We start from the raw sequence: 144,179 nt of genomic DNA, 5'->3' as shown, positions 1-144,179 counted from the left end.
TCCACCAGTTCACTTTGGTTTTCTAAATGAAATTAAAATCAAACTGGGAAAGGGGGAGACTTTCTCACATCTCAAGCTACCTTTTGCCAGCCAGATGCACTGATAATTTGTGCATATCAGCTCTTTTATTATTATTTTATTTATTTATTCTGTTTGTATTGCAGTGCCACCAGAGAGCCCCAGTTATTGACCCCAGTGAGCTAGGTACTGTAGAAACACAGAATAAAACCATGGTCCCTTCTCCAAAGAATTTACAGTCTATCAACATTTTCACCACAGTGGAGACACATTCACACGTTACCTTGCCACTCTTTAAAGTTTCAGCTAATCACGGTAAACATCTGATGAAGTGAGCTGTAGCTCACGAAAGCTCATGCTCAAATAAATTGGTTAGTCTCTAAGGTGCCACAAGTACTCCTTTTCTTTTCACTTTAAAAATGCTACCCTTCCCCTCCTTAATTTTGCTGGATCTAAGAAACAGCTAAAGATTAAGCACCCTACCCAACCCATACACTCCTACCCAACCAATCCAGATGTAAGCCGACTCTTTGGTGCTATATTAGGTGAAATTCTGGCTCTTTCCTAACATTTAGATTATAATAATTTTAGGTCTGATTTTTCTCTCATGTACAACTCTTTGGCTCCATTGACTTCTGTGGAACTACTCATGATTTTCACCAATGTAAATGAGAAGAGAATCTCATCTATCATTAGTATGGACAGCTATTATAATCTATAGTATCCCTATTTCTTGCTTCCGGGCATAATGAAGAAGGCAATTAAAAAACAAACAAACAGGTTTTTATTTACTCCATTTGCATTTACAGAGCTGCTGATCTCTGATGTTCAGAAACCAGGAGTCAGGACACACAAAAATCATGGGATTAGTTTAAAAATGATGAGATCTTTTAAAATAGCATTTTGGGGTTTTTTTTTCTTTGCTTGCTGGTTTCTGAGCTTTTAGGGTGCACTCGTTTCATATTTTCAAGATTTTCTTACAACCTGATGCCAAGACACCTACTTTAAAAAAAAAAAAAAAGGGGGGGGGGGAAATAGTCTCATGCAACCTCATAATTCCAGCAGCTGGAGCTTTAAGAAAAACACCAAGTATTGTGAGACTCCTGATTAAAATCATGACAGTTGGCAACACTGATGTGGTGTAAATTGGCCTACCTCCATTGAAATCAACGGAACTAGATCAATTTGCATCAGCTAATGGTCCAGTCCAATAATTGACTTTTTTGTATTTAAAGGAAATGGTTAAAATGTAGCCATCTGATTCATACTAACATCTGGAAAGAGAGATTCACATTGGCTTCGTTTCCCTTGCAAATAAGTCAATCCCTGAAGCTTGTTAAAAACATTTAAAAAACAACATTCAGACAAATTCAATGAAATAATAATAATTATAGAGCAGGACCCTAAAAAAGTTGTGTGATGAAGTGAAGCGCATAAGGCACAGTTATTATGTGTATTAGAGAAACATGGATCTGCATGGTAGAAAGAAAAGGTCTGAGGCTATGTTCAGCACATTCAATTCCCAGTAGTGGAGCCCACCCCTGAATCATACCACCAAGTAAAGTTGGTTATAAACATGGAAAATATTTTTTTTTAAATCTCAAAATCATTTACATTCTGCAGGTTTGGAAAAGCTGATCCTGTGTTTATTCATAGTTTTTCCATGGACATTTTTATTGAAAATGTTCAGGTTTTCATGTCCCCTTCCTCACTTTCCTTCCCCCTTTATTTTTATTTTTTTGTCAATGAGAAAGAAAAACAAACAGAAAAGAGAAAGGGGAGGAACAAAGGAAAAGCTGACACCTAAATACATTTAATTTTCCAGTTTTGTCAAAAAATTGAAACATTTAAAAATAAATTAATTATTTTCGCACAAAGTTTTCATGTTTGGGGGGGGGAAAGGCCATTTTTTTTATTTGAAAAAAAAAGCATTTTTAGCAGCTGTATCATCCAGTGTAGGAGGAGGACAAGTAGGGCTTTGAGGTGTCCGAAGTCCTTCCAAGGTTCAGAAGGTTAGTTTACCCTCTCGCACCTTTCTCCATGACCACACGACCATGGATTCTGTACAGAGCTATTCTGAACATTGATTTTCCCTGGGCCCCTTTTGGATTGAGTGTCTCTGACAGTCCAATGGTGTGTCCAATAAAGGGGAAAACGCCTCATTGATCCCTGCATCTCATTGTCTCTCACTGACCAGATCGGTGCTGTTGGTGTGACACATAGCAGCCACAATGAACAGGTCCCCTGATGGTCCAGTTTGGAGCCACACCTTTCATTTTCACTTTCCCTGTGAACAAAACACTCAAGTTGATGGTGTTTTAAACATGCCTGTAGGACCACTGTACATCACATACATGAACAGCGGGGCTGGGAATCTGGCCTCGCACTGCCACCGCCTTACATGTGAAAGTCTGGGCAACATATTTTGTGTGCGGTGGTGCAATTTCTGCACTCTAGTTTTAGCCTTTCCTATTTCATTTATATTGTTATCAGAATATACAGCACTCTGCCTTACCATGTGATCTTAGCCTGTGTCACTTAACCTCTCTCCGTTAGCTTCCCTGCCTTTCAAATGGGGAAAACAAAATTTACCTAAGGGGCAAATTAGGGGCATTGTGATGAATAACATGTTCATATAGCACCTTGGAAAATAGAAGTGTGATATACAGATTCTGCCACTCCTGCTTATCTCAAAGGTTCCCTTAGAGTCCCACTTGAATAAAATGAGGCTACTCTTGGAGTATGGTACTACTCAACATGGGTAAGAATGACAGAATCTGGTGCTAAATACTGAGAGCTAGATTTTGATATTCTTACTGATGTTGAATAACACCTTGTTGTGTGAGAAGATCCATTTATTCCAAAAGGCTATGCAATTAGGTCTGTTCAGTATCAGTAAGGCTATGAGGATCTACCTCTAAGTATTATTACTAGATGAAGTGCAATATATTCTCAATATTTTCATCACTGTAGACAGCTGCGCACCTGGTTCTTGGTTCTCTGGGAAGAAAACTGCTCTACTTTTTTGCTGTTTTAGTGTTTTTGCCCTGAATGAGGTCTGAGCTTCCCCCTAGACATCCAAGCAGAGCACTGTAGTACCATTTTCGTTGTTGCCTTGCAAGCATTCATTGTGTGTGCAATGAACAAAAGTCAATAAGCAGTGATGATAGCCATGTAATCCAGTGTTTTGCAGCCCTCTATGCAAGGCAAAAGCTGCCTTCTAGTACCACTCCGATATAGGTGAATACCTGACCCTGTCTGAGATTCTGCAGGAGGCAAGGATCTTTCCATTTCTCCCCTTGGTCCCTCCCTTAGTACACTGAGATGCTAAAGATCATTAGTCTCAAAATCAGAGTAACACCATCAATCTCGGTAACATTCCTCCATTCAGACAAGCATGAGGACTTGCCTTCCAGGGAGAAAATATACAAGGGGAGTACAGACTGATGTTCCCGAAGAATGGGGACCTGTTTCTCCACAGCCTTGCATATACATTTACTCCCTGTGCAAAGAGTGTAAAATTCAGTAGTCTAAATATTGTCCAATATTGTCAATAATATGTATGGGAGTAAGGAATACTGGATTTAAACGGGAGCTGGGGCAATGAGCCAGTGGGCTAGTGGCAGGAGAGCATGCAGGAGATAAGCTAAGGGCCAAACACACTCACATCCAGCCCTTGCTGCCAAAGGGAGACCATGTGTTCTTTATTCATTACCCATTTGACCAATCCAAAAGAGCTATTCCTAGCTCAAAAAGGAAGCTGTGATAACAAGGCTGCAGTTTGGTTTGGATGTGTTGTATTTTCTCCTTCTAGGAGAACTGAATCCTCCAAACCAGAGCTTGGAATGGTTATGGTCTGTATAATAACAGTACCCCCTGCTCCTCTCTTAAACAATATACCATTTCTCTTATCTTGTCATCAGTCCAGAACATGGTTATTATTCTTCAAGACTGCTGCCTTAGGGTAAAGATATCTGACCCTTCTATCACAAGGCTATTGGCTTTCATAATTCCTAAAGGTGCTTCCTACTTTTCTCCAAAGCTAATGCCAATAGCAGCAGTGCAACACAGTGAGTCAACAGGTGAAAGCCGGAGACCCAGGGATTTAATAACCTCTGTTTGTTTCTCTCCTGCCTCTTTCCCAGAGATCAAAGACACATGTTCCTTCCTGCTGAGTGTGAAAATGGGATAGCAAAAGCTCTGATTTTCTTGCAGACATTGGAGCCTAGCTTACATTTGTTTAGATGTCGTCATTACCCAATTAAGCACTTCACTATATGTCATTCTCTGCATCCCCGCCAAATGGCAGTGCATGCATCTCCAGTCATCATTCTCACTGTTTCCAAACTTTTCCTCTCCTCATCACCACCCCAGACAGACAAAATGCCAACACTGAGCATTATCCAGAAATGATCTAATCCATTTTTATAGTTCCAGGCCTTTAATACGATGATGCTGTTCGGTCTTCCAACTTTGGTTCTATGTGTTAATGCAATGAATGATGCACAGGAAAAAACGTTCGGTTTAGCAACTGTAGTAAAGGTTATTTCAGTAAAGACTCAGCTTAACTAAGGATGAATGCACTGCAAGAGATCTAGCGAATCCTAGCATTTGAGACAGAGATCCCAAATTACCTCTGTTACTGAATTGCTGTTAGTACTAACAGAGCTTCTTTGTAACAAGCTATAAATACAGCTGTGTCTACTTGATATTGCCCAAGGGGTTGTACATCATAGTTTGCTAAATTTTAATCATGCTAATGTTTGCATTTGTGTGAGTTCACATGTCCCATAAAGCCCTTAATCCTCAGTTTGCCGTCCCAGGCAAAATGCCCAGTCTCGGTTGGGGCCTTCCTAGCAAACAGTGCTGATTCCATTGACTTCTCACCACATTCTCTAATGCATTTATGGATCTGATAAGAGCTTTGCTAGAGATCTGCATGCCTTATACCAGGGATATTATCTGCTGCTGTTGATGATACTGGTTGTTAAAAAATACTATACAAACATTCAGTCAAATAAAAGTGAAATTCATCCATCTCTCTTGGTTATATAAAAAAAGTTTATTCATATAAAAGTACAGACAAACCTTACAGCTGGAAAAGACTACATGGAGACACTGTATTTATTCTAAGTGGTTTGAAAAGCAAGTTATAATTATTGTTAGAATCCTCTGCATCTACTACCGCCAGACTGCCCCTGATTTTAAAACAAGTTAGGAGTTCAATTTTGTGCCTAATTTCTGCATGCAATTACATTAATGGTAATTAATGGTAGATTTAATGGTAATTAATGGTAGATTTTCTTGTCTAGAACAGATTTCCCCTGAAAAAGTCCACGAAATTCACCTATGCATATGTGGTGCAAAGGGCGTAATTTGTTTTAGTTTACAGTAGTGCGGCAGAACCTGGAACTTGACAGATAAGAAAAGGGAAACTTGATTTACATTTGATTCATTTTGAAATGTACCAAACTTACTTACAGGGCTTAAATGTAGGGCTTCATCCTGAGTTTCACTTGCTGCCCTTTCACTTTTTATGCATGAACTGCTCTGCCTGTGGGTGATAGATTCTACTTGCACATGTGCTCACTAGAACTTATGTGTGCCAAGCCCAATAGGCAAATGGATCATGTTTTGAAATTCTAACCCCTGTGTGTGCGAATGTTAAAATCTATTGCTTGCATACATGGTGTTAGTATGGTGAAAGCATATGCAAAAAATATTAAGTACACAAGCCAGGATCTGATTCTGAAAGCCAGGCTGTTCTTTTCTTACTGCTGAATCTTATGCAGTTAAAAAAACCTTTACAGTGCCCTCTTCACTTATTATCTTTATTACAGTCACACTTACAGACCCCAACAGAGATTGGGGCCCTACTGGTCTAGGTACTGTATGCAAACATAGTGAGAGACTACTTTTGCTTTGGAAAGCTTTACATTGTAAATTAACAAGACAAGCACAAGGTGTGAGGGGGAAACAAAGGCACAGAAAGAAGAAGCAACTTGCCCAAGGTCACACATAGCAGGTCAGTGCAGAGCCAGGAATAGATCCCTAAGTCTTCTGACCTCAGTTGTGGTGCCCTGCCCTCTAGGCCTAGCCACATTCATGCTCCTTTATTTCTATATTCCCCTTTCTCTGTTTACGGGCTCTGGTAAGCAATGGAAATGGTTAGTTCTTGCTTGAATTTCATAAGTGGCCTTCTTCCCATCTTTTCAAACACCAGCACCTTTTATGCTGGCATGCTCTGGTCTATATAAACTCCACTTTATCTTCTTCTAAAGCTCTGGAGGAAAAGACTGTTAATCTTTTTTTTCCTTAATATTTTCTTCTCTCGACAGCAGACAGATTTCTTCTCCTTTTCTTTATCCTCAGCCAGATTCAAATAGGTCTGTAGCTTCAGAGCAAAGGTAGGTCAACTGGACAGAGGTGGTGTGCTCGACTTCAATCGCTTAGAGATGGCGCTACTGAATGAGGCCATGTAACTGAAAGTGGTGGTGACCCTGCAATGGCTTAGAAGTGCCTGTGTTTCATGTGAGCTGGCTGAACAGTGCTGGCCCATAAGGGTATACAGCCTGGTTTCTTTCACTAAATTAGTTAACAAAAGATGGCGTTGGGGAGGGGAGGCTTTGGCTGGGGGGATAGTCACAGAGTTCAAGGCCAGATGGGACCATCAGATCATCTATTTTGACCTCCTATATATCTTCAGCCACCAACTCCACACAGCACCCGCTCATTAAACCCAACAACCAACATTAGATCAAAGTATTACAGCCCTCAGGAGACCGGACTATTATGTGCCACAGGGAGAGAATAGGAAGGACTGAAGTCCCTAGTCCATGAGACTCCCACAATAGCAGGGAAATGATTAAGCGAGGGAAGGGCGATAAATAGCAGTGCCACCTCCTCAAAAATTCCAGTATGACTATATTTTCTTGGTAGCTAAAACAAAGTATAAAGCCCCTGAAGAAAATATTTATTAAGCCACAGATGGCAACGCTGAGCCTCTGATTTTTCTAAATCCTTAAGAGGATTGTAGTACGGCTTATAGGAGCGTCTTAGTGGTTGGATGCTCAGCTTCTTATTAGAGATGTCAGACGTATATCCACCACAGTAACTTGAGCAGGGAAGGTGCTTTGCTAATCACTCACCTTAAATTAGGGTAGCAGATAATGAGGTGGTTTTATTTTTTTCACTTGCATGAGTTCCCAGGGCTTCATGTGCATTCTCATGAGTTACAAACCTATTCTTTCTTATTTATTTAACTATGAAATCCAGAGTAGCCAGTAATATAAATGTAAATGCTCAAAACAGATGTCCCCTCACTTTTGATAAAACTTACGAAAGTTGATGACACCTGCCAGGTCAGTACAATAAAGTCAAGGAACACATAGAGATGAAATTGGATTCAGTAAAAGTGGGATGCATGTCTTCTCTTGGTGATTACCTTTTATTTCTTATTCTGTTGTCTTTCTCCCCATCCTCTTTTCTGTCCTTCATGCTTGCATTCCTTCTTCATTCTTCTCACTTTACAAATGGGAAAACTAAGGCTGAAAGTTCAATTGATCTGACCAAGGTCACAGGAATCTATGTCAGAGCCAGGAGTAGAACTTGCTCCAGTTCCATTTTAGTCATCTGCACCATGCTGCTTTGCACACTAGTGAGGTCCTCACACTTCTGTGTTGATCTGGATGACAATGGCTGCTCAGCAAAGAATCTAGATTAGATGCAGACAGCTCTCCAGGAGCCCTAATTGTATCAAAGTCAGCCTGGGTGGTACCCCTTCCCCAGACATTAATTGGTCTGGGTTTCCTTCAAAACTCAAGGCATCTACAGCTCTGTATTTCCTAGATCCCAAAGGCCATCTCTTAGCTGTAGAGAGGACCATGAAAAAAGGTGTGATTCTTAAAGGTAAAGTCAATGGGACAAATGTTCAGCTCTAGTGATGTGTTGATATTCCTGTAGTTCCTTGAGATGAAAGAAGTTTGGGATTTATTTTGTTTTTTAAATGAAAGCTGAGATTAACCTTGACCCTTCTAAAGTAACAAATATCAGGGGGGATACACAGACTAGTTCTGACTATTCCATCAAATATAGGAGAAGCTATATATACCTTACACTGTATCTACCCAGTGTGACAGGGTCGGGCCAGATGGCTATAGGAGAGTAATAGAAGGCAGATATATTAGCCCCAGGCTAAGTAGGTCCCTTTTCCCTGAGTAAGGTAACAGGGAAGGTTCCAGAACAATCAGGAACCTTCTGGAGACAATTAAGACAGGCTGATTAGAATGCCTGCAGCCAATCAAGAAGCTGCTAGAATCAATTAAGGCAGGCTAATCAGGGCACCTGGTTTTAAAAAGGAGCTCACTTCAGTTTGTGGTGTGCGTATGAGGAGCTGGGAGCAAGAGGCACTAGGAGCTGAGAGTGAGAACGCGGACTGTTGGAGGACTGAGGTGTACAAGCATTATCAGACACCAGGAGGAAGGTCCTATGGTGAGGATAAAGAAGGTGTTGGGAGGAGGCCATGGGGAAGTAGCCCAGGGAGTTGTAGCTGTCACACAGCTGTTCCAGGAGGCACTCTAGACAGCTGCATTCCGCAGGGCCCTGGGCTGGAACCCGGAGTAGAGGGCAGGCCCGGGTTCCCCCCAAATCCTCCCAACTCCTGGTCAGACACAGGAGGAGTTGACCTGGACTGTGGGTTCAGAAAAACGGCCAAGCTGAGGGCTGCCGTGAAGCTCCAAGGCGAGCAAATCCGCCAATAAGCGCAAGACCCACCAAGGTAGAGCAGGAACTTTGTCACACCAGGTTACTTTCCAACTTAGATCTTTTGTTTGGCATTGCCATTGGGCTAGAATGTTGTAGATATGTATTTCATATGGGTACAGTATCACTCTGCAGACTTTAGGGTGTCAATTTACGGTATGAGACTTGAATAACTTCTACTCCAGGGGTCAGTGGCATAGAGGATATTCCCATACTTGCATACATTTGCTGTAAGAAGTCTTAGGGTTGGATGTACAGGCCGTAAACTAAGAACCACTTTTTGATCATCTTTGTATATGTGTATACTTTCTTGCATGGCTTGCCAGAGTTTTTGTATGTGACTGTGTTTTGCTTGGAAATTTTATTTAGTGAATTTTTATATTTTGAAATTAGGCTTCATTCTGAATTGGAATGAAACCTGAAAAAATCAAAATTCTCTTCAAAAGAAAATTCTGAATATTTTTTCCTTTTGGATCATTTGAAATGTTTTGTTTTGATTTTTGACTTGTTTATTTTATGTTCTGGAAATACAAAAAAATTGAAATATTCAAAATTAAAATGTTTCATTCTGAAAATGTTAAAATGGGACATTTCAACATTATTGAAACATTTTCACACCGTTTTCCCGCAAAACTACATTTTGGTGGAATTCTGATGATTTTTGTGAAGCATCTCTATTTTGATGGAATTACATTCTCCAATGGAAGATGGTTCTGTTGAAGTTACTCCAACCAGCTGTAATTACAAGCTACACAATTAATTTATCTTGGACACCAGGGTCCATGATCGAGTGACATGAGTTCACTTAAAAAAAGTGTACCTTGGATGTTGACATCCTGCAATTAGCTAGCTAAGTTAAGAGGCAGGATTCTCAGCTGGTGTAAATCAGTTTAGCTTGATTCCAGTGGAGCATGGGCAATTTACCTCATTTGTGAATCTGAGTTTATAATTGGCCTCTGAATGGTGAAAGTGAATTCAGCAATACCATTAGTCACCTTTGAATTGCCACAACACTAAAGAATTGAAGAAAATATTTCTAAATGTAATGATAACCAGAAGCATGTAGCTCAATTGTGTTGAAAATAAAGTAGATACATATGCTATGTGATTTTTCCACTATGTAATAATGGAAACATGGTAGCAAATTAATAGTGTACAAAAGAGTACAACGTTACTTCACAGAATTAATGTATTTTTCCCCACTGACATCTCACACTTCCCAACTCATGTAAAACATACTGTTTTCCTTGTGTTGACTTTAAAAGGATACATTTTTTTTTAAATCAGGAAATCTACTGGAAAATGATTCTAATGGCTCTTCCTGAGATACTAGTTATGATACTTTGGTTGTTACAAGGGAAAGAAAGTGCTGCATATTTGTGAATGTTAAAAAAATTTTGAGGTTTCTGGTTAGCTCTAAATAGGCCATCAAGGATGAGTTGTTCCTTAATAGCATGATTGATTATGTCATGAAAGAATATACTTTACCAGACGGATAAAGCAACCATGCAATTACCGAATTGAACTGTGCTGAGAATGTATTCCTTCATGTCAACTAAAAGGGAAAGCTGGTAAAGATGTCCTAGAATTTAAAGCTGCATTATGTAAGACTGAATTCTGTTTGCCAATACAAACCTATTTTGTTGAATAATTTGCACTGTAAATTTATCAATAGTAACAAAGTTCTGGTGATGTTTCTTAGGAGAGTTCCTAAGTCAACTAGAAAAGGAGGACTTGTGGCACCTTAGAGATTTAACAAATTTATTTGAGCATAAGCTTTTGTGAGCTACAGCTCACTCTTGCTTGATTTAATTTTATAGGACAGTTTGGGACAGTTGTTTTCCAGGAAAAGCAAGATGAAACTTTGTGGTGTTTGCTTACCTCTGCTGTGCTACAAGCACCTGAATTTCAGCCCACAGCAGAGATAGTCAGACATTTGCTTGAAATGATATGAGACTCTTTTCCCTCATTACTTACTTGACTTTGATTTAATGAGTAATTCATCTAGAAACTACTTATACTTAGATGTCTTGAGAAATAGAAGTCCTGCAATTTATTCAGCCTTGTAAAATATAGTGAAAACCTGATGATTTAGGGATGTCTCCAACTCCCATCAAAGTCAATGGGAGACTTTCCATTGACTTCAATGGGAGGTGATTCAGGCTCTCAGTCCAACCAACTGGTAAAAACTTCCTTTTCTATTTACATACAGTTTACATCTCCAGAAAAATATATAATCTAATACCTTGGATTCAGGGCCTTTTATAGATTATTTTTATAGATTATAATTGTGTAATTCATCAATCCTAGCGAACAGGAGTGGCTAACAGGGGAGTTTGGCGGGGGAGTTCTCTAGGTGAAGAAGGAGGTATTTCGTGACCATTGGGGTAAATTTGTTGTCTGTAGTGTGTGCGTCTGTGTTTGTGGTGTGCTTGCGGCTTGACTGAAATATACTGTGTGCTTTGTTTGTTTGTGGGACTGTGTGCTGACCGTGTGTGTGCTGAGCCTAGAGGCCTGCTAGGCAAGGCTGAGAGCTGAGAGCTTCTTAAGGAGGCTGTGATCCCAAGGCCTTTTAGCATCCATCAACCCTTAACCAGGGCGTGGGGCTACTCAGGGAGACCAGGGCTTTAAAAAGTCCACCCCTAAATGACCAGAGGAGCTGGCTAACAGGAGTGGCTAACAGGAGTTTGGCGAGAGAGTTTAGAGGGGGAGTGTGGGCAGCTGCTAGAACCCAACATTCTTTAATCTTAAAAGCCAGAAACACCCCCTTGATATAAACAAAACAACAACAAAGGAACCAGCTGCAGGAGTAAAAAGAGAATGCTAGCAGAAGTCCAGCAACAGTGTTGGGGCTACCCAGTTTATTGCACCCAATGCAGCAAGTATGATTACCTGCCCTATGCTTATCCCCATTCAGTGCAAGGAGTTCCTGACCCTCGGAGACCATGTACGGGCTTTGGAGACCAGAGTGGCTGAACTGGAGGAGCTGAGGGAGACAGAGAGGTACATACATAAGACTTTATGGGACACACAAAGTAGAACAGTCATAGAATCATAGAATATCAGGGTTGGAAGGGACCTCAGGAGGTCATCTAGTCCAACCCCCTGCTCAAAGCAGGACCAATCCCCAATTAAATCATCCCAGCCAGGGCTTTGTCAAGCCTGACCTTAAAAGCTTCTAAGGAAGGAGATTCTACCACCTCCCTAGGTAACGCATTCCAGTGTTTCACCACCCTCCTAGTGAAAAAGTTTTTCCTAATATCCAACCTAAACCTCCCCCACTGCAACTTGAGACCATTACTCCTTGTCCTGTCCTCTTCTACCATTGAGAATAGTCTAGAACCATCCTCTCTGGAACCACCTCTCAGGTAGTTGAAAGCAGCTATCAAATCCCCCCTCATTCTTCTCTTCTGCAGACTAAACAATCCCAGTTCCCTCAGCCTCTCCTCATAAGTCTTGTGTTCCAGACCCCTAATCATTTTTGTTGCCCTTCGCTGGACTCTCTCCAATTTATCCATATCCTTCTTGTAGTGTGGGGCCCAAAACTGGACACAGTACTCCAGATGAGGCCTCACCAATGTCGAATAGAGGGGAACGATCACGTCCCTCGATCTGCTCGCTATGCCCCTACTTATACATCCCAAAATGCCATTGGCCTTCTTGGCAACAAAGGCACACTGCTGACTCATATCCAGCTTCTCGTCCACTGTCACCCCTAGGTCCTTTTCCGCTGAACTGCTGCCTGCCATTTGGTCCCTAGTCTGTAGCTGTGCATTGGGTTCTTCTGTCTTAAGTGCAGGACACTGCACTTATCCTTACTGAACCTCATCAGATTTCTTTTGGCCCAATCCTCCAATTTGTCTAGGTCCCTCTGTATCCTATCCCTGCCCTCCAGCGTATCTACCACTCCTCCTAGTTTAGTATCATCCGCAAATTTGCTGAGAGTGCAATCCACACCATCCTCCAGATCATTTATGAAGATATTGAACAAAACCGGCCCCAGGATCGACCCCTGGGGCACTCCACTTGACACCGGATGCCAACTAGACATGGAGCCATTGATCACTACCCATTGAGCCCGACAATCTAGCCAACTTTCTACCCACCTTATAGTGCATTCATCCAGCCCATACTTCTTTAACTTGCTGACAAGAATACTGTGGGAGACCACGTCAAAAGCTTTGCTAAAGTTAAGAAACAATACATCCACTGCTTTTCCTTCATCCACAGAACCAGTAATCTCATCATAGAAGGCGATTAGATTAGTCAGGCATGACCTTCCCTTGGTGAATCCATGCTGACTGTTCCTGATCACTTTCCTCTCATGTAAGTGCTTCAGGATTGATTCTTTGAGGACCTGCTCCATGATTTTTCCGGGGACTGAGGTGAGGCTGACTGGCCTGTAGTTCCCAGGATCCTCCTTCTTCCCTTTTTTAAAGATGGTCACTACATTAGCCTTTTTCCAGTCATCTGGGACTTCCCCCGTTCGCCATGAGTTTTCAAAGATAATGGCCAATGGCTCTGCAATCACAGCCGCCAATTCCTTTAGCACTCTCGGATGCAACTTGTCCGGCCCCATGGACTTGTGCACGTCCAGCTTTTCTAAATAGTCCCTAATAACCTCTTTCTCCACAGAGGGCTGGCCATCTACTCCCCATGTTGTGATGCCCAGCGCAGCAATCTGGGAGCTGACCTTGTTAGTGAAGACAGAGGCAAAAAAAGCATTGAGTACATTAGCTTTTTCCACATCCTCTGTCACTAGGTTGCCTCCCTCATTCAGTAAGGGGCCCACACTTTCCTTGGCTTTCTTCTTGTTGCCAACATACCTGAAGAAACCCTTCTTGTTACTCTTGACATCTCTTGCTAGCTGCAGCTCCAGGTGTGATTTGGCCCTCCTGATTTCATTCCTACATGCCCGAGCAATGTTTTTATACACTTCCCTGGTCATATGTCCAACCTTCCACTTCTTGTAAGCTTCTTTTTTATGTTTAAGATCTGCTAGGATTTCACCGTTAAGCCAAGCTGGTCGCCTGCCATATTTACTATTCTGTCGACTCATCGGGATGGTTTGTCCCTGTAACCTCAACAGGGATTCCTTGAAATACAGCCAGCTCTCCTGGACTCCTTTCCCCTTCATGTCCCACCCCTGGTCTGCTGTTGAGGAGGATGAAAGTTCCAGAGAAGGAGAGCATCTAACTAGAACAGATGGAAACAATCCCATAGTTGGGACCCTCTTTCCAGATGATATTGTGGTATCCTCTCGCACTGAGGATACCTCTCCGGAGGAGGGAACTCCAGTTATTACAAAGAGACCGATATTAATAATGGGCAATTCGATCATTAGAAACATAGATAGCTGGGTTTGCAGGGTCTCCCGACTTGCCAGTCTGGTGCAAAGGTATCTCTCAAGACATCTAGATAGACTTATGTGTAATGTTGGGGAGGAGCCGGTGGTTGTGGTACATGTAGGTACCAATGACATAGGGAAGGATAGGAGAGAGGTCCTGGAGGCCAAATTTAGGCTGCTACGTAAGAGATTGAAGTCCAGGACCTCCATGGTACCATTCTCTGAGATGCTCCCAGTTCCACGTGCAGGGCCAGTTAGACAGGCGGAACTGCAGTATCTCAATGCGTGGATGAGACGATCATGTGGGGAGGAGGCATTTAGATTTATTAGAAACTGGGGTAACTTTTGGGAAAGGGGGAGCCTGTACAGGAAGGATGGGCTCTACCTAAACCAAAATGGAACCAGGTTGCTGGCACTTAACATTAAAAAGGTCATGGAGCAGTTTTTAAACTAAGGTTTGGGGGGAAAGCTGACAGGTGCGGAGGAGCATGTGCTTCGGACATCCCTTAGGGGAGGATCTATTAATAGAGAATCTCTATGTCCTAGTGAGGACAAGAGGATGGAAAATGATAAAATACGGGGATGGGCTGATCAGAAACAATCAAATAAAAAAGAGTCCAATTCAATTACATCGTGTAATGGCAGACAGCTAAAAGGAGACAAGTTTTTGAAGTGCTTATATACCAAGGCTAGAAGTCTAAATAATAAAATGGGTGAACTAGAGTGCCTCATATTAAATGAGGATATTGATATAATGGGCATCACAGAAACTTGTTGGAATGAGGCTAATCAATGGGATACAGTGATACGAGGGTACAAAATATATCGGAAGGACAGAACAGGTCGTGCTGGTGGGAGAGTGGCATTATATGTGAAAGAAAGTGTAGAATCAAATGAAGTAAAAATTGTAAATGAATCAAAGTGTACCATAGAATCTCTATGGATAGAAATTCCATGCTCTAATAATAATAATAAAGTGGTAGGGATATATTACTGACCACCTGACTAGGATGGTGATCCTGTCTGTGAAATGCTCAGGGAGATTAAAGAGGCTATTAAAATAAAAAACTCAGTAATAATAATGGGAGATTTCAATTATCTCCATATTGACTGGGTACATGTCACCTCAGGACGAGATGCAGAGATAAAGTTTCTTGAGTCCTTAAATGACTGCTTCTTGGAGCAGCTGCTCCTGGAACCCACCAGAGGAGAGGCAATTCTTGAGTTAGTCCTAAGTGGAGAACAGGATCTTGTCCAAGAGGTGTATATAGCTAGAATGCTTGGTAATAGTGACCATAATATAATTAAATGTAATATCTCTGTGGCAGGAAAAACACCACAGTGGCCCAACACTGTAGCATTTAATTTCAGAAAGGGGAACTACACAAAAATTAGGAGGTCAGTTAAACAGAAATTAAAGGGTACAGTACCAAAAGTGAAATCTCTGCAAGCTGCGTGGAAACTTTTTAAAGGCACCATAATAAAGGCTCAACATAAATGTATACCCCAAATTGAAAAACATAGTAAGAGAACCAAAAAAGAGCCACCGTGGCTAAACAACAAAGTAAAAGAAGCAGTGAGAGGCAAAAAGGTATCCTTTAAAAAGTGGAATTTAAATCCTAGTGAGGAAAATAGAAAGGAGCATAAACACTGGCAAGTGAAATGTAAAAATACACTTAGGAAGGCCAAAAAAGCATTTGAAGAACAGCTAGCCTAAGACTCAAAAAGTAATAGCAAATTTTTTAAAGTACATCAGAAGCAGGAAGCTTGCTAAACAACCGGTGGGGCCACTGGACGATTGAGGTGCTAAAGAAGCACTCAAGGACAATTCTGCAGATGACACAAAATTACTAAAGATAGTTAAGACCCAGACAGACTGCGAAGAGCTACAAAAAGTGGGTGACTGGGCAACGAAATGGCAGATGAAATTTAATATTGATAAATGCAATGTAATGCACATTGGAAAGCATAATCCCAACTATACATATAAAATGATGGGGTCTAAATTACCTGTTACCACTCAAGAAAGAGATCTTGGAGTCACTGTGGATAGTTCTCTGAAAACATCCACTCAATGTACAGCGGCAATCAAAAAAGCAAACAGAATGCTGAGAATAATTAAGGGGATAGAAAATAGGACAGAAAATATCATGTTGCCTCTATATAAATCCATGGTACACCTACACCTTGAATACTGTGTGTAGATTTGGTCACCCCATCTCAAAAAAGATATATTGGATTTGGAAAAGGTTCAGAAAAGGGCAACAAAAATTATTTGGGGTATGGAACGGCTTCCGTATGAGGAGAGATTAATAAGACTGGGACTTTTCAGCTTGGAAAAGAGGCAGCTAAGGAGAAATATGATTGAGGTCTATAAAATCATGATTGGTGTAGAGAAAGTAGATAAGGAAGTGTTGTTTACTTCTTCTCATAACACAAGAATTTGGGGTCACCAAATGAGATTAATAGGTAGCAGGTTTAAAACAAATAAAGTGAAGTATTTCTTCACACAACACATAGTCAACCTGTGGAACTCCTTGCCAAAGGATGTTGTGAAGGCCAAGACCGTAACTGGGTTAAAAAAAGAACTAGATAAATTCATGGAGAATAGGTCCATCAATGTCTATTACCCAAGATGGGCAGAAATGGTGTCCCTAGCTTCTGTTTGCCAGAAGCTGGGAATGAGCGACAGGGGATGGATCATTTGATGATTCCCTGTTCTGTTCATTCCGTCTGGGACACCTGGCACTGGCCACTATTGGAAGACAGGATACTGGGCTAGATGGACCTTTGGTCTGACCCAGTAGGTCCATTATGTTCTTATTTTAAACAATATTTTACGTTAGGATTGGAATAAAAAACAAAGACTCAAATTCAGCCCCGGCCCTTCAAATTCTGTGGGATTCCAGGCAGGGGTGATGGAACAATTTGTACAGTGGGTGTGTTGAGAGCCATTGAAACAAACTGTAAACCCTGTATATGATGGAAATCTACAGCACCCTAAGTTCCAGCACCTATGATTCCAGGTTCTTGATACTTAGATCCAAACTGCAGCCTCTGACTCTGGATCCAGATTCGGCTGCACGTGTCTGGGCCCTAATTCCAGTTTGAATCCAGTGTAATTTTTATACGATACTTGGACACCCAAATGGGGAAAATATAACAAAATCTAGTTTCCTTGAAATCTCTTCAGTGTTGCAAAGATGAAATCAAGCAGATATTGCGATGATATTTCAGGCAGTCCATTTTCCAGTGACATAAGGAGAACTCTGCCAGCAAATCCCTCCCTTTTAGCAAAGAAATCTATATTTAGTCATTGACTCCAACAGTCATATGAGGAATTAGTAGCCAGAGGGTATGTCTACATTGCAGGTAGGAATAAGCTTTCTAGTCCGGGTAGACAGACATGCGCTAGCAGAGCTCAAGCTAGTGTGCAAAAAATAGCTGTTTGGACATTGCTGCTCTGGCAGAGACTGGGGCTAGCCACCCTAGCTCAGACCGAAGGCAGTGGTAGGCTACCACCCAAGTCACAACATCCAAACGGCTATTTTTAGCGCTCCAGCTTGAGCCCCGCTAGTGCAAGTCTGTCTACCCATTCAGGGAAGCTCACTCCCAGCAGCAGTGTAGACTTATGCTGAAAGTACACCAGTTACTTAAAGAATTTTCTCTTGTGTGGGACTCCAGCACTTAGAGAATTCTGTCCATCACTTATAAACTCCACAGCTAAACCATTATTGGTGTCAGTCATGATCCAAGAGCAGTGACAAGGTAGGGAACCTGTCCAGGAACTTGGAAAAATGCAAACAAGATATTTTTGGGGGTGTGACAGGTTTATTTGGCTGAATTGCTCTTGAATGTTACTGAGGCATGCAGTCCCATCAGCCTGGTTACTCAGTCTTTGTGTAACACTGGGAAGAGATCATCAACACAATTAGCCTGTGCACCAGGCACAGTTTGGTGCCTAGGTACCACAGATGGTGCCACAACCTTTTCACAATAATCATAAGCACAAAGGGAAGATGAGAAAATAAAAAAGCAAGTTATCTCATTGTCCTTTACCTCCTGGTATTCTAAAAGGATATCACGGAACTGTAATTGCTTTGTGAAAATATAAGGTAATATTTCTTGGATGTGTGCAAATCCCAATGGAGAGTCCTGCAATGTGAAATGGTGCTACTCAGAATATAACACATTTTGTGTAATGTTCCTCTAACTAAGGCTATGCTAATTTATCACTCAACTCATACATTTGATTACGAAATGCACATATTCTGACATTTTAACTCTCAGATAAAAACAAGTAATACAATGTATTATTTTATTTATATATGGTCTTTCACCCAGAGATCTGAAAGTGCTTTACAGTGGTACATTTGAATCTCATTTTGCTGAAGGGAAACCTGAGGCTCAGAGAAAACGAGGCCTACTGCATGTGCAAAGTCTGTGACTGCTGGCATAAACTGGGCACTCGTATACTTGCCAGCATCTAGTGAGAGACAAACCTGATCATTATAAATGACCAATTATTATTTATGTTATCCAAAGCACCCACCATGTGCCAGATACCACACAAACGTAAGGGGAGGCATGGTCTCTGGCCCCAAAAGCATACAATTTAAAAGATAATCTGCCTAATGGGCTGTAAACATCAGCCACACGGGAGACAAAAGAGAGTTTCTCCTCCCTTGGGCCGATAGGAGGTGAGCTAAGCTTGCTTCACCTGTAATTTGCAGCCCATAGTAAATTACTATCTAGGCTGCAATAAAACTGAAATTGAAATAATAGTGAAGTGGGATGAAGTGGTTAATGTTTGTTAAATATCCTGATCCTGGACTTTGGTCCTTTTGTCAACACCCGCTATTTTACAGGTTGCATTCCTGATAACTGATTTTATTCAGTGAGATAAACAAGTCGTAAAACCACTGTCCATGGAGTCCAATGTGCTCTAGGCATCTTGGAGATTAGAAAGCAGTTTTATTAGTTAATTACAGTTTGAAGAGATTGGTTTATAGCTGTAGAAATCAGGCCCAGTAGGAATAAAGCATCAGTTGACCCAGGCTCTGAGAGTGGCTGCCACAGCTTTGGGTTTTGTTTAGCGGTGTGGACATAGCCTAAGTTTTTGTGAACTCTGTGGGTCTGTATTATTTTATCTGGGATTGCATCATTGGCCAGGAATTGACATGGCATATCTCAGTGACCTGGCTTTTGTAGCTTAGGTTAGGTAAGATTTAGGGAGCACAAGGAGCTGACATTTACAGAGATAAGGGTTGTATAAAGTCCTCCATTATCAACTACTAGTACTTCTGTAGCATAAGTGGTTTTTCACTGTCAGTGTACTTGCTGAGGATTCTTATTGGGTTAGAGGTATTGCCATCCAATTAGAATTTTTAAAGAATCAAAAAGCGTAATAGTCACCCTGTCCTAACTGCCACAATGGTAAAACTGTCACTTAGGAAAGTGCCAGCTAGGGACCGCCACAGATTTGTCTGTCAATTGATTAGGGAGACTGTCAGAAAGTAATAGCCTGAAAAGTAAATTGCATTATGTTCAAAGAGACACAGATTGTCATAAGAGCAGTGGCGGTGCGGATAAATCCTTAGTGATGCTAATAGCTGCCAGCTCTCAGTTAAGTGGGAATCACTTTATTAACAGTGTCTTGTCCTAGCTTTTTAAGCAAGCAAGTGTGTGAGTGGCACAGCAAATACTGGATATACATAGTGCTGCTCACAGGGTGTAGCCTGTGCTGTGTGTAGCACTAACTGGGGAACGCGAACAGAAAAGAAAATATCTGATATATTCTGCTGGTGGTTGAGATGGCAGCTGTATCTCTGTACAGAGACCAGAGAAAATAAATGTGATTGACTGAGATCAGACTGCTCCCATGGCCCTCCCTTGAGTGCAAGGAGGGACTGGAGGGATAATTGGCATGGATAACCATGGTCTACAGCCCAAAAGGGTGTGTCTAATTGCAATGACAGTATGGCCACTGCCCTGGGCATCCTGCAAGCCTGCTAACATCTGGCAACAGGTGCGCAAGGATGGGAGGAGCACAAGCTAAACCATTAAAAAGAAGTGCAATGAAAACTAGGGTTCCTTCTCTTCCCAGCTCTCCCCTTGTGGGGTCTGTATTGCACAGGCAGAATGCTTCAATCCACCACTCAGTCGCTGCAGCTGGGCACTCCTTTCCCCACAAAGTGTGCCTAATACATGCACAGACATAATTTAGCCCTGTGTACACGTGTGTGTGTGCAGGGCAAGCTGGTTTGAAGCATAATCTAAATAAGCATCACAGCTCTTTTCCCAAGAATTGAATCAATATATCTGCTTTCCATCCCAAACATGCTCTCAGCCCATACATGGTACTTTATATTCCAGGATAGCTCATTAATATAATTTTAAATCAAAATGTGGTTACAGTAAACCTAACCAGTTTAGCACAAACCCCGTGGAGTATCTGAATTTTAAACTTAACCAATAATTAATAATACCAGAGAGAAAGGAAAAACTATGATGCAGGACATGGGGTATAACTAGTTTCTAGAGAGAGACCCTGTGAACTCTGGGCAAATATTTTCAGTAAAATTTCTTTCCTTGCACACCAACATGTATGAAAGTCACATCTACTAAATCTGTCTCATGAATGTTTTATCTAATTTCAGTTCTGCAAACACTTTAAAGGGTTGTATTTTTGGTAGGTTTCTAGGTGTCTGGTACAAATCCAGTTGTTCGTTCATGGATGAAATCTGAACAAGATGGAGGATACTGCAAGGAGTGGGATTACCGTTCGCTTTAATGCTCTGGTCTATAACTAGAGGGACAAAGTAAATTATATTCCAGATTAGTTTTCCCCCACCCTGTTTTTTATTTTTCCTCTCCCCCATTACATGTTTCTTTGGGACTTGGCAAATCCACAACTGTTGCTAAAGCTCTTCCTTGTCTGAACATTAAATGCATGTTTCTGCACAAGCTGCTAATTCCTCTCTACCCTGCACTTGGGTGATATGTCCAGATTATGCTGACCTAATGCCTGGGTTTGTGCATGTTCCTGGAACATCGCAAAGGAAATCCCACACAGCTTTTCCTTTCTGCATCATCCAATGGTTGTTAAAAACTTGGGTTATTTTCCACCTTCTCCTCTATAATGTCTGTGAGATCCTAGTTAAACATGCTATTGATATATTATTCCATTTATAAAAGCATCATTCATGGTCTGAAGCATGCTGAACAATATGTAGAAGATCCATACATAACTTCATGACCAAAGACAACACTGGAAGACTTACATCCGCCATTGTCTTCTACATCATCTTCGTAATTATCCTTTCAGGCAAAAGCGTGCCAGGATAGCTAGGACCTACAGCATGCTTGTACACTATCCCACACCCAGTTCACATTCTGCACCAGTCACAGAGATCTGATAATGGAAGTATGTAATGTGCCATTTCTTTATGTATAGAGGGGACTCCCATAGAGTAGCTGCAGCGAGACTGGGGACTGCTGCCAACACATTGATTAGAGGCAACACTTCTTGATCAGCCAGAGCAGAGAGTAATGGGGAGGTGATACCATCTTTGGAATACAGAAAGTAAATACCTAGCTGGTAGACATAAATTGTTCCATTCCAAGCCAGTGAGCACAGTGGAATATGCTTCTAATGGGATGAATCTTTATTTGAAGTGGAGTGAAATTTCTGTAAAAAGACGAAGACTTAATTGAAATAACTGAAGATGTCTGCGACTTTCACGCCATTGATTATTAGTTAGCAAATGCCCCTTGTGCTGTACATATATGTGCCATTTCCAAACATAAAATATGATACATGCCCTCTCCCAGTGATTTTACAAATCTAACCACCAGTGGAGATTCACATTTTATGTAAGGTTCTACTGTATTTATATGGAGATTTTACAATTTGGAGATTTGGAATTATTTCCTGATTTGAACCTGTTTCTTGATGATATTTGAATAACTGAATTCAAACTCAACATCCATTTATTAGTGTTTGAACCTGTTGGGTAGCTGTAGCCACTGTTTATCATCGGTCAAAGAGATCCTTCACATCTTTCTATATAGGAGAGAAGTTGGACATCAGATTTAAGATGATTTCAACCTTAATGAAAGTTTCTGGGTTTCCTTGACTCTCGGCAAAGTTAGAGCTGTACACTTTTTTGTTGGCCAGGGATTAAGAAGTAAAAGAAAAGTAATATGTCAAGAAATGTCATAGCCTAGAGCTAGGTACATGAGAAGAGAAGAAATCCAGCAATTAATTTGCTAAGGACATCAAATAACTCCTATAGATATTTAGATAGATAGATAGATAGATAGATAGTGGAGAGCGAGAAAGGAAGGAATTTGTTGATATGAAATAAGAAAAGGGAAGAAAAGGCAATCTTTTGCTATATGTTAAACAAATAAGCAAAAAAACTTAAATCCACAGATAGTTCCTTCAAAACTAAAGTTGTGAGAGTGTGAGTAAAGTATTCAGATAACATATGAAGAATTATAGAAAAAATGCCGAGTTTAACTAATGCTATTTTCTGTTTCCCCTTCCACTTTTTGTCTATCTGTCTCTTCAGACTGAGCTCTTGTCTCTTACTCTATGTTTGTTCAGTGCCTAACCCAATGGGGTCTCAATCTTGTTTGGAGCCACTAGACGCTAATGGAATAACAATAAAAAATACTTCCACCACCTTCATGTGATCATCTAGCAGCTCAAGTATATTAGGCTCAGTATCTAAGGCCATGTCTACACTACAAAAGTACTCCGATTTTACAGAAGTCGATTTTTGGGAACAGATTGTATAAAGTCGAGTGCATGTGTCCACATTAAGCACATTGATTCGGTGTTGTGCATCCATAGTACCATAGCAAGCATCAACATTCTGAGCAGTGCACTGTGGGTAGCTATCCCACAGTTCCTGCAGTCCCCGCTGCCCATTGGAATTCTGGGCTGAGCTCCCAATACCTGATGGGGCCAAAATTTGTTGCGGGTGGTTATGGGTAAATGTTGTCAGTCAACCCTCCCTCCTGCCGTGAAAGCAACAGCAGACAATCATTTCGCGCCCTTTTCCCTGGATTGCCTGAGCAGATGCCATAGCACAGCAAGCATGGAGCCCGTTCAGCTCACCGCAGCAGTTATGACCATTGTAAACACCTCGCGCATTATCGTGCAGTTTATGCAGAACCAGCAACTGAAAAACCAGGTGAGGAGGCGACGGCAGCGTGGTGATGAGGAAATGAACACAGATTTCTCTAAAACTGTGGTCCCCAGCAATCTGGAGATCATGGTATTACTGGGGCAGGCTTATGCCATGGAACGCCGATTCTGGGCCCGGGAAACAAGCACAGAGTGGTGGGACCACATAGTGTTGCAGGGTTGGGATGATTCCCAGTGGCTCCGAAACTTTCACATGCGTAAGAGCACTTACATGGAAGTTTGTGACTTGCTTTCCCCTGCCCTGAAGCACAAGAATACCAACATGAGAGCAGCCCTCACAGTTCACAAGCGAGTGGCAATAGCTCTGTGGAAGCTTGCAACGCCAGACAGCTACCGGTCAGTCAGTAATCAATTTGGAGTGGGCAAATCTACTGTGGGGGTTGCTGTGATGCAAGTAGCCAACGCACTCATTGAGCTGCTGCTATCAAAGGTAGTGACTCTGGGAAATGTGCTGGTCATACTAGATGGCTTTGCTGCAATGGGATTCCCTAACTGTGGTGGGGCTATAGACCCATATCCCGATCTTGGGACCAGACCACCAGGGCAGCCAGTACATAAACTGCAAGGGGTACTTTTCAATGGTGCTGCAAGCACTGGTGGATCTCAAGGGACATTTCAGCAACATCAATGTGGGATGGCCGGGAAAGGTTCATGACGCTCACATCTTCAGGAAATCTGGTCTGTTTAAATGGCTGCAGGAAGGGATTTACTTCCCAGACCAGAAAATAACTGTAGGGGATGTTGAAATGCCTATAGTTATCCCTGGGGACCCAGCCTACCCCTTAATGCCCTGGCTTATGAAGCCATACACAGGCACCCTGGACAGTAGTCAGGAGCTGTTCAACTATAGGCTGAGCAAGTGCAGAATGGTGGTAGAATGTGCATTTGGATGTTTAAAGGGTCGCCGGCTCAGTTTACTGACTCGCTCAGACCTCAGTGAAACCAATATTCCCATTGTTATTGCTGCTTGCTGTGTGCTCCACAATCTCTGTGAGAGTAAGGGGGAGACGTTTATGGCGGCGTGGGAGGTTGAGGCAAATCGCCTGGTTGCTGAATACGTACAGCCAGACACCGGGGCGGTTAGAAGAACACAGCAGGAATCGGTTTGCATCAGAGAAGCTTTGAAAACCAGTTTCATGACTGGCCAGGGTACTGTGTGACACTTCTGTTTGTTTCTCCTTGATGAAAACCCGCCCCCTGGGTTGCCTCTAAATTCCCCGTAAGCCACCCGCCCTCCCGCCTTCGAGCATAGCTTGCTTGCAAAGGAAATAAAGTCACTATTGTTTAAAAAACATGTATTATTTATTAATTGATTATAAAATAGGGAGATAACTCACAAGGTAGCCCAGGTGGGGTGTGGGAGGAGGGTAGGAGGGAAGGAAAAGACCACTTTAAAACTTCTTGAATGCCAGCCTTCTGTTGCTTGGACTGTCCACTGGGGCGGAGTGGCTGGGTGCCCGGAGCCTCCCCCCTGCGTTCTTGGGCGTCTGGGTGAGGAGGCTATGGAACTTGGGGAGGAGGGAGGGCAGTTAAACAGGGACTGCAGCGGCAATCTGTGATCCTTCTGCCATTCATGAACCTCCACCAGATGCCGGAGCATGTCCATTTGATCCCGCAGTAGCCCTAGCGTTGCCTCATGCCTCCTCTGATCGTCCTGCCGCCACCTCTCCTCACATTTATTGGCCACTTTCCTGTACTTTGCTATTGTGTCCCTCCACACATTCTGCTGAGCTCTGTCAGTGCCGGATGACTGCATGAGCTCAGAGAACATTTCATTGCGTGTGCGGTTTTTTTGCCGCCTTATCTGAGATAGCCTTTGGGACGGAGGAGGAAGGCTTGAAACATTTGCAGCTGGTGGAGGAAAAAAAGGGAGTGAAGTATTTAAAAAGATACATTTTACAGAACAATGGCTATACTCTTTCACAGTGAACAACACTATTCACATTACATAGCATATGTGATTTTGGTACAAGATCGCATTTTGCATCTTATATCGAGTGCCTGCAGCTTTGGTGTTAGAGATCACACACACAGGGCCGAGCAACAGAATTCGTTTTCCTGTTAACGTGCAGCAGCAGAAACCAAACTAACCACCCTCCCCATTCCAATTCTCTGGGATGATTGCTTTACCCCTCACCCCACCGCATGGCTGGTATCAGGGAAGATCCCTGCTAGCCAAATGCGAACAGCTCAGCACCAATGCCCCCACCCCCACCACGTGGCTAACTGCGGGGAGGATTTCTTTTCAGACACAGGCAAACAGCCCAGTAGGAATGGCCACCTCTGAATGTCCCCTTAATTAAATTCCCCTATTTCAACCAGGTTACCTTTAGATGATATCACTCTCCTGAGGATAACACAGAGAGATCAAGAACGGATGTTGCTTGAATGCCGGCAAACACCGGGACCATATCATTACAGGCTTTGCCATGCAATGATACCAGATTACTTGCTACTAGCATGGTGTGGTAAAATGTCCTACCATGGAGGACGGAATAAGGCTGCTCTCCCCAGAAACCTTCTGCAAAGGCTTTTAGAATACCTCCAGGAGAGCTTCATGGAGATGTCCCTGGAGGATTTCCCCTCCATCCCCAGACACATTAACAGATTTTTCCAGTAGCTGTACTGGCCACGAATGCATCCCAAGTCCTCAGGGCTATTTAACCATTAAAAAACGCTTGCTTTTATAACAGGTATTATATTTAAAAAGGTACACTCACCAGAGGTCCCTTCTCCAGCTTTGTTGGGTTGGGAGGGTATTTCAGTCAGGGTGATAAAAAGATCCTAGCTGTCGGGGAGAACGGTGTGCTGTGTGCTCTCCTCAAGCTTGTCGTCCTCCTCCTTATCTTCCCCGTCTGCAAAATCCTCAGTCATGGCGGGGAGTACCCCATCATCGGAATCCACGGACAGGGGTGGGGTGGTGGTGGTGGCCCCCCCTAGAATTGCATGCAGCTCAGTGTAGAGGTGGCATGTCTGAGGTTCTGTCCTGGAGTGTCTGTTTGATTCTTTGGTTTTCTGGTACGCTTGTCTGAGCTCCTTAAGTTTCACGCGGCACTGTGTTGCGTCCCTGCTGTAGCCTCTGTCCCTCATGGCTTCGGAGATTTTTTGAGATGTTTTGGCATTTTGTCTTTTGGAGCGTAGTTCTGATAGCACGGATTCCTCTCCCCATACAGCGATCAGATCCAGTACCTCCTGTTCGGTCCATGCAGGAGCTCTTTTTCGATTCTGGGACTGCACAGTCACCTATGCTGATGAGCTCGCCTGGCCAAATAGGAAATGAGAGTCAAAAGTTCCTGGGGCTTTTCCTGTACACCTGGCCAGTGCATCTGAGTTCAGAGTGCTGTCCAGAATGGTCACAATGGTGCACTGTGGGATAGCTCCCAGAGGCCAATACCTTCAAATTGCGTCCACAGTAACCCTAATTTGAAACAGCGATGTCGATTTCAGCACTAAACCCCTCCTTCGGGAGGAGTACAGAAATCTGTTTTAAGAGCCCTTTATGTCGAAAAAAATGGCTTCGTTGTGTGGATGGGTGCAGGGTTAATTAGATTTAACACTGCTAAATCCAACATAAACTTGTAGTGTAGACCAGGCCTAAAGGTTTAGAATGGCAAAATAGGCTTCTGGCACTTTTTATCTCAAGGAGCAGTAGTAGTTAAATTGTTCACTGCAGTTCATGAAAGAGGACTACATTTGTGCTTCGTGAAACTCCACAGAAGTGAATGGAAAGATTTCTGTTTATTTGACTGAAGCTGGATCTAGCTCTGAGCATGGGCATCAGAATTACACTCATTAATAGGACTAAAACCCATGTCATAGCAGAGTGGAGGAAACAACCCTTGGATGACATGTGCAACTGTGGGTAAGCAAAAGCCTTGCATTACTGCTTCTTACATCTCTCTACCCTGCGCATATGCCCTTCTGTACACTAACTGCTCACTTGAAGTTGATGGAAGTTCTCAGAATTCAATGGGAGCAGGAACAAAATTCAGTCTGTCACTTTGACTTCGGCAAGGGAAGATAATTATTTCCTCCCCATTCACCCTACTTGCAGTTGGTTTTTCTCCTAATAGTTTTTTAAATGTCATATTTAGCTTCTTGTGCAGTGAGATAACTGTAGTAATCAGACATTAATTACAGGCAAGGTTCAAAGTAGTTCACTGTATGTTTTCCTGTTCATCTAGAATACATACTGTCTTATCTATGGGACTCTCTCAGTGTTATGCCTCTGCAGTATCTGGGAGCTATAGCCCAAGATCTTAGAGGAAACTTTGGACCCACTATACTAGTTGAAACAGGTTTTTGGCCTTTGGCTTCTTTAATCTTTTCCACAGCTCAGTGTTAGATCAGAAATGCTGCGAGTGCTGGAAAAGCCTGCAAATGTGTTTCCTTTTACTCTTGATCCAGTTGTCATTCCTGCCATTCTTACTCAGGCACATTTCCAACTGAAATTAATGGGGATCCTGCAGATTGCTGTATACCTATGGATGTGCAAGATACTGAAGGTCCTCTACACCTATTGACTTCAATGGGAATGGAAGGCCCTCTGCAACGTGCAGGAACAGACCCTGAAACAACAAAGCACATGACAGTGTCTTCATTTAATAGATTCATAGATATTAAGGTCAGAAGGGACAATTATGATCATGACTTTGCACTGATACACCATCTCTCAGTCAAGGATATCAAAATGCTTTACAAATAATAGTTCACACTGGGCCAAATCCCACTGAGCATCATGGGCACACTAGCAACATAGTATCATATCCCCAACAAAGTAAAGTAACTTCACTGAATTAATCTGTGTAAGAGTTGGGAAGAGAAGCTGGGATTCCAACTCCCTGATTTAACTAACAGACCATGCTTAGGTTTTGTCTACAGTAAAATTTCAGCCCCCAATGCTAAATAATCAGAAGTGATTTGGTTTAGAGCTCTGCAGTTTACCCCCCAATAATAAATAATAATAATATAATTAATAATTAATAAATTAATAATAATGTAAACCCCAAGAAATAGGCATGCAAACAAAGTTATCACTTGGCCTTGTAAAACTTAAGACCATTCAGATCTAAATTATTTATCTAAATTGAATAATTAAGCACTTTTGTTGGAAACAACGTTTTTGTACTTGACAAGGGTTGCCTTAAAATTGACTGATTACAGGGGGTGAAATTTTCAAAAGCTCCAAAGTGATTTAGGATTTTAAATTCCATTGAGTTTGAATGAGCCTTAGGCTCCTAAGTCTCTAAGTCATTTTTGAAAATGGAACTTGGGGTCCTAAATTACTTAGGTGCTATTGAAAATGTTACTCACTGTCCTAATCCTTCAGTCTTTTGCCCATGTAACTCCCACCAGTTTCAGTAGGAATTTGCTCAGTGCTTGACTGATATGGAATAAATTTGAATAGATCCAATTAGGTTGTTTCCAAATTGCTGTTCCCACGTATGTGTAAATAATATTTAGGATTTATGCATGGTAGCACTTTTCATCTTCAAATGCTGAACATATATTAATTTATTAATCCTCACAATCCTGTGGTTACTCAATTTCCTTTTATTCTCATCCTTATTTTACAAATAGGGCAACCAAGGTAAAGATAAACGCTCCCTTAAGCAAAGGAGGGAAGTCAGTATCAAAGCTGGAGTTAAACTTGGAAGTTTGTACCTCCTACTCAGCGGCCCAAGTGTCTCTTTATTAAGATATTTTTAAGCTAAAGAGAAAGATGACACTGATTCTTTCCAATGGACAGGAGAATTAACAGCTGATTCTGGGCCAAATTCAGACCCAGTCTCACTCTGTGGCTTTTGATGGATGAGTTTGTCCCCATATGGAAGTCTGAAGTAGTCATTGGCCCAGCTGAGTAAACCAAAGCAAAATGGCTCAGTTAGCAGGTAAACAAGTTTGAGTCCTAAAGGCCAGATTCTCAGCCAGTGCAAATCAGAGTGGCTCCATTAAAGTTAATAACTCACGCTGACTTCAGTGGGAGTCCTGCTCAATGCAGTGTTGACTTCAGTGGAGCTACACTAATTTACCCCCACTGGGGATCTGACCATCATTATTTGCTTATGACTGGTTTGCAAAACCCCTTTTTGATTCTTCCAGATGTTGGAGGACACTATGCTGTGTCTGCTTGAGTGGCTGTTTATTTTAGTTGTTTCATTTTGCACTGCTGCCTTTATAGGGCAGAAAAATCCTGGTCCCCAAAAGCAAATCATATTTGTGAGTGTAATAAATGGTAATGTAGCCGGAGCCGGCAATGACTGTACATAGTTTTGGAAGATATATAATATAATTAGCAGTTGCTGTGAGTTGCCAGATGACAATGAGGTAAGATTTATGTGCTTGCTTTTTACATAAGTATGGTTTAGTTTGATAAGTACAGTTCTGAGATAAAAATTAATACATAATGTATTGGCCAATCCTTTCCCTGTGATCCTGAAATCTATATTACCTCTTTGTTCTAATTATATAAAATTAGGTTGCTTTCCCCTTTTATCTCTGCTTTGATTACCTCTTTAACTGTTCCCCTGTCACCTTGGCCAGAGGGGTGTAATTATTCCTACAAGTTCAACCTCTTGCATTTGGGAGCAGAGATTGTGTAAACTTGTTGCCAGTGTGGCGGCTGGCTGAATCAAGCCGTCTGCACTTGCCTAACTTCTTTCAGTAAAGGACCCTGAATAGGCCTTTGTTGTTTAGGTAAGAAAATGACTGAGCTGAAAGGACTAGTGAGCTCTTTCTGTGCTTTATTTGCTCTAATATCTCCCCATTGTGTCATGGTACCAAACCTTGTTATTGGGCTGCCCAGTAATACCCCGAGGTGCTCTAAAGACCCCATATGGAATGGGTCTATATGACTCCCCCAGTGTTCCCCCATGGGGAATGGGTTGGTCACCTCCACAGAGGCATTGACCTGCCCCTAAATCCACCCTCACTCTCTAGGCCATACAAGAGCTCTCCATGGCTGTTGGAATCTGTGCTAGTGGACAGGTTGGTAAAAGGGAGGGAGAAGATAGGTTCCCATTGGCCCTGCAGCTCCGGGCAGAAAAGAAATACTGCCAAAGCTCTCTTCTGGCTGCATGAGCCCTGTCAGTGAAGTTCCACTTGGCTTATCTCCGAGGACTGGAGGTGGGGTTGCTGGAGACCCAGAGCTGGTGCAGAGGCAGATACTGCATGGATGGCTCTGGCCTTCCATACACCAAATTGGATCCCTCTGAATTCCAAGGGTTGTAGGCCAGCCCCACCAAAACTCCCCATGCATCCTGATAAAACAGTTGGAGAGAAACCTGTGTGGAAAGAACCTCATTGAGACTTCTTCCTCTTTAGCACTCTGGGGGTGGCTACCACCCCAGGGGCCATGGTTAGAGATCAGTTCCTGTGCTGGCAAGGAGGAAGGCGTAGCATAGAACAGCTTCACTGTGTTTAGTGGTGCAAGCTCCCAGCCATGCATTCTTCATATCTTCCTTCTCTGTGGTATTAGAAGCTGTGCTTTTAAGAACTGAGCTTCACAGACAGGGAATCTGGGAGGGGATCTGTGAAGCTCTTGTTCTTACTCACAGCCAGCTGGAACCGGACACAAAATAAAGCAGATCTCTGCAAGCTCCTTAAGCGTTGAGTGATCACAGGACACCACACCTTCCCTCTGTGCAGTGAAACCAGACTGATTCTGCTGCCTTTCAGACCACCTGTCCCTATGAAGGGGATCCGAATTTGCTCCTTCACTTGGCTCTAGCCATGGCTACTTCACCCCTCAAAGAATGTGGAGTGAGCACCAAAAGAACAATAAAACAAACCTACTACTAAAGCAAATGAAAGCCCATTTGTCTGAAACATCCCCTCATTAGAGTGCTCGCTGTATGAGGAATACCCCTTTAACCTGCCAGCCTTTGACTCTATTCTACTGGTATTTGTGCAGTTCACTGGTTAGAAACAATACTAGATGGACTTCTGAGAAACTCTTTGAAACTTCAGTCTCTGCATGGCTGTGCTCATTTAAAATGTGAAAACAGATTATGTGCTGTGCAGCAGTATAGGTCTCAGTTAGGTAATGATTAAAATACCAAACAAAGATCATGCCAATAATAATAATTAATAAATAATAATAAAAAGATTTAATAGGAAAATCTTTTGCGTTACAGCCTTTCAGTTTGAACAATTTAAAGATTCACACTGAAAAGCTCCCAGTTCCCAAAAATCAGAGGGGGGCGAGGAATCCAAACTGAATTTAAAGACACAAATACCATTTAAGTTACTACTGAGCTGCTTCTCGGAAAAAAAAGGGCATTTTGGCATTTTGGTTTAAAGCAGACATTAGTGTACAGTGTGCTAAGCACTGTCAGTGTGGACCCCTGGGTCTAGTTTATGAAGTTGTAAGGCATTTAAAGGCTGTTTATTGTGCCTAACTTTTTATAAAAGATCTACTGTTTTCGCCATTAATCATTCAAAACATTACAGTTTGAGGCCCTGATTAGCACCTGGTAATTTTCACATGATGAGTAATCCCCTGAATCCCATTGTCTTCAATGAGATTTCGATCAAATGCCATTACCTAGAGACAAAAAAAATAATAAACCTAACCCCAACATTTCCCAATTAGCTATTTTAATAACACTGGTCTTTTAAAAAATCTCAGAATAATGTAGGACTCAGTTCAGGTTATACTGAAGACTTTCCACTGATATCAGTGAGAGTTGGATTGCTGCCTTACTGAGAAAAATTAGAGGAGATTAAATGGCAAATATAACACATTGAATATTTACCAGAATATATCAGTTGCTCTTTCATTTGTTACAAGGCTCTGGCATAAGATGCTTAGGAGATCTGTACTTTACTGTAGACCAAAGCTTTTATATTTTACCATACTTTTTATAGAAAAAAAGAGTAGGGAATTTAAGAAAATACAAGCCATGTCAACATAGTTCAGTTTCTTGACATGTCATCCTGGCTCAGTTCTCTCTGCCAGAGCCTGTAGAAGGCCCTATGGCCAACTTGTCAGCTCTCATCTGCCTTTCTGTTCCTAGTGGGTATTTTATTAACACTTTTTAAAAAATGTTTTTTATTTATCTTGCAGTCTATATGCTGAGGCAGCAACCGGTTTGTTTCTCTGTCTTTTTCCTTCTTCCTTTCCCTTCTCTCTCACTCACTGTTGCATGAGAGTGAGGTTAGGTCTTCTGGCACTGGAGTCCACAAATCATGGCAAAAGGGATTGTTGCAGTTTGCATAAATGCGGTGTTACTCGAAAAGTACAGACTGCAACTGCTTATTGCAGTTCTGTGGAATGGCCTAAATTAGGCCCAGTATCTTTCTAATGACATTCATTTATGCAACTGGTTTTTAGGAAATTGGAAAGGAAATTAAACAAGAGCAGCCCGGGGTAACTATTTTTAATCTTTGACGTATGTTTCTGAAATTCTTATCTATCATACTCAGGGTGAAATCTGTTATCGAATTGTCAATGGATTTAGGTGTTGGTGTTTGGCAGGTCTGGTCCAAGTGAAATGTATGAATCAGAATAGGAAGGTACAATACCAATTTAATGCATTATTTCTTCATATCTAGATTATATTTTGTGTTCATTCTCTTAAAACCTGCATTCTTGCATAATTGAAGGCAAACCTGTCTAAAAGGATGGAATAGCTTATGCCATGGCCTTAGGTAAGCAGTAGTTTGCAAAGAATATTAAATAGCAAAACACAGAGGGCTAGATTGTGGTTTGGACCCTACACGTGTGCAGGAATATGAAGCCCCCTTACATACATCCTTGCATGGGCTGCTTACTCTTTCTCCAGAGCACGTGGGTGGAGAAAGGCAGAGCCTTGGTTTCATACCCCCTACTCACTGGCCTACATAACTGAGCTAGTGCATGGGATGTTGTAATATGCTTTTAAAGGTCATCTTTAAATTACTAACCCCATCCCCCAACCCAAAACAAGGGAGGGAATTATGACTCCAAGGTATGCTGCTGAGACTCAGTGCTTCCCTGGGTTATTCCTTGATTGATGCACCTGACTCATCACCATTTCCTCAGCCATGTGCCTAAAGCCCTGCAGATGTGGGCTTCATTCAAGCTTGATTTGAAGGGAAGAGCTGCTCATCTAACTGTACCTTTCTCTAGACCACACACCTTACTTTTACACTTACAGTTACCTCAGGTAAACTCTACTTTGACACCCACAGCAGTGAAAAATCTCTGTCTGGAGATGCCCTTTTATATCTGTTCTACAGCAGTAGAATAACAGGATAGTTCTGGCCATAGCCCTTTCTCCAGGCCTACGCCTGAGACACCACCCCATATAAATAAAGTTTAAACAAGCACCTGCCCTAAAGGGTAGGAGGGATTCCCAGATTTACCAGCTCACCACACCCCAAACACAGGGCTACTTTCCTCCAGGCTCTGTCTGGGCAACTGGATTATTTCCCTGCATGAGGTAAACAGCCTCTGTGCTGTAGTTTGTACCACTGAGCAGTAACGCTCTCTATTTAACATCAGGAATTCAGGCAGTAATGAACCCTATCCCACTGTCCAAAACCAAAGGATGAGGGTGAGACTTAGAATTGTGCAAATACCTGAAACTATAGATTTATCTTCAGCTTGGTTCTCAAAATGAGAACAGAACCTTGGCCTTGAAACACCCACATGTCTCCAACACTCTTGGATGTGTTGCCAGAAAAACAGCGCCTTACCTAAAATGCAGAATGACAACTCTTTAGACATCCCTGGTGAGAGCTGTCAGGGCTTCATCCTTTGACTAGGCACTTCTTCCAGCAAACAGATCCTCACTCAGCTTTCCACCTCTAAATGGACACCCTCACATTTAAGGCTATAGTTAAAAACACAAAGTGGCTTACCTGTGGAATTAATTTTGATTATTCAGCTCAAAGGGATCTTAAAAATCTAATCTTTAATGCTGTTTATTTTTTATTCACTGAGCTCAGACAATGAAAGCAGAGAAGTCGGTTATGCTTTTTTCTGTTGCTTATTAGTTCTCATGCACTAGCACAATGCTGCAATGTTTGGATTGCAAATGATGCCAAGGAAAGTTTAACTCCAAACCAAGCGTGCTGCTTTCACTGGAATTCACAAAAATAATCACTGAAACATTTCTGTAGTTCATATATTTTTCTTTAGAAACTTAAGTTTTGGGTCAACTCAACCTGACAATGTTTATCTACGTACAAGAGTGCTATAGTTGTGGGAAGAGGAGCTGGTCTTTAAATTAGAAGGAGGAGGATTAGACTAGAGTTTGTCTAGGAAGACTAAAAGCTTCCAAAGCAATAAGATTCAAGGGTCTCTTCCTATTCCCATTGAAAGAAATGGGAGTTTTGTCATTGACTTCAATGGAACTAGGATCAGACCCTAAATTAGTATTCTGTATTACTTCATAGTTCTTACCCACATCTGGCAGTCCTAGTTAAATATAGTTTTAGCTATATAGCTAATCAGTGGGGTTATTTAGAAATGACTCAAACCTATATGCTGTTAAAGTCTTAAATGATTTACTGGATGTCTAGATACCTATAATCCTGGAATTAAATCTATTGGGATATAAATCCCTGAAACTCGCAAGCAGTTAAATAAGTACTAAAAGAAAAAGGCCAATACACATCTAATCCATTCCATGTTAAGATATACAAAGGAACAACATTGGAAAAATTCATCTTCCACACTGAATAAAGAGTGATTACAAATGAAAGCAAGAACATTATCCAGAAATATAAGAAACTAGAGAAGCAGCATGATGAAATAGAGAGCCTGATAATTGCTGAAATAAAAGGAAATCACTGTAAATATTCATTCACGTTTTAATGGATCTGCATCGTCAGTGTGCACAGCCCTTTTATGCTCACTTTCAAAAAATATTCTCCTTCAACCTAGTTCAATGCCTGGATAACATCTCATTAAGAGGAGACATGCAAAGCTTTCATAAGAATATCCAAACCTTGAGCAAGGTCTGCTAAAATTTGTGATGCTTTTGGAGTGAACCATGGCCAATTTCTGAGCAAATCTGTGCTGAAATGTTTGAGTTGGAAGCTAATGGCCTGATCAAAAATCTGCTGAAATCAATGGAAAGACTCCCACTAACTTCAGTGGTCTTTGGATCTCAGTGTTGCTCTGTGCTTTCCACTATAGACGGGCTAACATGCTAACTGCAGTTCTGAACACCCCAGGCTTTGGAATGTTCAGATCCAGATCCTCAGCTTCAGCATGCTGATGCTCTTCCACCTTCTGCAGTCCGCTGACCACCTAAGTTTCAAAGGAGTGAAGGACAACTGTAGGAAAACTACCTGGGGACAAAGCTTATTTTTAAGTGACAGAGCCCCACAATGCTTTATTCCTGGTACAAAATCATGCACCATACAAAAAAATATTCACATGATCATTTTGGATGAAGGGTTCTTTGCATAGTTAGTGCTGAAAAGGGACATGTATTGACTTGGTAGAGGGCTTGGGACTTTAGGCACCAAGTAACAGATATCTTTTTGTAAGGGTCATCGTATTCACTGTGGCTATTATCTGGGAAGTGAGTAGGCTTCCATTTCATCTCCTGCGTGGTTCAAAAGGGAGCCAATGGGCCACTGTTTCTTTTCAAAACTCCTCATAATGGTCTACTCATCCCTCTGTGTTTGATTTCATAAATATTTATTGAGTGTAGGATGGGGCTGTCAAGGAGGAAGAAGAATCTATGAACAATCTTATACCACCTTTGCTATACAGTACATTCTAACTACCTTATTCCTTCAGAAATCCAGGCCTGACCCAGTGACCCTTCCAATAATACCCCTTATTTGACTTATTTGACATGATTACTTATGTGAGTCATGGCTACTTCCATGAATAAGGGTGGCAGGATTGGGCTCTGCAGCAGTGGCATATTAATGTGACCTTGTGCAACATAATGACTTTCAGCTCCAATTTGGAATCAGTGGATATATTACTTTGATCATTTAAGAAAATGAGCAGAGACCGGTAATTAATTGTGGTTAGTAAGCATTTGGCCAGTATTTACAAGTATGAGTAGATCATGGGTATTCTGCCTCTGGGCCTATCTTTGCATAATTTTCTTTGTTTGGTAATATAATGTGCATTCCTGGCGCCAGAGAAGAGTCATGTAATCCTTTTATGGTGGAACGTGGGTATTTACTAATACCCATTTAGAGTCTGTGTGTTTGCTGCTAGACCCTGCCCATGTACCCACACTGTATGTGTGGATTAGGTGTGCACCAAAAGCATTGCTCCATATCAGGAGCCAGTGATTCCTTGGCTACATGCACTGCTTTGAAGCCATGCACGCACCAAACCATTCCAAATGTCAAGGCAGTTTTATATGTCCTGCCATCCAAGTGATGATTTATATTAGCAGCTTGTACAGTCAGCATTTCCTTTGATAAATCCTGTTCCAGGATATATATTGTTGTAACTTAGAAGACATTGCACTTGCCACACTTCAGGATGCCTGCACAAATTCACTGTATCCTGGGCATTATTTACTGGAGATGGGATATTTAACCCTTAGCACATGCAGAGAAGTCATCACTGGCCCCAGCATGTCTTGAGTAGTTGATAGACAAGACCAGCAAAGCTTCACAATATCTTTGGTGGAAGTGTGCATTTTAAATGCAGACTGTACTCCTCCTATAAATACTGATGAGAGCAAAGTAAGAAAAATGTTAAGCTCTTCCTGCATTCCATAACCCTGGGGAAGAAGGCTGTGCTTTTTATTTCCTCTAGTTATAAGCGCAACAAAAACTTTGAAGGATAGAAGGGGAGGAGAATTGCCTTGGAACGGCTGTTTTAATCCACGGAATTTAGGCTACTGCCCATAAATCTTCTTGGGATGGAGGGGTGGCCTAGGTCCTTCTAAGCACTTTGGGTAAAATTGTGCGCAAAGCTTTATCACAGGGCTTTGCACGGAGGTGAATTTAACATTACTTCCAGGAGCTATATTATATATTTTAAGGCCAGAAGGGACCATTATGATCCTCGTGTCTGACCCCCTGCCTAGCACAGGTCCAAAGAATTTCACCCAGTGAGTTTTGCATTGAGATCAAGAGTTGTGGTTGAGCTAGAACATGCAGTTTAGAAATCTTTAGAAATCTTAATTAGAAATCTTAATTTAAAGACTCCCAGTGATGAAGAATTTGCCCTGAACACTTTACTATCTCTCCTAGGTTGTCCTCCTTGCAGATCAAAAGACCTGACTTACAAAAGTTAGTCTCAATTTAAGAAGCAGCAGCAAAAAAAGTGTGTTTCTTCAAGACCATCACATTACCTGACACCCGAACTAGCCGGTGGGTGTTCCTGGATTTACCTTCTACAATGCAATGCACAATTTTTTTGCAGAATTTTAAAGACACAGTATATTAACAATGACATTATGATATCTGGAATTAATTTTTTAAAATAATCTGAATGAAGTTCATAGTTGTTATCGATTATACAATAAGTATATACTTCTGTTCTGGCAGTTGAAGAAAAGGGGCAGTTTAGTAAATGAAAACTTAGCCACCGCTTGAGAGATTGCATTCAATAGAGGTACATAACACATACAAAGAGCAGCAGAATCTATGTTTTTTTGTTGTGCTTTAGTCAACTTCAGTGTAATCAGAAGAACTGTGACATTCGCTATGATCCTGGTTAACCAAGTACACAGTATGTGAGCCTCCCCTTCCAATGGTATTTTGATTCCCTGACCATCAACTCCTGACTACTCAGTGAAATGTGGTGTTGCCCAAGCTGTGTTGGGACTTGGGATACAAATGTATATTCTAAGGGAAGAAAGAGTGCCTGGGCTTCACTTGAGCATGGCCATTTTTAGTATGATAACACTTGTGCACACTGGTCTGAGACCCTTTCAAAGGGACCACACTGGTGTCAGTGTCCTATGTAAGGTCCAGGTTAAGGACCCATTGAAAATAAACCCCCATTTGCCCCAAGTGTACCAAATGGATTACTTATTCAGCTACTACAGGTAATTGAGAACATTAAGTAACTATTGGCATTGATCACGCTTCTTAATAGTTTTTTATCTGGAGTTGTCTTATCAAAGTTCATAAAGGAAGCCCATAGTAAGTGAGCAAGGTGAAAAACATCTTATCAACTGGTACCAAAGTTAATATTTGTCAATTTATTTAAGGCTTTGCCTCTGGTTCAGGAGAATAATTGCTTCAGGAGTCTTTAGCCTTTAATATATTTAACTGTTAAGCCACCCTGAATTTGTGAATGAGCCAGATCCTCAGCTGGTATAAATCTGTGTTCCTCCATTGACTTCAATAGGCCTAACTATTCACCAACTAAAGACCATTGTAACCTCTTCTGAGGTTGCTGATGTTATATCTGTACCTCACACCGACTCCTGGAGATTAGAGCTGAGGAGGAAACGTTTTTCCTATCCTGTGAAAAATTTCAAGATTTTGGAAAAAAAAGTAATCCCAGATCAGGATGAAAAATGAAAATCTCAAATTTTTGCATACCAAAAATCAAAATTCTGAGTCTTTGGAGATTTATTCAACACCTAATTATCCCTGACCTTTGGAGAAGTTTTGATTCAGATTCTCTCCCTCTTTTGTGTGCGCCCATGTATAGTAGATTCAGTGGTTGCCATTAAAAGTTTTAAAGGTGTTCTTTATGCTTATTTTAGCACATACCTAGAATGCCAGATGATGCTAATTACTATCAAATGGTAAAGAATTGACAAGATGGTATGTATGCACATGTGTGTATGTATGCATGCATGTGTTTGTATACATACACAAACAACTTAGAGTCTGTCTTCACTGCAGTAGTAGCTTGAGTAATCTACTCTCAAGTTAACTCCACTCAAGTCAGCCTCATTTGAGGAGAGCAGCTACATTGCAAACTAACACTCAACCTGTGCAGAGTGATAGACTGGAACCATCCTTCAGGGAATACTATTTCTTCAGTGCCTCCCTTGCAGGAGTACTATTGTCAGCCCCCTCTCTCCGCCATTTACCTAGAGGGAGGTGATACAGCATTGAGTTGCACCACTTTCTGCCTGAAACTCCACACAGGAACTCCTGGACTCAGCAGGGGCACGGTGAATAACTTGTTATCCTGCTTTTATCTCTCAGCAATGGCTTGACCAAAGTTCTGCTCTTAGTATCTTTGCTGTGCCCCACACACTGCAGGCAGAAATAATGTTGGATAACTCTGTACAGAAGTTTGGTTTAATAAATCCCTCTAATAAGTGCAACAAAGGAAAAGGAAAAGGAGCTCTTTAGTGGCTGAGCCAGCTTAAATGAGGAGAATGCTTTACAATTAACAATCCAGTGCTTCCCATCACATGCTTTGCTTTATTAAGGGCAAAGCGAAAAATGTTTTTAAAGCATGCAGATAAATCTTTGTTTTAAAAGAGCCTGCAGATTCTATTATAACGAGCCGACCACCATCAACGATCTAGAGGCCATACAGCACTAGGTCACTTACACAAAATGGATGCCAATATTTTCTCAGCAAACTCTCTATTGATTGCATAAATACAGTACAGTACCCATGAGGTAGTGTTGACCTGTCACATAGTAAAGATGTGGCAAGCCCCATAATTCATTACTAGTTGGAAATAGAACATCATTGGAGAGATAAGGATAACAATGACTTTCCATCCAATGATAAATTACTAGCAGCTGCATTATTTTCCCTCACTTATATATGGCTCTCTTTATTGAATTTAGCTTGAGATAAATAAATGATCTGCCAGAAGCCTGGTTAATATTACTTCTCTGGGACCCATTTTAGGCCCATCTAGACTTTTGCTGATAATATCTTTAAGCTTTTCAGTACGGAGAGACATAACATTTGTTTCTGACAAGAACCCTATGTTGCCTTATCTATTTCATTTGAGAGGCCGTCGACCTCAACTTCTTTAGTTAAAATGAGAGCTTTACTGTAGAGACTAAGTTCTTGAACTTGACTCTTCACTTACAATGAGATTATATGTCCTGGTTGTAAATTTGAAGCCACACATGATATACAGCTATTCTTAGCATTTCCTGTTGATCACAGGGTGGTATTGATTGCCCTGCTTTTGAATCCTTTTCTTATTGGTTTGAAGTCAAGAAATTCAATTTCTTTTTTCCCCTCACAGTAATTTGCAGATTCTTCAATGTATATTTATATTTTATTTTTGTTTCCTCCTTTTAGACATGACAGTAATTTTTTAAAGTGTCCCCCGCCCTTCACCGCAAGAAGAGGATAGCTTAACAAATGTATAGACTTGATTAAAAAATTTAAAACCATATGGCAACAAAAACGTAACTCTTCCTACATATCAGCATGCCAAGGAAGGTCCTTGAGCTCTTGAAATTCTCTTTCTTACCATTAAAAATGTATCTGCTGCATCAGTGCTTCTGGTCTTTGCAGACATCGTTGAAGCAGACAAGGGGGGAGGGGCAGAATGGAGGTGTAAGGCTGAGGCGTAATCAATCTTCTTTGCAGCCCTACAGGTTTGGATACCTTGAATGTTGTATTTTTGTTATTTCTGGGAAGACCTATCTTTGGGTTATAGATTAAAATCAGACAAGTAGAATTTTTCATACCATGAGAATTAGAGAAAATTAAACCTGACAGCTCCTGATAAATCCTCTCATAAATAAATTAGCTGCTGGTGGTAATATAAGTCCAGCCACCATTTGATTCCCATTCTCGAGAATATAGAACAAGTTCTCTTTGTTTTTTAACTTGTCCTCCTCCTCATTATTATTATTATTTTATTATTATATGCCCAACAGTAATTCCTGGAGGTCCCAATGGAGAGTGGGGCCCCACTGTGCTAGACACACAGTAAAATTTACCTCAGAGAGCTTACAGTCTAAAGAGACAAGACAGATGAAGATGGGAGAAAGGAAATGTTATCATTCCCTTTTGTCTTACAGAGGGGGAACTGAGGCACAAAGAGGTAAAGCAATTTGCTCAAGGCCACGTGGGAAGTCTCTGGCAGAGCTGGGAATTGAACCTACATCTGAGCTTCTGTAAAGTCCCTTATCACAAGATCATCCTGCCTCAGCATTTCTTGGAACACGTGTTATTACACTCCCCTTTTCCCCCCATCCCCCGGGCAAAACTGAGAAGATAAAATGGAGCAATAGCAGTAAATCTCCACTGTCTGATGCTAAAGCATCTTGCATAGGTTTGTATAAGTGAAGCTATAAACTGTGCACATTAACTCTAAGCTGAAGGACTGCCTGTGTTGAAAAAATAGAGTATTGGCTCTTTCTCTGTGATAGGAATAGTTTTTACCTGTCCTGATCACTTCCCATCACACCGTAAAATGCAATATGTTGCAAAATGTTCCTTTTTCTTATTTTCAAAAAAGAGAGTCTTATTCATCCAATCAGAAAACAGAGTAGTCACATGGCATACATATCCTCCCATAACTAACCATTTCCTGTGGGCTTCACAACAAATGGCTTGACCTTCAGTTTAAGACCTAGTGGCTGTAACTATTCAGAGCATAATTTCAGATAATGAGTACATTATCAAACAGGAAGATGGCTGATGTTTGTCAAACAAATTACTTGCTGCTCGTTAATAATAATGCATTTCCCATTGATATAGTGCCTCCATTCTGAGGATCTCAATGCACCCTGCAAATCCTGTGATGATATTCACACACACACACACACACACACACAAAGCCCAGGTTTCAGGCAGATATCTCTACAGAAGACTTGTGGAGAGCGTGGGGTGGGGTAAGGGGGAATGGAGGGGGAGGACTGCAGCACAGCACCCCTGATGTTACTGAACCCCAGAGAAAGCTGGGATGGTGGTCTCTGCTGCTCTGCACTTCTTATGGGGTTTTTGAGCCACTGGATCCAGTAGTCCTGTCCCCAGATTTCCTTGCCCCCCAAGGCCTCTATATGGGCTGGCCTATCTGGGGCAGGAGAGGAGACAGACTGTTTTTGGGATACACAGAGGGCATGTAAAGCAGCCTACCCTCCCACAGCCGTGCCATAGCAATCCCACCATGAGGATGAAGTGCAGAAGGTATTGTGTGTGATATGTCACCAATGAATTTCACTCATTAATGAACTGATCCTAATTAGAGCTCTGCAGGTAGGTAAATGCTATTCCCCCCTTTGACAGAGTGGGAAACTGAGGCATAGCGTGATTCAGTGACTTGACCAAGTTCTCACAGAGAGACTGTGGCACAGCTGGGAATAAAATCTAGATCTTCCCAGCCTTAACCACACGACCATGCTTCCTCCCTATGCAGTAACTGCTGGTTATTCTTTAGGCAGTAAATCTGTCCATTTTACCAAACAAACAGTATATATCTATCATCCTATACTTTGCATACTAACTAAGATTAATAGTAATGCATGTGTAGTGAATAAAAATCCTTACTACATGTTAGTATATTTAAAGTGAAGTGGTAATAATATTCCTGTGTAAGGACAGTATAACATAGTGCATTATTTATATGACAGTCGAATGCTGTTCTTATGGCTCTTATTCTGAGTTGCCATTTTGAGTAATATCCATATGCATAACATGCCATTATCAGCAATTCAGCCCACAATGAGGTGAAGGACTCTTCCATACATTTCCCTCCACTCTGCTGAAGAAGTTAGCTGTAATTTTGCCACACAGGTCATAACGTGTTGCCAAGGACATACCACTGCAAATCAACTCAGTTTCCCTTACTCCTCTTGAATTTATAGGAGAATATAATCTGTGGTGGTTGGATTGTTGACCCCACTACATCTCAGATAAGGTTCTTTCTCTAACCTCAACAGAAGTAATACAGCTCAGGCATTGGCATTTGCAAACTTCCATCTCCGTGCCTCAATCTTGACCTGGTGGGACCATATTTAAGGTAATCCAACCTCTCAGCCTATCCTTGGCCACTCTCGTAAGACTACCAAGAGTGCCAGCTATGGTGGCCATGATAGTGATGTGGACACCTGGCCACAGGAACTGGACCAAGACCAACAGCTCATTTCACATAGCCCATTGAGCAAGTATCACTAAGAATACCTGTGCCCCACGTGTGACGGGCTCTGTGTCCCAGTGCCAATCCCAATAGCTATCTACACTGCTTTGTAAGAGGAGACTCATACCTGGAATCTACTTACTAAAAATTGCTTGACTTGGTTAAAAGAAAATGTTGTCCCTGGGCAATAAATTCCTGAATGAAAATATTTGGCTTGACTGCGTTGTCACATTCCCAGTAGCCAAAGTCCCCATTATGCACTCTAGTAACTTCCCCCCCTTGCATTCATCTAATTGAAACATGACTTCTTGTTCGTATCACACTTTCTATTAAGAAAATCCCACCCTGCCTAGCTGCAACCTTGTTTGCCAAGTTCTAGGGGATGGCAAACCTATATATTTGCACTGTAAACCCTGAAGGAAAAGCCTTATCGGCTGTGGTACATCATGCTCAGTGGGGCCAATGCATGCAGTTCAGTAAGAACTACAGTAGAACTTCTTATAAACATACCTGATGTTACTTGCACTGTGCTAAACTACCAGAAAGACACAGGTGTTTATATTTACAGACTAAATATTTATCTGAATTAAGTGGTGGCTCAGTGGGTTATTCTAATTAAGCAATATTCTAACATGGCTCGATTCAGCTTGAAATTCCACCTCTGCAAAAAAAGCTTAGGTAGACCATGTTTTGAACAGTTACAGTCTTCTGTCAGCCTGAATGGTGGTGCAGAGATATAAAAACATTTTGATGATGTAAGAGCAAGAAACCCTATTAAGGAAGGCTTTCTTCCCTTGTAACCATTATTGCTGAACAAGTCATTCTGATGATTTACCTAGTGAGTCCTAAGTGTCCTTATAAATGTAACCCCCATCCACCCACCCACCTACACTTTTTTTTTTCCTGAGCAGATGGAAGTCTGAAATGGAAGAGAATAAAAACATCATTTGCTGGAGTCCTCAATTAATCACAATCAAGTTTGTGCATGTTATACTCTACAAGGGTAACAACAATGAAAGGCAGGGAGAAAAGGATGCTTTCCTGAGGCAATGATGAAGACACAAAAGCAATAAAGGATCATACTTCACAATAATGTGGAGATAGATGACAGCACTAAATAAAAATGTTCCTTTAAACGTACTGTAAAAATAAAGATGTTTGGATAGATTTATCAGTCCTGCTACAAACTCAAAATCCAGGAGAAACTATGGGCCAGATTCATCCCTTGGGGAACACTGCTGACTCCAACAGTTCCTCTAGGGATGATTTTGGCCCAGTATTTTTTCTAATTGTTTAAAAATGACTTCATTTATTAAAGAGCTTTTTTTCCCCTTGTTTTAAATGGGACAGGTAAGTAAATATAACATTAGACGATCCCTTCATTTGACATGAATTATCAGCTATTGTACATCCCTTACCTCTTTTATGACTGAACCATCTATCAATAAATGTATGGAGGGAAAAAATGCTCAACCTTTGCTTATGTGCCTGGGATTAGTATGTTACACATCTGATCCCATGAGACGAACATGTTGGGTTTTTTTAACCAGTTTTTTATAATGGCAAACCCTGTTAGCTGAAAATAACCCCCAACACCCACAAAAATCCTAGCCTGCTTGGCTTCTAAAAATTCAAAAACTAGTGAGATTAGTTTCTGGGGTCTAATTCAACCACTCCAATGGTTACATAAAACAATGTGTTTGTAAAATGAGATTATCCATTGCAGGCATATAGCGGGATACTGCTTGCAGAATGCCATTGGGACAATTTTGGCAATGGTATCAAAGCCATTAGTTTTGGATATGTGTGTTCACTGGATGTTCAGAGCTGTACATTTCCAGTCAATTCATGAAAGGTTTTTTAAATTACAGAAAGCGCTTCATTAATTGCTTTGAAAAAGGAGAAGCATCAAATATTGGACCCTGTAAGTGCATTGGGCATAGAACTCCCCTTGATTTCAATGAGAGTGCTGCACTAGGGGCCTGACCCAAAATGGTTGACTTCAGTGGGTTTTGGATTAAGCCCAGGGAGTGCCTGCATGATCCAACTCTTGGTGATTGCTAAATAATGCCACTCTTGATTAATCCAGTTTTTTAATAAAAAGCAAAATCATTGGATGTAGTTTTGAAGTTGAACCATGCATACATGCGACTCAGCCTCGCAAATTTTTGCCTGCTCACCACATTAGTTTTTTTAATGGTCAGGTACAGTGTTTTTAGTATGTTAGTTATCATCAATCATTGTTGTAAAAAAGAAGTCAAGGATATTTTGGGGAAATGAATAATATAATACTTATCTGCCTCCTAGAGCGCTGTGAGGTTTACTTCATTCCTGCTATTAAAGTAGTTTGAAATCATTGCTATACAAGTATAAAGTTCTGTAATAATGTGCGGTGGTGTAATATCTTAATTATGCATTTGTATTTGCTATTTTTACCATGCTAGCTGGAGCCCCACTAGTGCAAATCTGTCTACTTGGGCCAGGAGAGTAAACCATACTCTACAGGGCATTAGAAAACTCCAATCTGATGTGCACATTCTCCTTTTCTTCAATATGTCTTTCCAAGCTCAACATGAGTCAAGTATTCTTGCTCTACCCTCATTTCTGCACCAACACAAGATGCCAGAGATGGAGTATTTCAAAGGAGTGGGCTAAAACACAGCACCAGTAAAACAATTTTGTTTTTGGGCAGAGGAGATTCTGAGTAGTGTTTACACCAATAACTGTAATGGTAAAAAGCAAGTGTCTTGTGCCCTCCTTGCAATCAGCACAACCCACATGATCCCTGATCAACAACAAATTGATTAATTTAAATAAAAATAATCTTCCTCTGTCCTCTGCCCCGAGTCCTAACTCTGGAATCCCATGCAACTCTAATCAGCACATTTATATACTGATTTTCCTTTGCCCTCCATTCTCCCAGCCAAGAATCCTTCCTTGATCCCTGAGTAATAAGAAAATGATTTGTGCAAACAAAAATAATTACCTTTCTTTGCTCTCCACCCTCCTATCTGCATAATCTCACCAGTTTCATGTTTAACAAATTGATTTATTTAAATAAAACAGATGGTGATCTCCTTTTAACTTCTGCAGTACATCTCTGCTGAAAATTCATCTCACAAATTCTCATATGGCGAAAAGGACAATTTTTTTTAAAAAAAGAAGCTATACCTCCTCATCTGACCTACCCAAGAGAAACCTTGCTTTCTCTCACTGAGCCCAGCTAACTAAGAAACCTTCTAAACCTGGGAAGATCTGTCAATGGGGAACAGACCTAGGCCATTCCAAACAATAAGTAAAGTAAATCACATGTACCTTTATCTCAATGCTCTGTGCCAATCACAGCTGTTAAATCAACAGAATAGCTCTTTTGTATGAAGGATCCATACAGGGGGAGCTGCTTGCATTTCTAACACACTGTAGCCACCGTGTGTGTTTCTCCAGTAGGAAGTTCCAAAGCAGTAACAACCCCAACTATAAACCCAGTGGACAGCTTTCCAGAGTGTCCTTAATTAATGTGCAGATGTGCAATTAAAGTGCCCTCTCATGCCTCACATAAAACACAAACTTAGTGCCACCTAATACCAGCATGCTCAGTGACAAATGCCAGCAGCAGATGCCACTCTGCCATGTGCAAGCCTGTCGACTTATTCATCAGAATTCAAAAATCTGTCAGACACCCCATTAGGACCCGATCCTGTTGTCAATGAAGTCATTTGTAAAACTTCCATTGGCAATGGAGGTAGAATCTAGCCTAATAGCAGTTTATCAGTTTGTCCTTGGAAAGGGGAGGGCAGTAGAGTAAGGTAAGTGATAGCATAAGGCTCACGTTATTTAGATCAGTGTTTCTCAACCAGTGGATTGCAACCCCATCGTGGGGCGGGGTGGGGGGGTGGGGAGAGGGGTAATCACAAAAGTCAATCAGGAGATCACGCAGAGAAAAATCTTGCTGCGCCACTCCCCACACACCCTTACCCTTCAAGGTCAAGCAGTCTCTGTCAACCTCTTGAAACACTAACATAAATAAATGATGTAGGCTTTGTTGATATTGATACATTTTTTACTCTTAATTTTATATGTAAAGGGGTCATGAAGTGTTTGACTTTGAATAAAGGGTCACCGAGCTGAAAAGATTGAGAAACACCTGCGTTCTTCTGTTCTGACAGAAGCCTTATAATTATATAGTTGGTTTTTGCACCGGAACTTACTTTGACATATGCACTTGGAGTTAGACATCTTCCAGTTTGCATTTGCTAATTCAGTCTGCACAGAGTTTTGAGGTCTGATCCAGTTCGGTTTTATATTCACGTCAGTAGAGTTATTCCTGGCTTTGCAAAGGAGAACGTGAAACCAGAATCAGGCTCCAAATGGGTGCAAAAAAGAAGAAACAACGAAAATTCTCCTTTAATAACTTGTACATACAATTGCAGCTGCAAAGTTAGATGCTACTTTTGAAAATATGGCCCTGAATCTTGGATAGCCTGAGAGGACTCTTTGAGCAAGTTTTCCTTTTACAGGGGTGTCAGGATTAGCAGAACATGGCAATGGTGATGGCAACAGGATTAAGCAGCAACCCTAATGGTATTGAACAGTGAGCAGAAAGCTACTTTGCACAGCATGTTCGACGGCAGGTGAGCCTTGCTGAGTTCTTACAGTAAGCAAATGGAGATGTGTATTTCCTTTCCATGGTCATCCTTGCATGCCTTTCACATCATCTTACACTCTCAGGACCCAGTGATGTATTTACAGTCTGAAGGTTAAGATTTTCATTTTTTAGATCATTAGTGGATACAGACAACCAAATCAATTAGTAACATGGAAAGAAGGCAGGAAATTAGGACACAGAAAATGTACTTTAGTACAAAGAAGCATTGAACAGTATCATATATATCCTCAACTACTTTAATTGCCTCTAAGTTTTCATCGTTGTACTTCTATAAATGAATATGACTGTCATCCAAAAAGTCTGTTGGGCATTAAAAGGCATTTAAAATATCAGTGGTTTGGTGATTCTCTCCCTCAGTCCAGGCCCCAATATTATCAGTATGAAATGAAGCTATATAGTTATGTCTTACTTCATTAAAATGATTAATTTTTTTTTGTTCAGATGCAAAGGTTAATTGCAGTCTGTTGGAATGACAGAAACAATGCATCATCCATGACCAAATGGGATTTTCAATTGCCAGAAAAACTTCTCCTTGAAATCTGATGGAGCTCAGATCTCTCTTCATATAGGTTAATTTTCTATATATTTTTGCAAGACTGACTATGTGCTAGTAGGGGCTGAACCTGAAAGGTTCAAGGGTTCAGTTCACATCAGCACTCCCAAGCCTGCATGCTTATCCAAAGCTTGTGCAAACTTGTTGGGACTAGAAATTGGCCAGAAAATATTGCAAGAACAGTCTGTTGTGCTCCTTCTTGGTTCCAGAATGGTGAGAAATAGCAGTTATTTCATATTTCCCCTTCTGTTCGTTGCTGAAACCAGAAGGCAGAAAGGAAGAAAAGAAATGAGCAAAGTGACAATTGGTGTTTTTCAATCCACAGAAAAGGTTGGGGTCAGTTCTTGTTTTAGCTAAGTAGGTTTGCCTAGACTGATCCTGAGAACTATTATAGATCTTAAGTAACATGGGTATAAATACAAAGAAGCTGTATGTCAAGGTATTGTTATTGCATGTAAAAGTTATTGACAAAGAATTCTAGCAGTAAGGAGATAATAAATCACATGATAAATTATAGCGTCTGCAGTCAATAGTTGTTTAATATGATGCAAATTTTAAGTGAAATTTAGAGCATACAACCATTCCATGTGTAGCCACTTCCTCCTGCTAGGTGAATTAAACATGCAACCAGAGAATGTAGCAATGAATTACATTCAACCTCAGAAATGCTTTAGAATGTCTTCAGGAGTGTCTGCTTGCTCCAGTGATGGATTATAACTTAGCATGAGATCCCACAGGCACAGCAAGGTATTTATGTTGCCTTCTGATTGCCCAGACAGTTGGAACAAATGTTTAGTCAGTGCTAACAGAAATCAGAGCATTGCTGGTCCTCCCCCCCGCCCCCCACTTCCCAGTTGCTGGAGTATTATAAACTGCCGAAAGCAACAATTGCTGAAAAATAATTTACAAAACTACTTATAGTGGCCCTTACTGACAATGGATAAAAGAACAAGAAGTACTTGTGGCACCTTAGAGACTAATAAATTTATTTGGGCATAAGCTTTCGTGGACTAAACTTACTTCATCAGATTTCAACTATTTCCATCCCACTATCAACCTCAGCCTGGACCAGTCCACAAAGAGATCCACTTCCTGGACACTACAGTGCTAACGAGCAATGGTCACGTGAACACCAACCTGTACCGGAAACCTACTGACCGCTGTACTTACCTACTATGCCTCCAGCTTTCATCCAGACCACATCACATGATCCGTTGTCTACAGATAATGCTCTAAGATACAACTGCATTTCCTCCAATCCCTCAGACAGAGACAAACACCTACAAGATCTCTATCAAGCATTCTTAAAACTACAATACGCACCTGCTGAAGTGAAGAAACAGATTGGCAGAGCCAGAAGAGTACCCAGAAGTCACCTACTAAGGGCAGGTCCAACAAAGAAAGTAACAGAACACCACTAGCCATCACCTTCAGCCCCCAACTAAAACCTCTCCAGCGCATTATCAAGGATCTACAACCTATCCTGAAGGATGATCCCTCACTCTCACAGATCTTGGGAGACAGTCCTCGCTTACAGACAACCCCCCAACCTGAAGCAAATACTCACCAGCAACCATACACCAAACAACAAAAACACTAACCCAGGAACCTATCCTTGCAACAAAGCCCGTTGTGGTTGCTGGTCCACATATCTATTCAAGGGACACCATCATAGGACCTAATCACATCAACCATACCATCAGGAGCTAGTTCACCTGCACATCTACCAATGTGATATATGCCATCATGTGCCAGGAATACCCCTCTGCCATGTACATTGGCCAAACCGGACAGTCTCTACACAAAAGACTAAATGGACACAAATCAGACGTCAAGAATTATAACATTCAAAAACCAGTTGGAGAACACTTCAGCCTCCCTGGACACTCAATTTCAGACCTAAAAGTCGCAATTCTTCAACAAAAAAACTTCAAAAACAGACTCCAATGAGAAACTGCAGAACTGGAATTAATTTGCAGACCAGAGACCATTAAATTAGGCTTGAATAAAGACTGGGAGTGGATGAGTCATTACACAAACTAAAAACTATTTCCCCATGCTGATTTTTCCCCTACTGTTACTCACAACTTCTTGTCAACTGTTTGAAATGGGCCATCCTGATTATCACTACAAAAGTTTTTTTTTCTCCTGCTGATAACAGCCCACCTTAATTGATTACTCTCCTTAGAGTTGGTATGGCAACCCCCATTTTTTCATGTTCTTTTTGTATATATATATATATATATATATATCTTCCTACTGTATTTTCCACTGCGTGCATATGATGAAGTAAGTTTAGCCCATGAAAGCTTATGCCCAAATAAATTTGTTAGTCTCTAAGGTGCCACAAGTACTTCTTGTTCTTTTTGTTGATCCTGACTAACACGGCTACCACTCTGAAACCTGACAATGGATAGTTATTCCACAAGTATTCCCATTGACTTAAATGGAACCATTGGTGGAGCAAAGTTCTATTCAATGTAGTAAAGGTATCACAATCTGGCCCGGTGTTTGAAATGTAGGAACAACTAATTTACTGCTCTGTTTTGCAGTGAGTGTACAGTTCAAAACAGATGCTCCCCAAAAGTTTCAGTAATGTCACAGAATGTTAATGGATCAGGAGGGAGACTGGCTGCCTTGCAGGAATTCAGGCAAGCGTACTCGTCAGGTATCATCCATGTAGACTGTGTGCCTTGAGTTTTGCTTTGAGCTTCATGTTTGAGCTAACCCACAGTCTCAACAAGAAAAGCAAAAACTGAGCTTCACATCAGATGCCGAGAACGTCAGATAATGTTGATTTAAAGCAAACATTAATCTGCCCAGATTTGCTTGGCACTGAGCCAAGGTTCACTCAACAGGTTGGTGAACCCTAGCAAATCTTTCTAAGAATCTGCTTTGTGTTTTGAGTTTGTACTGTGATCTGAAATTAGCTGAGTTTCATGTGGGTTTGATGTGCAGGTTTTGGAAGGCTTAAGGGGACAAATCCAGGGAAATACTGATATTATTGTATTTGCACTAAAGATTGAGGTAGTTGTACATTGTCCCTCTTGGCACTCCTGGATGCCAAAACTGGACAATGATGTTGATACTCTCAGTATGATTTTAAAGAAAACAAGCACAGTAAACTGGCTTCTTGTATTCTTGTTTCAGGAGAAGGTGTTGTTTGAGCTCTAGGAGACGCTGTAGCGTTGCGTCATAAATAAGAGCATCACTGAGCTCAAAAGCATCATGCCCCTCTTCCCTGGCTTCTTATAATTGTCTCTAAACCTGTACTGCATGGAGAAGTTGTGGGGTTGTAAAGAGTTCAAGTATGTCCAAAGGTATATCAGCAACTTCCATGTTAATTGGTTTCAGATAATTATGTATTGCTAGGAAAGTTAATAACCTTTCAGAACAGGACTATGTTTTACTCATGTGGGTGGGCAACTTATGTTATGACTGGGTCCCTCATGACATCTGCATTCATAATATAGATGGGACTGGAGAGTCTGCATAGCTAAATGTAAAATGTTTGGATGTTTTCAATGACAGCCTTACTGCCACAAATATAGGGCATTCCTTGATCCTGATCAGGTTGGAAAAACCGTGAGAACTGACATTTTCTAGCAGTTCCATTTCCAGCCCTGGCTGGAATCTGGAAGAGTATGTGATGAAATGCAGATGTGAGAAAATGTGGAGGGGGGAGAGAATAATTAATTAGAAAATTAAGAATTTCAAAGTGTTTGGGTTCATTTCTAGAAATGGGCAAAAAGGTGAATATTTGGGGGGGGGGAGCAGACAGAAGCTAATTATATTTTCTATACCAAGGAGGAAGCTTAAAGGCTTAATTAGGCTCAATAGAGTAGTAACTGCGTGAAATGTAATTCCTTGTAATATACAGGAGGTCAGATTGGAAGATCTAATTGTCCCTTCTGACCTTAAACTCTATGAATGTTACACAAAAGAACTAAAATTCATGGTTCCCAAATATAATAGGTAAGAACAAATGTAATTCTTTGAGTGTCCTCTAATATCCCCAAGGTTCTACTCCTTCCAGCCAGATGAGCGGATTGTAGTAAAGCAGCAAATTGAATTGTCCTGTCAGTCAGTTCAAAAGTACAGTAAAAGAGAAAAGCACTTTTGTCAATAATAGGCTGAAGCTGACATCTTTGTTCCTCTATTAAACAGTTGTGTTTGCACCTGCTTGTATCACTTCATTTTTCCACTAAGGTTGTCTAACTTATTTAACTTGACAGACTGAGCACCCCTCAGAGGTCTTTGAGATTCCAACCAGCATTGGAAGTGACAGCCCAGATAACACAGGTAATCATATAGGACCTTGTGGGACTGCACTGACTACTTTTTAATTGATATTTCCAAGTTTCTGTAATAAATTTATTTCTTAATTATATACGCAATGTCATACATGGTAGCTAATGATTACTACTAATTTAAGTTTGCAGGCTAGGAGGAAGTAATGAGCTATAATATTCCTCACATTAGTCTCTGGGTCTGAAAAACCCATTTCCCTCATTGAAATCATGATTATTTTTAAAATTAAGATTTTCTAACAAAGCAAAAAGAAAAAAAGGTGCACATTAAATCCACTTCTTCCCAAATAAAAGGAAGCTTTATGAAGTTAAGGTACTAAATTAGGTAAGTGTTTTTAATTAGCTGATCATTTCAGAAAGCTCATAAAACATTTAAATAACTCTGAAGTTATGTATATTTAAGCAGTTTAATGGAGAATTAAAGTCTTAAGTGGTAAATTTGAAAAGTAAATACAAAAGTCTATAGAGGAATGTTAATTGCTTTTTCTAAGTTTCCCACCTGGACTGATATGTTATAACTCCTGATACATTTTGTATTTATAATAATAATGGGTTGGATTAGGCCCAGATAATTCCTTTAGGTGTTTAACTTCACAATTCTGCAACAAACATGGAAGTTACTTCCAAAAATAATAAGTAGAATATGAATATTCTAGAATAATATATTTCTGGTTTAAACTCTCAGAATCCAGGGAATTTAGGGACAAATTCACCACAGGAACTCAGCCAAAACCCACTGAAGTCAATAGAAACCCACTGGTGCCTTCTTTCAAATCCCTTGATTTCAACACCTAACTGCCTTTTAGCACCATCAAACTGACTTGCACAGGCAGAAAAATGTACCCACTGGAAAATATCATTGAACGTATGTAAGGAAATATCATGCCAAGAGATGGGATTAGCACCCAGATGAATTCTCATTTGCCTGTAGGTAATTTGGGAATATTTTTGCTTTTCTTCTGACTTCACTGGATTAAATTAAAACCTTATTTGAGAGTTTAGTACCCCTATAATGCTTGAAGCTAATTAAAAGAAAAAATAGGTGTAATAGCTGGGTTTAAAAAGGATGCTTTGTGTATATAAACTGATCACTCAGTGTTAAACTTTGGATAGTGAGGAAGAATCCACAGGAAGAGGGGAAGTGGAGAGTAGTCTGTAAGTGACCTTACAGAGCTTTCCTGGAACCATTCCCTCTGCTAGGCATTGTTTGAGGGGGCCATCGAATTGGGAGACTGTGTCCCCTTCCAGTCAGTGGATCTGCAGATAAGGAGTTCCCTCCTGCCTTCCGTACAGAGATGGGAACCTCTCTGCATGGACAACTACTGTGCTACTAGGCTCCAACAGGAATGGTGCTGCCATTGTCTGGGTGCCTATGTGGCTAGGTGATAGCAACCAAGAGGGAAAACCTGAAGGGAGGGTAATGTAGCTAATAACTGTGTGATGTTCCAGTCGATTTCCAAAATGAACCCTGGGGGATGGTGTCATGGAGAATAGCTCCTCCCATGTTTTACATCCTTCTGCACTTTCGCTGGCACCATAATTCTCTGACCAGTCTGAGCTTCAGCAGAGCTCCATCAATGCTAGGAAAGGAGAAGAAGAATGGGGATCTCCGGTAGTCCTGCCCTCTCCTTGTGTGCAGGCATAGGCAGATCAATAAATGTAAGATTCCCCTTATATACAGATCCCAGGAGGGATGATCTGGGCCCATATATTTGCCTTCTCTGTGCCTTTATTTCCTCAGCAGTGGAATGGGGATAGTAGCACTCTCTTATCTCCTGGGGTGCTAGAAGGGTTGATTATTTTTGAAGCCTTTTGGGATTCTCAGATGCAGTGTGCCTTAGAAGTGAGATGTGTTATTATAAGGATAAAGAATAATTTTGCTGCTTCACATTAATGGTTAATATCTGCACCACAAAATCTGCTTGATTACATAAAGATCCTACTAAGCATTTAATCCTAATCTACAGGCTGATGCATATTCATTTTATTTAGAATATTAATTTAGTCCTCAAAGGTTAATCCCTCTCAGGTGTGTAATTAGATATAGCAGTGTCTTGACATCTCTGGGCTCACGCATGTTGGAATGGGTTTTCCTAGTGGTCAGGTCTGTAACTGTAACCCATTTTCAAATTCAGCCAGCAGTCACAGAACGCAACTTGGCATGCTAGAAGCCCTGGCGAGTTCAAAGACTTTGCATCTAAGTAGAAAAAGGGAAATACAAATAGATGAACAACCCATAGAATGAGTTCTAAAATTCTGGTTTCATTCATCCACTGGCAGGTTTACTCATCTTCATTAAATGTCAGAGGAAAATGGGAGCACCCCAGACTAAACATCTTTGTATAACTTTTAAATATAAAACCATCAGAGTTTAAAATTGTATTCACTAGTAGGAATGCTGCCATGTGCTGTTTCAATATTTTTGTTTATCGTGATATAGAAAGTGTCTGATTTTCCAGCCTGTAAACTAACTATGGATGTCCTGCTTGAGACCTGGGGCCTGATTTCCAAAGGTGCTCAAACCACAGCTCCTGTCCACTGGATCCATCCCCTTCAGAGGAAGGGGTATCAAAAAGAACAGTGGCCTGTGTGTGCTCTGCAGCTCTGCAAATCAGGCCCTAAGTGTCTCAGATCTGGCCCCAAATTCAGAGGTCACTTTAGAAAATTTGGTCTTTATGTGAAATGATGATAATATTCATCTCAAAGATATACTATGATGCTTCATTAATTAATGGCTCAGTCATTACACTAATTGAATCTATTTCCCCATGTTAAGTATCCTCACACCTTCGTGTCAACGGTCCGAAATGGGCCATCTTGATTATCACTTCAAAAGTTTTTTTCCCCCTGCTGATAATAGCTCCTCTTAATTAATTAGCCTCTTACAGTTGGTATGGGTACTTCCACCTTTTTATGTTCTCTGTATGTATGTATATCTTCTTACTATATGTTCCATTCTATGCATCCGATGAAGTGAGCTGTAGCCCACTTAAGCTTATGCTCAAATAAATTTGTTAGTCTCTAAGGTGCCACAAGTACTCCTGTTCTTTTTGCTGATACAGACTAACATGGCTGCTACTCTGAAACCTGTCGTTAATTAATGGTCATAAAGCACTTTGAGATCCTCAGATGGATGGTGTGACCTAAGTGCAAGGTATCTGTATTATTGTCTCATCCTTTGAAGCAGGAACGAACAGTTGGTTCGTCATTGTTCTGTTCTCAACCTCTCCCTGCTGAATGGTGATGAAAGCAATAAGATATGAGAGGGTGTGTACTGAACTAAGGGTATTGCTTTACCTCTGATGTATCATTAGATATAAGGCTGCTTTTAGCTGTAAACGCACAAGGGATGAGGAGAGCCCAGCAGACATGCATTGTGTCATGTCTTAATGCACTTACTGAATGTCTCTATGCAAATATCATCAGGAAAGCTGAGATTTCCAAAGGTGCCTATGGGAGTGAGGCATCCAACGCATACTGCCTTTGGGTAGGAGTTCAATGTCTAACTACCATAGGCGCCCTGGAAAATTGCAGCCTGAAACATTAAATCATTCAATGAGTTGTAATAAAAAAATAGTGTTCTTATTCCAATTGAAATTGCTCCGTACTTTAAATTATCTATTAAAAATAAAGAATTATAAATAAAGTATAACATGATTGTAGAGTTCCCATTTGTAGGGCGGCCTATAATTAGGCTCTACAGTATTGGCGGGGGTAAACTTGTGCCTCGCTGGTAAGAATTCTTTTTCCCAGTCTTCAGGTGTGGGAGCACAAATAAAATTTGGTGGCATGGAGATGTTCTAGCTCCTTTGCCAAATGTTTATCCACAATGCAGGCCATGACCTTTTATATTTTAAGTTGAAATGGCTGGAATCTTATCTATGGAGGATGTGCATGTGGAATAACTTCCATAGTGTTTCAGGACACAATAGAGGGGTAAATTCTGCCCCCATGCACCCAGATTTGAACCAGAATAACTCCACTGGCTTCAGGAAAGGTACTGTGGATTTACACCAGAGTAACTGAGAGCAGAATTTGGCCCACAATACATGTAATTCCTCCTAAATTATATTAAGCTTCCATACTTTTCTGAGTGCTGCAGTAGATTATTATGACTCCAACAGATGGTTCCACTGAGTAAGTAATGTGCATTTTTAAAAACTGGGTGAATGCCTATTTACTTTATACAATTGTCTGTAAAAGCTCTGAAGGCCTGATGTAGTCTGTTAAGTAAATAACTAGAAATAAAACACACGCTCAAAATTCTTTAAATATGCATTATCCCATTAAACTATAATGGTTGGAAGGAGCTGTGGTGTTTGGGAAAAATTATACATGTTTCTTAACAACTGTCCAAATACATATTTACACATACTTACAAATGTACACAAACCATCTCAATATGAACCCAGACAAAAGAGCCTTATTAAGCATTCCTCTAATGTAGTATTTTTAGTAGCTTCATCACTATAAGTAGCCAAAAGCCACAAAAAACATCAGGAGAAATGCTGGCTGGCTTTGAACCTACAAGTCTGGGGTCCTTAAAGACATAAATTATGTCCCTCTGACTCACATATGAAACAAATGATCTCAGGTGGCTTCAGGGGTAGTGGCAAAACCCTGGAGGTGGAGCTAGCTCATTAGCAGGGTCTGTCCATCTGGTGACCGAGACTGGAACCATGACCCCCTCGGCTTGCATAGTAGGTAGCTCTACCAGATGAGACAAAAAGGGCCCTGCTGTGGCCAAGAACTTTGTTAGCTGGAACTTGGGCTTTGAATACGTTCACTCTCATTGTTGGACTTGCTCTTTGTAAATACACGATTTGTGACATCAAAACACGTTAGGGTTTTTGTCGACTTAGAATTTGCTGAGCCCCTAAGGGCTTCCTCTGGTTTCATATTTTGTGTCTGGATGTAAATATTTGTATGTTACTAGAAAGACAGATTTTCCTTTAGCTTGGAAGCTTTTCAGAACAGGGACCTGGCTTTCCTGCATGCCCATGTTGTTATAAAACAATAACCCTTTTAGAATCATTTTAAAGAAGATAATAGTTTAAACAAGACCAGACTGGTGGAGTATCTCCTTGGCTGAAGGTGTACCTTGACTGTGGAACTGCCAAGTTGAGAAGATCTGGCAGTCTCTGTCTGTCTTGCCTTTAGTTCATGTTGTACATGTCGGTCTGTCTACGGGGGTGGGTGGGAATTTGTATGTAGGCTGTTCAGCTGCTTTCTCCATCATCCCTTAGAGCAGAATAATGCACTGGCCAACCAACGCTTGGGCTCTGTACTGCTGCCAAGAATAAGGGCGTAAGAGAATACTCCCCTTGATTATAAAGTTCTGGAATCAGGTTCTCTCTTGTTGGTACAGATTATTTGGTTAATATTGCACCTCCCTGCTCTGTCTTGGCCCAGGGAGGAGTCGTACTGAGGAATGCTGGGATTCACTGAGAAGGGGGAAGAAGGCCATAGTGCAAGCTCTCCCTTTGGGTTTCTGCAGAAGGAGGTTATATTTTTGTTCTGCAAGGTGCTCGATGGGACTGATCCATTGCTCACTGATATCAATTGAAAGATTCTCATTGCCAGTAGATCAGACCCCACAGGAGCTTAACCAACACAAACCCCAAAGGGGCAACCACCTCAGCCAGCAGAGCACACTATTGGCCTGTGCTGGCCAAGTGATGTTTCCCTAGCATCGTTGCAAATCTTTCTCTGGGTCCCCTTCTGCCTATGGAGCTCCTCCATGAGAGTCTATGCCGGGAATCAGTGTGGTCCTTAGGATGCCTCTATTTTTGGTCAGTTATCAGAAGCCCATACTAGAAGCATGTTTCTATTAACTGATTACAAAGTTGTTTCTCTTTGCTGGTCTATTCTTTTATTCCAAAATTGGCAACTGATAGGTGAAAATATGTGACTGTTTATAATTACAAAATGCTGTGCATTTCCGTCTTGTGACCCACAGCATTTAGTTGGTATCAGACATTTGGTTCATTCTTGACATAATTCAGTTTCATGACACATTTTGGTGTAATATTAATTATGTTAATATTCATTACTCTGTTGATTACCATGGGATCATATACTTGTGCATGCCTCCAAATTGATATTCAAATGCACACCCGGGCATACAAAAAGCTGCAATTGATTTCCTCTGACGTTTTTGCCCAGCTTTAAATAGCATCAGTATACATTCATTTTTTCCCAGCAGATTCCTTATTTGAGTGGGTTTGAACTCCAACATACGCTTCACTGCAAGAGGATTCATACTTACAAATGGGATTCACACTGTTTCCAGTACAGCTTCAAGTATTTCCTGTGCTTACAGCCGAAGTCTAAATACAAATCTGCCTCCCTAATTTTACTTTAATTTCCTAGTTTGCATCTGCCATCTCATCAGAGCAATCTGGCTTTGCAGTATGCTGAGGAAACTATCTAACATTACCAGTGGTTTGGATTTTTCACTTGATATATAGCAGCCTGCTACTCGCTGGATTATGGCTCTGTAAGAACCCATGAACTTTGCAGCAAATGACAGCCTGTTAGATTGTTTTGCAAGAGAAAGCATTACTAGAAACAGCAAATCTGTGGGGTGCAAGAGAGGTCTCATCTTAAAAGCTGGATTTCGCCTGGCTAACACGGTGGAGCCCTTTCAGCTCAATCCTGTGAGGTGCTGAGCATCCTCAACTACCAGGGCCTGATGCAAAGCCTATTGATGTCAATGGGAGTCTTTCCATTGACTCAGTGGACTCTGCAGATCAGTGAATCAGCCTCCTAATGACTTCATTCTGAATTTAGGGTACACCACACAGGAGTGCTCAGCATCTTTCTGGGGCAAACTCTTAATGAATAGCCACGTATTGATACGAAACTTATCTAGGTCCATGTAGCTCTTTGTCTTCTGAGGACGTGGGGGTCCTGCTAGATTCCAGATGTCCTGTACAGTATTGGATTCTTTTCTCTAATTCAAATGAGGATGAAAGAGGCTGCAAAGGCTTTTCCCCTCCCCTGCATTTGATTCTCATTGCATGGGACTAGCATCCAGTGTCAATGGAAGGAAGAAGGACAGTGTTCTGTTAAGCCACTAGGTTAGTGTTTTTCAACTACTGGGCCAAAAGTTGTGTGTGTGTGTGTGTGTGTGTGCACAATGCAGTCAGGGGGTTGAAAATTTTATTTTATTGTAAGGCAAAGAACATTTTGCTTGCCTACTCCCAGCACACCTGTACCTTTCAAGGTCAAATATTTTCCATCAACCTCTCAACACACAGATGAATGCTATAGGCTTTGCGTTGTTATCATTGGTCCTTAAAAAAAAACAAACCCCCTCCTATAGTACACGTAGGGGTGGGTGAATGTTTTTTACTTTGAATAAGGGGCTGCCAACCTGAAAAGGCTGACAAACATTGCTCTAGACTTTGACTCAATAGGTGTGGGCTCATTCTCACCCCTGGCACAGACTTTCTGTGTGGCCTTGAAAAAGTCACTTAACTTCTCTGTTCAGTTTCCCATCTGTAAAACAGATAATAGGACTTCCTTTGGCCCAAGCTATTTCTTTCTTGTCTACTTACTATGCAAACCTTTCAGGGCACAGGCATACTCTTAGCCAGTGAACATTTTATCTGGATAACTGTCAACAAAAGACTGGTTCACTGTGGTATATCAAAGATTTCTACAACTGCATTTAGGACTGATGATAGAATAATTGTTTTCCATCAAGCAAACCAAAAAAGAATTCATAATAAAATTTTACAAGTTAGCTGCCACCAAGAATAAACTAGAGAGCACTATATGAAATGAATTGGGTGCTTTAACTGAATCTTCTCTCAGGACAATAACTCTAATGTAAAGCCAAGGTCTGAGGAGGTCGCCTACAGAAAACCCTCATGGGGCATTTCAGAGGAGAAAGAAAATATTCTCCTTCCTGTCAAGTTCACTTCATGTCCTAATATGTCTGAGGATGTGCATTGAAAACATAATACACAGCCACCATTATGGATCAAGGTTTAGATAACAGGGGCCATTAAGAAATCTCCAAGGATGAGAAACTTAACCCTATATGAACTTTAAAGAGAATATGTAGCTACTAATGCAAGGAATAAGTCAGGTTGATTTTAATTGTGACTGAACTAAAATGTCACTTACCATTGCATTCAATTTTGTAATGTTTTTTTTTTAAAATACTGTAATATTCCTTTCTAAATGTACATGAACGCTCTATCTAGCTCCGTTGGACATAATCTGTTGTGATTTCATCTTTTCCAATAAATATGCTAGAACATCTAGAGTCTCTATTAATTAAATCTTTGCCCATCTTTAAGACTCCATTTAGGTATCATTTGTGGGCATTGATGCCATCCTGGAGCAGAAATTACAATATGTATTGAGAAATTTCCATATTTGTCATCATGGATATGTTTCCAAACCTCCCAGTTTCTGCGCAGACACTAGGATAAACAAGATAAATATGTATCATGACTCATCCTAAGTACAAAGATAACAGCTGATTTACAAGGAATGTAGAAGAATCTTGGTAGTGGTCAAGCATGGATTTCGCATTGCCTGCATCACACCACCTTACCACTAGATTGCTTCATTAAAATCACACTAGTGGTGAAATTTGTGCTTCTTTGCATAAAGGCTGAGGGGCACTGAGTGTGGATTCTGAGGGGGTGGAATCCCATACTCACCCATGGTCAATGCACAGGCCATCAGGCTAGACTGGTTGCATCCCATTGGAAGGCATTTCCCAACCACGAGACCACATAATCCATTTTCAACGTACCCTCAATGAGCCTTCACATTAACCTAATTAAGAGCCACACTAGTGCATGCTTTTGAAGCAAGCTTGGTGGCTCCCTCCGTTTCCCTTCCCCATTTCCCTCCTCCTCCCCCCACACACTCCAAACAGGGCTTCTATGACACAGAGAGAATCATGTGGGTTCTATCCCCAGGAATTTCTCCTAGTTACACAAATCTCCATGCAGCATCCTACAGCTATTTGCTAAGGGCTTCATCCTCAGCTCATGTAAATCGGTGTTGCTCCACTGAGAAGGATATAGCCTGAAGATTGGGATATTAAGTTTGAACAATATCAGATTTCAAAGGTGTTAAAATATACAAGGAGCACTTACTAAAAGCACTAATGTAAGAAACTATTCATATCCTTTACCCTGTATATTCAGCCAAACTGGAAGTTCTCATTTTGTTTCCACACCTGTTTGCATGTATAAACCCTGTGTGTGGATGCACTTCTAGATCAGGTTGTCAGATACGCACATCTGCTTGCTTGCATTCCCAGATGGCTGTGTACACCAATGAAGAGGCCAGTTGGAGACTGACTGAAAATGCACCTTTTAATGTATTGTATTTATTGTTGTTTATCATTTACTGGAATGAGGACGCTTATATACAGGACTGAAAGCACTGGCTAGAAGCTACTATGGATGAGTTGTGTGAGATTTCTTAGCCCCCAATTCAACAAGGATTTATTGCGTAGGCTGAGTAGGAAATTGTTTTCCCATCCTGCAAGAATCTGCAAGATTTAAAAAAAAAAAATTCCATCCCAAATAAGGTTAGAAAATCAAAAATCTCAAAATTTTTCAAGAACTGACATACCAACAAAATTGCAAAATTTAATTTTAAGCTTGATCTTTTTATTAAACTTTATTTTAGTTTAAATTAAGTTACATTTAGTGTAAATTAAGTTACATTTTGAAACATTAATTTATTGTTGTTTATCATTTACTGGAATGAGGACGCTTATATACAGGACTGAAAGCACTGGCTAGAAGCTACTATGGATGACTTGTGTGAGATTTCTTAGCCCCCAATTCAACAAGGATTTATTGCATAGGCTGAGTAGGAAATTGTTTTCCCATCCTGCAAGAATCTGCAAGATTTAAAAAAAAAAAAATTCCATCCCAAATAAGGTTAGAAAATCAAAAATCTCAAAATTTTTTCAAGAACTGACATACCAACAAAATTGCAAAATTTAATTTTAAGCTTGATCTTTTTATTAAACTTTATTTTAGTTTAAATTAAGTTACATTTAGTGTAAATTAAGTTACATTTTGAAACATTAATTTTTTTTGTCAAATATCAAAACCCAGAATTTGTTGACAATTTCAAAACTATTCAAACTTTTTTTTGAGTCAGGAAATTAGTTGAAATTGACACTTTTCTATGAGCAGTTTCAGTTTTGACAAATTGGCATTTTTGTTGAGAATATTTTTGCAAAAAATTCCTTATGAGCTCCAGTTAGTAGCACAATCTATGGAAGTGTTGCCAAAGAGCTAATAAGAAATGGACTGCTTGGGTGTGTGTCAGAGGTATGGATGACTTAAAAATCAGGGTTATACATTTGCATCCATTTGGCAGCAGTGTCCCTGCCTGATCTGCTGTCCTGCTGCTAAATAGCACAATGGCATCACTTTTCTTTCTCTCAGCATCTGGCAATTTTTCCTCATCTGTTTTTGTTTAGAAGACTTTTTTGATGCCTGATAATTGGAGGATTGTATATGTTATTTATTTATTTGCACTACCGTGTGTTTTGGACATTGGACACAGTTGTGTCAATTTTTACCTTGGTCCCAGCTACAGTATCTGGCCAGTTGCACTAAACAGCATTATGGCCTTGTGATGTTAGCAGACAATGGAGTAGAGCCTGCCAACTTCCTCTCACTTGTGATCTAAGGCAGGTTTGCCAGAATAATGGACTGGGTATGTGGATCAGTATACTCTCTGGCTGTGATTCTCCTCTCATTATCCCAGTGTAAATCAGTACTACCTGTATTGGATTTAAAGGAGTTACAACTCTGTAAAACTGGTGTAAATGAGAGGAGGATTGGATGTTTTTTCTCTCTACGATGCACTCCGCCAGTTAAAACTTTTCTTTGCTTCCATAGGTAGAAGTGAATGAGACGGTCATGCATGTAATAGTTCAGTCTTTGGGGAGTGGGATGCAATGAGGATGCTGATGAGCTGTCTGAGTGGCCATGTCTCCCTAAATGTCACTTTGCTTCAACTCACCTTTGATTCCAGAGGATTTGTTCCCCACTCTTCATTTGTAACTAAAATCTATACTTGCACATGTTTGCCACCAAGAGTCCTACAGGACAATTTTATGCTTGAAAAGGGAGAATTACTTCACAGCTATGTATGCTGTCTGTGCAAATGGCATTGATGCTTCACATTCCAGGAAGAATTCCATTCCCTTTGTGCCTCAGGTTCTCTTTGCCCGTAAGAAATGGAACATGCACAATTGAGTGTTGAAAATCAGATATTGACTTGATATATTTACTTTTTCCCCCCCTGATATTATGGCTCTACTTTGAAATTAAGTGCACTACAGCTATTCACTTGCAGCACACTGTTGGCACATGGTTTATAAATTGCTAGAATTTGCCAGCCCTTGGCTTTTAAATTCCCACTGACAGCAAGAAGCTGGCCCTAATCAGCTCCAGGAGAGTTATGGTCTTGTGTACCTTCTTAAAGGAATGTACTGTAGATACACATCTAAAAACACATAAAATAGCAACATGCCAGAGACACTTTATTCTGAGCAGAGGCTTTATGTTTTAACTCTCTGTATTTTACATCTTTTCCAATAGTTCTGAAGGAAATTACCTCCTATATGACAGCAGGTAGACCTATATCACACACATATAAAATGGACAGAATCACAGTTTAAATAAAACTTGAGCCAAGTGAAAGAGTATTATTGGTCTTAGATAGCTAGCTGCTGTGAAGTTCAGTTGAGAGTCTCAGCCCAATTCTCCGGACAGAAGAGAATCATCAAGTGAAATGCTGTCCCTACTGAAGGCAATGGGAGTCAGTACTTCACCCATAGTCTGCAGAATAACTATTGCATTTGAGCAAAAGTGGCACTGGAGATTGGCCTGAGTCATGAAGATCAGTCATAATCAGATCAGGATATAATCTTCCCCAAAGGTCAATAGTGTTTGTATTTGGTCTTCATGTCTGACCCAATTATGTACAATGGCCTAAATCACAAACTTAAGAGACAGAGCTTTGTCTCTATCTGACTATGTCTATTCATCAGTTAGGACAGGGGAGATTGGATCATTGGTGTGTGTGAGCCCACTTCCACCTGTGGAGTGTGGTATATACAGCAATGTAATTTTAATACTGTTTTCTAGGTGTTTCACTTTGAAGGGTAAAATTGCACTCTTAGCCCATCTGCAGAAGTACTCTGTGTAACTTTTAGTTCAAGATGGTGGCTGTTTTAAAGTGAGTAACACACACGCTCTCTCATGTAGACTTTGTAGTTGCTTTGTCTCTTTTTGTTTTGTTCTGTCATTTTAAGTTGATCTGTGAAAGGAAAAAAGCGTTCTGGGCTTTTGTTCAGAGAATATTTTTATGGATGATTGAGGGACTATTGGTTGCACTCTGGGCTTTTGCAAGTGCTCAGCATAGATCCTTTTACCAGAACCTCCCGTTCCGCCAGCATGGCCATATATAGGGCAGAAGGCAACATCCAAATCAGAATCAAATAGAAAATCCATTCTCTCTGTAGTTCATCTAAGGCAGCTAGATTCTGCAGTGCTGAGCACTTTAGAAATGCAGATAGCCACAGAAGTGTATGCATGCAAAGGCGTTCATGTGGAGAATTCTGTTCTGTGGCCAGGTGGCTGTGGAGAGATGAAAGATGGTGCAGAATCCCCCTGCATGGGAGTTCCACTTGCCACTTGCATAGTGGAAATATTTGATGTCTGCTGCCTTTCTCCCTTACATACCCACATACAAGAGCTCAGGACTTGGGCCTATGCTCTGAAGAAGCGTGGATGTAAAATATCCATTTGGTTATATAGCCACACTGAAATCATAGACTGCAGATAAAATAAGAACTAGCCTGTACCTTTACCCAATGCTCAAACCAAACCACAAACCTTTCTTTGCGTTCCAAAATATTTTGGGTTGTTTTTTTTCCCCTTTCCATTATTTTTCCAATTACTGCAGCATCTCAGAATTCCCTGGTTCTTTCTGGCTAGACCCAAAATGGGAAGGGTCAATATGCCCTGAGAATGCAGAAAGTGTATGAAGCCTCATACAAAAGCATGGTCCTATTTGAGTTCAAGACCAGCTTTGAGATGTGAAAGGGTCAGATAAGCATTTGGGGGGGAAATGCTGTCCCCACTGAAGTCAATGGGAGTTTTGCCCCTTGATCTACTGGTGCTTATTCCAACTGAACCTGACCTCTGAACCTTTTCAGGTTCATCCATCACTACTGCATGTGTGATGGCTGCCATCTTTGCTGACAGTGAGCTCCAGAGCAAAAAGCATGAGCTGTTATAGCAAAAGCAGGAGCATTCACTGGGGAGAGGGGAGGAGGGCAAACAGGGGCATGCCAGGGCACGTCCTCCCCCAGTAATCAATGGGGTCACTGCTCCTCCAGCCCTGGGGCCACAGCAGAGTCACATCCCTGGGCCCACAGTGGGATCACAGAATGAGCCCCTCCAAAAGTGGTCAAATTTAAATTCCTGTGCACGCCCCTGAGCATGAGGTAAAGATCCAAGAATCATTAGCTGCGGATGAATGGACTCATATGCTCTACAGATCTGGCATGGCTGAGAGACCAATACCACACACTTAGCAAAAGGTTACACAATTTACTATGACAGGTTTCAGAGTAACAGCCGTGTTAGTCTGTCTTCGCAAAAAGAAAAGGAGTACTTGTGGCACCTTAGAGACTAGCCAATTTATTTGAGCATGAGCTTTCGTGAGCTACAGCTCACTTCATCGGATGCATACCGTGGAAACTGCAGAAGACATTATCTTGGGAGACAGGCCAGTCCTTGCCTACAGACAGCCCCGCAACCTGAAGCAAATACTCACCAACAACCACATACCACACAACAGAACCACTAACCCAGGAACCTATCCTTGCAACAAAGCCCGTTGCCAACTGTGCCCACATATCTATTCAGGGGACGCCATCACAGGGCCTAATAACATCAGCCACACTATCAGAGGCTCGTTCACCTGCACATCCACCAATGTGATATATGCCATCATGTGCCAGCAATGCCCCTCTGCCATTTACATTGGTCAAACTGGACTGTCTCTACGTAAAAGAATAAATGGACACAAATCAGATGTCAAGAATTATAATATTCATAAACCAGTCGGAGAACACTTCAATCTCTCTGGTCACGCAATCACAGACATGAAGGTCGCTATCTTACAACAAAAAAACTTCAAATCCAGACTCCAGCGAGAAACTGCTGAATTGGAATTCATTTGCAAATTGGATACTATTAATTTAGGCTTAAATAGAGACTGGGAGTGGCTAAGTCATTATGCAAGGTAGCCTATTTCCCCTTGTTTTTTCCTACACCCCCCCCCCCCAGACATTCTGGTTAAACTTGGATTTAAACTTGGAGAGTGGTCAGTTTGGATGAGCTATTGCCAGCAGGAGAGTGAGTTTGTGTGTGTGTGTGTGTGTGTGTGTTCCTGGGGGGAGGGGGTGAGAAATCCGGGATTTGTGCTGGAAATGGCCCACCTTGATTACCATGCACATTGTAGGGAGAGTGGTCACTTTGGATAAGCTATTACCAACAGGAGAGTGCGTTTGTGTGTGTGGTTTTTGGAGGGGGGTAAGGGAGTGAGAGAACCTGGATTTGTGCAGGAAATGGCCCACCTTGATTATCATACACATTGTGAAGAGAGTGGTCACTTTGGATGGGCTATTACCAGCAGGAGAGTGAGTCTGTGTGTGTATGGGGGTGGGGGTGGTGGTGAGAAAACCTGGATTTGTGCTGGAAATGGCCCAACTTGATGATCACTTTAGATAAGCTATTACCAGCAGGAGAGTGAGTTTGTGTGTGTATGGGGGTGGGGGGTGGGGTGAGAAAACCTGGATTTGTGCTAGAAATGGCCCACCTTGATTATCATGCACATTGTAGGGAGAGTGGTCACTTTGGGTAAGCTATTATCAGCAGGAGAGTGCGTTTGTGTGTGTGGTTTTTGGAGGGGGGTAAGGGAGTGAGAGAACCTGGATTTGTGCAGGAAATGGCCCACCTTGATTATCATACACATTGTGAAGAGAGTGGTCACTTTGGATGGGCTATTACCAGCAGGAGAGTGAGTTTGTTTGGGGGGGGGGGGGGGCGGAGGGTGAGAAAACCTGTGCTGGAAATGGCTCAACTTGATGATCACTTTAGATAAGCTATTACCAGCAGGACAGTGGGGTGGGAGAAGGTATTGGTTCATGGTCTCTGTGTGTATATAATGTCTTCTGCAGTTTCCACGGTATGCATCTGATGAAGTGAGCTGTAGCTCACGAAAGCTCATGCTCAAATAAATTGATTAGTCTCTAAGGTGCCACAAGTACTCCTTTTCTTTTTACAATTTACTATATGATATCAGCCGCTTTAAAACAACAATTAAGACCTAAATTTTCAAAAGTGACTATTGCTTTTGCGTGAGAGGGGCCTGATTGTTGTAGGATAGGTGCTCAGCAAAATGTTTCAAGTCAGGTACCCTAAAATAGAGGCATAGATGCTTTGCAAATTAAGGCTTATAGGAATATGTTTCTTCTTTTTGTATCACATAAGTACTGAAGAGACTGCATCTGCTGTAGTGTATGCCACAAGTGATTTATTCCTTTGGAGTGGGGTGGGTAGAGAAGCAGCGCTCTCAGAATTAAGGTCAATTTAAATAACCAAAGAGAAATTCACTTCCTTGTGTCCTTTTTTGGTAAATCCACACAACACTCAGCCTTTCTATCTTCTTTCTCTTGCTTCTGCTCCTGCACCCACAAACCTCAATGGCAAAACTCTATTGGTTTCAGTGGTTACAGGGTCTATTCCCATAAGGGATGAGTGAAGTCAGTCGGAGTAGAGGGTGCTCCATTTATTGTTGGGATAAGATCCCTAAATGTGTAACTTCAGACTAAAAAGAAACATTTCTTTTGAAGCTCAATTGAATGTTACTACTACACATCAGCATGTTGCACTGCACATAGATAGTGTAGCAAATGTGATTTTTTGGGGGGAGGAGGGGTCTCTTTTCCCTCGGAGCCTGTAAATATCCTCTGGTAGCAAAACCAGAGAGGAATAAATTCTCTTCAAGGTATTTACAAATGTGAGAAGCTTTTCAAGTCATATTTGCAATTCTCTTTCTTGCAACGACCTCTATTTTCATAATCCTTCATGGAATATTATGGTTTAAAGAGCTTTCTCTCCCTGCTGTTTTTGTTAAAAGGTTTTTGGTGTGATATTTGAAAAGTCAAATTCTGCATTTAAATTTTGTGTTTTCACAGATATAATATGAAAGAGGCCATACTTATGGGCCGCCCCCCTTTCTCCCTTTTCTGGGAGCGCCAATCAATTCCTCTCTTCTGCATGTATTGTTAACTAAACCGTGAGAGCATACGACAGTTTTAATAGTAAATCAATTGTGATTACATCTTGCTTGTAATTACATTTATTTCATCACATATGTCCAAAAAGGCAAGCATTAGTTGGCGTGTATGGGCATGTGTTTGTGGTAGGAAGAGTGTCGGTCAGCTTGACAGCAAGGAAAATAGCTTATGGTCACTTAAAGTCTTTTGTGTCATGGACACTTGCAAAGAATCTGAGTGCTTATTTTGTTTGCTTGCCTGCTTTTAAAATCAATTGCATTTGGAGAGAGGGGGAACTTATTACGTGCCATGGATTTGCATCTAAATAATCAAAATATGAAGAGCTACAAACAACAAGGTATGAATGTGTGATCATAAATATGAGAAACCCAATAGGTGCCACATTAAGGGACTGATCTACGAATGGTTGGGGCCTTTCAGGTTCCTTTATGCTGTAGTGGCAGAAAGAGCTGTAGGATTTTTAGTTGGCCATGCAAAATGAAGGGGGGGAAGGGGGAAGGAATTCTGCAATCTCTGCAGATAGCAATGAGTCACTGACTATAGGCTAGATTCTGAGACTGCTGGAGATGTGGAGTAAAATGCTATTCAAAGTGACCAAAGGGACTCAGAATCTGCCCCTTTTAAAACAAGGCATTTCCAGCACAAAATGCCAACAGTGAGAATATTATGTTCACTTAAAAATTGGGCTGGAGATTTTACAAATAAAATCTCTTTTATTTGTATATCTTTTGTACAACAAAAAGCCAGAAGTACATGCATATTCTTAGAAAACATCAGTACCTGACCTGAAACTGCAAAGAAAGCTTTACTTTGAGTTTTGACAAAAATTTGCAAATATCCCCAAAAGTTCTGTTTCCAACTCACCTGGTTTGTTGCTGTGTTTGATCCTGAAAGCAGATGAGTCTTGCACAGCTTGGGGATTCATGAGCAAATGTTAGTGTTCCACCTATTTGCACACACTAAACTGTGGCTGCTCCTCCTTGATGATGCTGTGGGGCCTGCTCCTGCACCAGGGCTTCATCCTTGGGGCCAGCCCAACCTTGGCCTGCTTCCAGCAGCCCATATTGCCTGTCAGGGATAGGGAGTGACATTGCATCTGGAGGGGCTGGGCTGGAATGTGGGGGCTGATCATAGTGTGGACTTTGTGGGCGAGGTGCTGGGGCCAGCCTCTGGGATGGTTCCACAGGGATTGATGGAGAGTACCAGAAGAATAATTTCTGGAGGTGCTTACTGCATTCACATAGATTTGTCAACCCCCCCCCCCCGACCCCAAATAATGGGCTACTTTTCCCACTTAAATTAATACCCACCCATAATGAGAACACCCCTCCAAAAGGTATAAAAGCATCACATTATTTTAAGTATATTTTCTGTACTTTTATAAAACCAAATGCACATTAATTTAAACCAAAAGCTAGTGTGTACTTTTCAGGTAAAGAAAATATCAATAAAAAATGCAGATAGTATACAAATATAAAGAGATTGGGGCATTGGCAAATAGACTGGGTAAATTCTAAGCATTCATTGACCCACAATATTTAGTGACACCTCCTATGTGGTAAAGCAGTTTAAGCATTTTGGCCCATAACGGAAAGATTGCAGTAGACTTAGACTTGAATAACCATCCCTGCATGTAGTAGGTGCTCTCTCAGTTTCATTCACCTCTTAGTTGTATTTCTTTAGCTCTGCCTTCATATAAGCGCATGTTGAATGGGCCAACACAGGAAAAGAACTCAAGAAAATTCATCCTAGAAAACAAAGAGAAAGGTTTACCCCTCGCTGCAAGAAAGTTCGTCACCAATAAGGTGAAACTGTATACATCCGCGAATGAAATATGGTTGTATATATAAAACTACATTAAACTATTATATAGTTTAATAACTATAATAATATATAGTTAATAACTGGTAATATAAGTCCAAGTCTACTGCAATCTTCCTGTTACAGGCCAAAATGTATTAAACTAGTTACAATACTGGTTGTTGGCGCTCCAACACATTGCACTAAAGTTGCCCTTTTAAACTTGCTATCTGTGTAGAGATCTTTTCATGAATAGGTTTAGAGATATTAAGCTGGTGAACATCTGTACCTAGAAGATTATTCAGTAGGCCAGTAGAAGTGGGATGGGAAACAAAAATGGTGAGTAATGTGGACACAGGGAAGAGCCAAGCAGGAACTTCGGATCTAAAGCTTCAGACCCAAAGTTTGAATTCAGATCTGGATCAGAAGTTTGAAGCTCAGGTCCATGTCTAATGTCTAATTATTGTGGATTGGGAGCTGCTGATTTGTTGATGGTTATGGCCAACATTTTCAAGTTTGGGTGCCAAAGTTAAGGGCCTAGATATGGATTTATGAACCTAAGTCAGAGTGACCTGATTTTCCTTAGGTACTGAGACTTGCAGCTGCTACTGGCTTCACTGGAACTAGGGGGTTATAAAACTCTTTTAAAAAAAGGCATTTTTACTTAAGAATATTACTTTTAGGCACTAAAGTTAAAGGACCAAAGGTACATGGGACCAGTTTTTCAAGGAGTTGGTCTCTTCAGTTACACATGCACAGTTCATTAGTGCTACTGCATTGCATGTGTAAAACCCACACTTGAGCACACATAGGACTAGACTGCCAGCCTGGACTGGACCCTGAAAACTTCCATTTTCAGGGTGCAATATTCTGCCTGCAAACACTTATGCTTCCACTTCTGTGACTACAATTATCAGATGTTAATTGTTAGATGTTTACTTGATTTGTACCCACAAACTGTTAGACATCTAATTAACAACATTTGCACTCTGAGTGCACAAAATTATGGCCACAGTTATAAAGATCACTATTGAAAGTCCAGTCCCAAATGAGTAATTACATGCACACATGCCAAACTGCATGCATAGCTCGGCATCTGTGTGTACAATCTGGCAAAACTGATGCACCTGCCTAGTTTGACATTGCCCAGGCTTAATCTAGCCTGAGCCCAATTAGGCCACTGTGTTGCACGTGGGGTGTGTGTTAGACTTAACTGGTGATCAAACCCAGCTGGGGAGAAGCTGGGTCTTCACACAGGAAGGAGAACAGGGCAGTGAGAAAGGCTAGGGAGAGGAGAGCTAGGAGAAAGGTAGTTGGGAGTTTCATCTGTGGGGCTAAGGGTGAGAGATGCCTCAGAGGCCTGAAGTTTGAAGCCAGAATTAGAGGTCCTGAGAAGAAACCTGGAGGCCAGGGCTGTGAAGCCTTGGGCAATAGGTGTGTTGTCTCTAAGCCAAGAGAAAGATGGAGGCAGTGAAGCCCAACAAGCAGTAACAGTAAACCCTAAGGGCCATTTGGAGTGAAGTTTGTAGAACTGCATAGAGGAGCACAAAAGAAGAGGTTCCTGTGACAGCCTCTGAGGAGTGGAGACTCCAGGGAGGAAGCCCTGGGAAGGAGTCCTCCAAAATAAATGAAGAAAGAACTCTGCAGGTATTTGGCTGAGCCCCAGCGAGAAGCCCTGAGGTAAGCAGCCCAGGAAGCTGAGGATGTCAGGGAAAGCCTTGGGTACAGACAGTTAAAAGACAAAGAATACAGGAGATGGTAATTCTCATTGTAGCGGGCTTGAAAGAAAGTTCAGTATGGAGCTGAGACAAGAACCAAGATGGTGGGAGACAAAGGGCTCTTCCTGAGCCTGAGACAGGGTTTGATAAAGTACTGGGAGTTGAGTGGGACTAAAAGTACTGAAGCGGAGATTTCTTTGAATAGTCTACATTGCAGATCCTGGGTGAGGACATGTGGGTTTTAGTAACGCCCAAGAAGAAGGGCTGAGACTGGAACATGGGTATTGAACTTGAGACTGGAGTACCCTGAAAGGGATGTAGAACTAAAGCTGGCCTCAGGGCTGAGTAATGGAAGATGCAGAGCGCTGTGGGACCAGAGTGACTGTGGCCTGAGAGTGTGAGGAGGAAGAAAGCCTGCTTTGCCACACCCGGACACAAGGGGCTACACCTGCGGTGAGTCAACCCTTCTGCAGCTCTCCTTGAAAACACATCCCATAAAATAACATCCCCAGTACACTCAAGACAATAGATAGGTAAATTGGCACCAGCTAAGAATCTGCCCCTTTATTTCTAACTCGATTGAAGAAAACTGTGATTGAGCATCGTTGAGTTACAGTGACTTGTATCAGGTGGACAGGATAGACAAATACTCATATAATCAGGATTGGTTCTACCCTCCAGACACAATAGTCAAACAGAAACAGCAAAATAATAGAGGTGGTTACTTTATATGTTTCTGACTCCAAGGGGAAGGCATTTTCTACTTTACTTGGGGCAATAAAATCTCTAGAGCAAATTCTGGACCATGCCGATGGGTATGGGCATAGATTCAAAGGCCAGAAAGGACCACTGTAATTGTCTCGTCCAACCTCCTGCACAACACTGGCCATAGAATTTTCCCAAAATAATTCCTAGAGCATGTCTCTTACAAAGATACCTTCTCATCCATTTTGGAGATGCCCATATTCCTTTATCTAATAGATTTATGGATAGGAAAGTAGGAGTTATATGAATATTCAAAATGTTTGTTAGAATAAATCCCCTAACTGTGAGACTTGATGGCTACATTGATTGAATGGGTTATTCACTAAAAATAGTTTCTAGTTAATTTGTTTGCTTCCAAAGCACTGTGTCCTGTCACCAGTCTGCTCCCTAAACTCCTCCTAGATTCAGACAGTGTGACAGCAAGGATATGGAGCTATAATCTGTATAGGTTCATCAGCTCTTTTCAATAACATACTCCTTCGTAGCCAAGCATTTTGAGCAGAGATGAGGAGAAGGTGGCGCGGAGGTGTGCATTAATGCTATTCAGAACAAAGATACATGATGGGGTTGCACAATAGACAGGGGCTTGTATTTGAATTAGAAATTAGCCTAAATGACAGCATTGTTTCTTCAAAATGGGGGTGGGGGAGGAATAGGAATCGAATTTGGAGATGGATAAGAAATTTGGATTTCGATCTAATTCTGGGTTTATATTCCAGTCCGAGTCCTTGTGGGTAGTTTGATCCAGAATTTTGCTTCTGCAGGGTCTGGTTTTTAATAAAGAGCCTTACAATGAGGCTTGTGCGTCACAGCTATTGTACGTTAGCATTTCCATTCTGCCAGCTGAAAATGCTAATATTTAGGGGAGGTTGTATGAACAACAACAACATGGAAATATTAACAGGAAACCATTTTGATGCCACAGGAAATTATAGCTATGATGGCACTTTCATATTTTATTAGTAGAAGAATGAATGAGGCTTCTGCCTGTGCAAACTTCCTCACCAGTGATGGGAAGAAATTGTATTTTAGCCTCTGTAGATGTACTTCTAAACATTATGCTTTAGGAAAAAAAAATTAGCATTGTTTGAGAGCTCTGCTCAGAAGGATTCATATTTCTTCCATATCAATTTTAGCAGTTGAAAGGTTTTGAAATTGACTGTTTGCAAAAAAAAAAAAAAAAATAGGGTAACCCTTTTTCTAGCCAGTTCTTGTTAACATGTCACCTTACTTAGCCTACTCTGGTTACAGAATTAGCATCTACATTGATCATTAGAAATAGACCACGGGCTGTAGGACAGGAAGGGACCTCCTGGGTCATAAAGTCCAGTCCCTTGTTGTTGCAGACAACCCATCATATAAACCCAGTCATAAATTTATCACACTCTAAGTTGCTTGCTGCTACTGTTCCTTTTGGGAGGCTGTTCCAGAACCTCACTCCTCTGATGGTAGAAACCTCCTCCTCATTTCCAGCTTAAATTTATTCGTGACCAGGTTGTAACTATTTGTTCATGTGCCGACATTGTCCTTTAGCTTCAATAACTTCTACCTCCCTGGTGTTTACCCCTCTGATGTATTTATGACGTATGTATTTATTTAGCTTCAGGCAGCCACTGTTTGAGAACCCCACCTTCCAAAATGGAGGATGACCTTTACTCTCTGCACCCAATAGCAATAATAGCTACTCCGCACAATGAGGCTATATCCTCCAACTGCTTTGGTGTCTCATATCCGCTGCCTGGAACTGCTATCTAGATGACCCATGCTTTACTGCGGAGTATTTGGACTTGTGTGGCCTAAAAGCAGCTGTTTTATTGGGTGAGCCAAAATGGATCCTCCCCATGCAGAGCTACTGTGTTAACCTTTTTTCTGCCAGAAATCTCTGGATCCGTGTGCAGCCTGAAAAAGGTGTGGGAAAGCTTGTGAACTGGGATAATTTGAGGATTGTAGTGGATGGAATTCTCCATAGCTTCTAGGACAACCTAAGGGCTGAAGTAAATCCTATTGCCCCTGTGTCCTCACCATGTGAAATAGGGGAGTTGCTAATAAAAGGATTAAATGTCCACTAGCCATGCCACGTACATGCTCCAAAACCAGACACTCTGCTGGGTGCAAGTTGTCTCTGCCACCACCATACCACTGGTCTAGACATCCTTCACCTGCTTCCCATGCACAGAGCACTGCGTCAAGTCCACCAGGAATCAAAAATCTTCCATTCCCACAGAGGTATGGGCAGGATTTGACATGAAATGGAGATCTACAAGGAATTGACAGGCTTAACCTGCCTCAAACTAACAAGTGCCCATGTGCACAGAAATAAAAAACCTGGGGGAGGGGAGAACTCTTGAGATGATCAGACACTGTAATATGGTCTTTCTGTGTCCTCCTCCATTAGACAAATATGGCTAACAAATGGGGACCACAGCTATATATTAATGTGTGTTTATGTAAAGCGCCTAGGGACACCGCCAAACACTTCATACAATAAAAATAAGCCAACTTTAATACATCAGTTACCATTCTCCAAAGATCACATTTTAACAGGGAACTTTGCAGGATAAAAACATGGTTGTCTGAGAAGAAAATGGAAAAACATGCCCCCCTCCCCAAAATCTGAGGTGGTGTCAACTATCAGTGCTAAATTAGAATGTTACTTATTATTCCTGAAACTGGAATTCATTGGATTAGGTGACTAATAACAAAGTAGCACTGTGATTTTATTTATGATAAAAAAAATTTACCTACTGGGAAGAAATGGACAGATAAAGCCATATGTATGTAGAGTATCAGCTCTCTGAGATGCTTGATAAATGCACTTTATCGACATTCTAAAGCTACAGAGTTTTGTGTAGAGCTCACTACAATGTATTACAAGCATATTATGCCTGCTTTACAGTAGTAAAACCAACAAAATGAAGGGGTACCTGAGGAACGTAGCTCATTGTGACACTTTTCTTGAGGTGCCCAGAACTGTAAGCTACAGTTACCCTACCATCTCAACAAGAGAGCTTTGTTGAAGCTTGTGTGTGTTAGTTCCCTGTCACAGCAGTCTGTTTGCCTCACCAACAAACTCTGAGACACTGCCAGTCTTAATTTTGCCTTGTGGGTAACATGTAGTGAACCCCAAGAACTGCTGGAAGAGCATTCCTCTGCAGTATCCAGCCCCTATCACTGGACACTCTCAGAAATTACTGCATCCACTTTTTTCAAAGAGAGAATCACACAGGTCTGTTGGCTCAACTGGGGATGCACACCTCATTTTAGAGTAACCACACTGATACGAATTTATAACAGGAACATAAGATCGGCCCAAACTGGGTCAGACCAAAGGTCCATCTAGCTCAAAAATAAGATTAATAAAGAACAGAGATTTGAGTGATACTAAGCAGAGATGACAGAAACAGAAAATGTAACCAATAAAAATGGTTTCTAGAGTCTAAAATTTTATCCTAGTTTTATGCAGTTTCTCACCTACAGTCAGTTCTCAGCATCCTCAACCCACATAGTTGGGAGATTCACCTTTCACAGATTCCAAGTTCACTGGCCCCTTTTGTTCTTTAAGTGATGGATAACAAAGGAGTCCCCTTTCTTCTGTTTTATAGTGCAGAAAACATTTGAAATGTATTCTTTGAAAAGCAAGTTTCCTCTCCTCTGCTGCTTATTATTCAGGATGCAGGCAGCAAGCGCCTTCTTCATCCTCTGGTCAACTTGCTTTTTCAATTGGCTTGATTACTTTGTTTAGATGCAAATGTATTATTGTCATCTTGCTTGTAATCAAGCCATGCAGTTTTCTTATCTGCCTATTAGCTTGTTCCATGCGGACAGGTAAATCCACATTCCTTTGTCAGCTGCCTCCAAAATGTATCTTAAGAACACATTTCCAGAACACTTACTTACATAACACCATGATATTCATGATCAGCATGTCACCAGTTCTTATATGATACCTTACAAGAGGCTATTTGGATAAATATTCTGACAGTATGTTGGGCATAGTGAATTTGTCAGACCAGCTGTGATTTACTGTTTCATAGCAGTGAGTTGGCATAAGGGGGCTTTTAGTGCCACACTTATCAAAACGAGAAGGCATGCTGAAGGAATTGAAATATGGATGGTGGATTTATTTTCAGATTTGAACACTACAGCACTCATTCTCCTCTCGCTTACACTAATTTCACCCCATATCACTCCATTGACTTATGCATGATTTGAGCTTTGTGTGAGAGGAGAATGAGGATTTGTGGCTTTGTGTGAGAGGAACTGTGGCTTTTAGCTACATCCCCTTGGTAGAGCTTGTACATAGTTCCATCACCTGAGAGGCAGTATCAGGAGCCACTGGACCTCAGAAAGGCAGTGAATGAAATTCTAGCCCTATTGAAGTTGATGGGAGCCCTTATGTGGATGGCACAGAAGGAGGAACTTCTTGTACCCTTTTGTACCTTCTTGTACCCTTATGTATGCCTTTAGAGACTGGCCACACCCTGGACTCTCCCTTCTACTCCCATTCTTGGACCATGTTACTTTCCTTTTGGGTCCCTTTCCTCTCTTCTCCTTACCTTCCACATCAAAGTCAAAGTTTCTGATCCTCAGCTTCCAGGATCTGTACAGCTCCTGTCCTGCCTACATCTCTGCTCTCATTTCCTCTACCTTCACTTCATCCAAGTTTCCCCTCTAACTACCCTCTTGGTATCCTCCTTCCACTTCTGTGGTCTTCCCTTTTTCCATGATGCCTCTTCTCTGTGGAGCAGTCTGCTCCTCCTTGAGCACAGCATGAGTACTGTCTCATCATTAAACCTCCTTTTATAACATTTGTTAAGGTGAAGATTTTGAACAATAATCCCCTAAAGAGACATTAACCTTTGTAGTGCCATTTTGAGATTGGATCTTCCAGCGTTTTCATCTAGTGTTTTAAGGCCAAAGTTTTCAAACTTGGATGCCTAAAGTTAGGCACCCAAATTCATAATTAGTTACCTAAATAACTGGCCTAACTTTCACTCACTGATCTCATAGACTTCAAGTTTCTGGTTCAATGCAACAACTCATGAATAAGGGTTGAGGGACTGGGCCTTTGGTCCCCAAATTATTGGAAGAGGGACTTCGTTTTCACTGATCACACTAACACTAATAAATAAAGGCATTATAGAGCCTCATAAATCAGGAAAATTTATTGTTCTGGATTAAAAACTTGGCTGAAAAAAACACCAATCTCTTAAGAGATTTAAAATAGCTATAAATATTTGTTGCAATGAAAAATGTTAGTTGTTGCAAGAAATATGCAGTGGTGGGGGGGAATCAAAACTAGTCCTCATTCCTACAACTCCCCAGGATTTTACTTCTGTAACTGATGTTCGTACTGGCAGACTGTCTATTCATCAATGGGAATTTAAGGTAAATTTTCTAAACCTAAACATTTCCATGGCAGATATTTATTCCTGCTTCCTATTCCCTTATCAAGTATGCAAAACACATCATATATTAAAGTATGGTCAAAAGCCTACTGTCTTCAGTGGGAGACTTCCAACTGATTTCAGTGGGCATTGGATTAGACCCTTATACCATATAGTCTGGTCATGCCAGAAAGCCAGCTGCAAAGATGCTACATGCTATCAGAGGGTAGAAAGTCAGTGTTAGTAGTGGCTTGAGAGCTCATGGATTTTCATTTAAAAAAAAAAATCAACCCCACCAAAAACCCCATCAGACTACTCTATGATATTCATTGACTATCACAAAATGTAAAAAAAACCAACCCATCCTTGAATATAGAAAGATTTCCTCTATTTTTTTTCTGGATGTAATAAATTAAACATGGTATAAAATGCAAAAAGGTTACATTGAAACATATAATATTTGATGGTTTAATTCATTTTTCTAGTGTGTAAGACACAAGGCTATTAAATTTTTAAAGCAGTGATCTCCTGAAGTCCCTACTTTATGAGGGCTTTCTTCATAAAGATAAATGGTTTCCTTGCCAAATCAAATGCAGATTTGAAACAAATTAAGTTAATGTTCAACGGTACAAGGTAGAATGGATGGGGGAATGGCTTTATTTTGCATTGTAATAACCATATACACCTAAATCAATAGCTGTGGGGGGAAAAGGCAATAATATCACATAACTGCAGGAAATGAAATATAGTGGGACGGGGGTGAGGGGAGCAGGTTGTAGAATGAAAGGATTTGTATTGGAATAATGACATTTCATTAAAAAGGGAAGGAGTGCTATTGAATATAAGTCCGTACCAGTAAATTTCGTTTCTTATAATAACACTTGAGATGAGTTAAAGTTGGTATTGTGATAAAGTATCACGCTGGATTCCTTACTTCTATTATGTTGTAATTTTATGCTAAAAGAAACATTTGAAATGTTAAAGCAGCAGTGCATGTTTTTCAAAGTGCTTTCTCTTTCTCCTAATGTTTCATTTAGCTTGTTATATTATCCTGTGATTCACCACTGGGACATTAGAGAGTTTATCATTTTCATTCTGCCATACGCTCATATCAAAAAAAAGAAAATGTGAATCCAGGTCTGGTGAAAGGTATGAGATTTGACAGCTCTGTAAGTGAAAGCCTTCTCTTTATTCATATGACAGGTACAGCATGCATGGCAATGGCACATATCTTTGGCAAAAATAGTTTGCTCCCACTGATAGATGGAGTCAGATTCTCAGCTGGTGTAAATTCAATGGACATCCATGGAGATGTATTGATTAACACTAGATGAGGGTCTAATATGGATGAGGGTCCATAATCTTTTTGAAAGTTCTTAAATCGTGATTCCATTGAAGTTAATTGCAAAATTCCCATTGACTTCACCAAGGCCAGGATTTTACCCTTAGGGTATGTCCACACTACAAATGAAGTGGATTGTAGCATAGGTAGGCATGTTCATCCTCGTTTTAATCTAGTTTGGATGGCTTACAATAGCAATGTAAGGTGCCATAAGGACTCTTCGTTGTTTTTGCTGATACAGACTAACACGGCGACCTCTCTGAAATATAGACATGGTAGCTTCAGCACAGGCCAGCAACCAGAATACAAGCGCTCCGGTGAGCCTAGGTACATATTCTGGCTCTGCTAGCCTATGCTGAACCCCATGCCAACACATATACACTGTTGTTCCCTGTGCCAGCTAGATCGAAACTAGCACTGGTATGCTTACCTATGCTACAAGCACTCCTTCGCTTGCAGTGCAGACATACCCTAGTCTTTCTATGTGCTGCCCATCAGCCTATCAATGTGCATCAAATCTGCCCTAAAGGACCATCTGTATATATAGAAAGTAGTCCATTTGCTTCTCTGCTGGGACTGCCTTCTGGGGGATGACATGCACAGGTGTCTACTAGAAATTAACATGGGACCACCATCTCATGTGTCCCAATGGCAAATGAATATTAATATTACTTACAAAGTAATGCACATTGGGGAGATAAATTCAAACTACTCATACATCTTACATGGTTCGGTATCAACCTAGGAAAGGGTTCTGGGCATCACTGAAGGCAGCTCAGTAAAAATCCCAGCTCAATACACTGCTGCAGTCCAAAAAAAAAAAAAAAGAGGTTAGGATGCATAAAGAATGGGATAATAATAATCCTGAAAATACGATGCCTTTATATAAATCAATGGGTAGCCTCCTCTAGAACTCTGTCAGTACTGGTCATTCTGTCGCAAAAGATACTGCTGGAGGCTCAGAAGAGCAACAAGAATGATTAAGGGAAAAACTCTGTGAAGAAATTGAAAAGACTGCGTGGGCTTGTGCACCTTAGAAAGCAAACAGGAGGCTAGAAAATGATCGGGAACTTCTGTTCTCCCTGTCTCATTCCACGAGACAAAGAAATATTCAATTAAATTAAAAGTGTGGAAATTCAAACTTGATAAAAGGAAATTTTTCACACATTTGATTAAACTGTGGAACTGTTTGGCACAGGATGTCATTGAGAACTTAAGATTCAGAAAGGGATTAGACATTTATACTGATAACTCTGCATAGTCTTATCATAACTAAAGACTGTTTTAGGGTTTAAACTAATCTCTAACTATAAAAGACAAGGATGAGACCAGTGTAGAGCAGATTTTTTTTTCCACATCTGACTATTTCAGGGTTCTTACGCCTTCCTCTGAGCATCTGTTTCTGTCCACTATGAAACAAGATACTGGACTAGATGGACCTTGGATCTGATCCAGGATGGCAATTCCTATGTTGGTTTTATTAAATCCCACTGGGGTCTGTACTGAACTGGACTCAGAGGTGAAGGGATCTTCTATTAAACTAATTCTCTGAGTTAATCAGTTCCTTAGAGCAACTCCACTCTCAATGATCACTCTTATCTGGTTATTCTTTAACTTGTATAGGAATTGCGTTGTATCCCTTTGAATAGCTCGTGAGCACTCTAGAGGGCCTCCCTGTCTTGTATTGCAGAAGCCAACAGAACCATGCAAGAGCAGCACTTTACATATGCAGATAGGCGTCTCTTTGTATATAGTTAGTGTACATGGATATTTGGCTGTATCTGTGGTTTCCTTATATTCTTAATGTTGTTGTGACAGGGTGTTCCACTCATTACTAGTATGGCATCTCCTCCTAGTTGTTCTGAGGAATAGCTTGCAAGGTCCATGCCCTTTCCCATGGTTGTATGCTGTCCTCTGCCTCTCTCTCACTCCACAAGTTGTTACTGCCTCTTCATAACTCAGCCTCCGGCCAGGTCACCCTACACATTTTTCCCTTTTGGAGTACCAAAGTCTTCCTCCAGCAATCCTAGGTAGTCTTCCCATTCACTGGCCTTGTACTGCCACTCACTCAGCAGCTGGCAGGGGAACCCCGGGCCTGCCCTTTACTTTGGGTTCCAGCTCAAGGCCCTCTAGCTAGCAGTCAAGGTCTGGTCCCTTACAGACCTTACTTCCCTTTCCCTAAACCCTCTCCCCCACTCCTTTGCTAGCCCAAACACACTTCCATTCTCCCGGGGAGTGACTGCAGACTTTCCCAGCTGCCCCATTTGCTGTCAGTTTCCTGTCTTTATAAGTCCAGCCCTGCTCCTTCCTCCTCAGCTGGGCCCCCTCTCTCTCAATCAGGGGCTTACTTAGCCACTTGATTCCTCTCATCTGTGGCCTGTTGAGTTAATTAGCCCCCTTCTTTGTCTTCATTAACCCTTTCAGGGCAAGTGCAGAGTGAACACCCCATCAGAACTGTGTACAGATAAAATACCCATTTTCTCTTGGTGAGGCACTATTGTATGTTTAACAATTTCCACCCAGCAGGGTAAGTACCAAAGCGGGCATCTCTTGTGGTATTTCTAGTATGATCAGTTGCAGAAACCAAGTTTTGTTCTCCTTACATTTGAAGGTCTGAAGCTCACTGAAGTTCTGACAGTTTGGATAAGATTTGGATTAGCAACTAAAACATCTGGTTGCTTATCTAACCTAGGCCTCTGAAAGGTTGGAGGTTACTACAACCCTAGAGGAGATCCATTTTATTATTATTATTATTTATTATTATTATTATTTGTGGCTTTTGGGCTAATTCTTTGGAATACTTATCTGAATGTTCTTTTGCACCCAGTTTAGGAGTGGAACCTGCCTGCATATACACAGGTATGCCTAGTCACATATCCTACATAATTTGTGTGTGTGTGCGTGCTCGCCGTGCACAGCCAATGATCCGTCCCATAGTGTTTAGCCAGTAGGGGGGCTTGCTTTGAATTATTTTTCTACTCATTATAAGCTATTTGCTTGTAGTTATCAGCGTGCAGGGCTTTTTGGTTCATTTGTTTTAATAGGCACAGGTCAACATTTTTCTCAAAGATATTTCAGACACCATTCTCATCTCTTGGGGTGCACTGAAAGAATGTAAATAACTGTACTTGCGATTGACTTCCTTAGCTCACTTCAAAATAAGAGCAGAATATGAGCTCACTGAAGCAAATCAACTTTTCAAAATTGCTTATTGTCAAATCAGTACCCATCTCTATCAGCAGGAACTGAGATCATTATCCATGAACATTTTAGTGCTAGTACAGGTCCTTATTAACATGCCTCTGCTAGGCTCATCATGGGCTACAATTATGCAAACGATATCTGTCCCAAGAATACTGTACATATTCTCCTTTATTAAGCTTCTGGGCTAGATCCTCACTTGATGTTAAGCAATAAAGCCAGTGGCGCTCTGGTGACTTACACCAGCTGCAGATTTGGCTCTCTGCCTTTTTGCTTTACTGAGGGGTCCTGAATGAAGCAGATGCTCAGTGGAGTGAAAGAAATTCAGAAAAATTAAGACCTTTAAAAAAGATTGTTTCGTAGTGAAGGCAGCTAAACGTAACCAGAAATGATGTAGCCAAACCCTCTTCTATGGAAATGGTAAAATTGTGCCTTTTGAAGAAATACAAAAATGAAACTGTCTCTAACTCAAGACAAATGTTATGTCTTTGGCACAGTTAGAGCGGAGTGAATAATGCTTGGTTGTGTGTTTTTTTTTCTTATGGGTTTTAACCACATCCTAACCCCGTTCTGGCACAACCGTAACCCGCACCCCACCAACGCTCATCTCCTTGTTGGTCCTTTGATTTCTCCCCTTGTGTCTACCCACCACAGTTCAATGGCAGTTCGCTGGGTTAAGACACCTCTGTTAATGCCTCTTGACTGAGACTGGTGTGTGGAGATGGAAGTGGGGAATCGGGGAATTCTTTATCCTTCAACACCTCTCCTTAGAGATTATAGGATGCTCATTTCTCAGGGGACATCTGCTGGAATTGCCCATATCACAGTAATCTGAACAAGATTTGTAAAAAAACAGAGAAAGTGACAATAAAAGAAATTAGTTTATCTAGTTTAGCTATGAGAAGGGTTAAGACATTTTCAGCTTAGTTACAGAGGAAAAAGACAAGTGAACAACTTACATCTCAGGAAAGCAAATCTCTCCTATGATCACCCTTTGGTCAGGCTGTCAGCATCACTTGCTGTCTAGAGAGCAAGGCTTAGATCCTCAAAGGTATTTTGGTATCTAACTACAATTGATTTCTCCCCCCCCCCCCCATGGGCATCAGGCACCTAAAGATCTCTGGGCCTTATTCCTCTCTGTCAAGAGATTCTTTTTCTTTTATCAAACACTTTCAGATAGGCCAGTACAGTATGTCCTCACTGCCCAGGTGTTACAGTACATTTGCACCTCAGGGTGAGGTTTCATTAACATTTATACAAAATATTCCTTGATTAGACATCCTGTTTGGGGAGGGGAAGGCCACACGACAATTGTCTCCTAATTTCCTCCGGGAGTTCCCTCCACCCTTCCTACTCTGAGGCTGTTATGTCTGTAGTTCCAGGGATTTCAATTTCTTTAAAATAGGTACAGTTGATCAACTTTTGATCTATGCCATTGTTTCCCACACCCTCTGGCTGAATACACCCAATATCTACTTCTTCTGGACACAGAGATAGCTGGGATATGACCTTGTAAAATTTCTTTTAATTTTTCTCGCCATAAAACTTTAAACTTTAAACCAGATCCCATGCCACATTAACCAACACAGTACAGATTTCTAATTGTACATTGGCTAGTAATATTTACCATTTAGAGTGGTCCATTTAGTTCTATAAATCATTCAGTCAAATAATAGAAGCAATATCATGAGGCTAACTGAGTTCACCATGAATTCTTTTGTGAACAATCTGTAGCTCAAGGAATGTTTTACTGCAGAAATTCACAGGTAGTGATTTTAGATAATGGTTAAGTGTAGGAAGTTCACACTACGTTGGAGGAACAGTTTTTAAAAAGGTGAAATTTATTGAATAACGCATTTATTGGGAGCTATTTGTACCACTGAGCTGAGCAGTCAATGTTTTCCCTATATAAAAATAATGAAATCAGTCATAATTAGAGGACCTCTGAGATTTCCATAAAGGACATTATGAGATGGGTGATAGTGAAAATAGTATTCATGAATGTTCAGATTCCAAATAGCTGACCAGTTAGCCTGTGTTGGGTGTCTTTTTTTTTTTTTTTTTTTTTACCGTTCACGTTAATGCAAATTGGATTTTGGTGGCCTATGTGTTTGGAAATTGGCTGTTCCTTGTGTGCATTCCTGTATTCACTTGAGAGTATAGGTGTTTGCTGGTCAGCCATTCTGGTCCATCGGTTTGTTCAGCCAGCCAATCAGAGAACGGAAATAGTAGATTGTGTGACTTAAGTGACCAGTAACACAGCTTGCATTTTAAAAAAATAGTGGAAAATAGCTGAGGCAAATTGCTGGTGAGCGTCCCGCAATCTGAAATCTATTTGCATGAAGTGTTTGAACAATTGTGAACCATGGAAAAGGTCCTTCACGAGTCAGCTAGTAGTAGTACCCTGCTAGCAGAAAAAACAAACAAACAAACAAGGGCTGAATTCACTGAAAAAATTCATCGCTATGAGAAGTTTGCCTGTAACCACACCTGGACAGTCAGTTTCAAATGAATAAACACAGTTCCCTGTGGCTTTAACTGGAACCATGTAAACATACCTATTGGCAGAATTTGGCCCTAAATGATTTTTTAGACCCTGTGGCCCACAGTCCTCTCTGGTGATCTCAACTGAGTTATGACAGGGGTGAAGGTGGTCACAAGTTTGATCTGCAAATTTAGATTTTATTCAAATAGATTAGTGAATATCCGGACTCAAGGCTGACTGACGCAAATGATTTTTAAGTGTGCCATCTCTTTTCCTTGTGTAGGGATGCAGCCTAGCTTGCTATAAATTAGATCAGATATTAGTAAAGATTTGTTGTGGCTATTGCCTACAAATAAAATGCTGGAGAATGTTGGTAAAACTGACTACAGATTATCTAGGGAGTGAAATGAGCCAAATGCTTCCTTGTTTCCACCCAGGCAACACTAGTGAAATCCATAGGGTTACTCGGGTGTAAAATAGAGTATTAAAATTTAACCCAGCTTCCAAACTGAATCAGTTTATTACTCTGTTGATTTTAAAATGAAAAGGGGAGGCACGCAGAGCTTTCTTTAGATGTATTATGCTGCTAAGAAGTTCTCTCTGCTTTGGGCCTTTTCCTTGTCACACATGCTAAGTGCTCACTGAAATCCACAGTATATTTTGCAGGGCAATATCAAATTAGCATTTCATGACTAATTTAACATTTGCGCTGATTGGACATTTTTCTTTTGTGGGAGGATGAGAAACAGAGGAATTAAGCAGGAAATGCATTAGCAATTAACAATGAGATGAAAATCCCACGTTGGTTCCAACATGTTTTTCAATGTATTTTCTGTGAGTTCAGTATTTTTCCCTTCAGCCTGACAACTGTTCAAAAGCAAGTGCACACTTTGTCAATTAGCAAATACCATTCTTTGTAAACTGCCTCTGTGTGTGTAATTTGCCAAGGAACATCTTCTTTAAGTAATCAATACAAATCAATCAATGAATCTGTTTATAATGCCAAAAAATATCTTGCTGGGAGTTTGGCAAACCTTGCATATAAAGCCTATTGATACACGTTATCTTTTATCAATGCTGTTGATCTAATGCAAGAGAATTATCAGTTCACACTTTTGAAAAATAGATCAGTGACACTTTGATTGTGTAGCTTTTGATTTAGAGACCTTTATGCGTTTATTCAGAAGACTAGTGGCACTAAAACTATTTTACCACTTATTAATAAAGCACTTAAGTCATTGCTCAATAAGCCAATGTGTAGATCTAACCATGTGACTTGCTCCAAAATCCATGTAACCTCAAGCTGGAATGCTCTGAGGAGTTAGAGCAATGCTACATGGCATATTTCCACCCTCTGCTCTTCTGCATAGCATGAACACACAGGTGCATGAGAGTTGTACAATAGTGGCGCATCACAACTCAGCAGACTGGCTGGACTCTTATAATTCAGATAGCAAGGGGAAGCCTTGAGCTGCATAGGAAAAGTGGCAAGAAGGTCCTCTGCTTTAGAAGGAAAAGAAAGGGGGTTGAAAGAGTGGAATGAAGTGGTCATTGGTTTCATGGAATAAGAAGGCAACTGGCTGCAAGGGCAGTTTGGGTGAGGGTGAAAGAAGTGCAGGGAACTGTTATGAGTGGGACACGTTGACACATCCAGTCTGGCAGTTCGATAAAGTTGTCCAGAAAATTGAAACCCATTGACTTTTTGTCCCATTTGGGTGCAATTGTATCATCAACACGATATAGATCCCGATTTTTCTCATGCCAGCCTTTCAGTGTCTTACAGAACTCCCATTGGTGGGACTTTGTCAACTTGAAATATAGCCAATATTTTAAAAAGGAGTTAAACATAATTTCATTTCCTGCCTTGGAATCCCACTGGCAATTTTTGTGGTTTTACACCCATATTTTCCTATTTATTTTCTAAAAGTTTTTCCTCTCCTCTGCTGCTCTGTGAAAGACCCAAACAGGAGAAACTGACTATAGTGAAACTGACTACATGGAAAGCACTGTTAAATGTACAGCGTGACCTGAAAACACGCAGATTTATTTAGTCATTGTTATAGTCCTCTTAAGTGTTACTTGAAGGTAAATGAAAATATTCACATAGAGCCAGGTTGAGATTTTCAAACAGCTCAGGGAATTTTAGAGAGAATACATCTCTCTTCCCTCCTTCCCCCCCCCCCCCCGCCCAATTAATTTTAATTTAATGAAAGATGTCAGGCTAAATCTCCGGCATTCTTTAAAAATTTCATCCATGATTGTTAAGCTTCTGAAAAGCCAACAGCTTAGAAAGATGCACTGTTTTACACCCTCCCCTCATCAGAATCTTTTAAGCATTTAAAACACTATTATGATCAGAAAAAATACGCATTTTCCATCTTAAACCCCAGCTTTTTTATATAAACCAGTGTCACCTGGATTGACAGCACTGGGTTGCATTTTCAGAAGTGCTCAGCATCCATCAGCTCTCATTGAAGGGGCTTCCAGATGTCCAGTGTGTTTGAAAATTTGGCTATTTTATTTCATTTGCTTACATAGATCTGTGCCAATGTACACTCACTCACTCTAGGGCTCAGATTTTCAAATGAGCTTCAGAAAATTCAGTGAGAGGTGGGTGCCTAATTGAAAATTCCAGCCTAAGTGCCCTTCACGTAACTGAAGATCAGAACACAATAAATACCAAAACATAACTAAAGGGCAGCAGTCCAATTGAAGATAACGCACTGCAAGCAAGCTAGGCAAATTACCCTCCATTTCTCCAGCATTACAGTTCCCACCTGTAATTTTCAGATGCCTGGAAAGAAAATGAGAAACAAGAGCTGATTTCCTTTAAAAATCTTCACACCACTCTAGGCACTATTTAGATAGTCCCTGCCTCAGAGAGCTTACTGTCTTATGTGTTTTGTACAGCACCTAGCACTAGAGGGTCCTGATCTCCATGCCTAGCAGTGCTGACAATTGTACTGCTACTGCTAACGTGCCAGTAGGGGAGCTTTTGTGTGCTTATCTCTTTCCAGTATCTGGCTCAGAAGCTTCATAGAGTCACTAGCAGTATCAAAATCCAGAGGCCCCTATAGAAATGGCCTGCATATATTGTAAGCTAGCACTGGCTTTAGTCTTCACCAGGATCTTGTGTATTTTGCATTTATAAAACAAATTTAACACTGTAAACCCCCCCCCCCCCCAAAATTTCTTAATGGCAGGTGTTATTGCAATTACATAACACGTCTTGCAATCAAGAAGTGCTTAGAAACAGCATGGGCCAAAATGTCTGTCTGTCCTTCTGGTTGCTGGTCAGTCAAGGCATACCAGTTTTATGGATGGAGAAATAATGAATGACCAAAAATCCTTTAGCTTCCAGCACAAATCAACTGTACAGCAATGGGCCACCTTTTCCTTGTGCTTTTGGATAGCACAGACTTAATGAGACTGAAGAACAGTGATAAACAGATTTTTAATTTAAAAAAAATTAACAAATCTCCTACATCAAAGCAACTGGTCTATATCCTCCTAGCCGGGGATGGTTGACACTGCTAGGGTGCTGGACAAACACGCTTCAGCACGGTGATCTTAAAGGGCTGTGGTGTCTTTCAGACAGTCTCATTCCTGAGACTTAATTAAAACCTAGTTCACTCCTTTATTCAATTTATGAGGCCTAGCCAGTAGGATTAAGCGATTACAGGCAAAAAGCCCCATTTGTGAAACACTCATAAGCTCAAGATGCTAGGCTGCTCAGTTGTACTCCATTAAATTAATAAGGAATGAAAAGGCTGATCCATTATGAATAAAGCTGTGGGGAGTCAGAGCATTGCTTCATACTCTCTGCACACTCCTTAGAGAACGTTTGTGTAAAATGATTATGTTCATATTCATTCAATTGGAATTCTATGAAAGTGGAATGCATAAATTACTCTAAAGATGGGGAGTTTATCTTAAACATTAACTGTGTGTGTGAATTAATAAGACTATTATAAAACCATTAGCATTCAGTGTATTTACCTACATATGCTGCATACCTAAACCAAATTCAACGATTGCACCTAATTGCTATTCTTGTTGTGTGATCAAGCTGTGGTTCATTTTCCCGTGTAGTCATAATATTTATGAATTACAATTTTTCTATTAAAACTTTTGAATCTCTTCTGCTCCAGCTTTACATTTATTCCTGTAAGTTCTCCAATTACAATTGAATCCACACAATTGTTACTGAATGAGAAGGAAAGGAGCAGCAGGCATGTATGGAAACAAAAGCACTGATAGATCAACAGATGCCTGAATATCAGTTAAGAGTTTAACATCAAATAGCTTCTATTTTCTCAGAAACTATCAGCCAAACTGTAAGGCCAGAAGGAACCAGTGTGATCATCTAGTCTGACCTCCTGAATAGCACAAGTCATAGGATTTCCCAAAATTAATTCCTGTTTGAACTAGAGCATATCTTCTAGAAAATCAGCCAGTTTTTATTAAAAAGTTTCCAGTGACAGAGAATCCTCCATGGCCCTTAGGCTTTTTCTGAACTCCTTTTAAAGAATGAGGACTTGATCCAGCTGATTTCAGTGGGAAGACTCTCATTGAATTCAATGGCCATTGGAGTGGGCCCAAGAAAAGGAGGAAAAAATAGCAAAGGGCATTGTGACAGGTTGTGGAGCACTGCCTTAACCTAGGCAAATAAGGGGTTAAAACCAACTCTGGGCTTGCACAGGTGCCTCAGGGTGAGGCTATAAAAGCAGCTGCTCCAAGAACAGGAAGAGAGCTGGGTAGAGTGAAAAGTAGGGCTCTAAACTCAGGGTTAGAAACCAGGAGGTGGGGAACTTTGCTTCCATTTCTAAGGTTAGCTTTTGAGCTCTTTGTCTGATATATAAAATGTGTCCTGAGAAAGAAACATGACTGGCAGACCTTATGAGTTTTTTGCACTGTGGTGATTTGCCAGGCTTCAGGACTAAAGCAAATAACACATTATGAGGACTGATTCCACATGATCACAGTTAAATGGCAATCAGAGATACACATTTTCAACAGTGTTGCTGAGCAGTGCAGGGAAGTTGCATGTTACCAGGGGTTGGCTAGCAGTTCTGACCTTCATTGTTCCCAGTGGAAACAATGACAGTCTATTAGCCCTCCTCAAGGGATGTCATCATCTCACAGCAGCTCTAAAAATCCCTCAGGACATCTGTGGAACAACAATAATTCAGAGAGTTCACAGAATGTTAGAGCTGTGTGAAATGTTTGCACCAAATCTTGTCTGGATGGGGGTTTCCTTTGGAATGCTGAGCTGCAATAGAAAAATGCCTCAGCCTTTCAAACGTATGTGACCTGTTAAGTTTGCAACCCAAAATCATATCAATTTAGTTCCAATGCAAAAATTCAAACACACAAAACCAGGTAAAACACTGCAGTTTTAAACCTGATTTTGCTTTGATTTTTTGTCTCTGACTTAAAAGCTGCAATGTAAGGAACTAATATTCCTACAAAACCAAACCACGGAGTTTAATGTAGCTTTACAGAAAATTCTTTGTCATATCAAAGCAGAACCACATCTGAGAAGGAAATAATTACTGTACACTGTGGACAAACAAAGCTATGGGAGATTCTGACACGCAACCTCTCTTCTCTTTTTGTTTTCTCTGTTGGAATGGGGGGGTAGAAGCTCCAGAAAACCATGACTGATCCATCCAGAGGCGGTCTTCTAGATGTTTGAATGGCTTCACAGTCCAATGTATTGTCCCTTCCAAAGAGCCACTGGTCCTTTAGATTCAATAAACTTTCTTAGTTACACAAGATTTCATGTGGTTACATTGCATGCTCTGGCCTAAGAAGGAACAGTCCCTATTAGAACTTCAGTAGGAGAGACTGAAACCTAGATAGATATAATGGGCACCCTAGGCCTATGTAATTAGATGCAGATGTAATATTGAATATCTTCAGGGATAACCTCCTTCTGGCGTTAGGGAGACCTTTGATTGGGAAGAATATCACAAGACAAAAGAGTTGCTTGATGTCACCAGGGCCCATGAACTACTTAATCCATGCTCGATAGGAAGGATTAATAAATGAATTCTTGACTGAAACTACACGTAAAGTCTGTATTGGAGAAAGACTTATTCTTTGGCCTGACTCCAAAAGAAACTAATCATCATGAACTTCATGCAGATTTACAATTATTCTTTCAATAGAAAGTGGTTAGGCCAGTGCTGCTCTGACAATAATGAAAAAGCTGCAGAAAAGGAGAAAGTGCTACATCTTAAACAGAATTTATATGGATCATTGGACTGTATTGCTTGCGATGCTACCCTTGGATTTGTACAGAAAATTAATGTAAAGGGGCTGTTATATATTAAAACAGACAGTATCGCCTCGCTCATCTGAGCTCTGAGGGACAGTAATATCATACAGTCTTATTTTTTGAGCAAGATACCATTCCTGAAGAAAGTGATAAGAAAGGACATTACTGAGATAGTATGAAATATATATAATTCATACACACTGCCTTTAACATGGTAATCTTTTATATTTAAAGTATTACTCAAAGCATGAATTACTCAAACACTATTCCCAGTAATACTCTCCTGGGGCCTAATCTGGTACCTATTAAAGTCAAAGGAAGGAATCCTATCAACCTGAATGGGCATTACGATTGGGCCCTCAGAACACTGGCAATATCTGCAATATACTAGGGTGGCAATAAATTGGGGCTAATAACCAAATTGTTGATAAACTCCTGTTTTTGAAATATACCTGAAAAGCAAAAATCACAGCCTGTTTATCTAGAATTTCTGACCTTTGTGAAAGACAGCAGAAAATGTTTGTCAGTCTGGTTTGTCTAATCTAGCTCTCCTGCACTGAGATTAGGTTGACCACCTAATCTCTAACTCACAGGATTTTGTTAATCTCAAACCTGGAGACATTCACTAAAACCACAACGTTTTTTTTTTTCCCAGAGGCCTTCCTTTGGCTGTTAGAGCACTTCTCTCTCCGCCCCCCTTTCCAGGATACATTTTTGACATGAAAAATGAATTTCATGCTGGTTACACAGAAGATCTGTAAGGAGAGAGATTGTGTATGGGCTGTAGAATTCCTTATTTCCATAGCACAGCAGACCAGTGGTCTGTGTGATCCAGTATCCTATCTCAGAAGATGAAAATCTCCATAATGCACCTGACCAGCTGTATTGTGACAAACAATTCCTCTGAAGTCCCAGCTGGATCAGTTTATTCCCAGTAGCATGAGGATTGATAGCCTATATGACTCTTTTAATCTAGGTAACGTAACTACAAACGTTACTCCTGTTTGTATCCATGTCCAATCCTTTCTATATCCTTATTGCATTATTTACACCTCAGTAATCCGTGACACAGTTTGTGCACTAGATCGCATGTGGCCTGTGCATGGACATACAGGGGTGAGCATGAAACTTGAATATGAAGCTTCCTTCCGCTTGCTAGGCTGCCCACGGCAGGACACAATAGCAGTTCCTGTGCTCCCTGTGCTGTCAAAGGTGCAGAGACTACTTGCTCCTGCTCTGGCCTCACCTTGGTAGACAGTACTCTGAAAAGGGGACAGGGAAGAAGCAGGGCCATGGCTGGAGCTGACTGTGTGCAAGGAACAGTACCACTGGCCATGGAACTCCTTACTGTGAGAGGTCAGGATGAGTGCAAATCTGACCACTTTTAGTGCACCGTGCAAGTCCCTTCTTGTGCTAGCCCTTCCTCAAAGACCAAAGAATGACGTTCTATTTTGCACAGACAAATAATAGCAGCAACAATTACCAATAATAGTAAACAAAATGTCTCATTAAATCACAGCAACTTGAATCATAGAATGGTAGGTCTGGAAGGACCTCGAGATGTCATCAAATCCAGTGCTCTGCACTCATGGCAGGACTAAATATTATCTAGACCATCCCTGACAGGTGTTTGTCTAACCTGCTCTTACAAATCTCCAATGATGGAAATTTCACAACTTCCCTAGGCAATTTATTCCAGTGCTTAACTACTCTGACAGGAAGTTTTTTCCCAATGTCTAACTTAAACTGCCCTTGGTGCAAGTTAAGCCCATTCCTTCTTGTTCTATTCTCAGAGTTTCAGGAGAACAATTTTTCTCCTTTCTCCTTGTAACATCCTTTTATGTACTTGAAAACTGTTATGTTCCCCCTCAGTCTTCTCTTCTCTAGACTAAACAAACCCGATTTTTTCAATCTTCCCTCAAAGGTCATGTTTTCTAGACCTTTAATCATTTTTGTTGCTGTTTTCTGGACTTTCAATTTGTCTGCATCTTTCTTGAAATTGAAGGAGTGGTAGAAGGGGGGTCCTTTCAGGACAAAAGTGGTGTATTATCATTTAGACACCCTACAGATAGGGGCATTAGTAATGCACAGATACAGCATTTGTATTGTTGGAAACCTCTCCCAAAGACAGCAGTCCTAAAGGTCATTAATAGCTACAATAGGGCACTTAAATGTGCAGCCATATTTGATAGAGCGGGGCAAATAGCAACTGCCATATCTGACCCCAGGTTCAAATCCTTAGAAATATCCCAATTATCTAAAAGTTTCTACATTTGTAATGGTGACCCCACTGTATTATAATATAATCTCCCTGAGGCACCAGAAGCTCTAATGCCAGTTCTCGGAAAGGAGGTTTTGTAAATGGTGACTGAGCATACAGCAAATATCAATACCCTGAAGTGTATGTTATAATGTACATTATGTATCGGGACTTTCTCACATTGTGCTAATATTTCCATTGCTGCCTCTTTTAATGCTTAAAACACTGCTGCTGAAAGCAGAAGAGGACTGTATAAGGGCAGTTTGAGTCACTTCTCTTTAAGTGGAAAGACTGTGCCTTCCTCTGTAAAAGATCAGTGTCCTGAACTAGCCACTCCAGCCTGAGCTTTAGAATAAGGTGAGAGAGGACAGATTAGGCCTGCTGTCCTGTTCCTTCCTATAACCCATTGACCAATATATTATAACTGCTTCTATTAAAAGGTTAAAATAACACGTTTAACCCCCCGTCTCCCCTCCCCAGAATGGTGTCATTTAAACAGCAATTGACAAGGAAGCCCATTTTATCTGAGTGGCCTCTTACTGTTCACATTCCAATATTAGGCTGTCACTTTGACATCTTTCCTCACACCAAAAAAAAAACCAAAAAACCAAAAAACAAAAACCCAAACCATCCAAAATGATTTTAGAAAAAAAGCAATCACACAAGACATGCATTTATGGCACTGGGTTCTTCAAGGGGTACTTCAAGAATGCTAGACTTGTGGGATTAATATGTTGTACAGCATTAATACCCTGGGACACTGTGGGAGACCTAGAAATGCAAAAAGAATAGAAAGACCCTCCTATCTATGAGAAGACTGATTGCTAGTTGCAACTGTCATAGGAGAGGAATTAGAATACAAAGTTACCTACATAGTACAAAAGTGCCGTCATACGGAACTGTGTACTACCCATTATAATGCTTGTCGAAAGATAAATCGGTGGAAAGAGAATATCTACCTGCCTGACTCTGAAGTACAGCATGGGTTTTCCTAATGTACTGGATACTCTATTCAAAACAAGTTCCTGTGAGAACATATGGCCCCTGTAATGGAGCCGAGGTCAGAGAGGTTAAAGATGGACTTGCTACATAATTGGCAGATGTGCAATAGCCCAGGAGGAAGTTCTAACTCACCCAGTGTTTCCAAGTTTGAATACATGTAAGTGGCCTGTTAGGTCACTTCCCTTTTAGAAATTTCTCACTGTCTTTTCTGGATCTATTCTCCTCTTTTTACATACTGCATCTGGCAAATTCCCCTAAATATGCACCAAACACTCAGGCTGTTAAGGTTTGTAAAGCAGATAACCGCATTATGCTATTTTTTTTTCATTTAAATTGCATGCAGATCTGGACTGGGCACAGGCATAGCAGAGTTAGCACCATGAGTATCTTGCCAATTCTAATATGTTATGTTTTCCCGTGGCTTTATTGTGATTTAAAGGATTGGCAGATATGATCTCTTTTGGTCTGTAAGCACGTAATACCAATGAAAAGTATCCCCCATGGAATAATAAACTCTTTAATAACAGAAATGTAGCAACCACAATCATGGAGAAAGTGATTACATTCTACATAAAAAATATAAAAGCTCATTTGATCCTAAGCTCCCCAGTGGCACATTTATCTGAACTTTTTTTTTAAAATATAACATCCCTTACTTACATCTCATTCAGGGCCTTTGTTAATACTAATATAACAGTACAATTGACTGTAGAGGAATGTAATAAAGGATCACTATGGGTCACTGATCCAAGCTGTTAGTTCTGAGATTGCCCACAAATCTGACACATAGAACTCCTAGGAAAGGGGTTAGAAACTGCTGAGCATTTTGACACTCAGTCAAGTTTTATACACCCATATACAGTAGAAGTTAATACAAACAAACTGACTCTTGCTTTAACAGCAGGCTTCTTGTCATTTTCTTCCCACAGAGGTGCCACATTTAATGTGGGAGTCCTGCATGGATGTGACTCTATAAATGCCGCTTCTCATAGACTGTTTGGAAACCATCATAGTATGAACTAACCTTGCTCTTGACTTCCCCTCTGTTCTAATCTGCTTTCACTAGGGTGACCAGATGTCCCAATTTTATAGGGACAGTCCTGATATTTGGGGCTTTATCTTATATAGGCACCTATTACCCCCCCCCACCCCCATCCTGATTTTTTTTTTTATGCTTGCTATCTGGTCACCCTAGCTTTCACACCCCATTTTCCCTTCACTATGGTTAACTGCCTCCTCCCTGTCTTTCCATTTCCACTTCTGGGCTTACTTCTGGGCTGCCCTCTACTCTAGGAACCATTTCTTGACCTAGTTTGCCCTAAAAACATCTCTTCCAGGAGGCCTATGAACCCTAGCCTTCCAGCAGGGAAGTATTAGCTCTTTTGATGATGACTCATCAATGCACTATAGAGAAACATACTGAAACAGGAAACATAAATACACACACAGTTTTGTCACTCACTCACTCTTGCATCTTTTATGTAGTTTTCCAGCCCATGTTCTTTATTTGCATGTTGTCATTAACTGTAAACGATTTAGTACGTGGTGCTTGTCCTCACACATCTCTAAAACTAACAGAAAGAAAGATGAGGGGAGAAGAAGAATGGTCTGGTGGGAAAGGTGCTGGGTGGGGACTCCAGAGATCTGGGTTGAATTCCCTGTTTTGATACAGCCTTCCTGTGTGACCTTGTGCAAGTCATTTTGTCTCTCTGTGCCTCACTGGCCCATCTGTAGGACTGGGGTTAATAGCACTGCCCTACCTCACGGATTTTGTAAAGATCAATTATATTAAGATGGTGAAATCCTCCAGTATTGGAGGCCATAAAACTACCTTAGGTGGAATGATGCTATGACTGCAAGTAGTAATAAAATAATAGTACAATAAGACATATTAAAGGCGAATGTATCGGTTCCCCTTGTTGTTTAAGCTTATGAGAGGGCTCTGAGTTTTAATAAGCCTCGTCGCTGTGTTCTGATGAGAAGTAGCTTCATTTTGCCTTTTGCACTGCCAATTGCTGCAATCTATAAACCATCCTTTCCCCTGAAGTTTGGTTGCCTCATGAAGCTTCAGCTGATGATTGATCAATAAGAGCTGTGGTCTTCTCCTGTCAAAATCACTGCAGCATTCTGTAGTGCTGGCTCAAAATCTGTAGTGATGTTAATGTAAGCTGGAGATAGGGTGGAGCCATTTCTGCAAGAGGTGGTGGTTCTCCCCTCCTCCCACCCCCAATTATCATTGTGGTGACTTAGGGAAATACCGTTTTCAAGAAAGATAAAAGGGAGGGGGAAGTTACAGATGGGAGAAATCACAGAATTAGCCCTCACATTTATTATTTAATTGTTAAAATAATAAGAAAATATATTTATCTAGAATGCTCAAATACCATGGTGAAGGCCACAGGCATAAGAACCTACCTAAGCTGAATCAGAGAAAACTTTACCTATTCAAAGTCTGAGAGACAAGGGTGAGGTAATATCTTTTATTGGAACAACTTCTGTTGATAAGAGAGACAAGCTTTTGAGCTTACCACAGAGCTCCTTTTCAGGTCTGGGAAACATACTCTGGTATCACAGCTAAATACAAGATGGAACAGATTGTTTAGTATAAGTCCTTAACACACATTTCAAGGGACCATTCAAGGTGAAGTGGCCTGTTAACACCCCTCCAGTCACAAAGGTGAGGAAAGGAAAGGAGAGAAAGAAAAAGGCAACTAGAGGGGGGCAGTTTTTAGTGAGTTATAGATTGTTTTCATAAATCTGGTGTCTATTCAGTCCATGATTTTTAGTGTCAAGCAGATATGAATTTAAGCACCGAGGCTCGTCTTTTGAAGGGATTGTGCAGGTTTCCTTTGAGGATAAGGACTGACAGATCAGATATAGAGTGATCGCTTTGTGATCTGTTTCCTCTTGCTTTTTCCTACCCCCCCCCCCCAGATGTTCTGGTTTAACTTGGATTTAAACCTGGAGAATGGTCAGTTTAGATGAGCTATTACCAGCAGGAGAGTGAGTTTGTGTGTGTATGGGGGTGGGGGGGATGTGAGAAAACCTTGATCTATGCAGGAAATAGCCCGACTTGATTATGTAAAGAGTTGTCACTTTGGATGGGCTAGCACCAGCAGGAGAGTGAATTTGTGTGGGGGGGTGGAGGGTGAGAAAACCTGGATTTGTGCTGGAAATGGCCCACCTGTTGATCACTTTAGATAAGCTATTACCAGCAGGACAGTGGGGTGGGAGGAGGTATTGTTTCATGATTTCTGTGTGTATATAAAGTCTGCTGCAGTTTCCACGGTAAACATCTGATGAAGTGAGCTGTAGCTCACGAAAGCTCATGCTCAAATAAATTGGTTAGTCTCTAAGGTGCCACAAGTACTCCTTTTCTTTTTGCGAATACAGACTAACACGGCTGTTCCTCTGAAACCCGCTTTGTGAAGTGTTCACCAACAGGTGACGTGGGTATTTTTTGTCTTTTATCATTTTCCTGTGTGAGTTCATTCGAGAGCATTGTTATTGTCTGGTCTCACTCATAGTTGTTGTTGGGGCATTTATTGCACTGGATGAGGTACAACACATGTTGTGATAAGCATGCGTAGGTCCCATGGATCTTGAAAGGTGCCTTTTGTGAGTAGGGTTGCCAACTTTCTAATATCACAAAACCAAACAACCTAGCCCGGCCCCATCCCCCACTCACTACATTTCCCCCTCCCTCTGTGACTTGCTCTCCCCCACACTCACTCACTTTCACTGGGTTGGGGCAGGGGGTTCAGGTGCAGGAGGGGGTGAGGGCTCTAACTGGGGGTGTGAGCACCGGGGTGGGGCCAGAAATGAGGAGTTCAGGGTGCTGCTCTCAACCAGTGGGCCCCCTGCCTAGGAGCTGGACCTGCTGGCCGCTTCTGGGGCACAGTGCCAGGACAGCTAGAGACTAGCCTGCCTTAGCTCCGCAGCACCGCTGACCAGACTTTTAATGGCCCAGTTGGTGGTGCTGACTGTAACTCCCAAGATTCCTTTTTGAACGGGTGTTCCGGTCAAAAACCGGACACCTGGTCGCCCTACTTGTGAGGTCTGTTGATCATTGTATCAGTGGAGATATGTCTATAGGTTTTGCATATCTTGTTTTGGCAGAGTCTGGTGCTGCTTTGAGTTGGTGTGTCCTGATCTATGAGGAGCTTGCTTCTGATGATGACTTTGGAGAGGCTGGGGGCGTTGTTTCTGAAATTCACTGCTGTTGTTGTTTTTCCATAAAGTATGTTATATGAAAATGTATATAGGTCAAATTCTGCTCTAGATTACAGCTGTAAATCTAGAATAACTTCAGTGGATCTACTCCAAATTATGCTGGTGTACCTCAGAGCAGAATCTGGCCCTGTATCTGCAATATTTATTGCAAAATATGACCACTGATTTCTCTTTTTTTCCTTCACATATAATTTTAGAGGTTAGGGTAGGAATTACTTATTTAGTGATGGTACCAAGACATAGGCAGATTTGGTAACATTCTGAAACCACACAGCAAATATCTGCTCTGGATCTGGATGGAGACCATAGCAGAAATATATTCAAAATCTTCTATTTCCTCCTTTTAGTCTGCCAATCCCAGACTGCTTACTGCCATCCTCATGCTCTGGCCAACCATTGCCATTACTGAGAAACTAATCTCTCGCTCTGTAAGGAAGAGCTAATGGAAAGTCATTTAGTCTAGGCCAGTCCATGAGAGAGACAAAGTCTCATTCCAGAGAGTTTTTTTCTTGTAACCAGCAGTCAAAGGTGTGGAATGGGAGCAAGGTGTTTTTCGGGTTTGCGTTCTTAATCCAGAGCCAGATCAGAAGATTGAGAACATGCCTGAGGTAAAGTGCATTAGAGAATCCACATTGGAGGCTTAGAAAGGTAACTGTGGTGAACCAAAAGATCAAAATTACCCCGTATATAGAAATTAAAGCTTGTACTTGCACTTGTACAATGTGCCGGTGTTCTCAGCTGCCGAAAAGAAACGCCTACCTTAGCTTCTAAGTACAAAATTTGTTTATACAAAGTATAGGTGAGCTTAGGTAAAATAGAGCCCATGAACCATTGCTCCACTCTCTGCAGTTATGCAGATCCAGTGGCATTAATCCCAGCACGTACTATTCATATATTTAATAATAGGCCCATCCTACTCTCTGGAGCCCAGTTCCTCGGCTTGTATAATTCATCATAGCTCAGTCAAAGTCAATGGAAAGCAGACAATTTACATTAGCTGAGTTTCTGTTCCCCTGGGTATTTTTACAAAAGCTTTATTAAAAAAAAAATAAAGCCTTGGTATACACAGTGAGCTAAGTGAGCTCATGGCTTTGCCACACCCTGCTTAACATCTGTTGTAGTACTAGAGACCAACTGACCCTCATCTTCACTGGCAATGATGTCAGCCTTCATTGCCTACTAATGAAATTTTCTAGCAAACATCGTCTTGCTTTCTCCCATGCTAGCCCTTATGCATAAGAGGAGCTCCCTGTAAATATCCTCAAGGCCATTATCCTCTTCAAATCTCTCATTAAACCCCACCTTTGCCATGATACCTACAAATTGCTTAACAATTGCAAGGCAGTGGGTGAGCAGCATCCCAGCCCATTAAACTTCTTGCTATTATTCTGTGCTCAGAGGTGAAAGTAAGCTGGTATGGTAAGGTACGGTATACCGGCAAGAGCCGGTACACTGTGCCATGCCGGACCAGACCAGCTTCCCCAGGCTGGCGATTTAAAGGGCCAAGGGCTCCCTGCAGCGGCTGGAGCACTGAGCCCTTTAAATTTGCCTCCTGAGCCCTGCTGCCGGAGCCCCGGGCCCTTTTAAATCACCGCTGTAGCTCGGGCGCTGCTACCCAGGGGCTCGGGCGCCGCTGCCCCGGGGCTTGGGCAGTGATTTAAAGGGCCCGGAGTTCTGCTGCGGTAGCAGTGGCTGGAGCCCTGGGCCCTTTAAATCACCCCTGAGCCTTTCAGTCTTTAAAGGCCCCACCTCTTCTGGTTGAGGCCACGCCCACGCTCAGGACTCTGGCGTACTGGTAAGTCCTTTAAGTTACTTTCATCCCTGTCTCTGCTCCACCCTGTCCATTACTTGTATCCACCCATTGTTTCTCATCTTACAGTTAGATTGTAAGCTCTCTGGGGCTGGGATCATCTTTCTGTTATGTGTGTGTACATTGGCACAGTGTGGCTGCCATGTCTAGGCATTACTGCAATACAAATAACTAATCATAACAAGTTTATAGACTGTCTGGGCAAGCATCTTAAAAAGACAGCCCTCAGTAATGTTTGTTAATGATTCTGTTACCTGATTAAAGGGTGAAAAGCCTACCAATAGAAGGGTTGTTAACATAGCCTCCTCTTCCCCCCTCCCCCACACACACTCTGGAGCAGCCTGCAACATCAACTAGCATTATAACAAGTATTTGTTTGTTTTTAAAGTGATAGCACTATCCCTTGAAAGCAGTAATGTATGGATAGCTCTATTTAATAGATGTGTAGGAATTGAGTGAGACATGCTTGTTCTCTTATGACTGGAAATGGTCATAAAAGAAATAAAAGTACATTTGCCTTGTTAATACAATTTGTATTACATATTCATAAACCATTTTATAAAACTCCCAAGGAAAAAATTCAATTGTACTGAAAGCACATAATGGTAGAGCAACCATACAGAAAACAGGCCGCATGCTACAGAATTAACTGCACCATGAATGAAATGCTATGTCTATAATAAACCCATTCAGATATAAATTATGGGAGAGTAGATGGAATGTTTGTTAAGCAATAAAGCTTGCAACCATACATGTGAAATTGAATGGGATTTATCATAAAATATTGTGGAGGATATGGCCTGAATATGTGTTACAAATTGACTGAATTAAAAATAATCCAGAGAAAGAAAGCTTTCGGGAGACTAAAATTTTAGGAAATGAGTTCATAAGCTATTTAGCTGTGGCCCAAAGTCCCCTGGTGCCAAGGAAAAGAGATTTAAGAAAATAAGAACTGCTTGATTTCTGAGAGAACCACAGATATGTTGTCCTAATTTTAATGTCCTAAATTTGTCATATAATCTGACTCCCTGTTGGGTAAAACAGCATCTCACTGGTTGGAGCAGAGGATAGGGAATTTGGCAAAACCCATGTTTGGTTAGCATGATTTACTGGGGAAGATTTTTTTTTTCTTGAGTTATTTATCTCAGTAAGGCTGCTGTATTGAGAATAGGACAGATGATATTTTAGTTGGACTTTAAAGGGATATGCGGTATGTTTTCCCAAAAGACCTTACCAGCTATCTCAACACAAACAACAAAGTTGCTAAAGAATACATTCCATGGGTTTCCATGCAGCCTTTAGCTGGTCTTGGCTATATTCCACTTTCGAAAATTGCATAGTCTTAGCTTTCTTTGGATCCTCATTACTTCCAAAAATTGTAAATACTCCCAATTTTACAACATGATGGAAATATTGTACATATGCTTAAAAACCTTAACAGAAGCCCCAGAAATTATATTTAAAATTTAAAAATAGATATTTATGGGCTCTGGGGATAAATGAGAGACTGGATAAGTTACAGCCACAAATAACATTTGTAGCTATGGAAACAAACAACAAGGTAAGAAAATAAGGGTAATCAAACGCTGTGAACTCAGTGCCTATAATGGTCAAGAAGGAATGGCCTCTTTTCTCCAGTACACAGATGGGCAAATGCATTTCAGGGTGATTCTCACCTTCTGAAGCATTAGATAATGACTGTGGTAGGTGGACAACACATTAGCTGGACCTTTAGGGACACATCCTCAATCCTGAGGGACAGAATGTAAATCAGTTTTTCTCTGTTCACTTCATTAAAACGACATTGATTTATGCAAGTTGAGAATCTGGTCTATAGTCAGCCCCAAAGAATAGAGACCAAACTCTCTCTGTCTACAGAGCTTATGTGGTCTTACCTTGTTTAGTGAAATTAAGGTTCCTATTAACTTAAGTACATTTTGCTTTGTTGGTGGTTCTGTTTGTTTAAAAGGTTTGTTAGGCTGAAAAAATGGATGCGTAACTTCAGTCATCAAGTTAATGTATCTGACTGACCACTAGAGCACTTCTGTTTGCCATTTACTGTGTACGGTAAATAAAGGAATTCCCCATGATCTACTGGGTGAGAGCGCTCTAACTTAGTTGTTTCCTGCTAACATTTCAATGCCGTAAAACATTCCCTTTCTTGTAGAACAGTAACAGTTAACCAGCATTTCTGTGCTAGATAAAGATGAAAGCAGGTTTTCAGCAGCAGATTCTTTTTGTCGCCTTGCAAAATGGGTCTGCAAGCTTTCCCACTTAACAACCCACTCACCCACCCAGGAGATATTTTACTGGTTTGTTTTATTTTTCCTCCCAGAAATACCACATGCAGCACAAATGTACTTCAGTGACATAGTACACATTGAGAACGGGTGACAATCCTATCCCTTTAAGGCATGTGCCCACTGGAGAGTGAGTTTATTTTACTCACAGAAATCCAGTCTATCAAAAGCCTCTTTTTAACAGAGGAGGAAAAGCCTGTTAACCTGACAAGCTGCATCTGAAAGGCCTTGGGTTCAAAGCTGCTCATCAGTGTTGGTTGACATTCCCCTTTAGTGCCTTTGGAAGTATCAAATTTGCCAGGTATTGACTGCATTGCTGAGTTAACTGTTGAATAAGCACAATTTCCATAAAGGACATAAGGCTAGGGACATATTCACCATGCATTTTAAGACATGGTTGATTTGATTTTTTTCATTCCCTTCTCCCCTCACCCCACCCCCAAACATATTTCCCTCAAACTTAAACACTGAACTGTAACAGTATTCTTGTTTTGTTTTTTATTTGAGGAGTAATAGCATCAATTTAGCATTAATTTTCAGGCATTTTGCTCAGGGTTATGGGCTCTGGGAAGAGCTAACACAATTCTTATGGTGTCTGAATTATCTTTTGCCCCTAGACATGAATACTTCTCACCAAGGTTAAGGTCACAGGCATGGTAGCATGAGCAAACTTGTCTGGAAGCTCTGCAGAAGACCAAATCTCTTTCTCCATGTATATAAATAAGAGACCCAGGATTTCAAATCTAGAGTTTAATATTTAAACTTTGTATACATGTTCCTTAAGAACAAAAAAGCCCCAATGTTGAGTTGATTTTGGGAGGTACAGAATTCTAATTTTGGAGTACGAACATCAAAAACTGAACTCCACAATGCACAAGGAAAAACAAACATTGGGTAATGCACCTGCGCAGAGAAAATGAATGAACATTCAAAATAATGCCTGCAGCCACTCCAACAGAAAATATTTTGTGGACTAAAACACAATAGAAAGGGAGTCTGAATCCTGTTTTTCTTCTGACCACTTTAAGAAGTTGGTCCAATAAAAGATATTACCTCACCCACCTTGTCAGGTTTAAGATATTGTCAGTCAAGAGGCATACAATTCAATGCAAATTCCATTACGTTCCTCGATCTCTGTGCACATTATCATTGACCTGTCATATCTGAAAACAGAATAGATTTTGGTGGGAGCTATGACTTAGTGCAGGGTTCTTACCCAACTTGTTTTACATTCTTAAGTGTCATTTTTTTGAATGAGCCAATCATGATTAGATTTTTCAGTGGATATGTCACAGAACAAACAAATACATTATAAAACTCGTGGGGACTCTTTTTTTTTTTTTCAACTAAATACGTATGCCCTTCATTTAAGTGGCAAAACCTACACAAAAGTCTGAAAATTGAGAAATATTTATTAACAAAAGTGATTTAAGAAACCCTGTATACATGGGCATATTAGTGAGGTTCAAATTCTTTTGGAACAATATTTGCCCATTGCAAGAAGTAAACCTTAACTAAATCTTTTGTGAAGGTTCAGCAAAGTAATGACAATAATATTTTGTAGTTCTACAACAGCTTTCACCCGAGGATTACAGGGCACTTTGGCAGACAATAATTAAGACTCACAACACCTTTGTGAAATATGAATCCACTCCTTTTTGCAGATAAACTGAGGTATATCCAATAATCTTGAGTGTCCAAATTGAGCCTCCTGTGACCTAATTTTCACAGGTGCCAAATGTACCTTCCCAACGGGGATCTATATTAGGATTCTTGACACAAATGGACTCTAGCTCCCTGAATGAGGTACGCAGCTCATGCTGCACAAGGTCTGCTTAAGTCTTGGTCCAGAATAAACCATCACGATATATGGGCTGCTCACTGTGCTATATTGAGCACCAGCATCTCCCATTGACTATATTTGCCTTGGTGGATACTCAGAACCTCTGAAAATCAAGGCCAAGGTATCTCAAGTTGGGCACCCAAAAACTTTAGCTCCCAAAATTCATGAATACTTTTGAACAATTTAATTTAAATAATTTGCTCAAGGTTATTCAGCAAGTCCGTATCGGAGTCAATATCAGAGCCATGAATAGAACTCCTGACTTTTGGCTTTATGCTCTAACCACTGTGATCATGCTTCACTAGCCTGGACCAGAAGTGGAAATGAAGAAATACTACAGGATTTACTAAGAATACTATTGCCACTGAATTTTTCAAACTCAAGAGGTTTGGGTAGTTTTCCATCCTCAAGAAAGTTGTAGGACTGAGACTGCTCCTGGGACTTTCACCTCTATGAGTATGAAATGGGACACTCTCCTCACAGTTCCTGCACTAGAAGGTGGTTGGGGTGCATGTCAGGCTTATTTTACTCTGGACAGCAAGTAAAACCAACCCCTAGAACTACACACACACACCCCAATCCATGATGTGAAAGCTTAGTGGCCTCAATCTCCGCCCACAAAGAGAACAAGGAAAGAGTGGAGAAAACTGGCACACCAATAGCAGGAAATGGGTGGAGTCTCAGTCTGTCATCAACTGACAATCATTAAAGAAAGGCATTTGATTGTAATTTAATGGTAAAGGGGCTGATATAATAAAAGGCATGTCTGCCCTCTGCAATGAGAAGCTGGCAAGAGGCTGTGAAAGACACCAAAGAAAATCAATGTTATACGGCTTTGGTGGCCTGGTGCAGACCTCTGCAGTGCCAAAATCCAGACGTGTGTCTTATTGAACTGAGTCCTTATGTTTTATTTATAAATTACTGCTATAATTTATAAAAGAGATACAGCGGAAGAGGGAACCCATAACATTCCTATTCTTTTTAAAGCAACAGCTACTAAATCCAGGGTAATAAATATTTTTCCCCAGCATAAAATGTAACACAATAGAATCTTTTTTACTTTGTGTGTGTTCCTTGTGCACTGTTACTACAGCAGATCTTCCCATAGTAGCGCTCACTTCGTCTATCATTCCACAATTTTTCTGTTAAGATCATTACATGTCAGTCATTTGAGATAAAAGAAATAGTCTCAGATGATGTTCATTTGGCATGCCATGTTACATTACAGGTTTTTATAACCCACACACTGAAGGTGTGAAAGAAATTAATTGCCGGTATCATTCCCCATAAAAACAAATAAATATTAATGGTTGCCTTGAAAGTCAATTGGAGGCTTGATTTTAATTCAAATTGTATTTCAACTTGTATTAGTTCAAGGACTGGCCAATCCTGGGATTTTAAATACAGATACTGACATTTTTGATTGTCACATATTTTAATCACTCTCCTAGTATAATGAGACTATGCATAATGATGTATTAAACATGACAGTGGCATTCACATCTCTGCTCTGAGTGCAGCAGGACATTAATAGATGTAATATTAGCAGTATTTGATTTTCTTGGGGCCCAAGCTTCTGTGGTGTTCTGACCATTCCATTCTGACATCAGGACTATGTTTTTATACAGCTTGAACATCAGGCACTTCTTCATCAGAAGTCCTCAGTAGTAGCACTACAAGGCTCAAATGAAGTAACAGACTGCAGGGTTCCTGCTGGCATATGCTCAACCCAACCACCTTTGAAAAGCTGGCTGTGCTTAATTAAATTGCATTTGAAACATAGAGATGAAGAGCTTGCCAGGAAAAGAACACACATGCAAAGGGACTAAGGGCGGAAGAACCTCAAAATGTTTTGTTCAAATAAGCTGCCAAGAAAGATTAAGAATCCAAACTCCCATACGCTCAGCGTTAAGCATCCAAAAGTTACATATATTTTGATCATCTGAATTACCCAAATTTCTTCCTTCAGTAGAATCTGGGCTGGAAATCTCATGGAAAAGAGTCTTATGAGATGTTTAGTTAAATCAAAGAAAATAGTTAAATGTTACCACTTATATAGAGCAAAAGAAAAGAAATTCCATCCAATCCAAAACATTTCACGTTTTCTTTAACAAAAAACATTTGCTTCCTCATTTGTTTGTCTTTTGTGCCATAAATATGTCAGTTGTTTAAAAGATGCAAGTGCCCTTATAAGTGTATGGCGGATAAGCCAGGTTGTAAAGTATTCAGGTTCATGAACTGTGTTTATGCAGTTCATTGTCTAGTTCTCATGAATAATTGATTCTTGTCCTTCCTGCACAAATATTTCTATCAGATACCATTCAAATGGATAGCAGGTGCTTGATCTGGTGAAAAATAAAGAGGCTGTGTTCTTTAAACTGTAATGCAAGACAACCTGAGTGGTGGTTTACAGAGTGGAGTCACGCATTTCAAATTGGATTCATTGAGGGAGAGAGACTCTGATTAAAAATATGCACAATTCAGATGTGTAGAAACTTCTGAGAAGTAATAGGTTCTAGACCATGCTGCCACATTGTATTTTAATTGTGTGCTGTGTGTGAATGTGCAATTGTGAATGGACTATCATTAAAACATGGCTTGGTATAACAACAGGTTAGGTTAGTTAAAAAGAAGAATATATTTGTACCTGGTAAATTTATATAACAGGATCATTATGTCTCAAGACTTAAAAAGCAGACACTGCCTTCTCCAGAATATTGTAATGACCAGGAGGCATAGAAGAGTAATTGTATTACCCAATATGTCTGAGGCTTGGTGTCTGTTCCTTTAAATTTAGAACCTCTTAAAAACAATTATCACTTTCTTCCGCTACAGGAACAGTCAGTCTACACATGAGTCAATTCAGTTCTGAGAGCCAAAGTGTGCATGTGGGCACAGAAGTGAGAAGGGCAGAGGTAGAACAACCCATTGGGCCTGATTCTGATCTCAGATCATTGTAACTCCATTGGCTTAAGTGAAGCTGCACCTCATTTTACATGGGTGCCTAATCAGAATTAGGCCCAAAGACGTATGAGAAAAGGTACAGAGATCAGGACACGATTCTGCTCTCACAAAAGTCAATGAGAGTTTTGCCATTGACATCAATAGGAGATGGAGCAATTCCTAGGAGAGTTGCTCTTTGATGTTGTCTTACTATCTGTAACTTGTACGGTGTTGTGTGTAACAAACTGATATCAATAGGGATTCTTTGGAGAAGCTCCCTGTGGAAACAATATTGTGTGTATGTTTTATCTCCTTCCCATGCTGATCTGTAGGGTGATGAGATTCTTTGCCATTCTTTGAAATGTTGATGTTCCATTAAAAATTCCAGCATTCTGAAGGGCACAGAACACAAAAGTAGCATTGATATGCATGTATTTTACATCAGTTACCCACTGCATTACTCTTTGAGAGCATGAGAAAAATACTTGCTCTGTGGGTTCTAACTCATTGCTGCCTTACATATGATATATCTTGCTGTATTCCCCCTTCGGTATTTTTGGACTATTTTAATTTTCACATCATAGACATTACCAGACGGAGAAGCCTGGAGAATGAAGTCCTCTCTTTAATCCACAAAACAGATGCAGTCTTCCCAGATTTCTCACTTCGTGGCACGTCTTTTCCTCCCTTCCCCTACTAGGGGTGAAAGAATGGCTCTGTCATATAGAAGATGGTTCTGCTTTCATGTTCATTCAGTCTTTGGCTGTGCTAATGCGATTACCAACTGGCTGGATGACATTTGTGGTGTCAACAGCTTCTGACAGGGGACCGGACTTAGAGCCACTGAACGCAATATAATGAGAATAGCTTGCAGTTACTATTAAATTTATACCACTGAACTAGGCAGGCACTCTGTCATGTTTTGGGGTGCAATCCAGACCAGTGAGAGGCTGCGTCACCACTTGTTCTATAATCCTGAGTGCCTTAAAGTGCTCTGTTGCTGTAACTTCCTGTCTGGATGCTCCCAGCCAGCCGACAAGCATGCACTGAGTGTGCGTGTATTGAGCAGCCCTGGTTCAGCAATTCTGACTCCAGCAGCCTGTTTGTTATACCACAGTCACACTTTGGTCTCCACCAGCCTTGGTTGCTATTAGCCATGTGACCGCAACACATCCCCAGTCCTGAATTTCCCCCAAACCATCTGCCCTGAAATGTCCAGCTCTCTCCTGGAACATTCAGAGGAGCAATCTGGTCCATTGATCCTTTAAAGAGATAAAAGCACAGTAGCCTGTTAATGGAGTTGTTAATTACTTCAGATCAAACACAGCACTAGGCTGGTTTAGAATAGAAGTAAAACAAGTTTATTTAATCAAAAAGTGAGATTTTAAGTGAGTTCAGGTATATAGGATAAAGTCAGAAATGGTCACAAACAAAAGTGAAAAACACTTTCTAGTGACTAACACTTAACAAAGCTACAGTCTTAGTTCATGGTAAGGTTCTTACCAAACCTCCTTGACCGGGATCTCCCACAAAATACAGAGTGCTTGTTTCCTTTATCATCTTAGTTGAAAGATAACTTGGGTGTCTTTGTCCCTCACTTTTATAGTCCAGTGAGGAAAGGTACGAGGGAGTCTGGTGAAGAAGGTCCCATGCTGGTTGCCTCCCCACCAGTGATTTCTACTATACAAATTGATCTGTCTCTGCAGCCTCTGATATGCCAATGAATGGCCACTTGACTAGGATTGTCAGTGAGTGCACCTATATGGAGGAATCAGCCTTTTCTCTGTCTGGAGAAAACCTGTTTACTTCCCCAGACTTCTCTGGTTCAAATAAATTTTAGTTCAATGTTTCCTTCACCTTTGTACAGTCTTTTGGGCATTTACCATACATCCGCCTTGCAAGAATATTAGCGATCACTGTTGTTGGTTTTCCAATTATGCCTTGTACAACACCTATTAGACACAGCTTATGACTTAGTGAATCGGGGTACACTGAACTGGTCAGGCCAGCTGAAATTCACTATCCAATATCAGTAAACTCTTTGCCATCTGGAATTGGGATGCTCTGAGGATCTCACTATCCCTGTGAATAGTTTTCCCATTCTGTTAGTCACACTAGCACTTGTGCTTTCCCCAAACCTATACCTATCCTCCAGTGCTTTGGTTTTCATCATTTATTTGTGCTTTCATTGCAGATGGGAATTCTTTAATCCTGGATATCTTTGTGCCACATTTAGTACCACACCCTCTTTCCCCTATCTCACAGTCATCCATCCTCTATATCCCCTTGCCAGTCAAACTCATCCAATTCCTAACATTTAGTTTCCTAAGCCCATGATTAATAGCTAGGATTATAGCGCCCAGTTCCAAGTAAAAGTGACCAAGTACTGTAGCTGCAGAGCTCGCTGCCAAAAGTGTGTCATGTTTTATAGCAAGTATGGGTCTCAGCTGGGCTGGAACACCCTTTTGCATGTTACTTATTTTGGGTAAGATGTTCTGTGGTAGAATGGCTTATGAAAAGGTTCACCCTTTTTTTTTTTTTTTTTTTGAACACCAAGAGGCGCTCTGAGTGAGGAGGCTCAAATGAGTGCTTTAGACCCTGAAGCTAGTAGTATCCTAAAAAGCTCTGTCTTCTATAAATATTACCCTATCCCTGACCTTCCTCCATTTTCCATGCTGGATTCCACTTCTGAATCTATTCATTTTGAGTCAGCAACACAATCCTCCCCTGGAACGGACAACATGGATACACCTTGCCAGCTATAGCAGTTCATAACGTATATATTATTGAAATTTTGGCAATGGTGTCTAAAACCACAAACAGAATAAGTTGTACCTAGAGAAACTACTTTTTTCAGAGGCTTTAATAGCCAACAATTACTAAAAATATCCTTTATATAATTTCAGATATAGTATTTAGTGCACAACAAAATTCATAAATCAACTCTTCACAAAGGCTTCTCTTTCCCATGCTATTCAAAATATTCATATAGGGCAATGTACAGTTCCTAAGCACAGACAGCAATTTCTTTCTGCTCTTTATGAAGAGAATTTAGTGCTAGATGAAGATGACAGATTGGTAGTCTTCACATCTGAAATTCTCTCCTCTGCCACAGAACAAACATAAGCTCCAGTTCTGCAAACACCTGGGCACACACTTAACTTTAAGTGTATCAGTGATCCCATGGGTTTGCTCACACTATTATAAGCTCTAAGTCCCAGCAGATTGGCACCCCATAGCACTTGTCTCTCTACACACACACTTCTCTCTCTCTCTCTCCTTACCCCACAGACCTCACAGTCTAACTAAATGAGACACGGGAAGCAGGGCTGTGAAGTGATTTGCCCATGGTCATGCAGCAGAGCTGGGAATGGGGACTAGGTTGTCTTGCAGGCCCCTGACCACCCTGCCCAGCCTATATCTGTTCTAAAGGGATTGACTGGGGTGAGAAGGTATTTCTTTTTCATGCCTCCAAAAACAGTGCCAAAGGAGTGGGGGTGGAGGTTGGTGACACAATAGGAAAGGTGCTGAGACTACCAAATCATGTTAAGTTGCCAAACTCTGATCACTGCCAACCTCTGCTGGATTCAAAGTGGTGATCTGGATTTGAAAGAGTGCACATGATATCAGTGCAATTTATAAAGTTTTGCTTACATTATCTGTATGCACACACTGCATGGGCATCTACATATATTGCCCCTACTAATCAAGAAACATCGTCTAGTCAGGTTCTTATACCATGCTTATCATAAGAACATAAGAATGGCCATACTGGGCCATCCAGCCCAGGATTCTGTCTACCGACAGTGGCCAATGCCAGGCACCCCAGAGGGAGTGAACCTAACAGGTAATGATCAAGTGATCTCTCTCCTGCCATCCACCTCCACCCTCTGACAAAAAGAGGCTAGGGACACCATTCCTTACCCATCCTGGGTAATAGCTATTAATGGACTTAACCTCCATGAATTTATCCAGTTCTCTTTTAAACCCTGTTATAGTCCTAGCCTTCACAACCTCCTCAGGCAAGGAGTTCCACAGGTTGACTGAGCTGAGTGAAGAAGAACTTCCTTTTATTTGTTTTAAACCTGCTGACCATTAATTTCATTTAGTGGCCCTTAGTTCTTATATTATGGGAACAAGTAAATAACTTTTCCTTATTCACTTTCTCCACACCACTCATGATTTTATATACCTCTATCATATTCCACCTTAATCTCCTCTTTTCCAACTGAAAAGTCCTAGCCTCTTTAATCTCTCCTCATATGGGACCCGTTCCAAACTCCTAATCATTTTAGTTGCTCTTTTCTGAACCTTTTCTAATGCCCGTATATCTTTTTTGAGATGAGGGGACCACATCTGTACGCAGTATTCAAGATGTGGGCGTACCATGGATTTATATAAGGGCAATAAGATATTCTCCATCTTATTTTCTATCCCTTTAATGATTCTTAACATCCCGTTTGCTTTTTTGACTGCCGCTGCACACTGCATGAATGTCTTCAGAGAACTATCCACGATGACTCCAAGATCTTTCTCCTGATTCGTTGTAGCTAAATTAGCCCCCATCATATTGTATGTATAGTTGGGGTTATTTTTTTCAATGTGCATTACTTTACATTTATCCACATTAAATTTCATTTTGCCATTTTGTTGCCCAATCACTTAGTTTTCTGAGATCTTTTTGAAGTTCTTCAGTCTGCTTTGATCTTAACTATCTTGAGCAGTTTAGTAGCATCTGCAAACTTTGCCACCTCACTGTTTACCCCTTTCTCCAGATCATTTTATGAATAAGTTGGAATAGGATTGGTCCCAGGACTGACACTTGGGGAACACCACTAGTTACCCCTCTCCATTCTGAAAATTTACCATTTATTCCTACCCTTTGTTCCCTCTTTTTTTTTTTTAAGCAGTTCTCAATCCATGAAAGGATCTTCCCTCTTATCCCATGACAACTTAAGCCTTTGGTGAGGGACCTTGTCAAGGGCTTTCTGGAAATCTAAGTATGCTACGTCCACTGGATCCCCCTTGTCCACATGTAGTGGATCATCACCATAGTATCTGAGCATTTTCCACTAGTGTATTAAGCAATGTGACAACACATCTGTCATGTGTTGCTTTTTCTCTCACCCTCTTCCCGGTGCAGTGGAGTGTCTTGTTCCTTAGTAGTGTTTTTTTTTAAATATAAACCTGTTGCTCTGTATGTGTTAGAGAAGGCATTTCAAAGAAATAGGCCTTGCCCTTGGAGAGGAAAGTGGAGAGGTTTGTGATGGTCCTCAGTTCTTTGTTGAGTTCATTCATTGCACAATCTCAGACCAGCCCCTGAGGAAGTTTTGTCTCTTGCACAGGTGAGTTTTACCTTATTGTAGAGAATTCCGTTCTGCCAGAGGAGTGTGGTTGTCGACAAATCTTTGTCCTAGAGCTCTGGATGATCTTTTAGAGATTCTGGGCGCAGGCCATGTAGCACTTTGAATATAAGGATGAAAACTTCCCTAGCAGTGATCCACTGTCAGTAAAATGCGGCCTGCAAAGATGTGCTGTGTATCTTTTCAAGAGCTCTGTCTGGAAAATTTTTAATGTGTAATGCTATACAAGTAAGTCACAATAATATTAACAAATAATACAATTTTAGTAATTAATTGAGAGTAAGAATGGTATTTGGTGTGATGGGATGCTATCACTTTAAAAGCAGGGCAGGCTGGGAACCTTAGAGAGGATACACACTGTGGTGAAGGAAGCGCTGAGGAGACCCCGTTAAGCAGCACATTTTGAAAGTATGGGTTGTGTCTGAATTTTTTTCATTGATTTTTTGCTTCCTTTTCTTGCTAGTAAACTGGGATTTGGCAGAGTATTCCTCTCAGCTCTTAGGGTACGTCTACAGTACGAAATTATTTTGAAATTATTCTATTCAAATTTTCGGAAGCTATTTTATACATTCGGTCTTCTGTGTCCCCACTAAAGTGCGTGAATTCGGCAGATTGCATCTGCAGTATCAAGGCTAGCATCGAATGTCAGAGCGGTGCACTGTGGGTAGCTATCCCACAGTTTCCGCAGTCCCTGCTGCCCATTCGAATTCTGGGTTAAGCTCTCAGTGCATGATGGGGCAAAAACATTCTCGCGGGTGTTTCTGGGTGTGTCATCAGAAAGCTATGGCAGACAATCGCTTCATGCCTTTTTGGCATGCAGATGCCATACTGCTTTCAGCAGATGGTGCACTGCTGCTCTCCTGCTACTATGAATCCACCTCTCCATCTCAACTCTGCTCGGCCATCATGAACCGAGCAGCACAGCTTTCACTGCCAACTCTGCTCTCCTGCTATTGCCACGCTTCTGAGCTTCTCTATATTGTCTGTCCTGGGCTCCCATCTCTGTGAAAGCCACAGAAGACAACCATTTTCAGCCTTTGTTCGGCTACCATGAACCAAACAGCACAGCTTCCGCTGCCACTCTGCTCTCCTACGTTTTGCACCCTTCTTTCCAGGATTACCCGTGCAGGCGCCATAGCCATGGAGCCCGATCAGGTATCCGCTGCAGTTTTGACCATTGTAAATACCTCGCGCATTATCCAGCAGTATGTGCAGTACCTGCAAAACCAGGTGAGGAAGCAACAACAGCGTGATTACTATACTGATAAGGACATGGACACAGATGGCACAGCATGTGGCGATTGGGAGATCATGGTGCTGTTGGGCCAGGTTCATGCCGTGGAACGCCGATTCTGGGCCCGGGAAACAAGCACAGACTGGTGGGACCGCATAGTGTTGCACGTATGGGATGATTCCCAGTGGTTGAGAAACTTTCGTATGCGTAGGGCCATTTTCATGGAACTTTATGACTTGCTGTCCCCTGCCCTGAAGTGCAACGACACCAAAATAAGAGCAGCCCTCGCAGTTGAGAGCGAGTGGCCATAGCCCTGTGGAAGCTTGCAACGCCTGACGGCTACTGGTCAGTTAGGAATCAGTTTGGAGTGGGGAAATCTACTGTGGGGGCTGCTGTGCTGCAAGTAATCAACACAATCATTGACAAGCTGCTATCAAGGGTAGTGACTTTGGGAAATGTGAAGACCATTGTGCATGGCTTTAATGCACTGGGGTTCCCTAACTGCGGCGGGGTGATAGATGGAACGTATATCCCTATCTTGGCTCCGGAACACCGGGGCGGCCAGTACATAAACTGCAAGGGGTACTTTTCCATGGTGCTGCAAGCACTGGTGGATCACAAGGGACGTTTCACTGACATCAACATGGGATGGCTGGGAAAGGTGCATGATGCTCGCATCTTCAGGAACTCTGGTCTGTTTGAGCAGCTGCAGGAAGGAACTTACTTCCCAGACCAGAAAATTACTCTTGGGGATGTTGAAATGCCTATAGTTATCCTCGGGGACCCAGCCTACCCATTAATGCCATGGCTTATGAAGCCATACACACGCACCCTGGAAAGTAGTATAGGCTGAGCAAGTGCAGAATGGTGGTAGAATGTGCATTTGAGCATTTGAAAGCACGCTGGCGCAGTTTACTGACTCGGTTAGATCTCAGCACAACCAATATTCCAATTGTAATTGCTCCTTGTTGTGTGCTCCACAATATCTGTGAGAGCAAGCGGGAGAAGTTTATGGCTGGGTGGGAGGTTGAAGCAACTCGCCTGGTGGCCAGTTTCGCACAGCCAGACAACAGGGTGATTAGAGCACAGCTGGGTGCCGCTACACATCAGAGAAGCTTTGAAAGCCAGTTTCATGACTGGCCAGGGTATGGTGTGAGAGTTGTGTTTGTTTCTCTTAAAGTTACCCGCCCCCTATATATATAAAAGGAAATAAAGTCACAATTGTTTAAAAACCGTTCTTTATTATTTGTTGCACAAAACATTGAGTGAAATCAAAAGCTAGATGGGGGAGGGGGGTGGGAAGGACAAGTCCAGAAACCAAATCAAAATGTAGAATATGCCAGCTTTCTGTTGCTTGTGAAATCCTCTGGGGTTGACTGTGTGGATCCCTGTAGCCGCCTCCTCCTCACCCCCCCCCCCCGTGGGGTTGGGCGTCTGGGTGAGGAGGCTATGGAACTTGGGGAGAAGGGAGGGCAGTTATTCAGGGGCTGCAGCGGCATTCTGTAGTCTTGCTGCCTTTACCGCATTAGATCCACCATACAGCGGAGCATGTCAGTTTGCTCCCCCATGAGCTTGACCATAGCATCCTGCCTGCTCTCATCACGCACGTCCCTCCTCTCTTCGTATTCATGTAACGCTTTATGTGACTCTGCATTTGATTGCCTCCACGCATTCAACTGGGCCCTATCAGTGCAGGAGGACTGCATGAGCTTGGCAAACATGTCGTCCCAAGTTCGTTTTTTCCGCCTTCTAATCTGGACCAGCCTCTGGGACGGAGTAGATAGGGGCCGCATTGAAACATTTGCACCTGCTGCAGGAGGAGAAAAAGGGAGGGTAGTATTTTAGAAGATACATTTTAGAGAACAAAGGGGACACTGTTTCTCAGTGAAACAAGCAATTCATAGTACACAGCACATGTTCTTTCTGTACAAGGTCTCATTTTGCCTCTTATACTGAAGTGCCTGCCACTTTGGTGTGAGTAAGCCATCACCATGCAGCCAGGCAACAGAATTCAGCTTGCGGCTCTCTGGGATGATCGCTTCACACAACACTCTCTTCCCCCCCCCCGCACCCACCGCAGGGCTCCGATGAGGCTCTGAGCAGGGATGAGCCCTTTAAACTAAACACGAACAGCCCAGAGTGGCTGGGTTTCCCCCCACCGCGTGGCTTCGATCAAGCTTTCACTCACCAGAAGTGCCTTCACTAGGGTCATGGTCCGGGAGCATGCTTTGGGAGTAGAGGGAGGCTATTGGCTCCAGTGTTAAGAATAGTTCCTGGCTAGGGGGGAAAACAGATTCCCCACTTGCCGCCTATGCATTCACCTCCTCCTCTTTGTCCTCCAAAAACTCATCCTCCTCGCTCCGTGCTACTCCCCCCTTGCAGGTGTCCCTAGACAGTGGTGAGGTAGTGGTGTTGTCACCCCCCATAATTGCATGCAACTCACGGTAGAAGCGGCATGTATGGGGCTGTGACCCAGAGTGCCTGTTCGCCTCCCTGGCTTTTTGATATGCTTGCCTGAGCTCCTTGATTTTTGTACAACACTGTTCTGTGTCCCTGCAGTAGCTTCTTTCCGTTATGGCCCTGGACACTTTAGTGTACGTATCTGCGTTCCTTTTTTTGGAAAGTAGTTCTGCCATAACAGATTCATCTCCCCAACATGCAATGAGATCCAGTACCTCCTGTTTGGACCATGGAGCTTGTCTGCAAATCCGGGACTGTGTGGTTGCCTGTGATGATGGACTGTGCTGATTGTAAAGTGCATTGAAATCTTTAGCTGAAAAGTGCTACATAGGAAATAGCTATTCTTATAAGTAGCCCATTTTTGTACAAAATTTAGAAATGTGTAAAAATATAAAGCTAACTCAAGAGACCCCCCCATATCTGTAATTATGAACACAAACTAGCACCTAAGTTCCCCAAAACTCATTTTCAAAAACCACCCTGATTTTTCTATAGCTAACTAAAGAACTAAACACTTTCATGGAAATATAGGGCTGGAAGAGATTTCAAGAGGTCATCTAGCCCTCGGAGCTGAGACAGGACGAAGTTATACCTAGACCATCCCTGACAGGTGTTTGTCTAACCTATTCTTAAAAACTTACGACAGGGATTCCACAACTTCCCTTGAAAGCCTACTCCGAAACTTAGCTACCCTTATGGTTAGAAAGTTTTTCTTCATATTCAACTTAATCTCCCTTGCTGCAGATTAAGCCCATTACTTGTCATACTACCTTCAGTGGACATGGAGAACCGTTGTTCACCATCCTCTTTATAAAAGCCTTTTACAGACTTGAAGGTTGTTATCTGGTCTTCCCTTCAGTCTTCTTTTCTGAAGACGAAATTGCCCCCCCCCCCTTTTTAACAGTTCTATATAGGTCAGGTTTCTAAACCTTTTATCATAATTGTTGCTCTAGCCTCTGGCCTCTGGCTCCAGTTTGTTCACATCTTTCCTTAAGTGTTGTGCCCAGAGCAGGACATAATACTACATCTGAGACCTCACCAGTGCCACACAAAGTGCGGCAATTACCTCCTGTGTCTTCTATACCACACCACACACTTGTTGATACACACTAGAATATTAGCTTTTTTTGCAACTGTCACATTGCTGACTCGTATTCAGTTGGTGATCCACTAAACCCCCCAGATCCTTTTCAGCTGTACTACCACCAAGCTACTTATTCACCATTTTGTACTTGTGCATTTGATTCTTTCCTCCCTAAGTGAAGACCTACTTGACGCTATTGAATTTCGTGTGTTGATTTCAGACCAGTTCTCCAATTTTGTCAGGATCGTTTTGAATTCCAGTCCTATCCTGCAAACTGCTTGCACATTTTTTTATATAAGCTTCACAAAAGCCTTGAGAAGTAGGTAATTATTGTTAGTCCTGTTTTGTGGATGAGAAATCTGAGGCACAGAGAAGTCTTCCCAAGTTAGAGAAGGAACCTAGGCTTTCTGAGTGTTAGACTGGTGTTTCTACCACAACACCAGCTCTCATGAGTGAGAGCTGATATGAGCAGCTAAATACCGGATGCCTTAATTTAGGGCCCCAATTTTGAAAATCCAAACTACACTTCAGAGTTTATTCTTCCCTAATAACGTTTTTGTCTGAATAAGGAAAATCCGTATGGGTAAGGTGCATTAGAGGTGAAGATGTTCAAAGGTACAAAGGACAGTTAGAGACCCAAGTCTCATTGAAAGTCAATAGGCAATAACTGCCCTTTGTGCCTCGTAAAATCTCTCTCATACTCGCACACGTAGGCCACATATTCACAAACTTGCATGCCACGATGTTCATGTTTTAAGGACCTCAGTTGTGCATGCATACACTGTGATTGCACAGGTAGCTGCAGAAACTGTGCATTCAAATGACCCATTAGATGCATCATTGATCACTTACATATTCTAAATCTATTTACCCAATTGTGTAGCAATAAGTCCACAAAACACATGCTATCTTATGGACACAGTAGACAAAATATCAGAGTCAAATAAAAATATTGCAGGACACTGAAGCTACTAAGATCAGAATTTTGTTCTGTTCATTTCTTAATTAGACTTTGAAATATGAGTAGACAGTAGTACTGTAGTTGCAGTGTTCTCTAAATTATACCTAAACCATGTGTAAGGATGAGCTACTGGGCCACAGCATATTAGTGTACTGTCACTTGATTATTCACATTTCCACTTGCTCACCAGCCAAAGAAAGAGAAGCAGTGAGTCTGAAACCTCAGCTGGCTTGACTTAAAAAGCTCTATCAATAATAATAATCGAAACCACATGAAATATCTATGTAGAGCATAATTTAATTTTTAATAGTGGTGTTCAGAAGTGCTGAACTCTCATATGTGGGTTTGGAGCCTCAATATATCACCAAATCATGCAGTAGAGAGGATGATTTTTAATACCAGAACGAGTCCTTGGTGTTACTATGCATAGTACTAGAGCTAAGCAAATAATTTGCATCAATTAACTATCTGTATGAAGTTAGACTTTGGTTTTGTTTGTGGAAAGTCCATGTGAAGATGATTCTTTCCTCCAATGTGGGACTAAGCCCAGTGAAATCAGTGGAAAGATTCCCATTAAGCTGTGGATCAGGCCCTATTAGAAATTACTCCACGGGCTTCTTGTGATTTGCTTTTTAAATTTTGCAAACAGATTCCAAGCATTTGATAGCGAGGTCTGTAAACAGGATTAGGGTATTTTAGAAAATTATGAGCCTTTCTCTTTCTGGGCAATGTTGTCGTTCTGTACAAATTAGCCTACTGTCAGAGTTGTCATCTGGGCACAGACTGACTTAATTTTTCTTTATCCTGTTCACACAAAGTAATTACATTTGTTTGCACAGTTCTAGCTGCAAAAGGGTGTGGTCTGACCTGTGTGTTCTCTGGCTCAATAAATCACCACTATGCCAGGAACCAATCCCCATTGTGTGGGAAGGTAAGCAATGTCTCATTCTGTATGAAACATCCATAAATACTGAAGTGCAGGAGCTTAAATGCACATCCCTTCATGTTTCTTCCTATAGGTGTGTGTTAAAGATGGGATGTTGCCTTTCACTAATCGGATAATGAATATATTATATACACTGAAATAAGAATAAATAAAATAAATTGACTAACAGGCCACTCCCACTGGGTTATTTTATGTTATGGCACAGTTGTTAAGCACTTGGGAAAACCTATTAATACCAAGCAAGAGAATAATATCATTTTGTGCTGTAATTCTACTTGTCACACTTTTTTTTTATTTCACATCTCTCTCTCTCATCTTTCTTTCTAATTGGACACACAAATATTAAGCTGTAACTACCTATACAAAAAAAATGAGAGAAAAGTCTGAACAGGTCAGCATGTGCACAAAAAGTTCTACAGTGTGAAAGTCCAAAATCAACTAAATACAGAGGGATGTGTGTGGAGGGGAGGGTGTGTGTGTACACATATATAAAAATAATTGGGAAAATGGGTTAATAAAAAGAGCTGACTTTGACAACTTGCCTATTTTAATACACAAAGCATTTAATAGACCAATGCACTGAACATCTGTATTGGATAGGTTCTGGGTAGGAAACAGCAGCAGCCATAAAATACTCAGCCACATCCTATATATAACAATGAAGGTTTGAAAACAAGGACACTAGGTTATATATTAGGCTTTTTTCCTTTAGTGAGCACTTGTTCAACAACAAAAAGCAGGCAGACAAGACAGTGATGTAATGTCTCTTTGAACAGATATCACCTTCCATCAGTGTCAGTAATTCATTTCCCCAAAGGTGGGGTGCACTGATGCTTAAACTTGCAATTTTTTTTAAAAGACTTGCCCCCCAAATTTCTGATGCTGATACAAATCTGCCGGACTAAAGCATATTGTAAAAAACAACTCCCAACTCCACCTGGAGTTCAGTCCCACAGTAGGTGCTTGCTAGATGAAGAGTCTATACCTCTTGTCTTCTGAACATGACATACAGGTGAGCAGGCACCGCTAATTATGCAATGTTGACAGACAGATGGAAATAGGGTGGAGGTACTCTGATCTTTCCTGCTTGCTGCCTAAACTGAGCTCATACCCACACAGTGTACATGGTATAATTAAAGCACATGGATGTCTGTCTTTCTCACAGCCCATTCCTGGCAATGACTCTTCATTTTCTTTATCAATGACCTGATGTTCAAAGGGCAGAACATCTATTAATTTTCATGGGAGCTGCTGGGTATTCAGCATTTTTGAAAACAAGACCACAAGTATTGTGATTTTACATATGGTGAGAGTGGGGTGGTATATGAGGTCAGGTGTAGCTCGGTATAGCTGTCCCTGGGTATGGTGTCAAGTATCAGAGGGGTAGCCGTGTTAGTCTGGATCTGTAAAAGCGGCAAAGAGTCCTGTGGCACCTTATAGACTAACAGACATATTGGAGCATGAGCTTCTGTGGGTGAATACTCACTTCGTCGGACACATGTGCATCCAACGAAGTGGGTATTCACCCACAAATGCTTATGCTCCACTGTTAGTCTATAAGGTGCCACAGGACTCTTTGCCTGGGTATGGTGATTTCCTTAAGATAGAGGACCTCTCTATATCACATCCCAGATGTGGTTGCTGCTGATGTAGTCAATATTTGTCTCCAATCGCCGCACAGAGCTACTGTACCTAGTATCATAGTATATCTCTATACTTAGAATAGGATATAATTATGGTGGCTTAGCTACATGATAAATACTGGGTTTTTTTTCTGGCAATCATTATATCTTGGCCTGGATTCCTGGATATATAAGTTATCATAGTACAATAGAAACACAATAACAACTTTACTGTTGAGTGCTAAGCAGTTCAAGAGTTCATAAAACTATATAGCAGGAAATTTTCAAAGAACTGAATGACATTTCAAACTGCTTGACTTTCATTGACTCAAACCCAAGTCAGGCAACTAAAACCCTGCACAGCGCTATGGAATTTTACCCCCAGTGTCTAACTCTATAGTACTATAGCACATGTTGTTTATGTGAATGAAGGGTCTTCTAAATTATTTTGGACCTGTATTTATTGTGTCTAGTGCTTTAGACTGTGTATGAATCTTTCCATATTAACTATACTATCATGAATTCCTAAAGTACAGCTGAGGGCACACCCCTGACTAGTTATTGTTCTGAAACAAAGTGCACAGTATATCGATTGGAGAGGTTTCCCCAGGATGAAACCTCAGTTGGATAAATTCGCCTGTTAGAAAGGGTGCTAGTCTTTCGCACACTCCTGCTTCTATCCAGAATTCCAATGGTCCAGTGAAAAGAGTATTAACAAGTGAACCATGAAACCAGGCACTTACTGCATTGGTGTCAAAACACTTCTTCAAGCCTAAATGATCACAGGCAGCAAGTTAGCCACTTTCCAGAGCACATTTTCCAAAAAAGGAATCTGCAAATGGCTCATTTTATCCCTTGAAATTACATTCACTTCTGTAATAACCTGGTCTGAGCTCATATTTTGCCCTTTTAAGATAAGTCGTCTTCCCAACCAATTTTTTCTCCTTAACAAGAAACAGGATATATTCCACTTTGCCTACTTGTTGTCATTTGAAATCTTAGAGACTCATGGTATGAGACACCTGTTTATGGAAACAAACTTTCAAATATATTTACTTTTGTTTTCTTTGGAGTTAAAATAATATTTTTATCAAGTGCTTCTACTGTGTTATGTTTTGTGTGGTTCCCAAGTATGAAATTGGTAAATTTGCATATTTTCAGAGGGGGATGGGGGAATCTTTATTCCTCCATAGAAAAAAGTATCGAACTTTGTATTTACAAACACTGAATAAAACAAGTAATTTGTATCCTAGCCAGATAAAATAGGAACACTTGATAAATTCTCATTATGTCCTTGTACTTCTTGAATCAAATACTTCAACTATTCTTGGCTTCTGTTTGTGTAATTTTACTCCTTCAATAACGTGCATTGTACTATTTTTTAAAAAGGCCTTTCTTATTCTTTACCCATTATTAATATCAATATTATTAAATCCACTATACAGTCACTACTTAGAATGAATTGCATTATTTCAGATGCATTGTACATCTCATGGGACACTTACGGTATGTCTACACTGCAGTGTCAGCCCAGGGTTGGAACTCCAGCTCAGGTATAACCCATCCTTCCATTGACACATAAATCATGGTAATGCAGGGTCAGGGGTAGCAGAGCCTTCCCAAAAGGGGGTGGGGGCAGAGGCCTACACCCCTTTCTGTGGCCCCACCCCTCCTCTTCTTCCTGAGGCCCCTGCCAAGCCAGAGTGGGGCCAGGGTGCGCGGGCCCATCCACCTGCCCAGGGTGGGGGACCCGAAAGCAGCCCTGGGCCCCCCACCCCAGGTGGGTGGAGGGTCTGCAGCTTCCCACAGCTGCTTGTGCCCTTCTTACCCTGACCCAGCTCCAGCCAGGGGGAGGAGGCAGATGTGGGGCCTGTGGCAAAAAGTGGATGGGCCAGGTCCATCCACTTTCAAAAAGTGCAAGCATCATGTCCTCCTCTCCTTCCCCCCGTTCTGGCACCCCTTCCAAGGGCTCAGATCCAGGGTCCCAGTACTCCATAGGGGTGGAGGATCCAAGCCCTAGCCAAACAGGGACCCAGTGTTCAAGCCTTATTGCTTTTCAGTGTAGATGCAGCTCCTCTGGACTCATGCTCTGCAAGTCTGCCAAAAATGTCCCACAAGCACATGGGCTGACGTTCTTTGTCCTCTGGACAGTCAAATTTTCCCACACTGCACCATGAACAAAGGGCTAGAGTGGCCACATTTTGGGAGAGCACTAAGAAGACTGGGTTATGGATGTCTGGACTCAGGCCTACTTAATGTAGTGTAGACCTGGAGCCCTAGGTTGGGACCCAGGGTTCAACAATTCCTAACCTAATGAGTGTAGATGCTCAAGCTAACTTGAGTTCTACTAACCCTGAATGTACACTGCAGTGTGGACATACCCTTAATATTTGACATGATCTTTGGGAGAAGACCAAACAGCTCTCATAGTGTACTACAAGCAAAGACTTATTCTCCACTACTCCTTAAGGGAAAAAAGGATTTTTAGGACATTTAGGATTCACTCAACCTAATGGGAAAACATGTATCTTGCAGTGGCATCAATAATATCTCACTGTCGGCCTTAGTATACAGAAATGGAGGTAAGTACTGAAGGTGGTATTGAATCCTAGTTGAACGACTGTGTCTGTATTCTATTAAATGTATCTTTTCAAAGGGGAATATTTCATTCATATAAATGTTGCGTTCTTCATCACAGAGAAGCAGCCTAGCAAAGGGATTTTACATTTTTGCCCAGATCCTCTGTTGGTGTAAAAGGGTGTAAATCCATTGACTTCAGTAGACTGTCTTCTCACATGTATCTAGCAAAACTTGTGAAGTTTTGGTTGAATCTACAATGATCTGTACTGCACAACTCATGTCCCCCCTCTCTGACCAGGTCTACTTCCATTTCTGTCCCTCCCTCTGCTCCACCAATGATACAAGCCTTGAGACTGCTTTTGTTGCTTTTACCTGCAATTATCACTGGGTTGTCTTCCATGCTGCACTCTGTATGTGAGTGTGTCCTTCACTTGCCTCATTCTTATCCTTACTAGAGCCTCACTTCTGCTAGGAAGCTTAAGAAAATTCACCTTCCATCTGTCTACCTGCCTTACTGAATAACTGCTTGATCACATTATTCTCACTCTCCCATGAGCACCGCTTGTTGTATCAAGTAGAATGGTAGATTGTCTCCTTTTGGGGGCAAGAACTGGTGGTGAGATCCTGGCCTCAGTGAAATCAATGGGAGTTTTGCCATTGACTTGAGTGGCATCAGGATTTCATCTTGTGGCTTCACGTGCTGCTGTGAAGTGCCTAGCACAGTCCTCGGCAATTGAAATCAATGAATGATGAAGATATTGAACAATAACTTGTGGTGAGTTTCACATTCGTCTGAGCCAGTGGATGGCCTCTGCAGTTCTTCATGGCTTTGGTTGTTTTGGGGATTTGCTTTTACGATTTTTTTTGGATCAAAAGCTATACAGGTGAGCAGGCACTGCTGATTACACAATGTTGACAGACTGATGAAAATAGAAATTGTTTGGATCAAAAGCTTCACGTGAACTCCTATGAATACAACCGCTGAGCTTCAGCCATGACCATCATAACCCATCACTTTCCTTTATATTATTGGCTGAATGTTCAGGACGAGCTTAATACATCTGATTTAGTAGCGCGTCAGTTCAGCAAATTACTTAAACATGTGCCTAATTTTAAGCATGTGAAGTCAGCGTGGGCTATTGAGATACTTAAAGTTAGGAATATGATTATAAACCTTGATGGATCATGGCCCAAGGGCCACATTTTCTCCACTGTAGTAGCAACAACAATATTTTGCACAAAGGGAAACACAAGCACATCCGTCCAAGCAGCAAGAAAATCAGCACCAATCAGTAACACCCTTGTAAGGAAAAAAAAAAACATTAACTGTGTTTGAAATCCAGGTCTCCCCTCCCTCCATTCACAAAATGATATAGAACAGCTGGCCATGAAACCTGGCTGCATATTTGTTAAATGGGAACAGATTAGTAAATCAAATTTGTTGACCAATTTTCAAGTATGTGGCCTTGAGATATTTTAAAAAAAAGTTTACATGGAAGAGGAGGGGGAAAATGTCCTGAACATTTCGTGCTGGTGGGTAAAAATACCTTTTTTTTTAATTCTAATCTCTAACTTCCCTATGAGTACCCTGCTAAAACCTCAGGGAATTTTATATAGTGCATGTTGTCAGTATTTTAATCATCCCCAGCTGTCAAAACTCTTGTAACCCGCCTCTTCTATTTAAAATGTGTCTTCTAGGCATAAAATAATTAAAGGTGTAGGACCATAAGGTAGGCTCAGAGCCACTGCAATGTGACAAAACCCCACATATGAAAGGCATTATTTCAGGAAGTTTTAAATATAAATTTTGTTTTGTCAGAAGGCTGCAGGGCACACATTTTCTATACTGTCAAGCTTGATAGTAATAATATTTATATTTCAAATAAAAAGATTAAATTGCAGTCTTATGTGTTTCTGGTTTTCACATAGTTTTTATCCATGTATCACAGTGTTCCATATCAGTGTGTCATCGAAACTTTTTTTTTGCTGACACCAGTTTTGCTTTATTGTAATATTAAGTCTTGTTCTGCCAGTCCCTGAATTGAAATAATGAGGGCAGACAGTAGAGCGGTTGGTGTTAGTTATTTTACAAATACTTTGTTTGACATGTACCTTTAAGCTCCCCCCTAACAAAACAAAACCATTCAAACAACTAATTTTAAAGAAATATGTTTGGCTGATAAGTTTATATTTTTAATTAAAACATTTTTATTTCTACAATTTTAGCCCCTCAGCCACCCTGCAAGTGCTTATCCAAGTACTTAGCTGTAAGCATCTGAGTTTCCCCATGGGGATTAAAGTTAAGCACAAGCATAAGTATTTGCAAGATGGGAAGGCCAGAGTGGTTTACAATTATTTTGATCTCCTGTGGGATTTTTATTTAATTTTAAAAAGCAGTAAGCCATATTGCACAGAATAAAAGTCTTGGTTGTTTTGAGCTTCTGTAATATCTGCTTGACAAGCCCCTTTGTGTGCCAATGCTTATTAGCTGCTGTTTGTGAACTTTCTGGTAACGCTCAACTATTCGGTGTTCAGAGCTTTGCAGTCCCATGAGTTTGAGTCCTAGGGTTTGTTTTATGTCATCTATGCAGCATTGCACTAGACAGAACAATGGGGAGAAATGTGAAAAGGTTCTGACTCACTCTGGTATTTGAACTGCCAATTGGATTCACTTACTCTGACAGCTGGGATTGGGTTTGCTCCTTTTGGAATGAAATGTGAGTGTGTGTGAGCTCAAAACTGGAAATACCTCACTGAGAAAATCCTCTCCACTTCTACCCTTTGGATTTGTTTCTTTGCTTTTTTTTACTGTGCCCACAGTTGGTTATTCCCATCTGAATCACCAGAAGGTAGGAATTTATTGGTCCCCTCGTCCCATGAAGCACTCTGTGTGAGAGCAACTGAAAGTTTTGATTCTCCTCTCTCCTATGCTGATTTCACACCAGTATAACTTTAGTTGAGTTACTCCTGCTTTACTTCTGGATTGGGGGCAACAGCAATGCTTATAATATGTGGGATGCAAGGATGAAAAGGCAAAGTTGCTAAAACAATTTTTGAGGGACAGGCTGTAAATAGTTCATCTCCATTAATCCTCTCAGGAATATTTGGCTTCTCTTGTATTGCATAACAGTAGAAGTTGCTTAATGTTTATTTACTTCTATGCGTTTTATTAGAATAACAAAATTAGTCTTGCAGCACTAAATGCCGTGAGCCACTGTGTGGCTTATCTGATCATGTGCTTCTCACAGCAATCCATGCAGATAGTCACTTCTCCCTGCAGTTTGAACACTCCCATTTTTTTGTGCCGTAATATCAACTTTCTTGAGAGCTGTGTTATGAAATATTTACTAGCAGTGAAAATTCACGGGTTGGTGGATTTATGATCAAGTAAAGGCACTTTTTATTCTTTGCTCAATGTTTTGCAAACAGAGAAGAGTTTCTGTGGGTGGAAACCTGACGTTCTCCTCCCCATCCTAAAATACTATGAAACTGGCCAACTCCATTGTCATAACAGTGCAAGATGATACATGGATGATGACGATGATGATACATGGATGATGCAAGACAGGCAGCTGTCAGTTTAATGCCCAGGCAAGTACACCCTTGCCTGTTCCATGCATGATCTGTGCATGTTTGCATCAGATACTCATGATCTTTGTACTTTTGGCCAACCAGCTGAACTAATTGAAATACACACTGCAGTGAGAGATCTTTAACTGTTGTTAAAAGTAAAGCTTAAATACAGAGAAAGAAACCAAGGACAAAGAGAAGAGAGAAAATAGGCATTATTACTGGTTCCTCTATTCGAAATATCACCTTGTTCGTAATTCCTCACCATATTTTTTCAGTTTGAACTAATGGATGTACAAATCAATCTATTGCAGCACACGCATTTCAAATGAGCCAGGCCTATTTCATGGGAAACATCTGGCCTCATTATACCAGGTAACACCTGCGTGAAATTACATCTGTGCTGAAGTCTTTTAACAGAATTTGGTAATTAAACTGAGGCAATCTAATCAAAGAAAGGCGTGAAGAAGGTGAAACATGAAGTTTCATTCCCTGCCATGCAAATAAACTGCAGTAGTGTATCAGTTCTTTCAAGAAATAGTTAATATCAATAGCATTGAATGTTTGTGGTTGGATAGATTTCATGCTAAAAACAAGCATTAATAGTATATCCATAATATGCATTCTGAACAAAGTGTCTCGGGTACTGTTTGGATTTACTACACTTAATAGCATATTATTTGGAGAGTGTTCTGTGCTGTTCTGACTATGCTTTACAAGGATATACTGTGGCTCAATTTCCTTTCAATATATAACTGGGCTCTTTTCAAATTTTACACTCATTGTAAAGCCTGGAATAGTTGGCTGCTCCACCATTCAATCATTGCCATACCAAATGGGTTCTGAATTGTCAGTGCCAGCCTTGAGCGGCATGTAGTTGAGAAGCTTGCTCAGTGTAAGACCCATGTTAGAGCATGGGTACATGAAGAGAGCTGGGGATTTTGGTGCATGCTCTGTCCCTGTGAACTGGATCTTAGCTCAAACTTGGATGAATTGGGTGAAATTAATTGAGTTTATGGCTTGATTTTCAGCTGCCTGCGGTGATCACAAAAGAGCGAGATGCAGCCTCCAAATCCCAGGGCTGATTCTACATTAGCCTCTGACCTGGGCTACTTTACAGTGCACCATCCGACTGTGGCCCCTGGAGGGCAATGCATCAGCTGAGAATAACCAGAGTACTAAGTGCTCTAGGAGCACCTGGACGTGCCCCCCTCTGGCAGAATGTGCTGCACTGATCATCTTAATTCCAGGACTGATGTATACAAAGTTTGTACTAAAATGCTATAAATAAAGTGAAAACTGCACCAATAGGCAATTCAATGATTTAAATGCTCATGTCAAAGTATCCAAGATTTTCAGTAAAATTTTTTAAACTTTGAGTTGAAAAAGTCTTTGACTAAATAACTGATGTTTGCTGGCCCCTAGGGTGGTCCTAATACAGAGAACACTCACATTTCATTACCTAAAGTAGCCATAGGATTTCAATGTTTTTCTACATAAAAACCACCTGAAAAAATATTAATCTGCTCTTCAAAATTACTGAAATTCCAAACAAAGGAGGCTTGGATATGAAATTTTCATGAAATAATAACCATAGCGAGTGCTTCTCATCAGTAGGTCTCAAAATGCTTTGCGAAAGAGGTCATAGATGCGGAAACCAAGGCACAGAGAAACAATGTGACTTGCTCAAGGTCACCCAGCAATCCAGTGGAAGAGCCAGGAATAGAACCCATGTCTCCTGATATCCGGTCAATATGTACACTAGGCAACACCACTCTCCCTCCACTACCCACCAATTTTCTAACTATAGTGAAAAGAAGAAAAATACCAATGAACTGACCAAAAGCAAATTACTTCCTTGTTCAAACTATAGATATAAATCTGGAAACTCAGTGTTACTTTTTGGTGATTGTGCTCTGTTAAAATATTTATATTAATCTAATGAACACTATAGGGTTGTGTGAAATAGGTACATTTTTTAATAGTGTACATCTACACAACACAATATTGAGATGACTTTTTAATGAGATTGTAAATATTAGAAGTTGTAAGGCTGCTCAGAGCATGGGAGGGGTGCCTATTAGCTGGATGATTAAAAGCTTTAAAATTAATGAATGCATAAATACATAATTAAAATCATTGCTCTGCTGGACTCTATTGGGGGTTTAAGCACACTTTCTTTGTCAGAACATATAGAAAAACAATGCTTGCAACTGAAATGGCAGAATAAATATTGCTCCTGGAGTTGGAATTTGACAAGGACTTTGGGTTAACACTCCTAGCTTTGGACAGAATGCCATGGATTCTTTACGGAGCTGCTGGAGTTTTTGTTGTTGTTTTTTTTCCCATAGGAGCATTTTCTCAACGAAAAGTGACTTTTTGAGGAAAAATGAATTTTTCCATGGAAAATTTTAATCTTGGTAATAAATGCCCCTGCCAAGATGATAAACATCCCAGCCCTTCCCTAGAAAAAAGATGGCTCTTGGAGCATAACGGGTAGGTTAACAGATCTGGGGCTGGGGTGGGCAAAAAGGAAAAAGTAAATTGCAGCATGGAAGGGTCATCCTGCTAGATGCAGTCTTCTGTATGTAAGAGGGGTGTCCACTTTGAGTGTTTGTGCTGATTGCAGCTATGATAGCAGGACACATGGAGAGATGCAACCAGAGCCCCAAATCATTTACATTAGACAGTGAAGTTCTTTGAGGAAGGGACTAAAGCCAGAAATGGAACCGAGGCCACAAGCCTACCACCCTACCCACTGAACCACACTGCCTACTGAAACTTGGTGCTTTCATCTATTATTATGAACACAACTCTAGAACACTTCTCTCTGCTAGTGCTTTCAACATAAGGCTGTTAGATGTTCGAGCTCTAGAGCCAAATGTGTCTGTGGAATTCTGTCCAACACAAAATCCAGCAGCCCAAATACACCTCCACCCAATGCATGTGTAAATACAGTGGAAATAGTGTTCCCTTGTTGTTTGCAGAGGTAGACAAAATAAAAGAAGACAGTGGCAATAAACTTTCTACAAAATCCTACCATGCTGCTGCTGTAAAGGATTGACATTTGCGTTACATTTATTTCCCACCCAGCCCTCCTCTTTAGCTAAATATCCTTATTCTCTAAGTGTTTACCACCCAAAACACATGTACAGTTTAATTTGCAGTATAAAATCATTTATTGACTGATCAAGCTCATTACTAAGGCCTAGCCCAGGCTTTCGCGTGCCCCGACAGTTTTAATTCTTGTAGCAGCAGGCTACTGCAAGAGAGAAACAATCCTGTCACATTAACGGCAGGGGTCTAAATAATTCAAATACACTAAGTCCTCCCAGAACGGTTCCCTTGCTCAGAATGGGTCTTTTCTAGCCAACAATTAACTCACAATATTCTAAGTTAAGTGTCCCAACTCTTTTGAAATCTCAAGGAAAATGGAAACATACACGCACAATAAATGTTCCTAGATGAGAATGTTCCCTACAAGACCCATGTTAGGAGTGTGCTGGAGAATGTAATTGTTTAAAGGGAAGCACTAGTCACTTTGAATCAGAAAGCATTTGTGGAATTGGGAGGGGAGGGGGGGTTACGTCTCTATATTGGCCATATCTTCAGCATGTGTGAATTGGTGAAGCTCCATTGACTTCAATTTACATCTTCTGAGGATCTGGTATATTGCCTTCCCATGGTAGATACTTGTCAAGTCATTTGAATTTAGAGGAAGGAGTTCTTTTCTGACCATTTATTTCTGTCAGCACTTTTGCTGATTTTCTTTATTAATAATAGCAACATAAAAAATAGATGCAAACTGGCTTTGCACCCCTCCCAGGGTGCTAAGTGAGAACCCTTGGATGGGAATTGAGGGTACTCAGCATCTCACAGGGTCTGCCATCATTACTCCTCTTGAGTAGGAATTTACTCTGCAAGTAATCCCATTCAAATCAATGAGGCATATGAGGGTGGCTGAATCAAACATTCAAGTGAGATAACAGACAATGCTACGGCAAAGCGACATTGGCAGCATGCTCGGATTTCTTTGACCCCCGCTAGTCTGGTTTCAGGTCTGTGTACGTTACTGAAAATGTGCTCTTTGCATTTGCTCTTGACACCCTGCTACTGGGTTCCAATGTGTGTGCGTGCACACTGGCACCCACATAGGCTGAATCCAATTAAAGTAGGGTGCCCATATGTCCCGTTTTGGCTGAGACAGTCCCTTTTTTAAGCCCTGACCTGACTTTTTTGGTAAAAGTGGGCATTTGTTCCATTTGCTCTTGCCAACTTGATTAGCTGACGAGCAAACAGGACAGAGACCTACTTTTGCCAAAAAAAAAAAAAAAAAAAAGGGCAATGCCAGCCCACGCAGGGGGGTGGGATGCAGAGTTTGAGCGGGGCATGGGCAGGGCTCCAGCGAGCATCGACGCCAGCCCCAGCCTACTGCAGGAGGCAGGCAGTGGGTGGGCATGCGGCGAAGCCAGCCCCACACAGGGAGAGGGCCTCAAGCCAGCCCTGTGCACAGGGGAGGTCCTCGGGCTTGCCCCATGCACTCTTTGGGAAATATGGTCACCCTAACTATAACTCCACTAAAAGGGAAGAAGAGTGAAGATTTTCTGTAGGGAAAAAAATAACCTAACTCTAAAGAGAACCTTGTTTGGTGTACCTTTCGGTACGTCTACACTGCAATCCATGGTGTATTGCGAGTCCTGCCTGGGTTCCCTGTCATGCTTGTTCAAACCTCCTGAAGCCCACATTGCTGTATCCGCACTTGTCATGCGAGCACCATTATAGTCGTGTGGTTATGCCCACTTCTGCTGCACAGATTGCAGTGTAGACCTACCCTTTGTGTGTACGTGCTCATGCACACTTTATACAGTCTGGGATTGGTGATCTCAAGGGATATTACTGCCACACCTAACATGGACACCCTGTACATCTCTTTATACTCCTTCAGGAATGTGCTCCCCATCTCTTTTTTTGGCCTAGCCCCCTGTTCTCTTTATTCTGTTGCTTCCATTCCTGTGCAGAAAAAAATCATGGGCAAGACAGGCCCTGCAAAGCAAAAACGATGGGTCTAATTTGTGGCCGAATAGCGGTGACATTGCCTCTACATTTGCTTCGGTTTATAAAAGACTTTGCTTTTTTTTATTTAATCTTTTCATTTTAGAGCACCCTGTTAATGCAATAAATCTTTCTGCACCCTTCTGACAATTTTAACTTTCTCATAAAGCTCCCAATTTTTAACTTCATTATAAACTTCTGTTTTATTGCATAACATGCAGTGCTTTGTTTTAATGCCGAGACATTGCAGTTTCCTGAGAATACCTGTAGAAATAGGATGAAGTTATAATATATCATCTGTGTAACTCACAAGAGCTATAAAATAATTGGAAGAGTCAGTAGGGATGATAATAGTAAAGGAAGGAGTCAGATGATTTATTTTGTAGAAACATCAAGTTTATGCATATTTTTCTTGTCAGATAGGGCTTGATGCCTTTCCGCCAGAGAAGAGTCATTTTATTGACTTCACTGGGAGTTGGATTGGGTTGAAATATATAGATCAGGTACTAGAAAGAAAAGCTATTTGATTTTTGTTTTGTGTTTAAGGACTTCGCTAGTCTAGCCCATTCCTTGGACTTTTTGGTAGGCTGGACACCAGAGCCGGTTGTGAATTTTCTGTAGAAATGGTTTTTCAAGAGAAAATGCGGTTTGCACAAAATCAAAACATTTCCTTGATCGCCTACTAGAAAAACTGAAATGAAATGTTACATTTTGGGGCAGGTTTATTGAACCAAATCAAAATGTTTCGTTTCAGGTCTGTTTCATGTTAATCTGCATTGCCTGAGCTGCTCTGGTACCTCTTGCCTCCGTTCCCCTTAGCAGACTAGGTCCCTGCATGGACTCCATCACCCATGAAGCACTTAGTATTCCCGATGATTAAACGAATGTGGTGCATGATGGGAGACACATGACTGTGGTTCACTGTTGGAGATCCAGGATGGAAACAAATTTTGAAGTATTGGAATTTCTTGCAGGATGGAAATTCTAATGTTCAACCAGCTGTGCTGGATCTCACTCTCGCTATAACCCACTCCCACCAAAGGTGATAGCTTTGAAGAGGGCATGAATATTGCCACTATCACTCAGTGTGTGGAAGCCAGACCATTTATGACGGGCTCTCCTCCTTTATTAGCTCCTGTCCTGAGATTCATTCCAACACCTTCAACTCCTAACTGTGGGTTAAGTAGGTAAACTAGTATGCCACCACATTTCCATCTTCCATGAGTGAGGAACTGATGCAGTGAGTTTCATACTTCCTCATTTTTGAGCACTCCATCAGAAAAATGCAAATGGCCTTCCAATAAGTAGGCCTGGGCAAGGCCAAATCTCTGTCAGCAAGCTGCTTTCTAAATGTGACTTCACAAAGTGAGCTAGTTAAAGCTGCAGTGGGTTTTTGGATACAAATGTTAACATCTGCACTCTTGTGAGTATTAGATCAGAGCATGGACATATTAGCACATGCTCTGATGTTTCCACCTGGAATGTCCAGGTGTGTGTACTTGGACTGACTCTTGAAAATTTGGCCAGATCTGTGCAGCACTATTCAATGCAGCATCTAGAGCAATGAATGTATGTGCTTCAGAAAACAGACACCCATACTCACATAAGGGTCATATAAGGACGTAGAATAGATTGCTGGAATCCTACATGCTGGGTGGATACACACACGCCTACAGAAGTAGGATTACACCTTGGCACTTCAACTCCAAAACCACAGGTCTCTACTGCTTGAACAAAAAGAGAATTTCTATTGTGTCATCAGGAGTAGGGCTTTGATCCAATTTGGGCCAGCCGCAACTTGACTGCTGTGTCATTCACTCACATGCATACACATGCATACCCAAAGCCAATACCTTACAAAAGCATCAGTGTGAGCACCTATTCATATCTGAGACTAGTGAGCAAGCCCGCTCATATACCTCTGATTTACCTCCAGTGTCATGTGCTATGTCTGAGAGGATTCTGAAGTGCATTCCCATTACTTTCCCTTCTTCCACATTTTAATTGTTGATGCTCTCAGCTGTCATTGCTCATGTGCATCTTCATAGATTCATAGATATTTAGGTCAGAAGGGACCATTATGATCATCTAGTCTGTCCTCCTGCACAACGCAGGCCACAGAATTTCACCCATCACTCCTGCAAAAAACCTCACACCTATATCTGTGCTATTGAAGTCCTCAAATGGTAGTCCAAAGACTTCAAGGAGCAGAGAATCCTCCAGCAAGTGACCAGTGACCCGTGCCCCATGCTACAGAGGAAGGCGAAAAACCTCCAGGGCCTCTTCCAATCTGCCCTGGAGGAAAATTCCTTCCCGACCCCAAATATGGCGATCAGCTAAACCCTGAGCATATGGGAAAGATTCACCAGCCAGATACTACAGAAAATTCTTTCCTGGGTAACTTAGATCCCACCCCATCTAACATCCCATCACAGGCCATTAGGCCTATTTACCATGAATATTTAAAGATCAATTAATTACCAAAATCATGTTATCCCATCATACCATCTCCTCCATAAACTTATCGAGTTTAATCTTAAAGCCAGATAGATGTTTTGCCCCCACTGCTTCCCTTGGAAGGCTGTTCCAAAACTTTACTCCTCTGATGGTTAGAAACCTTCATCTAATTTCTAGTCTAAATTTCCTGCTGGCCAGTTTATATCCATTTGTTCTTGTGTCCACATTGGTACTGAGCTTAAATAATTCCTCTCCCGTTCCGGTATTTATCCTTCTGATATATTTATAGAGAGCAATCATATCTCCCCTCAGCCTTCTTTTAGTTAGGCTAAACAAGCCAAGCTCCTTGAGTCTCCTTTCATAAGACAAGTTGTCCATTCCTCGGATCATCCTAGTAGCCTTTCTCTGTACCTGTTCCAGTTTGAATTCATCCTTCTTAAACATGGGAGACCAGAACTGCACACAGTATTCCAGGTGAGGTCTCACCAGTGCCTTGTATAACGGTACTAAAACCTCCTTATCCCTACTGGAAATACCTCTCCTGATGCATCCCAAGACCGCATTAGCTTTTTTCACGGCTATATCACATTCATGTTTGGGCCGAACAGGCAATCTCATGAGGAATAGGTCACTCAGAAGTGTAAGTGCAGCTGCTTCTGGGACATCCATTCTCACTGAAAACTACGTGGTCCCATTGAAAATGTGCATTAATTTGGGGTGTAGTACATTTTACTGTTTGGGAATAAATTTGGGGGCATTTTGCTGCTTCCCACATCTTTGCTAGAGGGGGCTGATCAGGGTCCTAAATGTTTTGGATTTCATTCTTGCAAACCAAGTCCACACGCACCATTGCACATGCAATGACTCACCAACTTTGTCTATACACTGCTGTATAGGCACATGTAAATAAGAGATTTTATGCATGTATGTGGCTAGATAGGCACTGGTCTGGCCCACTCTGCACACAAAATCCCAGCTTTGTCCCTGAAAACACAAGTGTACATGCACACAGATTGGACAAAGGCTCCAGTTTCTGAAAACGTGTGTGATTTTACTCATCCGCTTTTCCAATTGCTTCTTTCTGCCTTTCTTCAGGTCAATATTCTTAGGCCATCTATGCAGCCACCAGAGCTTATGACCATTCACTGGGGAAGGAGAGAGAGGAGTATTTGTCTCATAAGAGTCTGAGCATGCCACTGTTGCAATACCACAGGCTACCAGTTTGGAGCTTTTGGGTCAGATTTGCTGGTGTAAATCAGTGAAGTCAATAGAACTACACTGATTTACACCAGCTGAGGATCTGGCTCTATAATCCTACATCTGTCATTTAGAGATCCTTCTATCCCTCCACAATGGCTATCATGTGCTGGCACTAAGTTATAGGGGGCTTGACCGGTTTGTTTCTTTCAGCTGTGCCCACAATTGAAATAAAACCAGCTTCTCCAACCCCTCTGTTCTAGTTTGTGTGTGTGTGTGTGAGAGAGAGAGGGGCTTGGAGACTGAAGCTGGTTAATTCAGTGGTAAATGTGGTTTTCTGGGACATCTAAGGGTTATGTCACTTTTATAAAAATCTCTTTGATCTTGAATCAAAAGAAGGGGGTGGGTTTTTAGTGTCGTCTTAACTGTGTGGCTTTTACAAATTAAAAACCCACTTGAAATTGGTTATACAATATCTGCTTGTGTTTCTCTAAGGCTGATGAGACCACCTTTGACTCTAAGCTGTTTTTTCTAGCAGATCATCAGGAAAAATCCTGGTAACGAACAGTTGGGGAAAGCTAGAGGGAGCTTTTGAAATAGGAACTGTGCATTTTTCTCTATTTTGAGAGTCTTGGCTCTTGGTCATAAGAAACAGCAGCTAGTGCACTAACTGTGCCTCATTGTCAGTGAACTTTATACTGAAAAAAAAGTAGTGGAACTGAATGCATTTTAATCTGTTTTGTAACTAAAAATAATTCCACTTTTAAGCATTCAGAATCTAGGGCTTTATCTAAAGCCTATTGAGTCAGTTGGAGTCTTTTCATTTTCTTCATTGGACTTTGGATCAGGGCCCTAGTTTCTGATTGCTGTGTAGCGCTGTGTGTGTATATGCACAATCCCTGGGCCTGATTCTCTGTTTTACACCACATTGCACTAGTGTAATTGGCTGCACGAGGAGCATGGAGCACGATGGAAAATTAAGGGCTGCGTGTGCTTAGTGTGCGTGCATGTGTGTGTCAGAGAGAGAAGAGAAGAGTAAGAAAGGGGATAATACACAGCTAAGGGAGACCAAGTTTTGGGGCTATGAATACTTCAGGAGGTTGTTCTGGGTAGCGGTGGTCAGGAATTTTTAAAGCAAACATGTTTTCACTGGAAAATGCCGATTTAGCAAAACTGTGGGATGTTTTTTGTTCTTGATGAATTTCTCATTTCGAAAACATTTTTAGGAAAAAATAGTTGAAATTTGCAAACAATTTCAACATTTTTCAAAATGAAAAATTCTACTTTTTCAGTTCAAAAAGACTGTTTTGAAACTGAAGCTAAAAATACATTTTAAACGCTCAAGATCAAAACAAAACATTCAAAATCACAGAAACAAAACATTTTGATTGGCCCAAACTGATTTTTTTTTTGAGTGTGGGGGGGAATTGCTGGTTCATTAACATTTTCTAGATTTTTGACTTTTCAATTTGGGATTGGAAATTTTTGCAAGATGAAAAATTTCCTGGTTTGGGGAAACCATTTCCTGGCCAGCTGTAGTTTTGAGTGATCTACTGGGATCTACTGGCAAGAGAGAGTGTGGTTTTTGTGTCCCTGTAATCCTGAGCTTTTAAAAATCTCATCTGCTGAGGTCAATACGGCTTCCGTATTTATCTACCTTACCATCCATAACATCTAATATTCCCTAACTTAGATATAGCTTCTCTCCCATTTTTTTCTAATGATGATTTTTGCAAAGAGATGATATTAGGCCATACATTCCCACTATTAAACATACCCTAATCTGGGGTGGTATATTAAAGGGGGAATAGTTTTGTGTAATGACCCATCCACTCCCAGTCTCTATTCAAGCCTAAATTAATTGTATCCAGTTTGCAAATTAATTCCAATTCAAAAACAGACTACAATGAGAGACTGCTGAAGTTTTTTTTGTTGAATTGCAACTTTTAGGTCTTTAATCGAGTGACCAAAGAGATTGAAGTGTTCTCCGACTGGTTTTTGAATGTTATAATTCTTGATGTCTGAATTGTGTCCATTTATTCTTTTACGTAGAGAGTGTCCAGTTGACCAATGTACCCCACACCATTCCTCAGACGTTCTTGTCAACTGCTGGAAATGGCCCACCTTGATTATCACTACAAAAGGTCCCTCCCAGCCCCCCACCCCCTGCTCTCCTGCTGGTAATATCTCACTTTAAGTGATCACTCTCCTTACAGTGTGTACGGTAACACCTATTGTTTCATGTTCTCTATGTATATAGATCTCCCAACTGTATTTTCCACTGAATGAATGTGATGAAGTGAGCTGTAGCTCACAAAAGCTTATGCTCAAATAAATTTGTTAGTCTCTAAGGTGCCACAAGTACTCCTTTTCTTTTTGTGAATACAGACTAACACGGCTGCTATTCTGAAAGATATTTGAGTTTTTCTTGGGTTGAATTCTGCCCTCAGACATGAATGCACAACTCGCAACATGGTGTGAGGAGAATTAGTCTGTCATTAGCAATACTGGGTGTTGTGCATCTAATTCCCATGCACCACCCTGAAAATTTCCACCACCCCCACAAATGGAAGGGAGAAAAAAAATATTCCATTTATTCTTTTTTATATGTAAATGAGACTTAAAATAATTGTTTGATAATGACATGCATTTTTTTTATTTGGAAATATCTCTTGATGATAATTTATCCTGCAATTATTGTTGCTTAGTACTAGCCTTATAATTAAGGCCAAGAAGTGTTATTCATCACCTCATTAAATATTTTCTCTTTCAGGATGCCTGACTCTCTTTAACACAGCCAAGAGCTGATAAAGCCACTTGTATGCAGAGCTGGCTGCCTGCAGATCTTTGATCTTTTCTCCCCCCCTTCTTCAAGAATATGACTTTGTGAAGTGGTTGCTGCTGCAGTTTCAGTTTGTTGTTTTAAGCAGCTCAGTAGCTATAAATACTCGTTCACTTTGATTTTCAATTGCCCTTGTAAGACAATTGTTTTTTTGTGAGTGCAGTCTCATTTAAATGTTGGATTCCCGTTGAACAGATATAACTCCAGCCTTATTCTTTCTTTTGCTTTTCGTTTGGAAAGTTAGATTTTAAAAAATCAATTCACTTTTTTAAAAGAAAGAAAGTGGCTTCCATAGATCACCTCTTGGGGAAAGGAAAGAACCAAGATCTACATTTGTTATAATGACTAAGAATGCTTTGCACCGCTATAATCTGATTTTATGGATGGGGAAACTGAGGCACAAAATAAGTGGCTTACCCAAGGTCAAACAGTAAGTCAGCAGCAGGAGAAGATCCCAGCAGTCATCTATATTTCTGGATGCATGAGCTCAGGCTTTAATTTATTCTGTGGTATTTTTTTAGGTTTTTATATTTGAAATGTGGTTGGCATAGGTTAATATAAAAAGGCTATTTCTTGGGACTCTTCTGTTGCCTAAAATGTTAGAGGTCACACTCCTGCAGTGATTCATCTCTCTTCCCCCCCCCCCCCAAATATATAAGTTCACACGGCGTCCATGGGAGTCAATTGACTTATGCATCTGGGAGCTTCAGTTGTTAAAGGCCCAATTCGAGATATCTTAAAGGGGGCAGTGTTTTAGAAAGTCTGCAGCACCCTCCCTTCCCCCCCCCCATACACACACAATGAGGCCTCTTAAAGGTTTCTGAACTGGGCACTCAAAATCATTCATCCCTTCTCCAATTTCACCTTGGTATAATGAACTTGCCCTGGGGATGAATTGGTCCCATATGTATTAGCCAAAAGGCAGGCAAATAAATGCAGACCTTAAAGTGAACATTCAGAGAAGAGTGAAACTAGTTTACAGTGTCTAATTTATATTGCCTGTAGCACTTCCTAAGGTGTGGTGACAAATGAATGGTGAACTCTCAGCCAATGGTTGTTGGTCTTGCTTTTCCTAGGACCCTGACACTGGTTTTGCCTTCCCTTTACTGCATAGGCGCTGAATCTGTTGGTGCTCCGCAGCTGGAGCACCCATGGGGAAAAATTAGTCGACACCGACTAATTAGTCGACGCGGACAGCCAAGCTCCCCTCACCCCCTGCCGCACCACCTCCTCCCTCCCCCAAGCGCACCGTGTCCACGCTCCTCCACCTACCTCCCAGCACTTCCTGCCTAGCTACCACCAAACAGCTGTTTGGAGGCATTAGCACGCTCTGAGGTGGGGGAGGAGCGGGAACCTCCGCAGAAGAGGTGGGGCCGGGGTGAGGATTTGGGGAAGGAGTTGGAATGGGGGCAGAGTTGGGGCGGGGACTTTGGGGAAGAGTTGGAATGGGGGTGGAGCAGGGGCGGGTTCTCATGGAAGGGGTGGAGTGGGGGCAGAGCCGGAGGCAGAGGGGAGATCAAACATCTATGGGAAAGAGGGGAAGTCAGCGCCTATGCTTTACTGCACACCTGGCTAGCTGTTTTAAGAAACTCTGAGATCTCCAAGTGGTAAAACGTAGAATCATAAAAATGTAGGGCTGGAAGGGATCTCAAGACATCATCTCCCTTACCTGTGCCAAGCTCAGATTAAACCATCCTCAACAGATGTACATCTAACGTAGTCACTACATGTATACGAGTAGGAGTGAACTTCAGAGAGAGAAAAATGGTCACTTCCCACTGCTAATTCAGTACAAAGTCATAATCATCATTTTTTCTCCTGAGCAAATAATCTTGTCAGGCTTTTCTGTTTATGATGTTAGATTGTGGATAAAACAAAAATTCTAATTCAACAGAGACTATTTTTGTGGTTTAGGAGCACCCCTGAAATCCACTCATCACAGATTTTACTCATCTTCTCTTGGGGAGGTGTGCCTAGCAGATCCGTTGTATATTTAGCAGGGACTCAGGGAACATTAGGCCAATGTGGAGAAGGGGAAAAAGCCCTGGATTTTATTTTTCACAATATTTGATTAAACATAAAGGGAATATTTCTGCCCCAGCTGCAGGCGTGAAGTTTTCAGCAAAGCACCTTCACCCCAGCACTGCCATGTCCCCCTTTAAAAACCCCACCCTCCTCCCTGCATACCAGTGAATGCATTTCAGCAACAGTGGTGTGCAAACACTACCCTTCATAGATTCATAAATGGACCATTGTCGTCATCTGCTCCGACCTCCTGTATAACACAGGACATAGAATTTCTCCACTATAATTCCTAGAGCAGATCTTTTAGAAAAACATTCAATCTTGATTTAAAAGTTGACGGGGTAGAGAATCCATCACAACCCTTGGTAAATTGTTCCATGATGAATTACTCTCACCTTTAAAAATTTACTCCTTATTTCCAGTCTGAATTTATCTCACTTCAACTTCCAGCCATTGGATCGTGTTATACCTTTCTCTGCTAGACTGAAGAACACATTATTAAATATGTATCCGCATGTAGGTACTTATAGACTGTAATCAAGTCACCCCTTAATCTGCTCTTCTTGTTAAGCTAAATAGATTTGAGCTCTTTGAGTTTATTACTGCATAGCATGTTTTCTAATCCTTCAGTCATTCTTGTGGATCTTCTCTGAACCCTCTCCAATTTACTAACATCCTTCCCGAATTGTGGGTGCCAGAACTGGACACAGTATTCCATGACACAATTGTATTAGGTCTTTTGACCACAAAGTCACACTGAGAGCTCATGTTCAGCTGATTATCCACCACAAATCTTTTTCAGAATCACTGCTTCCCAGGATAGAATCCCCAATGTGTCCTACATTCTTTGTTCTCTGATGTTTAGATTTGCATTTAGCTGTATTAAAAGGCATATTATTTGCTTGCACCCATTTTACCAAGCGATCAAGATTTCTCTGAATCAGTGACGTGTCCTCTTCATTATTTACCACTCCCCCAATTTTTTTGTCATCTGCAAACTTTCAGTGGTGATTTTATGTTTATTTCCAGGCTATTGACAGAGATGTTAAATAGTGTAGGCCCAACAACTGGTCCCTTTGGGACCCCACTGGAAACAGAGCCACTCAGTAATTATTCCGTGATTACAGTTACATTCTGAGACCAGTCAGTCAGTTTTTAATCCATTTAATGTTTATCATGTTAATTTTATGTCATTCTCATTTTTTAATCAAAATATTAGGTGGTGCCAAGTCAAATGCCTGATAGAAGTCTAGGTATATTACATCAACAATATTATCTTTTTATCTACCAAACTTTTAATCTCATCAAAAAATATATCAAATTAGTTTGACAGGATCTCTTTTCCATAAACCCCTGTTGATTTGCATTAATTGCCTTACCTTTCTTTAGTTCATTATTAATTGAATCCTGTATCAGCTGCTCCATTATCTTGCCTGAGATCAATGTCAGGCTAACAAGACTCTAATTACCTGGGTCATTCCGTTTTAACTTTTTTTAAAATTGGCCCAACATTACCTTTCTTCCAGTCTTCTGGAACTTCCCCAGTGCTCCAAAACTTATTGAAAATCAACATTAATGGTCCAGCAAGTTCCTCACCCAGCTCTTTTAAAACTCTTGAATGTAAGTTTTCAGGACCTGCTGATTTTAAAATATGTAACTTCAGTAGCTTCTGTTTAACATCTCCCAGAGATACTAGTAACTAGTGGGATGGAAAAAGTGATATCATCATCATATGATGAGACTGCCTCATATATTCTTTTCCCACAAATACAGAACAGGAATATTTCTTGACTACCTCTGCCTTTTTACTCATTATTTATCATTGTACCTGACCAATACATGATCAGGATCCCTTTTTGTTCCTACTATTTTTAAAAATTGTATTTATTATTCTTAACTCTGCTAACCATAGATTTCTCCTTGTGCACTTTGGTTTCCCTTGTTAGTTTTCTACAGTTCCTAACTTCTGATTTATATTTATTACTATCAACTTCCTCTTTCTTCCATTTGTTATATATATATTTTTTTTTTTTTAAATTTACAGCTGCCTTTACTCCCCCTTTAAACCAGGTATTTATTTTAACCAATACAGTCTTCTTCCTTGATTGTGATTCCCAATTATCATTCACTTTTTTTGACTAAATTCTTCCTCACAGCTGATTTGGCTCATAATTGTTTACAGCTTTGTGAAATTGGCCCTATTAAAGCACCAAGTATAT

At 41.1% G+C, this 144,179-nt stretch overlaps 1 long non-coding RNA gene across 1 annotated transcript; it reads left to right on the top strand.

Annotated features, from left to right (window-relative positions):
* Positions 1-41,404: 41,404 nt before the first annotated feature.
* On the top strand, positions 41,405-129,687 carry LOC140896348 (uncharacterized). The gene is made up of 4 exons (XR_012154525.1): positions 41,405-41,482; positions 47,806-47,919; positions 52,743-52,809; positions 129,419-129,687. It is a non-coding gene; the product is annotated as an uncharacterized lncRNA (long non-coding RNA).
* The last annotated feature ends 14,492 nt before the right edge of the window (positions 129,688-144,179 follow it).

This window comes from Lepidochelys kempii, chromosome 12, assembly GCF_965140265.1.
Source record: "Lepidochelys kempii isolate rLepKem1 chromosome 12, rLepKem1.hap2, whole genome shotgun sequence".
NCBI lineage: Eukaryota > Metazoa > Chordata > Testudines > Cheloniidae > Lepidochelys > Lepidochelys kempii.
The sequence above is the reverse complement of the archived record's forward strand: the minus strand, read 5'-3'. Positions and strand labels throughout refer to the sequence as shown.